Raw genomic sequence first — 144,179 nt, forward strand, 5'->3', positions numbered from 1 at the left:
TGCATGTCTGTTCAGAAGTAAGTCCCATTATAGTCAATGGGGTTTACTCCCAAGTAAGTGTGGATAGGATTGCAGCCTTACTTGTTCCAAGTCAAACCTGCATTTAGGCATGCTACTGCAACCTTCTTAGTTTGGGACACGTGGCAGGATTGGAACTTACAGGTTTTCTTTGCGGGAATGACTTTTAGGTCACCAACAGCAAACCACGACAGCCACCGGCTGAAGGAAAAGGACAACAAAAGAGCAGGGTGCTCTTGCCTAGCAGGCTGTATTCCCAAGACTAGGCCTACCATGATATTCTGCATTCACAAGATGGCTTTTGCAACAATTCCTATGAATATATGTACAGGAAAACATTTGATCAGAATATGTCAGCTGTTCAGCTTGTCCAAGGAACATATAAACTGCATCTAGCTCATGAAGCTGACTTTGGACAAGTGATGTTGATGACACATTCCAACGAAATGCACCCATGGCAATTATTGTATGTTTCCACATCCTGTGCATCTGAAACAGTACGCTAGAACTGGCCCTGAGAACAGATGTGATATCCAAGCTCTTGTCATCCGCGCAACATAGCACACGTGGAACACTTTGATGCTAGCCTGCTCTGACACTGTCTGTTTCTCACCCCCTTCCTGTGTCTTCTCTATTATTAGCCCCAAGTAAATTTAACTAATTGACTGAATATTAAACTGTTCTCCTACAAGCTTTGCTTTTGAAATGCACTTGAACAAATTCTTTCAGATAGCGTCTCAACAATACATCACAGCTGTGTTCTAGAAAAAAATGTTTCATTTAAATTTGGTTGTCATTTTAACCAGGTTCATGTTTACTCAGTGTTTCATTTTGTTTTAACTGGAATCTATTTGCATTTTTCTATTACTTTTTGACTTTTGTTAAATAAAATTTAAACAGGGCTGTTGCTTGCAATGGATGACTTCCGGCAGGACATTTTGTGCATAGCGACCACCATTTTTTCATGGTTTGACTTTTTTTTTTTTTTTAAATCCACACTGCCCTGTGATGTCTCTGTGCATGAGGGTAATTAAATAGGCCTCAGCAAGGTGATCATCATGTGGAAGTGCTCCCATTATGTGTAACAGCCATATTTCATTTTATTTTTTAAAGACCCATCCCGCAAATTAAAAGCAATGAATGTGTCGGGGTTGCTTTCATGTTCCATTCATTACTGAGTGCATTCATGTCAGAATAAATGGAACTAAATATGAATGGGGTCCATTTATTTTGCTCCATTCATTTGGAAAAAGACTGCTCAAGCTTAGTACTTAATTGTCACATCAGTAGTTCATATCAGATCTTTAGCTTCCACACAAGTTCTTCTCACATCATAGTACACAGTACAAAAACAATTCTTCTCGGGTTATTACTTCCTTGGATGACATTCCATAACAGATGCTTAAGATTAACCTTTCATTTTCACCACTGAGCTTTTAGGGTCCAACCCTTTCCATAGAAAAGCTTTAAACTTCACAGAAAAATTGGTATTATTTGGGCAGGGGCCATAGCTTAGTGATTGAGCAGAAGTTTTATGTGCAGAAGGTCCCAGGTTTAACCCCGGGAATCTCCAGTTAAGCACAGATCTTAGATTGCAGGGTACCTGCCTGAGATCTGGAAGAGGCTCTGCCGGTCAGAGAAGACAAACCTGGGCTAGAGAGACCAGTGCTCGGGCAGTAGAAGGCAGCTCCATCTGTTCATACGACACAGATCATGTGTTTCATTTGCTTAAATTTTGTTCAAGTTTTATACTTTAAAAACAAAAAAAAGGTTTAGAAAGAATATAGAAACAATTAGGTTTTGTTTTGTTTTAAAGAAAAGGCAGCTATTCTCAGGGAAACAATTTATTTTAATATTTTACTTTGCAAAATTACGATCTTTTGCTTTTCTTTCGTTTTTTAAAAACTGTGTTTGTTTTAAGAGCAAACAGATGCAAATAGGAAGATTTCTTATCAGCAGTCTTTTGAGAGGCAAGATCATTCAGTGAGTCCTCGCCATGACAGGTTCATGAACTTACTGGTTTCAACAAACCTAGCTGTCCCTTAGCTGCTGAGTTTTTAGTTGCACCATAAGTGAACATTTTCTTGTGCCTTTTTTTCCCTTTGTGTTTGTTGTTGTTTCATGGATGACCTGAGCTGTTGCTTCTGCCTCATCTCTAGCTTTACTCGGCCTTCCTTGCTTTTCTGGCTTTGCCAATGTATGCCTCAAAGAAGAAATGGCAAAAGAGCACAAAGTAGCTGAGGTACATGATGGAACCCCAAAAGATGTTGGACACATATGATTGGCACTGGCCTTGCTGCATCCAGGCGAAGACCAGGTAGTTGATTATACAGCCCATGAACATCTGCGTGATCTGCGACAACGTGATAAACATGGCAAACTTGCGCGACACTCTGAAGCCGGCAGCCCGCAAGGCATAGTAAGTGTACATGACTGCATGCACTCCATAGTTCATGGTCATGAACCAGCCACCACCAGCTACCATGTCCTTGTATGAGTACCAAGAATAGAGCAGTACAGTAATGTGGTGGTACCAGTGGAGGAAGATGAGCTTCTGTTTCCTAAGAATAATAAATATTGTATCTCCTAGAAAAAAAAAGGGAAAATATATTAGAAATAAAATGAACTTGGGGAGACAACATGTGATATGCAATTTTAATATGAGGGGCAAGCTAAACCGCTTTGTGAACTTTTTGTTGAAAAGCGGTATAGAAATACTGTTAATCATAATATAATATCGTGAAAAGGCGCTTGGGACACGCTTGAGTCTATTATACAGGTCCAACCTGGTTATACATGGATTTCTTTATACACGGATTTGACTCAACACGAATGGCCACTGCAAATGAGAAGGAATGTGCTGATCCCTGGAGAACGGGGAAAATGCATCCCTTTAAAATCACAGTTTAAAAAACAGCTTTTCTTACTATTGTAGAGAGACAGTCATGCAAGGAAGTACGGGTATAAACTAATTATTCACAGATTTTTAAATCTCAATGCGATGAGAAGGGCCCTTTAAATTAAAGGAAAACAGTTGTTCAACAATAGTTAATGCGAGAGGGCAGCCAGCTGACAATCCATCAATCATTCTCTCTCCAGGCACTTAGATAAGCAACCCCGCCCTTCCCCCTGAACAGGTGATAGAAAATCACTTTGCTCTGGGTGAAGGGAGTGCTGGTAGTGAAGCCTATCTAAGCTCCTGGAGAGAAACTGATTGATGGATTGTCTGCCTAATGGCTCTTGCATCACAAAGGTTAGCAAGGCTGTTTTTAAATCGCTGAGCAAAAGGAACTTGTTTTTTAAATGGATTTGCTTTAGTTCGATTTTTGCAGTCCACATGAGTTCTGGGAACGGAACCCTTGAGAATAATGAGACTCAACCTGTATTGTTAAAATCCATAAATGGATAGAATACTTGGGGAGGTTTTGTTCAATTCATTGTCAAGATAAGGACCAATTTTGGAATTTGCTTTAGAATCCAATCTCAGTCAATCCAATCTCAGTATAAGAAATGAAGGCAAGGAGCATGTTCTGCAATGTTTGCTACTCTTAAGGAGGAACTCCAGTGAAATAATTTTTTGTAATGGCTCATCATATTTCTAAGCATTGATCACAGCTAATCATCTAGTGTTATTGTATGTGAAATGACAGTTTAATGCATTTATTGATCCAAATGCTAAGCATAATACAGTCTCTGAAGTCATTATGTTTAGTCATTGATTAAAGCTAAGCTCTTAACCGTACATTTAGAGATACAGATAATGGGAGATATGGAATACAATTTCTGAATTTTACCTAGCAACGATTACAATTCAAACAACTCACCCTTTTGGAAAGAAGCCCAGTGTTCCACATCCTGAACACATTACTTGGAATTTAGAGCCCAGTCCTATTCTCCTCTCCCCCACCCCGCTGATGCAGTTGTGCCAAAAATGGGGATGCTTTGCAATGGGTCTCCTTGAACCTCTGCTAGTCATCACTGTCAGATTACCCCCTCCTGCAGACTCCTCACCTCCATTCCATCTTAGCCTCATTCTATTCTCCTTGTCCCCCCCCCCCCACCTCTCCTGCTGAGTTTCCTGCTCTGGCAGATAAACTGACGATGTGGGTGGGTAGACACCAGCCTTCCTATCGGCATTCCAGCGGTGTGCCACTGAGTGCCAGAAAGTGCTTTATGGCACTTTTGCAGCAATTTGTGCTGGAGGAACACTTATTCTGCTAGAACTAAGGCCCAAGAGGATTGGGCTGTTAGTCCCACTGATTTTAGTGAAGCACATTCACAGAAACATTCACTGGCCAAGGTATTAGAGCCTTCTGAAAAGACTGAACCCTCTCAGCTTTCACATGGGCAGTGCCACTTGAAATGCTGGAATTGGCCTGTAGCTTGAAGTCAGAGCTGTGATACGAACAGCCAGGGAGTTTTTACACTCTCAATTCAATGGTTCCTTGCCAAAACACAAACTGCAATTTAAATAGAGTAGAATGTAACATGCTGTTTGTTTGGTTTGTGGAAAGAGTGGTGAAATGTTTTGGCAAAAACCAGTCCAGAAGTGCCTTCTGCATGCATCAGGGAGGCCTCCCTGCACCCGAGAACACCTCCTGGATGCAACTGGAAGGCACATCTAGTTGTGAGCAGAAGAGCCTTGAGGCCCTCCCCGTAGGTTTTATTATCTGCGGAAATCGGTATCCACAGGGGTGTGTGTGTGTGTGTGTGTGTGTGTGTGTGTGTGTGTGTGTCCAGATCTTCTGTGGATACCAATGGCCCACTGTACTTTTGGAACTCCCTAAGACTGCAACATTATGCACACTTTTCTGAGAGTAAGCTCCACTGAACACAATGGGACTTACATCTGAGTAGACTTACATAGGATTGTGCTGTAAGTTTCAGAAGCAGTTGCCATGGGCAATGAGAGACTCTGTACTGGGAGAAAGACAGGTAGCTCTCATGTACTCACAGGATGCACAGTAAAAAGCAAACCAGATATTTCAGCCTGGCAAAGCCTCCTTTTCTTAATATGGAAATACATCTCTTATTCTTTATTGTTCTGAAGAATTTCTTTCTTTGTCCTCCTCCTCATTTCCATTGCTTCCCTTCCTGTTCTTTGTAATTTAATTCACTTGTCTGCTTTGTATCAACCCATTTAAAGCTTTTGAAGGAGAAAAGAGCCAGGGTTCCTCTAAAACACAGAACACGTTCCTGTGCATGTACATCCTCCAAAGCTCAAACAAAGGATACCAGTAAAGTACAAGAGAGAAGCGGTGTTCATCTTGAATGTTCCAATTCCACACTCTTTTTACTTGCAAGCAAGCCTGACCATGATTACTTCCAAGGAAGTGCACTTCAAATTGTAGCTTAAATCAGCACTAAACTTCCCCCTTCCCCCTGGCTTCCTGACTGCTTCATTAGCAGCAGAATTGCTAAGTCACGTTTTCATAAGCAATCATGGGACTAATTTAGCTAAATCTCAGTAGGATTTCATAAATTTCAAACAGTAGGAAGTCAGAGAATCTTGACATATAAAGGCTGGAGGTTTTTCTTTTCCTTTTTGGCTTGTGCTGAAAATCACTAACTCACTGAAACAACAAATCTTTCATAGTCATTATTATTTAGTGTAATTTGCAGTCCTGTGAGGTTGTCAGAAACAAATACTGGAAGGTTTGCTGAATCACAGTTTCCTACTTTCCAATTACAATTATCTTAATAAGCCTTGGGGTCAAAACACACAATACTTTCAATGCATGTGCTGACCTGGTGTTTTCTTAAAAAAAAAAAAAAAAGCAGTGGGGAGCTTGAAATGAGGTGGAAGTGGTGGGGGGTCTTTTAAAGACTTGCTAATTAAAACAGAGTACAAAAAGTGCACTATCAGGATCAGAACCAGAATGTGCAGAATCCTCTATGCCAGGGGTGTCCAAACCCCGGCCCTGGGGCTACTGGCGGCCCTCGAGGATTCCTAATCTGGCCCTCAGGGTGCCCCCAGTCTCCAATGAGCCTCTGGCCCTCTGAAGACTTGCTGGAGCCCACACTGGCCTGATGCAACTGCTCTCAGCGTGACGGCCAACTGTTCAACCTCTCACGTGAGCTGTGGGACAAGGGCTCCCTCCACTGCTTGCTGTTTCACATCTGTGATGCAGCAGCAGCAGCAAAGGAAAGGCTGGCCATGCTTTGTACAAGACCTTTTATAGGCCTTGAGCTATTGCAAGACCTTCATTCATTCATATGTTCCATCTCTAATATATTCATTTATGTAAATTTATTCAAATTTGAAATGTAAATAATTCTTTTTTCCCCAGACAGCAGACACAGTGTCAGAGAGTTGATGTGGCCCTCCTGCCAAAAAGTTTGGACACCCCTGCTCTATGCTGTTGCTCTGGTGGCTACACTGGCTGCCCGTTCCTTTCTGAGCCCAATTCAAGGTGTTGGTGATGACCTTTAAAGCCCTATACAGCACAGGACCAGGATATCAAGGACTGCCTTTTCCCATATATTCCTGCATGTCCTCTGTGGTCATCACGAAGGGCCCTTCTTATGATACCTCCGTCATCTGAAGTCAGGGGGATGGTAGCAATGTGTAAGGCCTTCTTGGTTGTGGCACCATGCCTCTGGATTCAGCTACCAGAAGATCCAAAGGGAGCCTCTTCAGTTTATGGTTTCTGGCAGGGTTTGAAGACCATCTGTTTTACTTGGCCTTTGGGGAGGGAGGCGCTCCTTAAGACCCCTTCTTAACTTCTATGATGCTGTACACTATTTGACATTTTAATCTGCTCTTTTATTGTTATTTTTTAAATTGTTTTTAATGGTTTTAATTTTAATATTTGATTCTAATGCTTTATCTTTATGTGTTTGTACACTGCTTTGGGTTTTTAAAAAAGCAGTATAGAAATCTAAATTATTATGAATTAATAATAATTCAATAAATTATTTGATAATAATTCAATAAATAAATAAATTAATAATAATAATAAAATCTAAATTATTATGAATTATTATGATTAAGGCAGGATTATAGCCTGCTTGGCCTTTTGGTATTTCTGGGGAGAAGTTGGCACTCCATCTTACACATCTTTAAATATAAGAAATAACAGCTTCTTTATTTCAGTATGACTTACTCCCAGCCAGAGGAGTCTCTGAAGCAGGTACCACCCAGGACAGCAGCGCTTGCCTGGAGCTGCTCTGAATGCCGGAAGATCAGGGGTGACATATTGACGTTATCATGTAGCCGCTTACCTTCTGGATATTTGCATTGATTTAATTGCAAAATGCTGCCTCCTTTTGGCGATCTTTGGGCTGCTTTAGGCTCAGCCACAGTGCGCTCTCACCAGCAAGTGGTGAAAATATGACTGATGGTGAGAACACGTGGTGGCTAGGCCTGAAGCAGATCAAACATCACCAAAGGGCAGTGGTGTGATGTGACTGCATTCTGGGGGCATCACTGGGGGTGGTCCACCCCCATTGCTCCTCCATGCCCCTTGTGATTATCACCAGTGGCATCACTAGGGTTTGCATCACTCGGTAAGGGAGGCTAGCATGTCACCCCTAAGATAGACCACCTCCCATTCAGTGGGCAGGGCAATGCCCTGGATAGTGGTCATCGTGATGTATCATCACCCCACCCCCACTGGTTTGGGGCTATAACTTTTGATAGAATAGAGGTATTTCAACATGGTTTGTTTCATTGCATTCTGCATGAAATTATGCATCAGACAAAAACATGATGATGTTATTGGAAAATGCCAAGGTCTTAAAAATTTTGACCAGTAGTGGTGTCACACCCCCTGCACCCCTAGCGATGCCACAGATTATCACTGTGGTTGACTATCTGTGCAATTTTACTTAAGAATAGGGAATACTGTAATGCAGCAGAGCAGTGGGAAGCAAAGAAGAGGCACTGCAGTTCTAAAGGGTTAACATTTTGTGGCTGAATTAGCCTTTCCCTACATTGGTGAATAGCTTCTGTGTTGTTCCTGAAATGTCACTTTCTAGCTCAAGGGCAGCACTAGAACACAGCAAAGGAACAGCGGCCGAAATAGAATCTATAAATCCCACTAATCCACAATCAAAACAGTAATGGGTTAAGCATAAATATTCCCTCTGGGTTTTGGGAGTCATCTTGTCAACAATGGACAATTTTGCTTCAGAGAACATAAATATGGGATGATGGGGTGACTGGCTGGCTAATTTATCAACTGACTGCAAAATTAGATACGCATGTTTCGACTGCTAAGGAGAACCTTTTCCCTCTTTCTTTTGTGCCATTGTACACCCAGGAAGTGAAAATCAGACACTCACCTAGTTCTGGTGCTTTGCTTAGCACAAATGCATAAGCCCAGAATTTGCTGACAGGTCCGTTGTAAAAACTCTGGTCGCAAACTGATGGCTTCAGCCCTTTGGTCATCAACATGTACAGCATGTAAGCACCCGTTCGGACAGCACCAAATATACTTCATGATCGTAAAAAGAAACAAAGAACAGTCAATGATCATTAGAAAGGATTATATAGATTAGGTCGGGCCAAGACAAATGAGACCATTTACAGTAGGAAATTGCAGAAAACCACTGTTCTCTTGAGCATGCCCCTTTCAATCCTTCTGAACTCTTAGGGTTAACAGCTCACTAAAACAGCTTGCATAGGTTGTTGTGCCTTTTTCCTGTCCTTGTTTATCCCATCTTGGAAAGCACCGGACCCTGCTCCAAGGACCAACACCTCCAACTGGGGGGACCAGATTTTGATAGCTTTTCCCCAGAAATGTTTCTAGAGGAGGGGGCACAGTGCTACGTTTTGCAGGCACCTCTCCCTTGTTTTCGGAGTCATTTTGGGTGATGAGAGCAACACAGAGGTGTCCATTCCACATTGCTCTTGCTACCCAGAGTGGATCTGTAGGTGAGGGGAAAGGGCCACTTACAGGGCGTGTTGAGGCACCTGCAAACTTCGCTCTGTGCACGCAACTTTCCTTTCTTACTCATTAATAAGGGTATAAATAAGATAGCTATTATCTGGCATGGGTGTAGTAGACTATCCTGAACGATGCGGTTGCTGAACTGGTGGTCCCTGCAGCTGAAGGGGCATAAGCATATTTGCTATCTTTAGATTGTTTATGCTGCTTATGTATTATCAATAAAATGCTTTATCCATCCATGTGCTTACTGCTTCCCAGTCCTAAAAGAGCCATTGACCTTTGGCAATACACCATTTTAATTATTTACTTACTTATGTTGACTGCTGAGGTTCAAAACCAAATTAGACAGTGCGGCATAACGGTAAGTGTGCTGAACCTGGATCTCAAAGATGCAAGTTCAAAGCTATGCTCAGTCATGAAGATCACTGCACAGACTTGGGCAAATCACTGTCTCTCAGCCCAGCCCACCACAGAGTCGTTGTGATAACGCCCATGAATCTGTCTTGAAGTTCTAGTAGGAAAGGTGGTGGGATGCAGTTTTCCAGCTTGAGTGACCTTTTGGAAGATGGGACCCCTTCTCATTCCTTTTACTATGTAAACTACTTTAAGGATTTTGTTGCGGCTGCTGAAAAGCAGTATATGAATATTCTAAGGCTGCAATCTTATGCACACATACCTGGGACACATTTAACTCAACTGCTCTTACTTCTGAGTAGACACTCATAGGATTGCAATATAAATATAAATGAATAAAAATAACATCTGTGAGACTGGCTGAAGGCTCCTCTTATTCCTTGCTTCCTTCTTTCCCCACCTCCACGAGCTTCCTCTACTCCCCACCACCTTTAGGGTGGCTTGGCTTATTGGGGTCTCTGTACTTGTGAGTTTGTAACATCATCAAAGGTAGAATTTGGGAGTGGGGGTGGGGGAGAGAAGTGATTAAAACACTTTAATACCAAGACAAGGAAATGTCAGCAACACATCATAATACAAATCCTACCAATAGATTAAAACTTCAGCTAAACTTTGCCATGATCTTAACTCTGGCCATTAAAATTCTGTCTTTAAGATCTCACATTTGCTTTAGCGGTGAGATTTACCAAGGTTCCTTCTGGGGGGGGGGGGATAAGTCATTCCATTAAACTTTCATAACTTATGCATGTCCTTGTGATAATTAAGAAGTTTCATGCATGATTCAGAGTTATGTCAAAAGATCTTAACGTCTAGGCTGCCTAGAATGTACTACACACATTCCAGTGTAACTGAATGAGGTGTTTAGGCTGCCAACTGTTAAAAGAAAAGGAATTCCAATTGTACAACATACAAGCAAACATTGTTTAGCGACTTTCTGACCAGCAATGGGCCACATATGCGACGGTCATAAGAACATATGAACATAACAACAGCCCTGCTGGATCAGGCCATAGGCACATCTAGTCCAGCTTCCTGTATCTCACAATGTCGTCCCCCCCCCAAGCCTCACCTCTGGGGGCTTTTCTGAGTCCCACAGAGTAGCGTGCATCTGCATGCTGCCTCTGCGATGTTCAGAATGGTCTTTTTGGCTGAAGAATTGCAACTTCCATTCTGCAGGGGAAACTGAAAGTGACTTTTTTCACCTTATAAAGCATTCTGAGGCTCAGGGAAGGCCCTGGAGGCAGCAGCATGGATGTGCGCTGCCTCTACAGGGCTCAGAAAAGTCTCTGGAGCACAGCACCCTTTAGCTTCAGAGGCTGAAAACAGGTGATGTTGTCTAAAGACGCACCACTGTCATTAAGCAACGTACATCTATATTTCAGTGAAACTGAATAGTCGCTTCTGCAACAGCAAGCCAGAGAACAGGGCTCCCATTTCCATTGAATGTTTATGAAATAAATCTTTACTGCTAATGGATCATTGCACTCATTTAGTAACATGCTGTATTTAAATTGCCTAGTTCCTGGCACAGGAATAGATACCAATTTTTTTCCCCAACAAGGATGAAAGGTTGACTAAGACTGTCTGTTCAATTAATGATTGCTTTGAACAGGGCATTTCCCAGCTCAATTCCTTATCAAGACATAAAACTCTTTCAATGAGATTGAAGTAGCAATTGCATGCCACATGGAGAGGAGATGGTCCCTACCAAGAGTTAAGGTGGGGCAGCAGATCTTGTGTGCCTTAGGGCTGCCACAGAGCCAGTTCTGAATTGTGGTACCCAGTCTACTGAGACCTTCTTCTGCAGCTCACATCCTGAATGTAGTTCACATTCATTCAAATGAGATTTGCACAGGGGAACTGAACTTCTCACTCGCATCACTTGAAATTTCAGGTAACAATGAACTCATTCTTCACTTTAACCTCTGAGGGAGCACAGAAAGACTCACTGAGACTTTTCAAATCTCTATGGACAATGACAAAGAAATCCAACATGAAAACTCCAGTTTAGGTTCAAAGGGGGAAAATAATATTATCAATAATAATACTGAGAATAATATTGTCATTTCAGTATAGCATTGGGAACAGCTACGTATTTTTATAGTCAAAAAGACTTCACAATTCATGTAAAACCTGCGTTCACATTTTTTGGTCCACTCTAGTTGAATTGTAGGCTGGTTCGGAGTATGGTTTGTTGGAACCAATACCACAAGGTGGTATTGAGCTCTGACTTGCATACTCATTCCTTCCCCTTTCCTTCTCCTTAGATCTGGAACTGTCTTTTCAGAATCCTGGTTAGTTAAACCATAGCTTCATGTGCTGTTGAAACCCGGGATCTGTGGTTTAACCATGATTTACAAACCAAGCTACTGGTCCAGGGTGGATGGAGGATGTTCCAAGGGGCAGGTGGGCAGGGAGCGGGAGGTGGGGCTGGGACCCAGCAGATATGCTGGATCCCAAACCTATTCCCTGAGCAGCGTGGAGGTGCAACTCCTGAGGAAACTCCTGAGGTGCTGCAACTCCAAGAAGACCCATTGGGGCTATGGTGGCTTACCCAGGGATAAGGGGAAGAGTTTCCTCTTCCCTCTGGCTGAGCCACTTCTGGCTCCAATCTTGCTCTGGATACAGTGCAGGCCTCCAGGCCTGCCTGTTCTAGCACAAGATATGATTGCACTTTTTCCATTTACGTTTTTTCCATTTTTTAAAATACTTGTTTAATTAGAGCCCGATCCTATCCATGTCTACTCAGAAATAAGTTCCATTGTTTTCAGTGGGGCTTGTTCCCAGGAACATTTGTATAGGATTTCAGTCTTAAAATGGAAGTCGAGTTTTATATAGCCTAGTTTAGTATTGTTCAGTAGTTTTATTGCTACATAGAAGAGATCTGAACTGCTATGAAATCCAATATTATGTTGTAGAAGACAATAAATGATGAATGAGAAATGTAGTCCCTGATTGCTTCCTCTGTCTTTGCACGTGGACTGTTCATTCATGAAGAATGATCCAAAGTCAAACTCAATTGGAGTTCACAGAACAATTAGTTCACATTAGTTTTTTTTATGCTTTGGTAGGAACAATAACTGTATGGAAGAATGAGCACTTTAAAGGGATGGAATAATTAACCAGTGTGGGAAATAGCTTATGCTACATTGGCCAGCACATTTGGTCCTACTGAGGAACTATTAAAGTAAGATTGTGAGCAGTCTCTCTTCTTATTTAAAACTAATTTGTTTTAAATAAATCACACCTACTGCAGAATTGTACTACAGTAAAAGCAGATGGCAATAGTGGCACTTTATTGCCTTTTTCATGCTCCTTATCTCCATGCATCAATGTGAATGTCTATGTATATCCATGCACATATTTGTACCTCCATAAGATTCTCTAGTCACAAGCAGGAATCATGCTTTCTTTTTGCATACAGCTTGGAAATGTAATAATGTTCAGATACTTCGGGATTTAGTTTTGTATTATATTTAACTCTTGAATAGTTAGTCTTGATTCACTTCTGGCTGACTCTATGTCTGTGTTGCTGGGTGGCTGTCGAAATGCCCTGATAAAAATAAGTTTACTGCACAATCAATGCTCAGTGCTCCACCAGTCCAGTGATTGCTGTGTTTGTGTGAACCATTGTAAAAGTGCCGTTAAGCGCTAAATCAGTGTTTCTCAAACTGTTGGTCGGGACCCACTAGGGAAGTTGCGAGCCAATTTCAGGTGGGTCCCCATTCATTTCAATATTTTATTTTTAATATATTAGACTGGATGCTACCATGGTATGTTACTGCATCTGGGGAAATGTTACAGACCTGTACTTCTAACAAGCTACAATGTATATTCTTTTAAAAATGATAGTAAATGGGACTTACTCCTGGGTAAGTGTGGGTAGGATTGCAGCTTAGGATTGTTAAAAATTTTCCTGCTTGATGATGTCATTTCTGGTCATGACATCACTTCTGTTGGGTCCTGACAGATTCTCATTCTAAAAAGTGGGTCCTGACCCTAAACGTTTGAGAACCACAGTGCTAAATGATGACTCGGAAGCAAGCAGTGCCAGTGCTGGACCCAAGCCCCTGGTTGCCAACGGTTTTGTGCCAAGTGGCACAGGGGCTGCAAAGGGGTGGTGAGAGGGTGTGTCAGAGGTGGGAGAGGGCTATTTCTGGGTAGGGGGAGTGCAGAATGTGTGCCACTTTTGAATGCCTGAATTGGATTTTGCCTAGTATGAAACATTACAAGATTAACAGAAAACATTACAAGATTATTGGAAAGTAATCTTACTTTCTTCATCCTGGCTAGTCTGGGAAATGCATCCTGTTTTTGTCAAATGATGAACTTTAAAATATGCAGGTTGGGCACTTACATTTTCACTGTACGAGGTAAGGTTAGGTTTCTAGATTGATTTTTTGTAACAGGAAGTGAAGGAACAGCCTGATTGGTCAATTATATGGGCTAATGACTGTTAACACAAAACTATCATTCCCTACATAATACACCAGCCTGTTACACCATAATACAAGAAGTCTGTTTATAACTGCCTTAAAGGATTTGTTTTGAACCAATATATTTAAAGTTGCAGAGGAATAAATACAGAATCACACAAGAAAATGTGCTAATACCACACGAGATGATCATGCCTTATTTTTTCAAGGAATGCCAGTGGAATTAAGTATGATTAGGTTGTTATTATCAAATTCTTATATTCATAGCACATTACTGTGAGGTTCTTAAAAATCTTATGTAAAGGGGGGGGGAAAGCACTTAATATAAACATGAATGTTATTCAATATACAATTATTTACATTTACAATTCTTCCCTATCTCAAAGGCTCAGTTTGGCTAAAATGATTTAAAAAATCAAAATAAGATTCTATAATTAAAAATTCAGCAACTAAAAAAAAAAAAAAAAGCTTCAGCCACCCAAGCCAGTAATCAAATTCTGCAATGACTTTCAGCTTAGAGCAGCTGGAAACCTTTGAGTAAAACTTCAAAACTGATAAGCGGACAAGGAGACAGTGCCAGTAGACTCCTCTGGCTGTTGTGGAGATATTATCCTCAATCCAGAGTAACAAAAGTGGTTTAATATACTTGCAACAAACCACTGGATCAAGGGTTTTGTCTCTTCCATGTATCCAGCTCAAAACACATGCCATGTGCCTGGTGGACCTAACAAGTAGTTCTCTGAATGCAAATCTACTACTATATTAGAATGAAATTTAAGCTGTCAAAATATTAATGAACAGTCACATGCTAAACATGCTTTGAATATGTCTCATTGATTTCAGCGGTTTGAAAGTAAGTATGCATGAAAGTACGTATTTCTGGGTAAGTATGTTTCAGGACTGTAGTCTACTAATGGGCAGAGCAGTTCATTTTCAACAGGTGTGTCACTGGCTCTTTTCCTTTGTTTCTTCTTCCTTTAGTTTGGAGACCCCCCGGACCACAAAATTCCCTTACGGGATACAGCTCACGCTGCGCTGGCCCTGCTGCATTGACGCAGGGAAATTTCAGTAGCATTGGGCAGCCTGTTTGCCAGACTAGGAACAAAGCCTATATTGCAAAGGAAGGGAGAGTTAATCTGCTCTTTAGAATTGTGCCTTTTCTTCCCGATATGGCAATTGCTTCCTATACGGAGTCAGGCAATTGGAAGGAAGTGGTATCCAATAGCGGCTTAGCCTAGGTCGCACATAAATCTTTAATTGATTAATTTAATACAATGCAAGATTTTTAATGCATTTTTATTTTCCTTTATTTTTCTTCTTTCTCAGTGGGGCCAAGCTCCACTGGCCCCAATGAAGGGACCTCCGCTGCACTTCTAATTTTTTTTTTTCCAGCCATGGAAAGCTCTAAGGCCTGAATGTATATAGAACCCGAACCTCACAAGAATATGAACCTCACAAGATCATGCTGATCTCAGTTGAAGGCCTAGAGCTCAACTTTTCACCAGTCATTTCACCTGACATTTTCAGCGACTGAATGACCCTAGTTAGGCTGCAGCTGAACTAGGCTGAGAAAACCCTAGGCTTCATTAGTGCCATAACAACCCTGGAATAACTTTATGGCAGTAGCCTCTGAATCTTGATTGTGTAAATAAGTTCTGTTACGAACAATCTCTGAGAATTTATCTAAAATTAAAATGCAGCGCTATATCTCCTTAAGCCTCCAAAAAGCCCCCTAGAAATTCATTTTCATTTTTGTTTCATTATGTTTTCTTATATAACACAGAGTATGGCTGTCTTGTATCATTCCTATCTACTGAAATGGCTCATCTGTTCTGTTCTATTTGGGTGGACTTCATTAAATCCAGCATAAATAAATAAATGTAATGAAGCTTCTAGTTATGTCCAGGACTCCCTAAGACCTTAGAGAGACTTGACCATAAACAGCAAATGATTCTATTAAGAAAATATTTTTAGATCCACCATAGCCACAGTTACAAGACTGGATAGATGCCAGATTAGACATAGCAAGGTAAGATTCAAATGTTAGTTTAAACATTCAGGTTGGCAAGAAATCTCCTAGGAATTAAGGAAGTCACATAGGAATCTTTAAAGTTCCCCAAGATGAATTCATAATTGTAATGTAACATTTAAATAATTCTTAATTAATTCTTCAGGGACAGAGTCCTGTATTATTAATTAATAATACAAAAAAAGCTAGGATCCCAAGAGTAAGTAAAACATCTTCACCGGGGGGCGGTTGGATGGGAAGCGGGAGGCGGGGCTGGCACCAGGCTCTTATGCTGGATCCCAACCCCTGTTCCCGAACAGCACGGAGCGGCTTCAAGCCGCTCTGCTCTTCTCAGACTTATGCTACCTCAGGAGGTGGCACAAGTCCGAGGAGACCCTTTGGGGCTGTCGCGGCTTACCTGGGGGTAATGGGAAGAGTTTGCTTTACCTCTGGCTGAGCCACTTAGGGGCCCTATCTTGAGCTGGATACAGTGCAGGCCTCCTGGCCTACCTGGTCCAGCACAGGTTAGGATTGCGCTGTAAAACTATAAAAAGGCTGATAGTTTAATTGAACTTAAATGAACACAAGAAATATTTGACACATAGAAGAAAATAGTGCAGCCACTAAGAGATGTGAGAGGGGCGGCGGCCAGGAAGAGGGCCTTCTCGGTGGTGGCCCCCGAACTGTGAAATACCCTCCCCTTAGAACTGAGAACTGCTCCCTCATTGCTAACATTTCGGCGTGGACTGAAAACCTTTTTATTTCAAAAAGCTTTTAATTGTTGACAGGCTGGCTGGCGTTCTTGCTTTTATAAGAAAATCCATGGGGTTTGTTTGTTTTTAGTTTTTTTTTAATTATTGTAAATTGTTTTTTAATGTATTTTTAATGGTGTTTGTAAGCCGCCTTGTGTGCCCGCTGGGCGAAAAGGCGGGATATAAATTAATAAGAAAATAATAAGAAAAAAATAAAGATTTTGTATGGCTATAATGGAATTATCTGATCCACAAAACAACTCACAATTGAAGAGCCTGCGGCTAAGGTTTTTCCTTGGCTTTTGCTCATTTCTGATTCAGAACTTCATTTGTTCAGCACCAGTTCAGAAAGAATGACTAGTTGACTTACAGATCACTGCAGAACAATAAGCAGAGATCCAATGAAAATAGTGGCCTGGCATATTAAAAAAAAAAAATAAACTGGGATTTTGAAAGTGAAACTGTTCTCGTAAATCTGTCCCATGTCACCTATCTCTGCATGAAGAACTTTATTTGGACAAGGGTCTCAAAGGCAGTAGTTCTCAAACCTTTCAGTACCGGAACTCACTTTTTAGAATGAAAATTTATCAGAACCCACCGGCAGAGATGTCATGAACCTGGAAGTGATGTCATGGTTGGAAGTGATATCATCAATTTGGGCTTCATACCAAAACTGTGATTAGTCAAAGGTCCTAGTAAACAGCACACTCATGCTGTTATTTTGCATAGCTTGGAATTCAAACATTCCAGCAAAGTCAAAGCAAAATGCAGACTTGGATCCTTCTCCAACCACATGACAGTCTGCCCTTTCCAGCACCCCATCTTCCCACCTATTCAGGGCAAAACACCATGCCTCTCTTCCATCAGGAAGCCCACAGTGCCCAGCAGCTCTCGACCCTGTGTTTTCAGCTCTATATTTTTAATGATGGCTGAGCTAGGTGCTACACAACTCACCTGAAATTGGCTCATGACCCACCTAGTAGGTCCCGACTCACAGTTTATTCATTTACTCTTAGATGATAACAATGGCACATCATGTCCTCAAAAATAGCAGAAAATAAGTGCTTTTTCAGGATGTGTAATCTGACCACACGGTGGTGCATGTCTCCCATGCATTTCCACAGAGCTCCCAATGGAGTATGCCCACTGTAGGTACCAATTTAATTTTGAAGTTGTGATGCTAGGGATGTTAAGAAGCATCACACATTTTTTCACTCATATTTTGTTTTGGGAGATCATGGTCATTGTCATCGTCCCCGTCCCCCGTAACTGGAATGTTATGTGATCCCAAAAACTAAAGGCATGAGAGGACAATAATTTCAGAAGGGTCATTTGTATTTCCTTTGTTACTATACTTACCACACCTCACCTTCAGGCACCAAGTGAACATCTGGCTAATTTGAAAAGCATTTGAGGTTGGGTGATCCTTTGCATTAGGGGTTTGATAGGAGTTGGGAATTATGGACCCAATCCTAGCCAATTTTTCAGTGCTGGTGAAACCATGCCAATGGAGCATGTGCTGCATCCTGTGGTGAGGAGGCAGTCCTAGAGGCCTCCTCAAGATAAGGGAATGTTTGTTCCCTTGCTTTGGGGCTGCATTGTGGCTGCACCAGTGCTGGAAAGTTGGATAGGATTGGGCCCTATGATTTTAATTAGGGGGTTCTGACTTTGATGGGCATTGTTTTTATGTTTTAATTTCTTGATAGCATTTCCTTGCTCTTTCTTTCTTTCTTTCTTTCTTTCTTTCTTTCTTTCTTTCTTTCTTTCTTTCTTTCTTTCTTTCTTTTGCTTTAGTTGCTTTGTAATACAAACTGCTGTGTCATCATATCAGGGGAAAAAGTGAGATACATATTATTTTTAATAAACAACACAGTAGACAAGCTATGAAAGTCTACTCAGAAATAAGTCCCTTTGAATCAGTGGGATTTACTCCAAAGTAAGTGTGGTTAGGATGGCAGCATAAATAAAAGCATAAAGGATGGCAGCATAAATAAAAATTGTTCTTATTTGTTTAAACCTGTTCTGAAAACAAATGAAAACATTCCTTTCACAAGAAAGCCTACCTGAAGACTGCAAGGCTCAGAGACCAGACTATTAGCGGTTTCCTCAGCTCAAATTTTGCTCGTTTGTTCATTACATGCCGACCACCAAATATAAAGGCAGCGTACAGAGCAGAAAACAGGAATGATTTCTTCCTGGAAAAGAAAAGCAAAAAACACCATCACAATACAATATTCATTCAGTGTTCTAGCTGTATACAGCAGAATTTCTAAATCTATAGGTTTGCTTACGGAAAGAGATTCTATTTGAAATTATTTTCTCCACTTGTGGTACATTTTTCAGCGCTGAATCTTAAGAGCCTCTGCTAAACCACTTCCAAACCCAAAGTGAAATAAAGGCCTCATATTTTCAAGTCATAAAATAGCTGAATGCATAATTTTGATAACAAGATAAAAATGTGTAATACCTGGAATCCCATTGGCTCTCCAGAATCATAATTTGATTGGCATCCAAAAACTTGTCCTAGCTACCTCTACTGAAAAATGGGATCCTCAAAGCAGAATGAATCCACCTGTGCTCTCTCGTGCATGTCAAAGACCCAGGAGTCTTTGTTGTTTCATTTAGATGCATATTACCCAGCCAGCCAGGCAGTAGCACATGCCATCTAGAGATGGAGGGAGGGCGGTTAGGTGGGCAGGAAGGCATGCAGCTGAGCAAGCAGGCAGGCAGCTGAGTGGGTGGGCCTGCGGGCAGCCAGGCAGGAGCACATGCCACCTAAGCAAAGGAGGGAGGGTGGAGGGACGGCGAGGGGGCGGGTGTATGTGTGTGAAAGTCTGGAAGATCCCCCCCCATGTGTGTGTGTGTGAATGAGATCATAAACTGGCTGGAAGATCTCCCCCCCCCCCTTTATGAGTGTGAATGGAATCATAAACTGGCTTGAAGATCACTTATGAACTGGCTGGAAGACCTCTCTTGTTGCCTGTGTGCTCCCTGAGGCATCTGGTGGGCCACTATGAGATACAGGAGGCTGGACCAGATGGGCTTTTGGCCTGATCCAGCTGGGCTTTTCTTATATGGCAGGTTTCCTAACCCAGACTAAGGACATCCAGGGACAAGAAAGTCTTGAGGCCTGTAAAGGGGACACAGCCTTACCTGCCCACAGGTAGACTGCAACTATAGAAAAATTTGACAGAAAAACCTACTGATTGACAAGTATTTGGAGGGATCCTAAACAAAAGTCATTTTGATTAAAATAAAATACTACAACTACATTTCTAGCTTGCACTGCCCTCAAGCAAGGTCTTAACTAGCCTACAGAGTTATTGTTCAAATATTCCAATTACTGTACATATTTCCAAAAGGGTATATTTAACACTGATTCAGAACTGAAAGTCAACCCTGGCTTCTGCCCTAAGGAGAAACAGGTTTTGCAACATCAGAATAGACACACAACCTAGAGCCCAATCCTATGCATGTCTACTCAGAAGTAAGTCCCATTGTAGTCAATGGTGCTTACTCCCAGGTAAGTGTGGATAGGATTGCAGCCTCAGTCAGTCAGACTGGTAATTGGATCCAGTGATCCAGGCTGACAACCTTTAGTTTCAGTGACACAGCAAACTTTTAGAGCACCTCACCATCTGTCTCCACATCAGAGTTTGTACAGCACTTCTAAAAAAGAAAGTATGCGCAGAGCGCCATGGTCTCCTCACTGGAGAACATCAGTTGTTTTCCACGTGCTCATGGATAGAGAGAATGGCTTCCATGTGAGACAGCGTGACCATGGGTTCTAGACAAAGTTGAGCCCAGCATTTTGCATTTAGAAATAAATTTCTAGTAGTAGTGTAGCTATGGGGAGGCAGTGTGCTAAGCACTGCAGGTGCCAGAAAGCCCCGTGTAAGTGGCCCCACACGGTGGCAAAATGCAATGTGCAGGAGACACTAAACAGTGCCTCTTCTGGATTGCAATCTGCTGTCTAGAATGGCATGGATGGTGAGTGGGAGCAGCTACTTACACAGCACATTGCAGCACCTGCAGTACTTACTGGGTCCCTTTTTGGGAGAAGGGCGGGATAAAAATAAAGTTTTATTATTTTATTATTATTATTATTACTGCACTGCCACCCTGTAGCTATACTGGTTGGCAACCTTCAGTCTCGAAAGACTATGGTATAAGCCTACAGCACCCAGTATTCCCAGGCGGTCTCCCATCCAAGTACTAACCAGGCCTGACCCTGCTTAGCTTCCAAGATCAGACGAGATTGGGCATGTGCAGGGTAACCTCACTTTCTTGGGAGTAAGACCCACCAAACTCAATAGGACTTAATTCTGAGTAGACCTGGTTAGGATTGTGCCCTTAGTTTTAGTGTCCCTCAAAACCTTTTTCCCCACCCCCACTTTTGATCTGGAAGTTCTCCTGTGAAAGAACTTCCTCAGTTCAGTCTTAGCCATTACACACCATTACATTTTTGAATCCACTGATTACTATTATTTTTTTTAGGGAAGCACACCCTCTCCCAAATATCAAAACAACAAACATATCAGAGATTTTAAAATGTCAAGGAACACTTGCTTCTGGTGGCATGCAGGTACATTTTTTAAAATCGATTTGTCCTCTCAAAAACCAAACAATTTCTTTTCCTTACATGGAAAGAATCAAAGGTCGCAGATGAGATGCTGGGAGAAATGTGATCAGGCTTTGGGTAGCTTTTACTGAAATGCAGCCCTGCAAACCTGAACATCAGTCATGGGGAGAGGCTGCTTTCCCTCCTCGGCAATTTTTCAATCAAATCAGTGCATCCAGCTGCTTATGTACCATTGGAATATATAGGGTTTCCCTATTTCTTTTCCTCCATGGCACAGTGGAGGAATTGAATGATCATGTCTAGCTTGGCCTCACTAGGTTACACCACCAACAACAAGGGCTTCCTTTCAGCCAGAGCCAATCAAATTACTTAGCAATGGAAATGGGAAGCAATAACATTTTGCCACATGAAAAATCTCTCACTACTGAATGCTATTTGTTTGGAATGAGGGATACCTTCTTCCAGGCATTTGAGAAGAGGGAAGAAGAGGGAGAATAGTGTCTTTGTCAATGTGTAGATATGAATCCATCTATTTTTCATCTTAAAAATTTATTTTCAGAATGGTTCCTCAAACACACCCACAGAAAAGCCAGTCAGTCAATCCCTGTTTACTACTACAGAACAGCTACAGCTGAACATGGGGACACAATGTCACGATGTAGTGTCCCTCAGAGACAGCTTCTGGGGAAATAATGGCAGCTACAAAGAGGAAAGTTGTTGCCATCATCTAGTTTTGTGGTATCCCCAAATCTCCTAATTTCTTATGCTTTCTTTGCAATCTGGCCAGACACAACTCCCTCTTCCCCCCCAAAAAACAAGTTGAGAACCCCTCCCTCAATATAGCCATTGAAACAATGAAGACTTACAGCCCAATCGTAATCAACCTTCAGTGTAGCCTTGCTGATGGGGCATACGCTGTGTTCTCTGGTGGGGATGCAATCATGGAGGCCTCCTCAAGGTAAGGGAAGGTTTGTTCCCTTAGATTAGGGTTGCACTGCAGTTGCATCAGTGCTGGAAAGTTAGGATTGGGCTGTAATACATTAAATTGTAGGAGCATTTGCTGTTAGGAAAATGATATACAGGTGGGGCCTTGATATCTGCAAGGCATCCATTCTTGGACCCCCTGTGGATACCAAAAACTGTGGATGATCTAATCTGCCATTTTCTCTCCTTTAAGCCATCCGGAGGTGCACTCCTGTCACCTCTGGAGGCTTACTGAAGCCCACAGAGGCCATACAGGCTTCAGAATGTGACCTCAGAGTGGCCTTTAGGGCTGAAAAGATGCAACTTCTGATTTCTGGAGGGAAATCAAAAGTTACTTTTTTGCCCTTATAATAATAATAATAATAATAATAATAATAATAATAATAATAATAATAATAATAATACAGGTATTTATATACTGCCTTTGTTGATCTTTATTCAAGACTTTATTCAAGGTGGTTTACATAAGCAGGCTATTTAAATCCCTGTAGGGATTTTTACAATTGAAAGAAGTTCGTTCTGTCTTAAAAGAACCACAACATTCAGATGTTTCTTTCTGATCTGGTTTCACATTCTGGCCTCCATCCTCCCACGCTCAGAGCAGATAGAATAACTCGGCTCAGCTTGTCAGCTGCTTCAAGGTCGCATGGTGCCGGTGGCCTCAAACTGGCGACCTTGTGGATGTTATCTTCAGGCAAATGGAGGCTCTACCCTCTAGACCAGACCTCCTGCCCAGGTATATGAGGCATTCTGAAGGTATAAGGTATTATAAGGTATTCTGAAGCCCGGGGAAGCCCAGGGACAGTCAAGTCTGGCCCAACGCCAGTCCAGGGGACCCACACTGAGCAAGAACTACAGATACAGAATCCGCAGATACGGAGGCTTCACTTGTATATTATTAAAACCCTTTTCATCCTAGTGGATCGGGGGGGGGACGGTCTGGTTGATGATCTGGATTTTGGATAGGGCACGACAGAGTCTGATGACCTGAGGGCCAATCCCATCCAATTTTCCAGTGCTGGTGCAGCCGTGTCAAAGCAACGTGCACTACATCCTGTGGTGGGAAGGCAGTCACAGAGGCCTCCTCAAGGTATGGAAACATCTGTTCCCTTACCTCGGGGCTGCATTGCGGCTACACCTGTGCTGGAAAGTTGGATAGGATTGGGCCCTTATTTATTTAGAAGATTTCTACGCTACCTTTCCCCAGGATACAAGCTCAAGGAGATTTACAAGATTAAAACATGCACAATAAAGCATATGTAAAATAATACTTAAAATCCAATGCCCTAAAAAGAAGGATTAATTTAAAAGCATTTACACTTGCAGTCCAATTCTACCTTCCCACAGGTGCAGCCATGAAAAAAAAACCATGTGCTGTATTCAGTGGAGGGTGGGGGGAGAGTGCGGATTGGGAGACTTCAAAGGCAAAAAGGGATAAACCCCCTTACACCTCTGTAAGCCTACCATTCCTCAATGGGTCATCTCAGACCTCTCACCCCCTCCCACAGCCTCTCTACACTGTTCCTCCACCCTTCCCACCCAGTTTCTACCCCCCATTCTTCCCTCCCTTCCCCTCCTGCTTCCCCTGCCATCTTACCATTGTCAGTGGGTGACCAGGGAACTGTTGGCGCATGTGTGAAGGCTCTGGCCTTCCTACTTGGCACGCTTCCAGAGCGCACTTTATGGTTTTTCAGCAGTTGCTACTAGCAGACATGCATTGTGTTAGCAATGAGGTCCAATATAATTGGGCTGTCGGAATGCCTTTTTGACTGCAGTTGGACTCAGCCCCACAGGGTTGGACTCACTTTTTAAAGGGAAGGAAAATGTTGTGATGCTGAATAGTTTTTAGCCAATGCCCTGCACATGCCCGATCTTGTCTGATCTTGGAAGCTAAGCAGGGTCAGGCCAGGTTAGTACTTGGATGGGAGACCGCCTGGGAATACTGGATGCTGTAGGCTTATACCATAGTCTTTCGAGACTGAAGGTTGCCAACCACCACATTTTCCCATAGGAACCATTTAATGCACTCAGATTTGTTTATAACCATTCAGTGGCATCTTTTGGGGCAAGTGATCAAAGTAAATTATGTACAGGTTCAAATATATAAAAAGACCCTGGATGCATTGAAACTCTTGAATGTACCTAAATAACAAACTGGGGCCCACCTTCTCTTGTAAACTTATATAAAATACAACAGAACTATAAAACCTTTTATTTATCGCAGCTGGATATAATCAAACTTGCTTCAGTAACAATCAAATTTTGGATAAACTTAAGACCTCATTCCAGTCTTTGATTCTGTGGGCAGAATGTACTTATTAAACACACACATACACAGATGGCATCCAAGTTACATCTGACCTTACTTTGTATTTCAGCAATTTCAAGTAGGTCAGCAATTCTATTTAAACTAATTAGGATTTATTAGGTCATTTTGCAAGTTTTAAATTAGCTCCTTTCTTCTGACGTGTAAAGGTCATTAAACTACATTATCCGTCTATCTGTGAAAAATGTTATTGCTAGAGGACAGGAAAAAGGGCCTTTTTTGCTGTCATTGTCAAGGCATTTAAACAGCTGGCCCTATGAATGGCTGGGCTGGTGCAAGCCCCCGAGCTACTCCCCCTTGCTGGGACTGTGCAAATGTACCTTCTACCTCTTTTCTTTCTAATGAAATGTGGCTGTTACTGCAGTGGGGACAGACAAATTGCATTATAGAAAATCCAAGATGGTGAGTGCCAGAGCAGCTACTCCACTGTCCCTCCCAAACGGCCCCCATGGACTGGCACAACCATTGCCCAAGGCAGTTTATTATCATTGAATAGGATAGGTTTATGAAAATATGAAGCAGGAAAATAGAAAAAACAAACAACCACATGAAACCTTAGGCAGCAATCATAAGCACACATTTCTGGGGGAATGACCCATTTAGGGCACAATCCTAACCTGTGCTGGTACAGGCAAGCTGACTGGCCTTTGCTCTGTCCAGTGTGGGTTTGGTGCAGGCTGGGGCACAACTCTGAGTAAGGGGACTTCCTTCCCCTTACCCCAAGAAATGCCCTAAGCAGCCCTATAGGATCCCAGTCCTGATCCACCTCCAGGCCACCCTCCCCCTTACCAGAGACACCTCCTATCAACCTCTGTTCCTCCCACCACCCTCTCCCACCCCGTTTTGGCCTGCCGGGGCTGGCACAAAACTATCTCCTCCAGATGCAGGGCTGGCTCTGTGAGGCCAGTGCACATCTGTGTGCTGGCCTATCCTTCTCCCAAGTTGTTGTGAAGTGCTACGGCACATTTGCGATGGATGGGAGCCAGCACAAGGGACTTGTGCCTGCTTCCGGGGAGGGGTTAGGATTGCACTATCCAGTGGGGCTTACTTCTGAGTAAACACACATGGATTGTGCTGTTAGTATATGATCTTTGTTTTCAGGAATCATCAATTTGTACTGATTCTGGCATGCGGAAAGACATGTTTTGCTCACCAGGTTTTCGGCAGTAGCTCTTAGGAATAAGGACTCTTGCTGCTGCAAGATCTGCTGATCTTTAATGTTACATGACAACCAAGGATAATAAATGAGCAGCAGAGAAGAAGCTCACAGAATTTTGTGACCCACTACAAATATTCAAATAACAGCCAAATACGCCATATATTTCTTACTGCGATGTACTAGGGCCTACCAACAGCTTGATAATCCTCTTTTTTGCTGCCTGGCTGGAACTGGGAAAAATGGAAAGGTTGTAAAAAAATCTGTCCGGCAAAAATTCATGGCTGGTGGGTGAATCTGGCTTGATGGGCTACAGAAGTTATACAGATCAGGGCTAAAGAAAGAAAATGGGAAGACAGGCTGAGGCTACAAAATAGTAATGTTATAAGACAAGCTTTGAAATGGAAACCCCGGGGAACATGGTTAAGGCATAACTTACCAACTAGCTATAAAAAGCAGAAACAAAGGCAATGTAAAAAGGGCAGCGTGACCTAGAATGAGAACACTGAAGGAGCCAAAGGCAAACCTAATGAATCTCTTTCTTTCCACCCCATAGAAGAGACTTACAAAGATGACACATTTTTAAAAGATTGATAGCATTTTATATATCGGGAGGAGAACAGTGATGCTTCCACAGAGAGTTAAACCATCCAACTCTTGTGAATAGTACAAACTACACCAAAACAAAAAGAGCCAGTGCATTCAGCTGGGTGAATTCAACCAATGAAAATGTTACATAATGTTTTCAGAAGCAGATATATTACTTGGAAACCTGGGGCTGGATTACTGGAAAGGCATATGTAGATATAGCAACAAGAGTAGAGTATTACATTAGGTAAGAAATCACAATAAACCATTCAATCATGACAATGTTTCTGACCCAACACAAGCTAGGAACATTTTTTGATAGGGCTTCTGAGCAATCTAAAAGATTTATCTGGTTCATGAAATTCTGTTCCTTGATTTTAAAGCATTAGCAAAGAAGAATAAAATAATGGGACATTTATCCAGATGGACAGTAGCCTATGTAGGTCACAATATTTATTTTTGTTTTCCTTTTTGCTTTGAATTGAAAAGCTTCCTCACACAGAAAGACACCTGACCTGGTCGGGTTCCAACTTTTTGGCAACATAATGGATGTGAAGGAACGGACATTAAGAACACAATGATGTGAATCAAAGACTTGGCAGGTGGCAACCCTTGTTGGAGCTCCAGGATTCCAACTCACTTGCTCTGCATAAGCCATTCAATCATCACATTCAATAAGCCATTCAATCCACAATGTTTCTGACCCAACACAAGCTAGGAACATTTTTTGATAGGGCTTCTGCGCAATCTAAAAGATTTATCTGTATGGGAGAAAGTGATTCTAAAGATCTTCCCCAAAATGTTGACACTTTCAAACTGGAGATTACTCTTCAGAAGAGTAATTTCTGTCAACAGAACCTTGTTAATTAGCTATAACAGCAACTACCTGCTCTGTGGATTCAGGTGCCACTTTGATAACGAACATTATGTTGAAAAATCAAACATGCCTGAAGAAAAGATTTGTGCTTAGGATGAATTCAGGATTTTCCTGTAAATATTGCAGACCTGCCTGTCCACGATGTTGGCTGGGGTGGACTGAAAGGGGAGACTCAAAAAGCACTTCCTTTTGAGTCTGTTCCTTTTGAACAAGTTACATCTGGGAAGCCTAATAATGTTACCTATATTTCTCATGCCATTGCAGCAACACCACTGCATCCTGCGGAGGAGGGGCAGTTCCAGAAGTCTCTTCCACATAAGGAAACATTTATTCCCTTGCCCAGGAGTAAGACTTCCCTACCTCTCTGAGGGCCCAATCCTACCCAACTTTCCAGCACTGGTGCAACCACAATGCAGCCCTGAGATAACAGAACAAACATTCCCTTACCTTCAGGAGGCCTGCCTCCCAACCACAGGAAGCAGTGCACACCCCATTGGCACAGTTGCATTGGAAAATTGGATAGGATTTGGCCCTGAGTCTACTTGGATCTACACCAGCAATTTAGCTGGCACAAGTCCAGGTGGACCCAAGATGGCAGGTTAAGGCCAGGAAGAGAGATGGATAGTGGTGTCGCAGCTGCAAATGATATTGCCCCCTTCCCAGCCTTGATCCACTGTCCTCTCAGCAGCAAGCAGCCTTCTTGGGTCTGGCGGTGGGCCTCCTGCGCTGTGGCAGTTTGCGGCACTGCTCCTAAAATGGCTGGGGGCAGCATGAAGTGCTTGCCATCAAAAACTATTTTATGACAGCAGAACTGTGTTCTATTGTCACACTGGCCCAACCCTGGATAGGATGGGGCCATTTGAAGCCTATATTCCAGTCATGGTTCTCATCCCACCAAGATACCATGATACCCATGAGATCATATTTACCTTCCTTTATTAGGATTTCAAGTTCATCCTGTTTGTTTCCCAAACACCGTGCGTTAGTGTATAGACATAAGGGACCACAGGTAATATTTCCTACTAGCTTCTCTGGTGTAGAAGAGTAATTTCTTGTGAGTCTCTGATCTCATACTCCAAAGCCTATTTCTTCCACTGTCTCTTTCATTATTGACTCTTGTATCTGTTTCTGAATTTGTTTCTTTTTGACTCCATCCCCCTTTGTTTTTAGCTTAAAGCATTCCTGATGTGGTTTGCAAAGTTCCTGCCAACATCAGAAGTGCCAGAGATCCACTGCCAAGGCTGGCTACCTCCTGCAATGAAGGATGTGGATTGCCAGTGGTGGATGTGGGGAGTGGGTGGAATCGGGTGGGGAGGGAAAGCGATGGGGGAGTTTTGGGGTGAGGAAGTGGCTAGGTGGTGGAATGAGGGAGGGAGGGTGGTGGAACCCAATGGCGCTGGCATGCGCTAAATTCTAAACCCATTCCCTCTCCCATACACTTCTTGGAGTTGTGTCAGCAAAATAACTGGCACAGATCCAAAAAGAGCTGTTGGGGAAGCGGAGGCTTGTCATGAGATAAGAGTAAGTGCCTTTCTTTGAGGAGGCCTCAGGACTGCCCCTGGATGATACAGCATGTGCTCTGTTGATGCAACTGCATTGGATTGGGGATTTAGTTTAGACTGGGCTGAAAATGTATTCAGGGTTAAAACTTTGGAATTAATAGGTTCACTTCTTGGCTGGCTAAGTTCCTATTGTGGAACTTACTTCTGAGTAACATGGAATTTGCTGCATGTGGAAAAGGGAGGTTGTGGGACATTGGCTATGGAACTATGTACTTAAGAAATTGATTGAAATGCATTTGCGGGAAAATCCTTTTCAAAATCCATCATCTGTGGTTTCACCCACAACAATTGAAACTTATGTATAATCCATCACTGTTCCTGGAGAATATCAGGCAGGTTTTCTACATTCTGTTTGGAAATGTGAAAGAATTAAGATTCTGGAAAGCTGTTTGATTAGAAGTAGAGCAAATTACCAGCTATAAAATTGCAGTGGAACCACTTTTCATTTTATTAAATGACCTGTAACAATTGGTTGCTGATGAGAACATGGAAGTTGTGTTCAGTTGCTTAACTATTGCAAATATACTGTATTTATTTAAAATGTATACCTCATGTTCTTAAAATAACATGCCCGAGGCAGCTTACAATAATTAAAACGCAATAAAAGCCACTATAAACTTCAAATACAAATTGACCCTCGGTATCAGTGGGGGATTCATTCCTGAACCCCCCACAGATACCAAATCCACAAATATTGAGATCTGCATGGGGTTACTCAGAGGACCCATGGACATAAAAGTGCCTTCTGGTCATATCTGGAGGTGTTCTGAGCTGTGGGGAGGCTGCACATGGCCTCCATGCACCTCAGAAAGCCTCCTAGAGGCTTCTGAGAGACACTTCTAGTTTTTTGTCAAACCCAAAGTGTTAGTCAGAACCTCATGTGGGAGGCCTTGGGAGGTGCAGGGATGTCACACCTCAGAATACCTCCTGGGCACAACCGGAAGACACTTCTAGTTGTGTCTGGGAGGTTCAGTGAAGCCATCCAGATGCAAGTCAGGATCTGCAGTGAGTCAAATCTGTGGGTCCCAAACCAACAGATAAGAAGGGCCAACCTGCACAGTAAAAATAACAATAAAATTGACACCCACCCACTGAACTAGTTTGCTGTCCCAGTGGCAGCATTGTGGGGGAGGAAGGGACAAATATCTCTCTATCACTCTTTCCAGCACCTAGCACACAGTCATAGCTGTGAGTCAGGTATTATAAATATTGGAACATGTAATTCTCACAGTGCATCAGTGGCTAATTCACAGCTATTGCCGATGCCAAAGGATGCAGTGGAGGGGGCCTTCTTTCCACCTTTGCTGCAGTAATAAAAGGTGGATGAGAAGGTTGGAGGGGCTTTGAGATGGACAGGTAGGATAGGAGCAAGGAAGAAGAACCTGACCGTCTATGGCTTTGATTTCAACTGGAGTTGGAGAAGAATTTTCAGGACCTTAGGCTCACCTTGTAATTAATGCAAGCATTGCAAGCCCCCAAGACTCATACTTTCAAGCTTAGAAATCCAAAATGCTGTGAAATCATTAGAGATATCTGCTTCCAAGACCCCCCTTAAGTTGCAGCTTCAGTCTATGGAAAGCAGTATCTTTAATCATTCCCAATTCCACTCCGTTGGTAGCAGGTATTTGACCCCTCCAATTTCCCTCTTCTGCATACAAGCATGCAATTTCTTTCCTGGCAGTTACTAATGCAAGCCTGATTCTCTTCTAACTGCCTGACAAAGTTCAACTGAGCATTCAGAGTGGTGATGATGTGGAGAGAGAAACAGGATTCAGGAGTGTGGTTGTTATCAGGAGAAGAATTCAAAAATTACTTCATTATTATCATGTAAATCACTTCTGACAGTTCGTGGTCACAGTTCATGAATTGCCCAATAAATGCTGGATAAACATGGAAATACTGGAGTTCTGTTCTTGCTAGAACTGAAAAAGAAATGTAAAAGAAAAAAATATGGAAAAGATCACAATGTAATCCTTTTGTTGTGGTCTTTGTGAGGTTAGGACAGATGAGGTAAAATATTCAAACCATTTCAACCAAACTTTAATTTGCTAATCTCAAAAAGATACTCTCCAAAACTGGGAAATGTTTATATCTTATTGATATATAAGTGTGAATGTTTAATATAACTAATTAGACAGAAGCTTTATAGCCCAATCCTATGCATATGTATTGAGAAGTAAATCCCACTGAATTCAATGGAACTTGCGCCAAGGTAAGTATGCATAGGATTGTAGCCTTGGGGACAAAGATTTTATGGTGCTTATAGGACACTTTTATGTGAAATAATTACCTTTGTTTCAAAACTGATAACAAAATTTGAGAAGCTGTGAAGCAGTATGCACAAGGCTGAAATGGAGCTTACCCACAATGCCCAAAAAAACCTCATGTTTCAGATGTTCAGAATTCATGAGATGAACATTAACTGGGGCAAAGAAATGAGGAAAGTCCTTTATATCTCCTCCCATTGTATGTTTGTGGTACCCATGGAATCATTGCATAGGGCTAGGTTGTAAAAGGGGGGTGCATTTTTCCCTTGTACTTTTCTGCAAATACAACTGAGATACATGCAATGTCCCTTCTCTTTGCTTTGGGGACTCTTGTAGATAAAGGCAGGTTGTCAAGTGCATAGTCTTCTGCCAAGAAAACAAGTGCCACAAACACATTCGTCTTCATCCTGAATTGTAATATACAGTACATACATTTAAGTCTTGTGTGATAGATCACCCCCAAAACTAAAAAGGTGAACAGATGGTCCAAGAATGACCTGGATATTCAGCCAAGTTAGTTGATGGTTCAAGTGGTTGAAGCCTATGCCCATCAGAAGTCCATTCTGAACCAACACCCCAGCTTTCTTAATACTAGTGAATTGTTACAGGTTCTCTGCCCATGTTTGCTAATACATAGGGAGGAAGGAGCTACACATCATCTACTGTTGGTAAGCTTGGCAGAGGCAGGGCAGGGCTCTGTTTCAGGGGCTCCAGTCCAGTGACACCAGCACTGTTTGCATTATAACTAAATACAGAGATGGATCTGTGTACAGTGTTATGCATGCAAGTAATCAAAAATCCTGCAAGTAATTAAAATCTTGCATAACTTATTGGCCCAGTCTTATGGCTGGCCAATCAGGAGGTGGATAGAGAGCCTACTAACTGATTGGCCCTCTAGTTTAGCCTGCCAATCAGGTGGACTGAGACTGATTCAACAGCACCAATCGTGGAGAATCTGGGTACAGCTAAGGGATATAAAGCAAGGAGTGTTTGCCTTGTGTTTGCATTGCTAGGTTCTGTTCTGAAGATAAAATAAATGTGTTGAGCTGTTATCTCTTGGCCTTCATTTATTCACATGGACCCACTATTTAACATACAGTATTCAAATTTATACAAAACAGAGGATTTAACATGCAGATTCAAATAACTAGAAAAGAAAGTGATCTTGTGGACAGTGGCACAGCTAGAGGGGGTGCAAGGCACTAAGTTTTGCAGGGAGCCTCACCATGGCTTGTGAGCAGCCCCTCCCCCTCCCCTTCAGAGCCATTCCAGGTGGGGGTGGAGCAAAATGGAGGCATCCCGTCTGCCTCCCTGCATTCACTTCCATTTTGTTCCCCTGCTCAGAATGGCTCCAAGGGGAAGGGGCTGCTTGCACGCAGCAGTGAGGCTCCCTGCAAAACTTAGTGTCTTGCACCCCCTCTACTGCTTGTGGCCCTGTGGTGTGGTTTTAGGGTGGAGCCAGCATGGACTTGCATCTCCAGTCCAACATATTCACAGTGATCTTGAATGACATCACATGGTTCTTCATCACAGCCATCTATGTAGGCATCTTACATGAGTTACTTTGTTAGAGCTAATTAGGCACTTGAGATAATTCAGACACTGTGGAAATAACAGTAACCAGAATTCAACAACAAACCAGAAGTTCTGCTTTTTAAGAAGCTCTTGCTTCACTGTCAGGTGTGGTTCAACCTTCAGGCCTCTCTCCCCACATTCTCCAACTCAGTGTGCTTAGGAATGAGAAGATGCAGTTTCTGTTCGCTTAGCTAGGCAGCTTTCAAATGTAATAGTACACTGGTTGTCTAGCTAGCTAAAGAGAGGTAAAGCTTAAACACATAACACTACGGTAGTAGGTAAGCTCTAAAAAGCTATGGGAAAAAAAAGGTTCTTTGAAATGCCTGTGGGAACACCCAAGAATAGTGTTTCTCAAACTGTGGATTGAGACCCACCAGGACCCACGTTTAGGTGGGTTGCATAGCACCCAGCTCAGCCACCATTGAAAGTACAGAGCTGAAAATACAGGGTACAGAGCTGCTGGGCAGGGCATGCTCCTGCTAAGAGAGAGGCATGATGCTTTGCCCTGAATAGGTGGAAAGATGGGGCGCTGGAAAGGGGGGAGAGCTGTGTGGTTGGAGAAGGATCCAAATCTGCATTCTGCTTTGACCTCCAAGCTGGAATGTTTGACTTCGGAGCTATGCAAAACAGTAGCAGGAGTGCACTGTGTAATGGAAATTTTGGATTGAAGCTTAAATTGATGATGCCACTTCTGGCCATGACATCACTTCCCACTGGCATACCTAAGGGGTCAAGGGGTGCAAATGTCCCAGGGCACCACACCTGCAGGAGTGGCACTGTCTTCCTAGCTCCCCCACTGTTGCCCCTTTTGTCCTTCCTGAAGGCCTTTGGAAGGCTGGAGGAGGTAGTGCACAGCCTCTGCAGTCCCCTGAAGGCTTTCTAAGGCCTCCAGAGTGTGTTCCCCGATTTTTAGGTGAAAACTGGAAGTGACATTTTAAGGCCCTTGGAAGACCTTCTGAGAGCCAGGGACACCTCCCCGGCCTTCAAAAGGTCTTCTAAGGGTCTTAAAATTTCACTTCTGGTTTTCATCTGAAAACCAGAAGTGCCCTTTAAAGGCCCTTTGGGAGCTGTAGGCGGTGGTACACGGGCCAGGATCGCTGGTATTACTTCTCGTGGGTCCCAACACATTCTAATGTGGGTCTTGGTACTAAAATGTTTGTGAACCACTGTCCTAGAATGCAAGCCAAGATGTTTGTGGCTCTACACTGCAGTAATTGTAGCAGGACTGTACTCAGGCTACATCACAGAACAGGCCTAGTTTATCCCTAGGATGCTGAAATCAGAGCACTTCAAAGGCAAAAATTAGAATCCCTGTACTATTTGTAGTGACCAGTCCAGAATTGTTCCTATTCTAGGATTAAAGTGAAGAAGATAAAGTAAGATTAATCCCAGCTTCCAATTCTGTAGAAATGACACAGTTTTAGGGTTGACCCAGAACATGAGAATCAAAAATGCAATCTCAATGTCACAGATGAGATGCAGGATAGCAAACTGGGTCCAGTGCAAAATGGGGATTTAAAAGTGTTTTTCAAATCCGGTACCTTTTAAGTGTTTTCTTCACACATTTTAGGGAAAAGTGTAACAATAAAAGAACATTTTACTTGACAGAAAGTCAGATGAGTCATTGACAAAAATGCATTTAATGAAATGGCAGCCCTAGATTGGATATATTGATTAGTAGCAGGGCTCATAGAAATATTTCTTTTAAGCCCTACTAACTGGGCAAATCAGCACCCTTTAAAATGGTGACTCTATAATATTTGACAGGGACAGTAACTTCTGTTCAACCCAGCACAGCATCCCTCCAGTGGCTGCTGCTTGTGTTTCCCTTCTGTTTCTGAGTCCCTTTGAAACAGATGATGCTTTTTTTTGTCCTCGTTATGATATAAAATGATTTGTGAAATGCATTAAATATAATAACAACAACCTGGTGACAGTAGAGTAGAAAATAAAGAACTGGAGAAAATCACCAGGTATAACGACCTACAAATAGAAGTTGAAGGACTGTGGAACAAGAAAGCAAGAGTAATCCCAATAGTCACAGGGGCCTTGGATACTATCCCAAAACTGCTGGAAAAGCACTTGGACACCATCGGGCTGAGCACAAGTACCATCAGCCAATTACAAAAGGCCGCCTTACTAGGAACAGCGCATATACTCCAGCAATATTTGTAACGCAACATCACGAAGTCAAAAAATAGTTACCTATCCTAGGTCCTTGGGAAGCATTCGATAGGCGGATACAAACAAAATGCAGTCAAAAACAACATGCCTGTGCAAAAATATAATAATAATAATAATATCCTAATGTATTGCTATCCAGTACCATCCAGTTAGAATTTTTCCGTAGTCTCTATCGTTTACTGGATTCTTCAGGGTGATGTGTGATCCACTGAAATCGAAAAAGCGCAGCTGATCTCTCTGAACACCTGAGAAGGTCTTTACAGTTTTGTTTTTAACTCAGCTCTCACTCAAGTCAATGGAAACGGGTGTGGGAAGTTCTCCTGTGCAGACTCCACTGAAATGAAACGTGAACAACACACATTGCCATTCATTTCAACAGGGCTCGTGTGAGTGAACTTCCTGTGCCCAAATTCCATCTTCCTGGCATTTCCTGTTTATGCAGTGAAAATACACATGTAAATAAGCAATAATAATAATGTATTTCATATGCTGGAGCAAGCTGACACCCACATCTCAACAAATGTTATGTAACAGGCAGTTGAGGTGACACAAAATACTTGGGGAAGCCAAACAGCAAATCATGTCATTCTGATTCACTTCTCCTTAAAGCATGCAACAAGTATTAAGATGCTTGCCAAACAATGTTAAGGGATATTGCTGAAGGATTGAGTTTCCTTTCAGGGGAGACAGATGTTCATTGTGTTCTCTGAAAATCACATTGACCCAACTCCTATTACCTGCAGGCCAACTGCCAGGTGTGTGTTGGTATCAGTTTTAAACCAACCACTTTTCCTTTGCATCAGCATCAGGAAGGCAACAATTCTGCAGGTAGATTCCTTCACGCCTTTTCTGAGACTGAAAGGATGTTAAAAAGTCTGCATAGACGTACCTAAATTACTGCAGATGCTTCACTGATGTTATTTTCAGCCTAAATACCATGCATCAGAACTGGTTCACTTGTCATGCATTAAACAAAAGATGATTCACATAGTGATTATTACACATTTACCTTATCACAAATGGGCTTCCCTCTTCCACAGTTAATTTATGATGACTGAACATACAGAAAGCTTCCAACAACTAAGCCAGGCAGTGATAACTATGATCACTGTGCAGAAGGTTTGTTCATGCGTTGCTTTGGTGTGTTTTAATTAAGCCATTTCTGCCCAATGTTGCATATACACAATAGGGATCAAAGGCGTACACCTGTGGGCTGGGCAGAAATCGGTTAAAAATCACGATGTTTCTTGGGGCCCAATCCTATCCCCGGCCACCACACTGTGATACAGTGGTGCCCAAAAAGCTGTTACTGTACCCTGTGGGGCCAAAGAAGCAGCTGGAGGCCTCCTTGGGTAAGGGAACTTCAATTCCCTTATCTTGTGTAGAGCCTGAGCTGTCCTGATGGGTCTACTTGGAGCTGAATCAGCTATTTGGCTGGTGCAGAACTGAGGAGACTCATGAAGGGTTCTGAGGCCCAGAAAAGGGGGGGGGGTAGGATTTATTGGCACTTTAAAATCTGCCTTCCCAGGTCCACTTGCACCATGCACCAGTCTGATTAGACCCAGTGGGGCAGTGAGAGCTTTCCCTTATCTCGAGAATGTTCCCTTATCTCAAGAAGGCCTCTACTCCTCAAAACTCCTCTACTGAAAACAGTACATGCCTTGTTAATGTGGCTCAGTTGGGACATGGAAAGTTAAGTAGGGTTGGGCTGTTGTCATGTATGCAGTACCAATTGATTGTTTACATCGTATGATTCTCTGTTGTTTCTACAGGGCAAGGTTCATCTATATTTATGCTTATAAAGCACTCTGTAACTTATAAGTGTGATATAAATATATATTTTTATTGTGACCTTGGTTCAAAAGTGGGTTTTTTTGCTATATTTCAGTAAAGCATTTAGGGTATTTTTTAATTTTATGTATGTCAACCTTGTGTGGGAATCACTTCTGAGTGTTTCTCAAAAATATGCGCTAGTGCAATCAACTGGCAGAGTGAGACTCGGGTCCCACCCTCAGTGGAGGGAATCACTTGGTGGTCTTGGAAACATCTACTCTTCAGTATTTGCTCCTCACCGGAAAATGTGAAGATTAACTCCATGCTGCTTCAGATGTTACATAGTGCAAGAGAAATGTACTCTTGGACAAACTGCAGAGTAATTTGCATGTCACATTTTAAAAATTTCAGTGTAATGTTGAAGTGAGAACTTGTGCATCTGAGCTGTGGAAAGATGTGTGAGCTCCAGAAATGCATAGAGCTTGCATATCTTATCATTTAGGACATGCACAAATGCATCCCAGAAAAAGTGAAAAAGAGAAAGCACACGTTTTTGGTGCATCTCCTCCCCTGCTTCAATGCAATGTCTGATAGCACCCCTCTGCCACAGAACTGTTGTACAGATTAATGAGATCAGGACTTGTAGCATGCTGCAATTGCAAACATAACTAATCAGAAAATACTGTTCAGGGTCTCTGTTGATTATTTCTTTGATGAAGGGAGTGAATTCAAAATGATCAGAATCTTGCACTCTATATTTAGAACATGTCTTCAGAAAATTGTTCAAATGGGTCTGTCTGCTTCATGATCTGCCATGGTTTTCTTTCTGTTTGCTATAAGAATAACATCCACCCAAATGGAGACAGAATTGATTCTGTAGGACAAAAAGTCAGCTGGCTCTGCTGCCAACAGATGCACTTCAACATAATTAGTTTCATGACTATTAATGAAATAAACCATTTGAGCTTTTGTCACTAAAATGTTAATGAGGGACTGAAAGGTGGCTTCGTAAAGGGATCTAGATCCTTTTACCTTTGGTTCATTAGTTCAAATCTGTCCACTGTCTGCAGTGACCATGGGTCACTTCTACCTGAAGGATATTTAAGCCATGCAATTCGGCTACTGCTGTAGCTTAGGTGACAATCCTAAACATGCTCACTTAAGAATAAACATCATCTAACAATGCAATCCTGTGCATGTCTACTCAGAAGTAAGTCCTGTTTATTTCAACTGGACTTACTCCAAGGTAAGTGTGCTTAGAATTTCAGTCTTCAACAGTAGGACTTACTTCTGAGTAAACATGCACAGGACTGTCCTGTTAGTCGAATAATGGCCCAGTCCTATCCAGGCATTGTGGTGGTGGATTGAGAGATCCACTTCCATTGTGCCCAGGCTGCCTGTGTGGCAGCTGCTCTGCTGCTCTGTGGGCTGCTGCTACCAGCTGTGGAGGCCATGCGCAAGTTACACTGGTCCACAGAACCCCTGCTATTGCTGGTAAATTGGTGATGGGGGAGGATCTTGGCAGCAGCTGTGCATGCTGGATCTTATCCCTCCTTCCTGGCATGGACGCACCCCCTGAATTTCCTTAGACCTATGCTAGCTCTTTCGTTGGTGTAGGTCTTAAGAGGCCCATTAGGAACCAGGTAGCTTGTGGTTCTCAAACTTTTTCGATTGGTCGCTACCTTGATCTACTGGGCCATTGGCCACAGCTCCCCGTTAGGACTACAGTCCTAGACATTATTTAGGGTGGTGGATTTTTTATAAGGCTTCCACGGCTCCCTGGCTGGTTTCCATGGCTCTCCGGGCAGCCATGGCTCACAGTTTGGGAACCACTGGCCTGAGGGAAAGTAAGAAAAATGTTCTTTACTTATCTCTCCCTGGCTTTACTTAACTGCCATCTCATAGCACGCAGCACAAACTGTAGGAAGCACTGCACACTCTTGGCTATGAGGGGATAGAATGGGGATGCAGCTTCATGGTCAGGTTGCTACCAATCAGTGTAAACCAGGGGTGCCCAAACCCCAGCCCTGGGGCCACTTGTGGCCCTCAAGGACTCCCAATGCGGCCCTCAGGGAGACCCTGGTCTCCAATAAGCCTCTGGCCCTCTGGAAACTTACTGGAGCCCACATTGGCCTGACGCAACTGCACTCAGCGTGAGGGCGACGATTTGCCCTCTCACGTGAGCTGTGGGACGAGGGCTCTCTCCATTACTTGCTGTTTCATGCCTGTGATGTAGTAGCAGTGGCAAAAGAAAGGCCAGCCTTGCTTTGTGCAAGACCTTTTATAAGCCTTGAGCTATTGCAAGACCTTCATTCATTCATATAAGTTCATCTTTAATATATTCATTTACGTAAATTTATTCAAATTTGAAATGTAAAATAATTCTTTTTTCCCCCGGCCCCCCACACAGTGTCAGAGAGATGATGCAGCCCTCCTGCCAAAAACTTTGGACACCCCTGGTGTAAACAGTACTAAACCAGAGGGAGCAACAATCTAACTCAGTAGAAGAAAACTTTTATGTTCAAGACTCCTTGAAACCAGATGCATGATTTTGACAAAAATCTACATCTTTTACCCAAGAGCCAATGTCAAGGTAAGCCCACAATTCATTTCTTTTTCTCACAACTCATTGTCACAGTAGAACCCGGATGTGTGCCACTAGTACATAAGACTGCTTTCTTTACTATTTATTCATTCAAATTATAGCCTGTCTTTTTCGTGGAATACATGGCACAATATGAAGGATTTCCAAGTGCCCCCCCGTCTAGACATGCGTGACATGTTTAGCTTCAGCAAAGTGGCTGCGTTGCATGCTCTGAGATCTTCCTATGAGAGTTCAAATTTGCTTTTAAATAGCAACTTACACAATAAGCAAACTAATTTAGTAAGTAAATTTAAAACAATGTCTAGTAAAACAGTACTTGCAGCTCTCTCCCGATTTCCATTTTTAAAACTAAGTTCACAGCTACTGGACATACAGCACAATCCTATTTACTCAGAAACATGCCCTGCTATGTACAGCAATGCTTGCTTCCAGGTAAGTGTGTGCAAGATTGCACCCTTCGGAATTGGAAGTACAATCACTGTAGATTTGGTTTTAAAAGCAATGACTGTGGACTCTTTTTTGGGTATCATATTCATGGCAGTGCTGCAATTGAGAGTGAAAGCCCCTCTTACACATGCCTACTCAGAAGCAAATTTCACTGAGTTAAATAGGACTTACTCCTAGATAAGTGCATAGTATAGGATCACAGCCTTAATTATCCATGAAAATGCCCAAAGACTGTATGGTTCCATCCCAGTTAGGTAAGCCTAAGTTCTAGTAACACAAAGAGGAGGTATGCGGCTGTACAGAAATGCGCTGTCTGTGATGCTCCTTCCACTGTTAATAACTGAGATAAAGATTTGAGCAATCATGCAGAATGATCAGATAGGATACTTATAAACCTTGTGATCAGATCAGACATAAGAACATAAGAACAGCCCCACTGGATCAGGCCATAGGCCCATCTAGTCCAGCTTCCTGTATCTCACAGCGGCCCACCAAATGCCCCAGGGAGCACACCAGATAACAAGACACCTCATCCTGGTGCCCTCCCCTACATCTGGCATTCTGACTTAACCCATTCCTAAAATCAGGAGGTTGCGCATACACATCATGGCTTGTACCCCATAATGGATTTTTCCTCCAGAAACTCGTCCAATCCCCTTTTAAAGGCGTCTAGGCTAGACGCCAGCACCACATCCTGTGGCAAGGAGTTCCACAGACCGACCACGCGCTGAGTAAAGAAATATTTTCTTTTGTCTGTCCTAACCCGCCCAACACTCAATTTTAGTGGATGTCCCCTGGTTCTGGTATTATGTGAGAGTGTAAAGAGCATCTCCCTAGCCACTCTGTCCATCCCCTGCATAATTTTGTATGTCTCAATCATGTCCCCCCTCAAGCGTCTCTTTTCTAGGCTGAAGAGGCCCAAACGCCGTAGCCTTTCCTCATAAGGAAGGTGCCCCAGCCCCGTAATCATCTTAGTCGCTCTCTTTTGCACCTTTTCCATTTCCACTATGTCTTTTTTGAGATGCGGCGACCAGAACTGGACACAATACTCCAGGTGTGGCCTTACCATCGATTTGTACAACGGCATTATAATACTAGCCGTTTTGTTCTCAATACCCTTCCTAATGATCCCAAGCATAGAATTGGCCTTCTTCACTGCCGCCGCACACTGGGTCGACACTTTCATCGACCTGTCCACCACCACCCCAAGATCTCTCTCCTGATCTGTCACAGACAGCTCAGAACCCATCAGCCTATATCTAAAGTTTTGATTTTTTGCCCCAATGTGCATGACTTTACACTTACTGACAATCAGACAATCAGATAGGACACTTACCCCTGCTAACTGGGTAAGAGGCACTTTTTCAAGTTTGTGCTCCTCTTTTATTTAGCAGGGGGAGAGTAACTGGCCCTCTTCACCCCCACAGTATCTTTTCTAGTGGCTGTCTGCTGGTGTTCTTTTGCCCTTTTGGGACAGGGAGCAACAATGATACACTGGAACATCTGTACAAAAATACAAGCTACCTGCAGCCAAAACCTGGTGGGACCACAAAATTGAAAAAGAAAATTAAGATGGCAAAATGTTATGGGATTTCTGACTACAGACCAACGGTCTCTAAACTTTTTGGCCAGAGAGCCACATCAAATATCTGGTGCGGTGTTGAGGGCTGGAAAAAAATTTAAATATAAAATTTAAATAAATAAATTAGAGATGAAACTTAGATGAGTGAATAAATGAATGAATGGGCTCATTCATTCAACCTCTCAGGCCCTCAGAACATCCTCCAGATGCAACCAGAGCACAGCTCTGGTCATGTTCAGTTGAGTGGACCAGAGCCTTTCAGGGGACAAGAGGCTGGCCATGGGCTGGATTGAAACTCGCCGTGGGCCGCATATGGCCCCCGGGCCAGGGTTTGGAGACCCCTGCTACAGACAAACATCTATCACACAATACACAGACATAATTGTAGTCGAGAAGAAAAAAAAAACAAGTCAAAATCATCAATATAGCAATACCAGGTGATAGCAGAGCAGAAGTAAAAGAACTGGAAAAAATAACAAATTACAAAGATTTACAAATAGAGATTGAAACGTGATTAAGTAGCTGGTCACGTTGGAGAGTCCAAGCCATAGGATGTTGGAATTCGGAGCTCCGGTAACTGTACTTTGTTTTAATTTTCCCTGCCAATTTGGAGAGTTTTTTGTCTTATTTTTGCTTGCTCGTGAACTAAGGAACTTCTTCCCAGCATGTTTTTGCTCTTACAGACTTCACGTGCTCGAGTTTGATATACCTTGCCCTTGAGTTTGTTTATCGTCAGTCTGTCGTTATTTGGCCGCCATTTCCTTGTGCAGAGCTCAACTGTTTGTAAAACTACGGCCAATCTTTCCAAATGAGGCGTAAAAGAGCTTTGTCTCCGTCTAGTCCTGACCTTGAGCCATCATTACCTTCTTTGAAACAAACTAAATTAGAGAAGTTTATGCCCTCCTACAACTCAAATTCCAAAGAACTCTCTATGAGTCAGCCGTCTCTGCAAGAGTTTTTCCAGCCTGTGTCTCCCCTTTCGAAAGAACAACTTCTGCTGGAAACTCAGCAGTCATCTCAGTTGGAGGGGAGTGCACAAATGATTAATGGAGATCCTTGTGAATTATCTACGAAGCTTAAGGAATATTCTCAATTGACGGCCCAGACGGTATCTTCTGTATTTTCTCAGATCTCCCATATATTGAGCCTTTTAAAGGAGCAACACCAAATGATTTCTAAGCTATCAAACTTTTTTGTTAAAAATTTTTCTCAATCTGCATTGGAGATGAGACATTCTACTTTAGCTTCAACATCTTACTCTAAGTTTGTCTCTGCAGCTTCGATGGAACGTTCAAGCCAACTGGTTTATCAAGCTTCTGCAGCTGTGCTATCTTTTGATCAACTGGCACCCAGGAGACACCCAGCCTGGTCTACAATCCATTTGGCCAGAAGACATCTAGCCTCCTTGCTGAATGTTCCTGTTTCTAAGGTGGATTTACGGAATTCAGTCCATCTACCTTCTGTTCGTCGCCCTCTTCGTCTCCTCCTGGAATTTCGTTCCTCATATATTCCGAGACTCCTATTTGCCACCTCCAGATCTCTCCAGGAAGTAGGTATATCTGTCCATCGTTATTTTCGTGATACCTCCATAACCAAACTGGTTCCATCTAAAATTTCTCTTCATGGAGGAAATATGGACGTTCCTGCGTCAGCACAGTCTCCCTGTTCGGCAAAGAATGGTTCCTCTACTATATCTCTTTTGGATTGCTCTTTGTCTGCTTCCAAATTATTTCCCCTTCCTTGCCCTTTGGAGGCTGCTAAACCAGAAATTGCATTTTCCAAAAAAAAAAACCTATTGTCTAATTCTTCTGTAGGACCGGATGATCCTTGTTTTAGTCAGCCTTCTCCAATGCTTATTATGTCGAATTTAGAAATCTCTACTGATGCTTTGATTCCAAATGATGTTCTATCTCTTCCAGTTGTTCCCTCTAACCCGAATCTGATGCCCCTTTCACATACATCCCTTTTTCCTACTTGTATTATTAAGAAAAGTTCTTTATCTGACTCTTTTCGTTTAATTGATGCTTCCTCTCAATATCCCCCGCCTTTAAATTTTGATTTTATTGGTTCTAGTACGTTAAAAAACAATGAGATTAACAAATTTACATCTGGCCCTCCTTAAGATACTCAGATCACCCCTCCTAACTCAATTATAACTCAGCTAGAGGTTTCACACGATCCTCAAGCTTCCCCTAAAAGTCATTCTGCTTTCCCCTCTCCCCGTTGACTGATTGTTGTTCTCCTTCCTTGCATAACGTTATGACTATTACTATAATTTCATGGAACATTTCGGGGTTGTCCAGAAAAGCTTCAGATAAAGATTTCATCAATTATCTGAAAACTTTTGATGTAATTTTATTTCAGGAGACATGGTCTTTGGGGGACCTTAATACTAGAATTGGCCCCAGTAATTCTGCGCTAGTCCAACATATGAACTGGTTTATGGATGACCAAATCCCTCCTTGGCTTCATCTTCCAAGGGTTTCCAAAGATTTATCCTTTAACAGTTATGCTGCTTCCTTTGTCGATTTATGTGCCTCTGCTAATGTAGTTATATTAAATGGCTCTAGAGGTAATGATTCCCCAGGGGAGTTTACTCATTTTTCAGTGAGAGGCCCGAGTGTTATTGATTATGCCCTTGTTTCCCCGATCTCTTACCTTTCCTCTCCGATTTCTCAGTGGGTCATCGTTCTGAGGGAGATCACCTTCCATTTTTATTAACATTTTCTTTTCCCCATGATGTGCCCCACTCTTCTTCATTTCCTTCTAACCCCAGTCGATCTTATAAATGGTCCTTTACTTCACAACAAGCTTTTTCCCAGTGGACTAGTCACCCGGAGACTATTGTTCTCATCCGTAACCTTCTTTCTTTTTCTTCCCCATCCTCAGCTATAAGAGATTATGATTCTTTAATTGTTTCTCTAGTTAATTTTCTTAGCTCCTCTAATTCCTCACAACCATCCAGGGTTCCTTTTAACCATAATTCTTGGTTTGATGCTGATTATTGGCAATTAAGGAAACAAATACGCTCTCTTTTTTTCATTCGTTCTCATCCAATCCCATCTTTTTTAAGAGACTATTTTTATTTACGCAGAACATGCTATGATTTATTTGATGAGAAAAGACATCAGTATGCTCTGTGTAAGTGGGACCAATTACATTCTGCAATTATTTCCCATAATCAAAAGGCCTTTTGGACTTTAGTTTCCAGATCAACCTGTTCAATCTCAAATTTGCTTCCATCTATCTCTGCAGTTACCTGGGTTGACTTTTTTTCAAAAAAATTCTCATCTTTGTCCCCAATTCAACTTCCCAGCAATACTCCACAGGATCTCTTGGAATGGCCTCCAGTTTCCCCTAATGAAATACATGAGTTAATTCTTTCTTTAAAACCCGGTAAAGCTCCTGGGCCCGATAACATTTTGAATGAGACTTTGTCTAATAATCCCAATTGGTGGGCAGAACCACTTGCATCCTTTTTTACCTTGGTTAATTCCACAGGTCATTTTCCTGATGCCTGGCTAACATCTACTCTCATTCCAGTCTACAAAAAAGGTGACCCTTCATCACCTTCAAATTATCGCCCAATAAGTTTATTATCAAACATTGAAAAATTGTATTCAAAGTATCTTTTAACAAAACGCTCTTCCTGGGCAATCTCTAAAAACCTCCCCGGAAAGGAACAGATTGGTTTTCGGGCAGGAGCTTCTAACCTTGACCATATTTTTACGTTGACTTATTTAGCAGAGAAGTATTTTATTTATAATAAAGCTAACCTTTTTGCTGCATTTGTTGATCTCCAAGGTACTTTTGATTCTGTGAATAGAGACCTTTTATGGTTCAAACTACTCAAATGGGGAATAGACTTGCGTTTATTATTCCTGCTACGTCAATTACACTCTCAAAATTTTTGTCAGGTTCGGATTCCAAATTCTAATATTCTCACTGACAGATTTCCTATTCACAATGGTGTCCGCCAGGGTTGTATCCTTGCTCCCTTATTATTCAATTTATTTCTAGCTGATTTACCTTCTTTTCTTTCTTCTTCTACTCATTCTACTCCGGTTCTAAACAGGGTCCCTGTCTTTACTCTCTTATATGCAGAAGATGCAGTACTATTATCTCTAACTAAATCTGGACTTCGCTGCATCTTGGCTAAATTTCAGGAGTACTGTACACTAAATGACCTAACAATCAATTCAAACAAAACTCAAATTATGGTGTTTTCCCGCTCTTGGTCCCCTATAACATGGACGATAGGTCCAAATATATATAAGCAAGTCCAGTCTTATAAATATTTGGGTCTTATATTTCATTATAAACTTTCTTGGTCTCTTCATAAGAAAGCTATCATTTCATCTCTTTCTCCCCAACTTAAAGCAATTTTAAAAATTTTTTATAATGAAGGTAACCAGTATGTTCCTGCTGCTATCCAGATCTTTCAGTCCAAAATTCTTTCTCATTTGTTTTATAGTGCCCCAATTTGGATTAAAGTAATTAATAAGGATATTGATCAGATCGCAGCATCTTTTTTCGTAGAATTCTAGGGATTCCAAATTTAATTCGTGTTTCCACAATTATCCTAGAATTAGGTATCCATCTTCCAACAACTACAGCCTGGTTACTTACTTTTAAATATTGGCTTAAACTGTTTTTAAATTCTCATTCCGGTTCCTTATTATATGATTTGTTAAGAGATTCTTATTTTTCTTCTTGGTTTCGGTTGATAGAAAATAAGCTTGCTTCTCTCGACATTAGAATCCCTGGCAGATATGAGTCTTCCAAGAGCATATTCATTGATAAAAGACAAGCTCTTAGCATTTGAATTCAATTATCTAAGTAATAGTCTCAATTCTGTTTGTTCCCCTCTTTCCCTTGGTTTGGCCCCATCCTTTAATCATGCATCTAATTATTTTTATACATTAACCAATCCGTTACATAGACGAGCCTTTATGTTAGCTCGCCTCAATATTTTCCCCTTGGCAGTTCATTCTGGCCGTTTTTTTAACATTCCACGGGAGAAAAGGCTCTGTCTCTTTTGTCATGAGACTCCTGATTTTTTGTTTCATATACTCTTTCTTTGCCCAGCACACTTTGATATTCGGAATCATTACCTTGATTCTTGGATCCCTTCTGACGTTATCCCCTCTGATATTATTCTCTCCAAGTTTATGAGTGATGTTTGTGATTCCTTAACTGCAGCTGTTGCTGGTTATTTATCCGAGATCCTTAAAGTGTCAGAATTTAAATAATTCTAGTATTTTGTTTAAATTGTTGAGTGTTATGCAAATTGTCATGTCAGTTGTAAAGTACAATTGTTAATCGTTGATATGCCAATAAAGGTTTCAGAAAGAGAGAGAGATTGAAACGCTGTGGCAGAAGAAGACCAAAGTGATCCCAGTGGTGATTGGCACCCTCGGTGCTATTCAAAAACACCTTGAAGAGCACCTGATCAGCATAGGGGCCACAAAAATTACCATCCATCAACTGCAAAAGGCAGCAGTTGCTGGGAACAGCTTACATTTTGTGAGGGGAAGGACTCAAGGTCTGGATAAAACAAACCAGTCAATAACACCTACCTGACTGTGAAAAAAAAAAATCTCTTAATAATAATAATAATAATGAACTACTGAATGTTGACACCAGAAACATGGGAGAAAGGGTGGGTCAGATTTGTTGCATGAGTGTCATATTGTTGTGCAAGCTTAGATACATTCCAGGGTGAGCTGGTAAGGAACCACCTAATTACAATGCCTAGATGGAAAAGAAGTTATAGCCCTTAGAGATACGAGAAAGAAATGAGCAATACAATACTTTTGAAGAATTACACAATATATGAAGAAATACACAATGTATTAATATTATATTAATATCAGTATATCAACATGTGCAGAGCACATGGATGCACACCACACGCAGGCAGACTTTCCCTTCCCACAGAGTTTGGTGTGCAATAAGAGCACATTTATTTCCCATTGGTTGCCCACAAATGTTTTCTTTCAAGGTTGAATTTCTGTTGAGGGATAACCTATGTATTAGCCAACCTTTAACCTCCAACATTTGTACCGAGTACCTATACTATTCTTTCTTCAGAGCAGATATTGACATGGTAATTATGAACTTTCTCAGTGAGCATTTGGGGAGAAAATAATTTGGTTTTTTTTTTTCTGAGAGTGCATCTGTTCTAGGACTGGATAAAGTAGCAGCAGTGTTGGCTTGCGAGTGCTGGTGACACTGCACTATTACTCCTCTGGGAATTGTAGTTGCTAGCACCAGGCACGATGGAGAGCTGCTTAGACACTCAGTGTCCAAACATAACAAACATAAACAGGGTTTCAAATCTGGGCTGGGGGCGGCATCAAATCTGTGCCAGCAAAACAAGAGAATTGACCCAAAATGAGAACATATGCCAAGGCGGAGCATCAAGAACTGGACAAACTAGTCTGAAGCAGGTAAACCATGTTTGCCAACATCATTAATGACCCAATCCTATCACTGGGCTGCACCAGAAGCACTGGGCTGCACTATCTGTGATGCAGCCTGCTCTTGGGTGGCTGTTTAAAAGGACTGGACAAATTTCATGACGACGGGTCTATCAGTGATATTAGCTATGATAACATCAAGACACAGAGCATGTAGAACCCTGAATCCCAGTCACTGTGGCTAAATGACAGGAGAAAGTTGTAACCTTCATTCCCTGCTTGGAAAGACCTGGAGCCATCTGGCAGCTGCTGTTGCAAACATAATGCTAGAGTCAATCAACTTAGGACTGATACAGGACAATCATTATATCTCTTTGAAATATGTTTATCTGGATAGCATCTACAGGAGTGAGAGGTTGGAGTATCAGCAATCTAGTTGATTATGTGTGGGTGCTGTTAAGTGCATGTCTTAATAGCTCCGAAGAGAAAAAAAAAGCAAAGGAATGTGGTAGATCAATCTGAACCAGCAATATGGTTGTGGGAGGGGAGGACTTTTCTTTGACTCCATGTTAAAGAAATCATGCTAGCCAGAAGGGATAAACAAGCTAGAAGGGACAGCCTCAAAGATAAAACCAGTCAACACCAACTTGTATTACAAGTGACAGCTGTCATTCACAGTGCAAACCCACTTGAGTTAGCTCCCCTTGAAGCACATACCATTTAACTCAGTGGTATTACACTATAGCCAAACTGTGGCTCACAAGCTGCATGCAGATGTTTGACGTATAATGTGAGGATCTCGGAAATAAGTTGGCTAAGCTCCTTTTTGTATGATAATTAATATAAAAAGTAAATAAATAAATGTTCAAGCTTAATGATTATTTACTGAGTATAAACTGAGAATCACTGGGTTGAAACATAGGTTTAATGTTCATGGTGAGAGAATAAGTATATTTAAAGATTTAAATGCTTCTTAAATATTGCGGTACTCAAACAACTGAAGTTTCTCATATGTGGCTCTTTACATTAAGCAAGTTCAGATCATATCCAGAATGGATTTGACTCTATAGCAATGGTTCTCAAACTGTGGGTTGGGATTCACTATTTTTGGTGGGTCGTGAAACTGACATGCTGGTAGCTGATAAGGACAATGTATTGAGTCCCATGGAAACTGAAACAGAGTAGTACGTGTACATTTACTCACAAGTAGACACACAGGCCTTGAGCCACTTTGAAGGGCAGGCTGAGGGGAATGCAACAAGCCTGATGAGTGCAGGCCCCAACCAACTCTCAAGAAGGCAGTCCCCCCCTCCAAGTTGAAAAGGAAAGTGAAACTGAGCCACTGAGCGTTTACTCAAGAGTAGGCAAATATGCCGGGTAGTCCAATCCTAAAGCTGGCAGCTCCATCAGGTGCAGCGGCAGCAAAACAGCTACCACTCATCCAGTGGCACTACCAAGGCTACCAGAGGTCCTCTTCCCCTGGGGGAAAGCAGACTTGAGAGACCCCGTGTTGGGTCTTCCAGCCTGGCACATAGTTCAGGATCCAGCGAGTCTCATTCTCTCCCACCCCGGTTTCTTCCCCTACTCTGCCCTCTCCCCACTCTGGAATGCCTCCCCCCCACCCCTGAGGCCCTTGCTGCTGGCTGGAGTTCTTATCTAGCTCTGGGTGGCATACAGCCGGTGCTGACTCCATGCCGGGTATCACAGACATTCCTCAGGGCACATTAGCAAAACCCAGTGCCAGCGCTGGAGCTCAGCATTGGTGCTGCGCATCTTTAGGACTGGGCCCTCAGTCCCCTGCAAAGGGGAATGCAAAGCCACCAGAATGGTCCTGATGCTTTCAATGTGGAGCTCAACAAATCCTCCAGAAGCCCCTATACCACCATAGTAAAAAGAATAAAAACAGAGGCTTGAGCAGCTGTTAAAGTGAACCATTTGTTTTTAGTCTCATAAAGGTAGGTGGGTCCCAACAGAGTGTCATTTTAAAAAGTGAATCCCAGTGCTAAAAAGTTTGGCATTTGCCCTTTTTGTACATGGGAAATAAACTGTCTCTCGGTCAAGGTGTATTTCGACAACACTGGATGGTCCAGTTTTTTATACCTGCCATTTCCTTCTGAAAGTTTTGAATGAAACACAATAGAAGCCCAAATGTGGTGTACTTCCAGTGACATTCCTGAAATAACTGTGGAGAGGGTATAATGAGTCTTCTCTTTACTTTATAGCTTCTCTAATACAAGGTAAGCAGCTTTACAAGGCTTAGCTCGTCTCTGCTTACCTAACTGCATACTTTCCTTCTTTGATGAGCTAACAAACTATTAGTGCCAAGACAATGCAGTTAAATGCAAGTTTGCATATATCCCCCCATGGTAAAAAGCCATGCCGTGGTTTCATTACCAGTGTGCCACTGCCACCAAAAGAAGGAGATTCTTCCTTCTGATAAGCAGCAAAGCACTTTGGTGGTGTGGATAAGAACATAAGAACAGCCCCACTGGATCAGGCCATAGGCCCATCTAGTCCAGCTTCCTGTATCTCACAGCGGCCCACCAAATGCCCCAGGGAGCACACCAGATAACAAGAGACCTCATCCTGGTGCCCTCCCTTGCATCTGGCATTCTGACATAGCCTATTTCTAAAATCAGGAGGTTGCGCATACACATCATGGCTTGTACCCCATAATGGATTTTTCCTCCAGAAACTTGTCCAATCTCCTTTTAAAGGCGTCCAGGCCAGATGCCATCACCACATCCTGTGGCAAGGAGTTCCACAGACCAACCACACGCTGAGTAAAGAAATATTTTCTCTTGTCTGTTCTAACTCTCCCAACACGCAATTTTAGTGGATGTCCCCTGGTTCTGGTGTTATGTGAGAGTGTAAAGAGCATCTCCCTATCCACTCTGTTCATCCGCTGCATAATTTTGTATGTCTCAATCATGTCCCCCCTCAGGCATCTCTTTTCTAGGCTGAAGAGGCCCAAATGCCGTAGCCTTTCCTCGTAAGGAAGGTGTCCCAGCCCCGTAATCATCTTAGTCGCTCTCTTTTGCACCTTTTCCATTTCCACTATGTCTTTTTTGAGATGCGGCGACCAGAACTGGACACAATACTCCAGGTATGGCCTTACCATAGATTTGTACAACGGCATTATAATATTAGCCGTTTTGTTCTCAATACCTCAACGGTGTTGTATTTTGCCTGCCTCTGATGAATCATCATCAAGCACAGATGCTGCATCTGACTCCCTGATGGCTGGCACTATGTCAGAACGAGCCAATTGGCAGGCCTGTGTTTATAGAGGGTCAGGGCCAGCATGAGGTCACTTGCCAAGCAGAGCAATCCGAATGTGGGTGTGCCATGAAGGTGACTAAAATAGAGCAACCTTTTGGCATCCTTCTGCACAAAGGGATTCCTAAGCGTTGTCAGGAAGAATAACGCGGCTGGCTTAGCTAGCTGTTTGCTTACGATGCAAGATCTCTGGAGTAGTGGCTCATGTATAAGGCATTAAACAGCTGTACAAACCTATAACATATTGGTTTGGGTCTAAAAAGTTCTTTGGGCACAGCCATTTGGTGGGCCACTGTGAGATACAGGAAGCTGGACTAGATGGGCCTTTAGCCTGATCCAGCAGGGCTCTTATGTTCTTCTTCATTTCGGGTGTCACAAGCTTTGCAACTCTGGGCTAGCTTCCTTTTCTCTTACTCCAGCAGGGAGTCAAACCATTTCAAATTTGGGTGCAGTTCAGATACTTTGAACCAGGTTGAGATACAGGCAATGCAGAATAATATCAAAAAGCTTGTAAATAAATATCTGAGATAGTATCCAGCACTTCCACCCACAGGTTTCCATGCCCACATTAGTTTACTCTTGCAAGGCTACACAGCAACACTGCCAAAGATTGAAGCAACCAGCAAACTTTAGTGATTTAAACAAGCACCTGCTGATCTCCACTGAAACTGATAAGTTTTTAGATGCAAAATATAACTCGCTTATGAGAACAAAGTATTTGGTAACACATGAATAAGCACAGGCTCACTGAAACTACTTTTAAAAATCTTTTAAAACTATTTCAAAGCGCTGTTTATCCTAGATGGCTCATACAAATTACCAGGGATGGGCAAGTCAGGCACAGCTTGACTCGAATTGAGTATCGAGTCTCTGCCCCGTGACTCGATTCAAAAATGCGTCATAATGGGGGCACTGGTCGGTAGGAGCATTTTCGTGACTCAAAAAGACTCGAGTCTCAAGTCATTCCCTTTAAAAAGCCCATTGCAGCTCCACTAAAGAAAATGGGGCTACTGCCAGGCTGCGTATTGAACACTCCCCTGCCCTCCCCACTCATTCCAATGTCAGGTAGCTGTGCTGAATGCACTGACCCCTTCCTTCCCTCTATGCACTCTCACCCCAGCTGCAACAAACCCACGCCTCTTCACATCATGGGCATGGCAGGGAGCGAGGACGCATCCCGGCAAGGCAGGAGGGCGTGGGACGGAGGCAGTATGAGTAACCGAGGAAAAGCCAGCCGCAGCCCCACAGAAGAAAACCAGGGCGGCTGCTGGGCTGTGTGTGTGTCTTGCAGTGAAGAAGGCTAATTCCAAGCTTGGGATTATTAGAATAGGCCTTAAGAATAAAACGGCTAATATTGTAATGCCGTTGTACAAATCAATGGTAAGGCCACACCTGGAGTACTGTGTCCAGTTCTGGTTGCCATATCTCACAAAGGACGTAGTGGAAATGGAAAAGGTGCAAAAGAGAGCGACTAAGATGATTACGGGGCTGGGGCACCTTCCTTATGAGGAAAGGCTACAGCATTTGGGGCTTTTCAGTCTAGAAAAGAGGCACCTGAAGGGGGACATGATCGAGATATACAAAATTATGTATGTAGGGCAGGAGGTCTGGTTCAGTTGGTAGAGCTGCCGCCTTGTATGCCTGAAGATCTGAGGCTGCCAGTTCGAAACAACCAGAAGTACCCGAGAACTGACGATACGCTGATATACTGATGAGCTGACCCTCAGCTGGTGGCAGAGAGGAGTTGCCGTCAAGTGGAGCGTGGGAGGCGAAGGGCCAGAAAGAGGCCAGACCGGGAAGGAATCCAGCTGGAGCGAGGAGTTCTATGAAAGACTAGAACTCTTCAATTGTAAAAATCCCTATGGGGGTTTAGAACAGCCTGCCTACGTAAACCACCTTGGATTAAAGTCTGAGGAGAAATCTGATGACCAAAGAAAGGCAGTATATAAATAGCTGTATAAATAAATAAATAAAATTATGCAGGGGATGGACAGAGCGGATAGAAAGACAATCTTTTCCCTCTCACATAACACCAGAACCAGGGGACATCCACTAAAGTTGAGTGTTAGGAGGGTTAAGACAGACAGAAGAAAATATTTCTTTACCCAGTGTGTAATTAGTCTGTGGAACTCTTTGCCACAGGAGGTAATGATGGCATCTTGCCTAGATGCCTTTACGAGGGGATTGGACAAATTTTTGGAGGAGAAGTTCACTACGGGTCACAAGTCATAGTAGGTATGTGCAAGGTTTTAGAGGCAGGCTGCCTCTGATTGCCAGATGCAGGGGAGGGCACCAGGACGCTGTTGTCTTGTGTGCTCCCTGAAGCCTTTGGTGGGCCACTGTGAAACACAGGAAGCTGGACTAGAAGTGCCTTTGGCCTGATCCAGTGGGGCTCTTCTTATGTTCTTGGCGTTCCCTTTAAACACTGCCCCATCCCAATGTCAGGCAGCAGTGTGGAACACACCGACCACTTCCCTTCGTGAGTTTCCACCCCAGCTGCAATGAAGGAAACCCCCCTCCACATCAAGGGCTTGGGAAGGAGGGAGTGAGGATGCATCCCAGTTAGGCAAGGCAATCTGAGAGCATGAGAGAATGCGTGTGAGACAACTGCTTGCTCCGGCTGTGAGCGGTGCAATGAACATGGCGAGCCGTGGGTAGCTCTTTTTCTATCCTCAAGCATCTCAAACCAGGTAAAACTGAGACTTTTGCTGAAGCCACTACAATTTGTGCATCTCAAGACACTGCATTTTTTTTTAAGTGCAAACAAAATTTGCTCCGTCTCAGCCCATTTCTGAACATAGCATACCCTGCTGCTTCTGCCGCTGCTTGTGCATTCCAAAAACAGCTTCCAGATCATTGCAAGAGGTTTTTGTGGGCAAGATGGAGGCGGCACAACCTGTGTCCACAGGCTGACGACTCAAGTTGCCCAAGTGGATTGTGACTCATGAGTCAGGGGCCCCTGACTCGAGTGTTTGGTCAAATCTGCCACACGTGTGACTCGAGTCTCTGTGAGTCAGCAGAAAACACTGATTTTTTGCAGCTTGGACTTGAGTCACCTGACTTGCATTCCCATCCCTGCAAGTTACAGTGCAATTCTATGCACATTCACTTAGAAGAAAGTCCAGTTTTGTTCAACAGAGCTTACACTCCCAAGTAAGTGTAAGGGTTGCACTTATATATATATGAATTTTTTAAAAAAAAATCTTAATCAAAAAGGCAAATAAAATAAATACACTGAAATCTTATGTATTGACCCAGCATGTCAGTGCATACCCCTGGGTGCTTGAATCACACCCTCATCCACCTGGGCACAGTTTCACATGTGAAAACTGCTGTCTATACAGTTGCAGGAATATCATCCCTTATTTCAAACATCAGATGAGCTCCTTGGGTGTAGTCAAAATGCTTCTGCATAGTTGCTGATTCAATAGAGCAAACCCCCCTCCCCACACACACATAATACAATCCCCCTAGGATCTCCTGCACTAACCAAGACAGGGGCTGTTAATTTGCACATAGCTGCAGGCAGTACTTGATCTTTTTTTTCAGTATACATTAGCATTTAACCTGCTATTTCTTCTTCATCTACCCTTTCATATATGGGCTTGACAGTATGCAAAGAAAGTGAAAACACTGACCTTTAAATAAAGAGCATACTTTGGCTGTCTGTTCATGATGCAGCTGTTTTAGGGCATATTAGCCTACACTCACACGCTTTTGTCTCTCACTGTGGTCCACTATTATTACATTTATATACCGCTTTATATTATATTATATTAATTCATCATACTGTGATATAAGGAATTTATGTAGAACATTTATATAACACTTATGAACAAAATGTTTTCAGGGTGGTTTGTGCAACAGGAATGACAACACAGTTCTTTGTCCCAAAGGGACTCGCCATCTAAGAAGAGTCATGGGGGAATAACAAAAGACAAAGGGAAGTGCAGGCAGGGGGAAAAGGGAAAGAATATGTGATTACTTGATGTACACATGTTTAGTTACAGTATCAATTTGGTCTTTGCCAATCTGATACTGCAAATCCAAGGAATGAAGGAGAAAGGAAACAGAATTAGAATCCACTGAATGCCGGTGCCACCAGAATCCACTTGTCCCTCCCCTTTTTTTCCTCCCACCCACCCCATCCATGAACTCCCCCATTGCCCCCCCCACCCAAACCGCTCCACCCACCCCTGCCGCCTGCTTACCTTCAGTGCCAGAGGTAGCTGGCAGCAGCCACAATTCTCCAACACAGATAGTGCACTGATCGTGGCTGGTAGTACACTGCCCCTACCACCATATACAACAGTGGAAATATGTTCCTCTGTTGTAAAGGACAGTCTAGTCCTAGTTAGGATTGGGCTGCTAGAGAAGTAGAAGAAATAATGGCTGTTTCATTCTAGGACAAAACACTTTATCATGAATATTTCATTCTCATCCCTGTTGCATTTGCACGTGGCACACAGTCATGGCTATAAAAGTCTAGAAATTACTCACTTCTCTACCATACAAGCTAAATGCCTAGCAATTTCCTCATTTACCAGCTATGTTGTTCATTCACATGTGCTGCTTCATAGCTCCACCTTGGCACATGAAGCCAAAACTTCCGAGGGTTTCGTTCCCTCTTCCTTCCCACCTATGCAGCTCTGTGTGAACATGTTAGTGCTAGCTAGCCCTAAGAGAGCTTTTGTAGTTACATACCATATTTGTGTCACCTTTTATTTGTTACAATTGTCAGAATAACTGTCATTTCCTCTGGTTTTTCCCCTTTATTTGTCTTTTTTAATTGCAGCCAAGAGAAATAGCAGCCAATGCAAACACAGCAGCTACTGAGTGTAGCAGAATCTAGCCACATGACCCAGCCTTACAGTGTTCCAAATGAGAGCTTCTGCACATGCAGCGATACCCATATATGATTACCAGGGGGCACAGCTTCCTCCCCTGTCTATGCACGTTCAGTAGCTACATGATCTGAATGCCTCAATTGGGCTAGGTTGGCAACGTCGTGTGCAGCTGAACATTCATAAGCAACAAGATGCCACATGGATTCAGGACATTTCACTCCACCACTGCCATGCTTTCAAGCCTCCTCTCTGACAAGTTTTGATTTGGGGTCTAATTTTCAAAGAAGGGATGATTCTAGGCATGAAAGCTGAAGTGCTACAGTTCTTTAAGAAGACTGTACCATTTACCTGCAAATGATTAAGGGCCCAATCCTATCCAACTTTCCAATGCTGATGAAGCCATGCCAATGGGGTGTGCACTGCATCCTGCAGTGGAGGGGGGGGGGCGTCACTGAGGCCTCCTCAAGGTAAGGGGACATTTGTTCCCTTACCTTGGGGTTGCATTGCAGTTTCATCAGTGCTGGATAGTTGGATAGGATTGGGCTCTAAGGCCAATGCAGCTGCAGCAAAGGGGCCTCCTATGGGTCTCCTTGAATGTATACCACCTATTTAGGTAGTACGTGTCCTAGGAGGGAAAAGGAACAGGGAGGTTTCTGAAAGAGGAGATAAGGTGTGATGTGTGCCACTGCAGCTGGATCCAACCCTCCTGTTCCCTCCCTACCTCCCGGTTCCTCCCCCGGAGGTTGGTTCCACCTCTCCTCACCCATGACCCAGCCCCATGCCAGCCTATCTGATTGAAAGAAAGCTGTCATGCTATTATATGGTCTATTACAACAGCAAAACTGTGTCCTAATAGGATTGGGCTGTGAATCAACTACAGAACTGGTCAATTAGCAGGTTTTGAAATGTTCAGAGTACCACAATGTATAGGACATCTCTTGTGATTTTGTACCTGCATCCAAAGAGGGACATCATGGTACACATATTAGCCTACCATATATCAACTGGTATAATACTGCTGGCTTGAATTTGACCTTCTAGAACTCCAAAAGTTGATGATGCAATTGATAACATAACATGTTGCTATACAGAAGTTGCCATACAGCAAAGATAACAGATCATTGACTCCTCTGAAGAGGCGGAGCTAGGTCATTTGACACCCAGGGCCCATAAATTTTTGTCACCCCATATGACATAATTAATTAATAATAATTAATAATAATTAATTATATTGATTAATCAATTCACGTTTTATACCACCCTTCCTCTAAGCAGCTCAGGGTGGTGTACATGGTTCCTCCCCTTATTTTGTTCTCACAACAACCCTGTGAGGTAGGTGAGACAGAGATAGTAATAGTCATGACATGGAATGAATAATAATAATGGCCAGAAGAATAAATGCAGTGAATATTCCCCCACAAGCAATGGATGAAATTTTGCATCAAATGGTATATAACATGATGGTATTATTCCTAAAAGCCACGATTTCCAGAGTTTTGGTCACTACAGTACTTGGACGGGAGACCACCTTGGAATACCGGATGCTGTAGGCTTATACCATAGTCTTTCGAGACTGAAGGTTACCAACCAACCAGACGTCTGTTTTTAGTTAAGGCAGTGTTTTTAGTTAAGGCCTGTTTTTAGTTAAGGCAGTGGTTCTCAAACTTTTAACATTGGGACCCACTTTTTAGAATGACAAGCAGTCCAGTACCCACCGGAAGTGATGTCAGGGCTGGAAGTGACATCATCAAGCAAAACAAAATAATTATAAATAATTAAATTAAAGAAAAACAGATAAATAAGGGGAAGCCAGCCCTGTTTCACCAAGTGAATTTTCTCTGTAGCCTACCTGCAATAACACCCCCCTGCCCACAAATAAATCAGTGAGATTTTCAGCCCTCCCCAGTGCCCACCTCACCAGCTCAAGCCTGTGTTTTATTCTTTTGGGGGGTTGCTGCCTGCAATAACACCCCACACACACACACACAAATAAATCAGTGAGATTTCCAGCCCTCCCCAGTGCCCACCTTACCAGTTCAAGCCTCTGGTTTATTCTTTTTGCGGGGGTTGCTGCCCGCAATAACACCCCCCACAAATAAATCAGTGAGATTTTCAGCCCTCTCCAGCGCCCACCTTACCAGCTCAAGCCTCTGGTTTATTCTGGGGGGGGGGGGCTGCCTTCTGGAGCATTTGTTAAGTTCCACTTTCATCAGATGGGGACCATGCAGCTAGCCTTGCATTCCCCTTTGCCTGACTTGACCAGGAGCCAAGGCACATTTGCTTACATATGAGTAAATGCGACCATGTGGCTTACTTTCACTTTCCATAGGGCTTAATACATTTGTCTGCTTGGAGGGAGGACTTCCTTCTTGGGTGTTTTTTTGGGGCTGCTTTTATTCAATTGGAATGATTCTGGTGTCATTGGATTCCTCTCAGCCTGCCCTTTCTGAAAAACTATGGCAAGTTCACCTACTCGCGAGTAAACACACAGTATGGTTCAGTTTCAGTTTCCATGGGGTTCCATGCATTTTTTTGTTTCTGGTTTTTTGGGCATACCTTTTGATGGAAAGGAGATATTTCAATCTGGTTTTTTGCATTGTGTTCCTCTGGAAATTCCACATCCAACGATATATAGCATGATGGGGTTAACCATAACCTCTGCGATGTTAGCAATGTTGGGGCCTTTGTGGTGTCACCCCCCCAAGGGTAGTACCCGGGGCAGACTGCCCCCCGCTCCCGCTAGCTATGCCACTGCTCCTCTGTGATGATTCTTGCACACAAACCAAGGTGTATATATAGGCCATTTTCCACCTTATTGACTGAGCATGAGCAGTTGCATCAGAGTAATCAAATGGATGAGAAAACTGTGCATCTCCCATCCTTCTGCCCAATCTTTTCCCTCCACTCCATAAAGTTATGCATCCTGCTGATCTGAGGATCATACCCAAAGGTCGTATTAAAAACACCAGCAAACCCAATCTCTTGTGTAAGGTAAACTGTCTTAGTTTATGTGGAATTATTTAGGTCCGATTCTGCATAACAGAATAACTTTGTGCAGATCATGAACCCTACAGTGTAAGAAGCCATATACAGGTCCAACCTTGTTATAAATGGATTTTTTATACATGGTTTTGACTCAACACGAATGGCTACTGCAAATGAGAAGGAATGTACTGATCCCTGGAGAAGGGGCAAAATGCATCCCTTTAAAATCAGTTTTAAAAACTGCTTTTTATTGCTGTAGAGAGACTGTCATGCAAGTGATTACAGGTATAACCTAATTATCCACAGATTTTTCTATCTCAACATGATGAGTAGTACCCTTTAAACAGAAACAGTCCTTTAATAATGCCTGAGAGGGTAACCAGCTGACAATCCATCAATCATTCTCTCTGCAGACTTCACTCCTCCTTTCCCCCTGAACATATGAAAGAAAGCTAAATGGCAGTGATTATCACCCATTCTTTCTCCCTTGCTGGAGCTCCTGGTGAAGAGAGAGATTGCTGACTCCTAGTGAAGCCTAAGTGCCTGGAGAGAGACTGATTGCCTCTGTGTGCATTTCAAAAGGTCAGCAAGACAGTTTTTAAATCAGGGGAGCAAAATTTTGTTTTTTAAATTGATTTGCTGTAGTGCATTTTTTTGCCATCCACATGAGTTCTGGGAACGGAACCCTCGCGAATAATGAGACTCAAAGGGTATTTCTCCCTAAGGACACATCCTATGCCAATCCTAGATACCTGTGCCAATCACAGATTCACAACAGATACCACAGCTTCCTGAATGCTTCATTGGCATAATATGTTTTAAAAAATATTTTCATCTTTATTTTATTCTAAAATATTTTATTCTTTTATTCGTAACCTGAGGCTAACACTACCATCCAAAAAAAAAACACACATTTTTGCAACCCAGGAAACGTGTGATTTGGCAATCAGGTCAGCCACACCAAATAGGCTTGTTGTGCAATTCTGCTGTGTCAAGCTTCTTGTTTTACATATAGCACGTTTTTACTTCAACTAATTCTCATTTTATTCTGAGTTTAAAATGATATAACTAAGAGTTCAATCCTATCCTCTATTCCCCCCCCACCAATGCAGCTGAGCAAAGAAGGTGCATGCTGCATACATTCAGAGGTGACTTGAGAGCTAACAAGAGGTAAATAAAAAGTATTTCTCTTTCCCTGTCATCAGTGTGGGGGGGGGGGTGTCACCAGGTGCCACCTATGGGTCTTCATGGACATACGCCATCACTTTTGATGCCTTATATCCAAGCAGAGAAAAGGTGCAGGGAGGTTTACAAAAGAGGGTATATGAAGCGGCACATGGTGGTTCAGTGGGCATGGTGGAATCCAGGAGCAGAGTTACGGCACTGCAGCACACACAAAATGGCTGCCAGTGGAGTGTTTGCGCCCTCCATTGGCTGCCATTTTACAACTGTGGAAGTCACTTCAGCTGTTGTAATGGGCGTCACTTGGCAGCCCAGTACTCAATGGGACCGGGTTGTAAGTCAACAGACGTTCCTTCACAGAGGACAGTGACAATAAGGCTAGCTATAAGTAGAACTGCCCATTATATCACTATTCCTTGCACAGGTTATCAACATGTGCTAGGTGAATAGGAGGGAAAACTGGTAGAAAAGCCTCTAGGGGCTTCCTGCAATACTTTCTCAATCATCTTCCTTCCCATCTCAGCACCAGCAGGGCTCCAGTGCTGGGAGATGCAGTATCACAGGGCACTAATGTGATTCTTTGATGTCCCATCATGGGGAGCCAAAGAAGCATCAAGCCTTTCCAAGATGTGTTCCTGCTGTCACTCAGAGGGGAAGCCTTTCAGTCTCAAGGCTGTTATATGCTCTGTCCTCCTGGCAGACTTTGTGGCAGCCCTGAGAGAAGCATCTGCATCACAGTAGAAGGTTGTGCTGCATTCTTTCAAATGCATGGGGGGGGGGGGAAGAATTGAAATCTATTGAATTTCAAGAATTGAGAATTCTTGAGAATTGAGAAAGAATTGAAATCTAAAGAACTGAAACATTATTTTCACATCTGCAAACTTGGGGGTTACCCACACTTGGGTATTTTGCACTGCTGGAGCCCCCTTCCCTTTTTGCAATCAGCTGGAAGTGCAATTATAATTGGGGGCTCACAGAAACAAGAAAACAGTGCTCTTTCTTGCATTTCTATTCTACAATGTTCTATTCACTCCAATGGGTTGCTATCATTTGCATCCAAGAGGCACACTTCATGAACACTTTAACAATTGTGGTGCTTTGATTGATAATACTGGATGCTTTGATTTCAAAATGGAGCTTTGATTTCAAAAGACTGAAGATGAGTATGCTTGGAGGGCTGCTTCATGCACACAATTATTTCTTGCATGGGTATAACCTTCTCTCGATATGGGTATAATGGGTATAATCTTGATGGGTATAACTTTCTCTCGATACCGAGCTAAACAAACGCATCGGTAAAGCAGCTACCATGTTTTCCAGACTCACAAAGAGAGTTTGGTCCAACAAGAAGCTGATGGAACATACCAAGATCCAGGTCTACAGAGCTTGCATCCTGAGTACACTTCTGTACTGCAGCGAGTCATGGACTCTTCGCTCACAACAGGAGAGGAAACTGAACGCTTTCCACATGCGCTGCCTCCGACGCATCCTCTGCATCACCTGGCAGGACAAAGTTCCAAACAACACAGTCCTGGAACGAGCTGGAATCCCTAGCATGTATGCACTGCTGAAACAGAGACACCTGCGTTGGCTCGGTCATGTCGTGAGAATGGATGATGGCCGGATCCCAAAGGATCTCCTCTATGGAGAACTCGTGCAAGGAAAGCACCCTACAGGTAGACCACAGCTGCGATACAAGGACATCTGCAAGAGGGATCTGAAGGCCTTAGGAGTGGACCTCAACAGGTGGGAAACCCTGGCCTCTGAGCGGCCCACTTGGAGGCAGGCTGTGCAGCATGGCCTTTCCCAGTTTGAAGAGACACTTGGCCAACAGACTGAGGCAAAGAGGCAAAGAAGGAAGGCCCATAGCCAGGGAGACAGACCAGGGACAGACTGCACTTGCTCCCGTTGTGGAAGGGATTGTCACTCCCGAATCGGCCTTTTCAGCCACATTAGACGCTGTGCCAGAACCACCACTCAGTGTGCGATACCATAGTCTTTCGGGACTGAAGGTTGCCAACAATAACTTCTACCAACAGAAACCACGTATACTTCAGAAACCACGTATCAGATGTGATTTATGTACAAATGCTTATTTCACCACCTAAATACTATGTGCGCACCTCTTGGGAAACCACATATCAGATGTGATTTATGTACAAATGCTTATTTCACCACCTAAATACTATGTGCGCACCTCTTGGGAAACCAAAGTGTAAACTCCTAACAGCTCAGATGATAAAGATTTGAAAGTGAGAGCCTTGTAATCACCAAAAGATATTTATACCTTACCTAGTTGAACATTCTGTTTCCAACAGTGGTTCAACCAGATACTTCTAGGACAGTTTATGGTTGGCCAATTTAGGGGAGCGTCAGTGTTGATTCTGGACTCATAAGAACATAAGAACAGCCCCACTGGATCAGGCCATAGGCCCATCTAGTCCAGCTTCCTGTATCTCACAGCGGCCCACCAAATGCCCCAGGGAGCACACCAGATAACAAGAGACCTCATCCTGGTGCCCTCCCCTGCATCTGACATAACCCATTTCTAAAATCAGGAGGTTGCGCATACACATCATGGCTTGTACCCCATAATGGATTTTTCCTCCAGAAAATTGTCCAATCCCCTTTTAAAGGCGTCTAGGCTAGATACCAGCACCACATCCTGTGGCAAGGAGTTCCACAGACCGACCACACGCTGAGTAAAGAAATATTTTCTTTTGTCTGTCCTAACCCACCCAACACTCAATTTTAGTGGATGTCCCCTGGTTCTGGTATTATGTGAGAGTGTAAAGAGCATCTCCCTATCCACTCTTAAGTCCAAACAGCAATAGGATTGCCCTAAATATTTTCAAAGATACCGTCTCATGTACAAAAGATTCAACTATATTTTGTCTTAAAAGAAGTAAGAATAGCAACAGAGATGCTCAAGATCCCAGCAATTATTTGGGCTACAAAACAGTGTCATGATGGCATAGGACAATGATCCCCAAACTTACCATCATCACAGCACCCTTCCTCCATGGTACTCTGTCATGGCAGTGCCACCATCTTGGATCATGTGAGTTTTTGTGTGAATTGCACAAGATCTCATGAGTACTCGTGTGATCCAAGATGGTGGCATCGAGAGAACCAGAAAGAAGAGGCCACCGGGAACATCCCGTGGCATCCCGGTGAGTTCACTGGGGCGCCCTAAGGTGCTTCAGCACACAGTTTGCGAACCACTGGTATAGGATTTTCACTGTTGATGTTGTCCCTAATAGAACATCTTCCTATCTGTTAAACATTTTGGGTCTTTTAAAGTCAAACTGTGTTGCGTTTTGTATTATTACAACAAATGCATAAGCAGTGCAGCTTCAGTGTTTTACTCTAACAGTCTGGATCCTGACACTTTTACCAATCCTTGCCCACATCTCTTGCATTTCCGCAGCCTACCAGCTGTATCCCTGAACTGCACATTCGTGTGAACCTTAAAATATGGCCACATAGAAAGATGACAAGGAAAGGTGGTGGGAGAGGTATGGGTGGAGTTCAAAGCACCACAAGTGGTATTTGACTCTGGGTTTTCAGCTCTACTTCCAACAAATGAAGCTGCCTTCTACTGAGACAGAACCTTGATTGACCCAGCTCAGTATCGCCTACAGTGATGGTGACAGTCTTCCAGGATTTCAGAGTCTTTCCAAGTTCAACGTGGAAAATGTCAGGATGTTGTGAACAGTGACGTCACTAGGGGTCACGTCACCCGGTGCAGGATGCCAGTGCATCATCCCCCATGCAGTGGGCGGGGCAACACCCCAGGTGGTGGGCATGGTGATGCACCATCACCCTGCCCCCACTGATTTTTGGGCTGTACCTTTTGATAGAACAAAGACAGAACACATTCTGCATGAAATTACGCACTGATTGATATATAACATGCTGGTATTATTCCTCCAAACTGTGATTTTAGTGATTTTGGTCACTAGTGGTGTCACACCCCCTCCCAGGGTGTCAACTTACTAACACCTTATTGCAGCAGTTCTCAAACTTTTAGCACTGGAACCCACTTTTCAGAATGACAATCTTTCCAAGACCCACCAGAAGTGATGTCATGGTGCAAGTGACATCATCAGGCAAATTAAAATAAATAAGAATAACTAATCAAAGTAAAACAAATAATTATATAAGCAGAAGCCAGCCCTGTTCTACCAAGTGAATGTCCTCTGTAACCTGCCTGCAATAACATCCTCCTCCAAAACCAGTAAGGTTTTCAGCCCTACCCAGTGCCCATTTCAATTTAAGAACTTCTATTTAAACCAGATCACTGTCAGGATCCACCTGGCTTTGCAAGTCTCAAAAAAGTTCACTTTATCAGCGGAAGCCTCCATTTTGATCCTTTTTAGTGTGTGTGTGTGTGTGGGGGGGGCAGGCTGCCTTGTGGAGCGTTTGTTGAGCTCCATTTCCATCAGATCAGGACCATTCTGGTGGCTGCACATTCCCCTTTGCCTGGCCTGACCACCAACCATGGCACGTTTGCTTACTTGCGAGTAAACATGACTGTGAGGCTTAGTTTTGCTTTCTATAGGGCTCAATACATTTGTCTGCTTGAAGGGAGGGACTTCCTTCTCAGGTGTTTTTGGGGGCTGCATTCATTAGATCAGGACCATTCTGGTACCAGTGGATTCCTCTCAGCCTGCCCTTTCTGATGGACTAAGGCAAGTTCACCTACTCGCGAGTAAACACACGATACGGCTCAGTTTCACTTTCCATAGGGCTCCATGTATTTTTTGTTCTCTGGTTTTTTGGCCATAACTTTTGATAGAAAGGAGATATTTCACTCTGGTTTTTTGCATTGCATTCCGCTTAAAATTCCACATCCAACGGTATATAACATGATGGAGTTACGCCTAACCACCATGATTTTAGTGCATCACCCCCCAGTGCGCGTCACCCCCCCGTGTGCGTCACCTGGTGCGGTCCGCGCCTCCCGCACCCCCTTAGCGATGCCACTGGTTGTGAACATCCTGCAGGGTGCTTCTGCAGGCAAGGACTTTCTGAACTTCTGCAGGCAAACCACTGAGCTACAGCCTCTCCCCTTCCAATGGCAGACTCTGTCAAACCCCCTAGATCTGGGGGTCCCCAAGAGGCAGAAGGAACCCCTTGAAGAACATCTTTCTCACACACACAACCATCTGAGGATGGGGAGATACTGAATACTAGCCACTTCATTTGACTGCCTTGCAGCAGCACCCCCTTTGTGAAACATTCAGCCTTTTGTACTGAGCTAAATAACTGCATTCTGAATAATTCATTATATAGAGTAGCAGGGGTGGATGTAAAAAATAAATATATATACCGGCGCAGGTGTCACAGGCTGCGCGGGGAAAGGGAGCTCATTTTCCTCAGCATTCCAAGTTTCAGTCTTTTTTATGGCAGACTGCCAAGTAAGCACCAGAAGCAAACCCTTTTTTGTTTTGGTTTTTTGCTTTTGCTATAATATGTGATGGAACAGGGGGGAAACAATTGCTTTTCCCCCCATTAACAGACACCAGCGCTATGTTAATTTCTTCATTTTGTCTTGCAAATATTTCTGCCGCTGGATTATTCCTGGTATAGAAAGTTGATTGAACATTTCCCAGCTTCTCCCTTCCTTACAATTAGGAGGGCACACAACATACCTTTGTGGTGAGTGAAATGCAAATCTGGGCGGGGGTGTGTGTGGCGGTGGCAAATGTACTGAATGGCAAGAAACACTCCATCTTCATTTGCACTTTCAGTGGCTAATCAGGACATGCTTTGCATTTGAGGCCCAATAATACTTGCACTGCTCTTGCCAATCTCCTGCCCCCAAACAGCATAGATTGTAGAATCACTGTTAAAAACTAGACCTGAGTACAGTCTACAACCTTTTTGTGCCATTACACCAATAAACAAATAAATACAGCAAGAAAGCTTGGAACCCACCATCAATCTTGCCCCTTCCTGGGACTATCTGCCCACAACCTTCCCCCATTACTCTCTCCCAGCATTGTTCACTGTAACAAAATATTCTAATTAGAGAGAGCAGAAAAAATTAACAGGAAACCTGGCACTAGTGAAAGCTATTTTAGCACAACTGCTATGAAATTGAGCAGAACAGGGACACAATCTCCTAGTACCTGAAGGGCTACACAAGATGCCCCCCCTTTACCTGGTGGTGCTCTAGCCCAGTGGTCTTCAACCTGTTTCATTCCCATAAGTTACTGCGACCCCACAACTGAGGCTTCACAACCCCATTGGGATCCTGACCCCAAGGTTGAAGAACACTGCCTTATATATGACACAGGCCTACTCACATTTTGCTGTCTTAAAAGTTAGACCTATTCTTGGGTATATTTGGGGGGCTGAATTTAAACATGGCATTGGTTTAGCTCAGTTGATTCTAGTTTTGGGGGGTATGGCATATATGCTGAATCAAGTAGCTTCCTTGTGAGGAAGGCATGGCATCAGCTTCCTCATGAGGAAGCTGCTTGAATCAGCATATAAGATGGTTATGCTATACCCCCAAACTAGAGCCAATCAGGCAAAACCAATAGCGTTTTTTGATTCAGCACCCCAAAAATATTCTAAATATGTTCAAACATCTTTGGCAACTTAAAAAAAAAAGTGGTTTTGGTTAGGGCTGTGATGGCTGTTTACTCTGGTTTAGTGGGTAAAGAGGTGGCTGTCATAAATTTACCAAAAGAAGGGCAACTGTCACTATTTACCCCACCACAACATTCCCACCAGTGGCTGTTGCTGGTGCCTCTTGCAAACTGTGAGTCTTTCGGGGACAGGGAACCACCAGTTCATTTATGCATTTATGTAAATGACTTGGTGATCTATTTGTTGAAAAGTGGGCATCTGCAAGAGGGATCTGAAGGCCTTAGGGATGGACCTCAACAAGTGGGAAACCGTGGCCTCTGAGCGGCCCGCTTGGAGGCAGGCTGTGCAGCATGGCCTTTCCCAGTTTGAAGAGACACTTTGCCAACAGTCTGAGGCAAAGAGGCAAAGAAGGAAGGCCCATAGCCAGGGAGTCAGACCAGGGACAGACTGCACTTGCTCCCGGTGTGGAAGGGATTGTCACTCCCGGATTGGCCTTTTCAGCCACACTAGACGCTGTGCCAGAACCACCTTTCAGAACGCGATACCATAGTCTTTCGAGACTGAAGGTTGCCAATACTGGTATTGCACAAAGCTATGAGGCTTAGAGGCCATATTCCTCTGATAAATTCTCCTGTGCTACATCTCACTGAAATGAATGGGAGTTTCACGAGAAGGGTTATTGAGCAGCTTCCATTCATTTCACTAGTCAAACATGGGAGAACTACCCAGAGTTTGAACTACCCATGTGTTCAGCATCTTTATTTATTTTAGAAATATGCACATTGAGTCTAGCATTATACTGGTGTGAGAGTACTTGCATATTTTAAGGCAAAGGAACCAAATAGTGTTCCACCATTATAAAGTCCAAACATTCTTCATTGTAAAATCGAGACAATACAGGTGGGCCCTTTTTATCCATGGATTCGGGGCCTGCGGATTTTTGCAAAAACAAGTACTTTTCTGATATCTCTGAGGGGCATTCTGAAGCACTTCTGGCTGTGTCCAGAGATCCTCTGTGGCCCGGACCTATGAATTTGATTATCTGTGGGTTTTAGTATTCGTGGAAATCTAGGAAGGATTCCCCATGGATATCAAAGGCCAACTGTAATACTTTTCATTTGTTCCCTTCTCCCACCTTCACTGAACATGTGGAGGGGGAATGGGATTGTGCCCACTTGTCTTGTCGCAACCATTCTAGACTTGGGTAGAATCTGGTGGCTGGTAAGAGAAGAGGTGGCAAGAGATTTGCTGCCACAAATTATCAACTGCTTGTGCAAGGGAGAGGTAGTAAGACTGAAACAGGTTTTTTGAGTCTGTGACAGAAGCTGATGTTCTTTAGATCTGATGGGGTGAGAACCTGCTTGGATTCTGAGGCATTTTCCTAATATGCACATCCTTCTGCAGGCACTGTCAATATGCAAAGAAATGGGTTATTCCAAAGACACAGGAAGCCTCAGGTGAGGTTACCTCCAATGGACACGTAACTCTGCAAAGGCTGCTGCGCTGCACTTCCTGCTGCTCAGGTAAGGAGCAGTCTGAGAAAGTATGTTTTGTGATTTGAGGTCTGTGCTGAAATTTGGAGTCTGGGGTGGGGGGTGTAGGGAGAAAACAAATTTCTTGCTTGCCTCTTTTATTCACTTTTTGCCACCTGTTCACAACTGCATCTTTCTCAGATTCAAATGCTTGTTTAAAAAATGTAGATCTCCTCAAGGCAATCCCCAGTAAATCAGGAAACACATTAGCAATATGATGATATCTCATCCCCATGGAACCAAGCACTGGAATCTCTCTCCAGCCTTTGGAAGGAGACACCCTTCAGCTAGAGGGAGGGGCAGAGAAAAAGTGCGTAGCAATTTGGACATGGGGTGTGGGAGAACGCATTCTTCAATGGCACTGGCTGGATTGGGAGCACCCTGAGGACTGCACAGGGTCAAGATGCTACTCTAGGTGCAGATGAAAGTTCAACTGCCGCTTTGGAAGCTCTGTTTCCACTGTTGTTCTGCTTCTGAATTTGCCAAAAGGAAAACAAAAAGGATTTCAGAAGTCTTGAGAGAGGATCACATTCTAGTCACCTGTCTTTCACAAATAATGAATTCTGGCAGGAAACTCAAAGAAGGCTCCATATCTATGCATCGACTTTCTTAATTATCTGGATTCAGCTTTACCTGGTGGGGCAAGGCCAGGAGGAATAGTTCTGTGCCAAGATCATCCAAGCCGGAAATGGAACAGATGAAAGTGAAGACTTGGTTCCTTTACATATCAAAAGCCGACACTGTCTCGTTCTACAGAACAGAGGTTTCAAAAGAAAGGCTTTGTGCCAGCTCTTCAGTGCAATTGCCTGGAGAATGCCACCAAAGAGCAATGATTCAACTACCAAAACATGAAAATCTGAGCTAACTGGATTGTAACTGAAGTCCAGGAGTGTAAATCTGCGAGCGAAGCCCGACCTGTAAATGTATCATCAAAGTTGCTTCAGGAACACACACAAGTTCTTGTCTCCTTGTACTCCAAAAGGGCATTACCACTAAAAGGCTAAGTGGCATGTCTATGTACTGAAGTCCTCAGAAATATCAGACACCAAGCTTGAAGAGTTAACAGTCAACAAAAAAGGTTTATTCTCTCTTGAATCCATACAGGCGTTCAGCTAAAACACAGCCTGTTTCATCCTATAGCTGACTTGTCTGGTTTGTGTTGACAGGTTATCACTTGGGAATGTTCTTCCAGAGCCTAATCTGATGCCAAGTTTTTGCTCGGAACTTTAACACAGGAATGAGGGGAAGAAGGAAAACCTTAGAAGGAGGGAAAGGGCAGAAGGTGTAATCTGGAGGCTGAGCTGTTACCCCGCCGAAAGAAGCTAAGGAGGGTCAGCTTTGGTCTCGCCTTGGATGGGTGACAGGAAGCCACTGACTGATCTTTGTGGAGGAGTCAGCTGGCAAGAAATGGATAACACCTTCAAAACTGGTCTGAGGCATGATTTGTGGCAACCTGGACAGTGCAAGAACTGTGAAGGGGAAACACCTGGAGAAATGGAGGATTCTATGAGTACACTCACAGAATAGTAGTAAAAACCCCATTAGTAAAAAATGGGGTTTGTAGTCAACCTGCCTATGTAAAACATCTTGAGTTTTTGAGAAAGATAAATACCATAATAAAATAAACTGTAGCAGTCACTTGTATTATTATTATTATTATTACCCCCCGCCTTTCTCCCCGAAGGGACTCAACACGGCTTACAAAAACAAGGTTAAAACAAGTTAAAAGCATAATTTAAAAGCAGATAAAAACATATCATAAAAACAGTAGTCAGATAAAAACTAATCAGGTAAGAGCAAAGGGCAGCAAATTAGAAAAGGATCAGGCCTGTGAGCAGATGTTAAAAAATGTTGTTAAAAAGATGTTAAAAAGGCCAAGAACTCAGAAGTCTTGTCTAAACAGAAGGGTCTTCAGGCCTTGCCGGAAAGTTACAAGAGAGGGAGCTGTTCTTAAGTCAAGGGGAAGGGAATTCCATAGCATTGGTGCCACTACTGAGAAGGCCCTATTTCTTGCTGCTGCCCCACCTACCTCCCTAGGTGGCGGCACTTGTAAAAAGGCCTTCTCTGTTGATCTAAGAGGACGAGCTGGATTGTACGGGACTCATAGCAGCACTATAAAGTGTTTCACTGGAATAAAGTAGCTAAGAGGAACATGCCTGCCATGTTTCTTGGCAATTTCCCTTTACCACTTCAGGCAGTACTGAGTCCAGACATATTAGCTATCCTCACAGATTACAGTAGTTTAGAGAGGCAGAAGTTTCTGCCTTCTCTGTTCTCCCTCTACTTTCCCCCCCTGAAATCTTAGGAGTCCTTGGTTTGCACAGTAAGTCACTTTGGGTTGGGCTGACAAGAGCAGCAGTAGCCAATGTACTCCCCACTCCATCCATCCATCCATCCATCCATCCATCCAGCACACTGTCCCACACACACCCTTGCTTGAGATTTGCTGCCCACCCTAGGGCATGTTTGCCCTACTGGCTTCCCAATAAACAGATGGAGCCAAAGTATGGCAATACTGAGCAAGGCTGAATCTGTGTGCAATAATACAAAAGGTTTTGTATTGAAGCCTCTGATGCTGATGTCTACAAGGATTCTCGTATTTCTGAATTTGAATTTAATTGGGACCTGGATGAGTCACCAATCACATTCTTCTGAAACTCTGGCTAGAATCAGGAAACAGTTTCATTATGAATGCTAAAGTCTGAGACGCAGTTCAAGAACTGGAAATTAAAAGTCCATTTAATGGGAAGCTAGCCCTATTTAGGTGTCATGCCTGATCACGTATGGAGGGGGGAAAATAAGAGCCTACTTGGCTAGCTGTACACCTTGGACCAGTGGTTCTCACACTTTCAGCACCAGGACCCACTTTTTTGAATGAGAATCTGTCAGGACCCACTGGAAGTGATGTCATTACCAAAAGTGACATCATCAAGCAGAAAATTTTTAACAATCCTAGGCTGCAATCCAACCCACACTTACCCAGGAGTAAGCCCCATTTACCATCATTGTTAAAAGAATATATGTAGCATCTTGTAAAAAGTACAGGTCTGTAACATTTCCCCAAATGCAGTCACATACCATGGTAGCAACCAGTCTAATAAATTAAAATTTATTAAAATTTATTAGACATACAAAATTATGCAGGGGATGGACAGAGAGGATAGGGAGATGCTTTTTACACTCTCACATAATACCAGAACCAGGGGACAGCCACTAAAATTGAGTGTTGGGCGGGTTAGGACAGACAAAAGGAAATATTTCTTTACTCAGCATGTGGTCGGTCTGTGGAACTCCTTGCCACAGGATGTGGTGCTGGCGTCTAGCCTAGATGCCTTTAAAAGGGGATTGGACAAGTTTCTGGAGGAAAAATCCATTACGGGGTACAAGCCATGATGTGTATGTGCAACCTCCTGATTTTAGAAATGGGTTGTCAGAATGCCAGATGCAAGGGAGGGCACCAGGATGAGGTCTCTTGTTATCTGGTGTGCTCCCTGGGGCATTTGGTGGGCCGCTGTGAGATACAGGAAGCTGGACTAGATGGGCCTATGGCCTGATCCAGTGGGGCTGTTCTTATGTTCTTATGTTCTTAAAAATAAAATATTGAAATGAATGGGGACCCACCTGAAATTAACTCATGACTCACCTAGTGGGTCCCAACCCATAGTTTGAGAAACACTGGCCTGCCCAATATCCAACACGGAGTTGGGGCCAGTTGCAGCTCATCCCAGAGCAAGGGGAATTCCTTCCCCTTCCCCTGGGTAACTCCACAGCAGCCCCTACTCCAGACTGTCTGGGACCAGGGTTAGGACCCCGCCCCCGTTCACTCATGGCCTGGCCACAGGCCCACCCACCATTTCCTGCCCCTAACACCTCCTTCTCACCCTCCTCCCACCCCCACCCCAAGACCCTCAGCCCACGTAGGCTTACCTTTTGCACCAACCTGTGGGGCTTAGGCCGGCCTCACTCAGTGGTGCAAATGTGCCTTATGGCACACTTGGGACACCCCTGGCCCAATCCATCTCCCTTTTGGGTTTGTGCCCTAAGACGTTTTGACTGATCAGGTTAATTTATACATGATGAAATAGCAATAAATAAGTTGCTAAACTTTTCCAATGAGAGTTTGTTGACAGCAACATTGAAAAGGCATAGGAAGGAGGAATCCAAATGTGCCAGGCCAATGGGTCCTCTGGCTTTGGAAAGTTCACAGAGTATTTTAAATGCATAGCTTGACAACTTGTTCCAATGTGAACATAAGAACATAAGAACAGCCCCACTGGATCAGGCCATAGGCCCATCTAGTCCAGCTTCCTGTATCTCACAGCGGCCCACCAAATGCCCCAGGGAGCACACCAGATAACAAGAGACCTCATCCTGGTGCTCTCCCCTACATCTGGCATTCTGACTTAACCCATTCCTAAAGTCAGGAGGTTGCGCATACACATCATGGCTTGTACCCCATAATGGATTTTTCCTCCAGAAACTCGTCCAATCCCCTTTTAAAGGCGTCTAGGCTAGACACCAGCACCACATCCTGTGGCAAGGAGTTCCACAGACCGACCACGCGCTGAGTAAAGAAATATTTTCTTTTGTCTGTCCTAACCCGCCCAACACTCAATTTTAGTGGATGTCCCCTGGTTCTGGTATTATGTGAGAGTGTAAAGAGCATCTCCCTATCCACTCTGTCCATCCCCTGCATAATTTTGTATGTCTCAATCATGTCCCCCCTCAAGCGTCTCTTTTCTAGGCTGAAGAGGCCCAAACGCCGTAGCCTTTCCTCATAAGGAAGGTGCCCCAGCCCCGTAATCATCTTAGTCGCTCTCTTTTGCACCTTTTCCATTTCCACTATGTCTTTTTTGAGATGCGGCGACCAGAACTGGACACAATACTCCAGGTATGGCCTTACCATCGATTTGTACAACGGCATTATAATACTAACCGTTTTGTTCTCAATACCCTTCCTAATGATCCCAAGCATAGAATTGGCCTTCTTCACTGCCACCGCACATTGGGTCGACACTTTCATCGACCTGTCCACCACCACCCCAAGATCTCTCTCCTGATCTGTCACAGACAGCTCAGAACCCATCAGCCTATATCTAAAGTTTTGATTTTTTGCCCCAATGTGCATGACTTTACACTTACTGACATTGAAGCGCATCTGCCATTTTGCTGCCCATTCTGCCAGTCTGGAGAGATCCTTCTGGAGCTCTTCACAATCACTTCTGGTCTTTACCACTCGGAAAAGTTTGGTGTCGTCTGCAAACTTAGCCACTTCACTGCTCAACCCTGTCTCCAGGTCATTTATGAAGAGGTTGAAAAGCACCGGTCCCAGGACAGATCCTTGGGGCACACCGCTTTTCACCTCTCTCCATTGTGAAAATTGCCCATTGACACCCACTCTCTGCTTCCTGGCCTCCAACCAGTTCTCAATCCACAAGAGGACCTGTCCTCTAATTCCCTGACTGTGGTGTTTTTTCAGTAGCCTTTGGTGAGGGACCGTGTCAAACGCCTTCTGAAAGTTCAGATATATAATGTCCACGGGCTCTCCCGCATCCACATGCCTGTTGACCTTTTCAAAGAATTCTATAAGGTTTGTGAGGCAAGACTTACCCTTGCAGGGCAGGACTTACCCTTGCCCTCTTATGTGCAGGGCAAACAAGAGCGTCCTGGGATTCAGTACCTAGCGCACTGTCAGAACTAATTCTGTTTAAAACAGAAGCCATAGTTAGAGTCCAGGTCTGGTGTACCATCATAGAAGCAAGGATAAAAATCAAACTATGCCAGCAGTGGGGGAATAATACAACAGTGACTCAGCAGATGGCCATAATCTGTTAGGCTGACAAGTGTTTCTGATTATTATTATCAATACTTGCAATCAGACCTCCATCCGGCTCTGCTGAATTAAGCAATATATCAGTTTCCTAATAAGACCTTCAGTTTTGCAGTGGAAACAATTTGTTTCAATAATTTTTTTCAGTAAGGCTGTACAACACGATTCTTTCTGATCTCTCTTTTAGACTAGTAAGAGAAAGGCTTGGCTGATGTTTTGACAGACTGTCGATATGAATGCAAGCTGAGAGCACATACACAGATATATGGTTCTAATAGGTTTGGGAGTGCTTCTGAAAGTGCATTCACCATATTTTGGACAGATGTACAACTTTTCAGACATCATCTTTGGCTTTGCAGGAGAAGTCAGATTTTCAAAGTAGTGAGAGGCCAGCTCTTTTGTCAATCATGAAGCCACAGTCTGCCTCTCCCTACAGCAGAGCTGTGAATTTGCTGGCCAAAGCTGTCACAGCCTACTCTCAGAACACTTCTTCAAGATGAAAGTGTGTGTTAAAGTGTTGGGCAGCCCAGTCCTATCCGCCTTGGCATTGTAGGCTACAGTGGGGCCGAAATGGTTGCCACTATATCCTATAATGTCAGGGCAGCCACTCGAGTTCTCCTTGGGGAAAGGGAGCATTTGACTGTGTCAAAAACTTTTTGAAAGTTCAAGTATACAATGCCAAATGGAACCTCTCCATCCACATGCTTTCGTCTCCACATGGAGTTTCGTCTCCAACCCCTCTCTCGTGCAGGAGCCCCGCTGTGTTGCCTCCATGGCCAACTGAGTCCGGAGGTGTCCCGGGTCCCTGCCCCTGTGCCTGGAGCCTCTTGAGGTAAGTTCAGGTAAGAGTAGGGCTGGGTCGCTTGGTCCTTCCCCCTCGCTACTCCCCTTGGGTGCCAGGGGCGTGCCCCTCCTCCAGGGTCTCCTCAGGCAGGCCTCTCTCCTCCCTGAGCTCCTTGGTCCTCCTCCTCTGGGCAGCAGGAGGTGGCCTGGTTCCTCTCATGGGCCTGCCTCTCTCCCTGCTCCTGCTCAGCCTCCTCTCTCCTCGCCTCCCCAGCCTCTTATGAGGCTCCCTCCAGGGCACCCGTGCCCTGCCCCTTCCGCCCCTCCCGGGTCATGTGGGGCTGCGTACGCCCTGCGCTGAGGCCCCACCACTCCTGGGCTTGGCAGGTCGGGAGGTTCCCACCTCCCTAGGTTCCACCCTCTCCCCCGGCCTCTGCAGGTTAAAGGCGTAGCCTGGGCGCCTTCTGTCCCGCCACCACTCCGTGGGATGGGCGTCTCCTCCACCCCCTTCGTGGGTGGAGTCCCCGGGTGGGGTCGAGCTGCTGGGGAAGTGGCAGTCGGGGCTTGAGGTGCCTCCCCACGGGCTGCGATGAGTGTGTGCCCGCCCCCACCGCTCCTCCACGGGGCATGTGGCTCCTCCTCCCTCCATGTGGGCGGGCCTCTTGGGCCAGGTCGGATTACTGGGTCTTGGGGCGGGCCCCGGTGACAAGCCCTTATGCTGACTGGCCTGTAATTTCCCAGAGCCCCCAGATCCCCTTTTTAAATACTGGAGTTACATTAACTACCTTCCAGTCCTCTGGCGCAGAGGCTGACAGAATGGACAAATTACATATTTTTATTAGAAGATCAGCAGTTTCACATTTGAGCTCCTTAAGAACTTTTTGGGCAGATGCCATTTGGATCCAGTGACTTGTTCGTTTTTAATTTGTCAATACATTCTAGAACAGCCATTTTCAACCATTGTGCCATGGCACATTAGTGTGCCGTGAATGGTCCACAGGTGTGCCATAGGAATTTGGGGGAAGGTCATTTATTAGTAGGACCAATGGGGGATGTAAGCCCCCCACTGGCAGCATGGTGTGCCTTGACAATTGTTAAAAACCTGATGGTGTGCCTTGACAATTTTAGTGCCTTGTCAGTGTGCTGTGAGATGAAAAAGGTTGACAATCACTGTTCTAGAACAGGGGTCTCCAAACCCCGGACCGGGGGCCATATGCAGCCCACAGAGTACCTCTATCCAGCCCGTGGCCAGCCTTTGATCCCCCGAGAGCCTCTGGCCCAGTTGACCAAACACAACCAGAGTTGTGCTTGTTGGGTGGGGGGATGGGGGTCAATTTAAGTGTGTGTGCTTTATTTCTTGGGCTGTGTTGGTCCTTGGAGAAATCCTGGACATTTGAGTCCATTCATTCATTCATTCATTTCAGTCATTTATCTAAGTTCCACCTCTAATGTATTTATTTAAATTGTGTATTTAATTTCTTTTTCTGGCCCTCGACACCACGCCAGATATTTGATGTGGCCTTTCGGCCAAAAAGTTTAGAGACCCCTTTTAGAACATCATCTCTTGTCACTTCCATTTGATTCAGTTCTTCAGGCTCCCTCCCTGAAAAGGTCTGTTCAGACACAGGTAGTGTGTAGTAGTGGTGTAGTACAATCTCTGAAGTGAAGACAGATACAAAAAATTCATTCACTTTCTCTGCAATCTCCCTATCCACTTTAAACTTCCTTTCTATTTTCTTGTTATCCAACAGTCAAACTGCCTCCAAGATCAGGTTGCCTGCTTTTGATGTATTTGAAGAAATTTTGTATTGTTCATCTTGATGTTTTTAGCTTTGCACTCATATTCTTTTCCCCTTCTTCTCAGTTTAGATTTATCTTGCCAAACTTTATATTACTTTTTGTTCTCCACATTTGGGCAAGGTGTCAAATGTGCCTGTGTTGGACTTCCTTGGAAGCTTTGCGATTACAGTTCATTCATGTTGACCTATGGTCACTATTCCCAATCAGTTCAATACATCTTGCACTAGGGACTGGACACTTTGCAGGATTAAGTCTAGGGGTCACCTCCTCTCTTACCAGTTCCAAGATCAACTGTTATATATCAGTTTTAAACTATTTTACATCATGATCACTTAGTGTATCTGGAATCTTTTTCTCCCCTTATCATTGTCTCAATATGAATTTAATCAGTGTATCAGCCCAATCCTATCAAAATTGCCAGAGATCATGCAGTATCCTGCTGGGAGGCATGGTTGGCAACCTTCAGTCTCGAAAAACTATGGTATAAGCCTACAGCATCAGGTATTCCCAGGCGGTCTCCCATCCAAGTACTAACCAGGCCTAACCCTGCTTAGCTTCCAAGGCAGCCCTGGAGGTTTCCTGACTTACCAGTGCCAGGGATCACTGTGAGGCCACTGGCTGCATTCTTCTTGTGGCGGCAGCTCAGCCATGCTGAGCTGTACTGCCTTTTGCAATGGCTGTAAAGGATCTTGTCCTTCTATGAAGGTCATTTAAGACACCCATTACTATAACATTTTCCTCCTTTGGATGACTTCTTGATTTCTTTCTCCAAGTCAAGACTACCTTCAGACTACCTAAATCAAAGTTTAGGAGGGCGAGAGCATATCTCTAGTACTAAAATACTATTTGGGTCTGCTATTTCTATGTACACTGATTCTGTGTCATTCTTGGGATCCATTTGAAGAACCCTGAGCCACTTTTATACACACACTGGCCTGGGTTGATGCTATGTCCCATGGCAGCTATAGGTATTCAAGGTGGTACCCGTCAGGAAACAGCTACTCGCTGCAGCTCTGTTGCTACCAATACAGCACAAAGCAAATAAGGTTTCTTCCAATTTGAAAAAAAAACCCATAAAAGTGAATAAGGTTTTTGAAAATGAATCAGGGTTCTTGAAATGGGTCTCAAGATGAATAATGCAGAGCTTAGAATTAATTACAATGGCCCATTCCAAAAGGAATATTTTGCATGCACACCTTCAAGTGATTGCAACATGTTAGGAATGGAGTGCCAATGATTGGTTTTACAATAATATCAGTGTTTTATTAGCATGGTACTAGCCAGTCTGGTGTAGTGGTCAGTGTTTGCCTAGGCCAGTAATTTTCAACCTTTTTTGTCTCATGTCACAGTGACAAGGTACTAAAATTGTCAAGGCACAGCATCTGTTTTTTGACAATTGACAAGGCACACCATGCTGCTGGTGGGCGGCTCATATCCCCCAAAGGCCCTACAAATAAATGACCCTCCCCAAACTCCCGCAGCACACCTGCAGACCATTTGCGGCACACCAGTGGCTGGCCTAGGCACTAGAACTGGGAGACCCAGGTTCATATCCTTCTCAGCCGCAATACTCATTAGGTGACCTTGGGCCAGTCACTATCTTTAAGCCTAACCTATCTCGTAGGAGTGATTGTGAGAATAACACGTGGATGGAAAGAATAATTGTATGCATCACCCCCAAGGTTTTTGGAAGAAAAGAACTATGGGGAGGGGGCTATAATTTTTCTAGCAGGGCTCTTTTCTGACAGGCACAATTCAACAGATGAAACTTTGCCCAGCACTGAATCATCACAAAGGCAAACCCCTCCATCTGTTTAAGTTTGGTAAAGGCATAAAGACCTAGCCAAATGGTCAACCCCTTCCCGCAAGAGGTGGCAACTTAACTCTGTATTTACACAATCTTGGAAACAATGGGAGTTTTCCCAGTATGAGTTTCACTGATATAGAATTGACCATCTTGTGTAAACACTGGTTGAGTATAGCCAGATAAGGCATTGGTACACCAACCCTAAACATTTTTAAAACTGGGTATGCCAGTAACACCACTATCACAACCCTTTCATAACTTCAAACTGTTCCGTCATACCATGAAGTGTTGGAAGAGTATCTAGCTTGCTCCATCTTAAATGCTTCCACCATTTCCCACTTCATTGTGCAAAGAACACAGGAAGCTTACATCATGTGCTAGTGGAGATTCCACATGCATTTTCTCCAGCTAACAATCTGACTGCAGGGAGCTCTTGGTTTCTTTGCATTCAAACTGCAAATTACTCTTTCTGGGATGTGTCATTTGTCCCACCAATTAGCACTTTTGTACCTTGTGAAGCTGCCATATTGCACTTCTAAATGGTTACACTACTGGCTAGGGCACTGCAGAAACAGTTGATAATCTAATATCTGAACACCCTCCCAATGCTCCAAATGTGTTATGGTCTCATGGAAACGGTGGCATAGCTGGAGGGGGGCGGAGCACCCTTGGCACAGTCCCTCAGCAGGGTGGACAAGCTGTATGGCTCCGTTTTGCCCCCCCACCACTGGGAATGGCTCTGAAGGGAAGGGCCGCTTGCCCACCCTGCTGAAACTCCCTGCCAGGCTGAGTGCTCCAACCCCCTCCAGCTATGCCACCACATGGTAATCCTCACTTTTCACCTCCTTGGCTGAGGTAGGTACTTGGATTCATAGTGGGGCAAAGAGGAGCAGAACTACTTTGCCAACCGCTCCAAATTCCAGCCCTATGCAGCTGCTACCTGCAAGACCTCTTGTATGTCTCTTGCTACATGCTGATGCCTTTGACCACACATGAGGTTTGACCTTAGTGCTGTGCGTTGGGTGCGCGAGAGAGAGAAAGAGCAAAAGGGAGAGGTGGTGGTGGTGTGCTTGATGGCCAAATGATTTCTGGCATAAGAAAAGGCATAAGAACATAAGAACAGCCCCACTGGATCAGGCCATAGGCCCATCTAGTTCAGCTTCCTGTATCTCACAGCGGCCCACCAAATGCCCCAGGTGGCACACCAGATAACAAGAGACCTGCATCATGGTGCCCTCTCCTGCATCTGGCATTCTGACATTTCTAAAATCCACAGGAAGGACAGAGTGGATAGAGAGATGCTCTTTACACTCTCACATAACACCAGAACCAGGGGATATCCACTAAAATTGAGGGTTGGGAGAGTTAGAACAGACAAGAGAAAATATTTCTTTACTCAGCGTGTGGTTGGTCTGTGGAACTCCTTGCCACAGGATGTGGTGATGGTGTCTGGCCTGGATGCCTTTAAAAGGGATTGGACAAGTTTCTGGAGGAAAAATCCATTACGGGTTACAAGCCATGATGTGTATGTACAACCTAAAGCAAGGCCACCCTTTCCTTTGCTGCCACTGCTGCATCACAGACGTGAAACAGCAAGCAGTGGAGGGAGCCCTTGTCCCACAGTTCACACGAGAGGTCGAGAGTTGACCATCAGGCTAAGAGCAGTTGCGTCGGGCCAGCACGGTCTCCAGCAAGTCTCTGGAGGGCCAGAGCTCTTTAGAGACTAGGGGTTCTCAGTTGGCTGCATTGAGAGTCCTCGAGGGCCGCAAGTGGCCCCAGGGTCGGGGTTTGGGCACCCCTGCCTTAGGTAACAAAACCTGGCATCCAAGGTTACACAAACACTAACCTCCAAAGTATGGCTTGCAAATTTAATTCAACCAATTGCTTGGACATAAGCACTAATCATGGCTTGTTCAATTCAGATGTCAAGGCAAACTAGTTACAAAAAAACCAAATGAGAAAGTCAGTATGTGAGAGGGGGGGAGGACAAGAGAGGGCAAACACAAGCCAGCAATGTGCTCCAAGCCACTGTCACTGTCGCGTGCTGCCGCTGTCAAGATCCTCCCCCTCCTGCCCCCAACCTGCCCTCAGTTTGACCTGTTCCCTACCCCAATCCTCCTCTGAACTGCGCCTTCCACCACCTTACTTGATTCAGTGCAACCTATAGGAGCTGCTGGTGAGAGTGTGTGGCCTCTGGTTGTTTGTGCCTGTGGTCCTGCTGTGTATGCCAGCAGTGCTTTTGCAGTACTGTAAGAGGACTTATGGCAGCAGATAGTGAGATCCGCTGCTGTAAGCCCTCCATGGCATTGGAGGGCCAATCTTGGACCGATCTTGCCAAGGTAATAACTTCACATTTGCCACTCTGTTCCTGTTTTAGCCTGATGCTGCCATTGCCCTCCAAATCCACTGCTTTTTCTTTTCTTACATTTCATATTAAGAATGGTCACTCCATGCTCTCTATTAGTGTTAGGATGCAGTTTTCAAACTTCTCAGACCTGGCACTCACATTGAATTTAAACGATATATGTCTGTTGTTATCTCTCTTTCTCTCCCTTCCTCTTTTTCTTTCACTTAAAAAAATATCCAAAACAAACAGAAACAATTGGGATGACGGGGTGAACCACCTCAGCCTGAAATACAATCCCACTGTGGGACCCCAACCCAGCAGAGAAAGTCAAATTGTTACTCTTTGTGGATGTCAGGAACTGCCTTGTACAGAGTCAGACCACTGTTCAGACTGACTCGACCAGCCCAGAAGTGTCCACTCTGACTGGTAGCGACTGTCTGGGGTTTCAGCCATTCTCAGGACCGCACAAAGAAAAAGATGGCAGAATACAGACATAGCAAAGTAAAGCATGCTTGATTGTGACCTCATCTATAATAAATGTAGCTATAACCACAAAGCTATTCTCTTTCCCTAGACCAGTTCAAAGTCCTTTGCAAAATAGGGACATCACTTGGGCGACCAAAGAGCTACATAAAAAACAACAAATCCAACTTTTAGGGTGAAGTCCATGGGCATCATTTGGATCAAAGGTTATACGTACCAGTGGTGGATAACCACAAAATACTGACATCCTGCTGGGGGATGTTGAGCCACCTTTGCTACAGTCCTGTATTTAGGATCCTGCCCCACATACTACTAAATGCTTCATCACAGAACATATCGCACTCAAAGAGGCAAAAAGAATCTGAGACAGCAGCATTGCACTGAAAATGTTGTCTGCTTTTAATTGCTGGTTACACCTTGAAGCTTGTGTTCTGAGGTATGTGACAATTGTTGGCTTGGTGTTTGGCATGAAACCTTTTTATACCTTGCAGCATTTTTTTTTTCCTGGAGGTAGCAATGTCTTCCCTGATCCCAAGGCTGACCTACAGAGGAGCCCTACTAAATTACTGCTGCCATCAAAAGAACTCAGTCACATAAAGAATTTCAATGGGATGTTATAATAACAACAACAACAACAACACAGGTATTTATATACCGCCTTTCTTGGTTGTCAGATTTCTCCTCAGACTTTAATTCAAGGCGGTTTACATAGGCAGGCTATACTAAATCCCAATAGGGATTTTTACAATTGAAGAAGGTTCTGTCTTTCAAGAACCACAACATTTCAGATGGATCTTTTATGATCTGGTATCACATTCTGGCCTCCATTTTCCTCCCACACAGGCTGACAGCGGCCAAAGAGCAGGTGGAATAACTCGGCATAACTCGGCTAGCTTTGTTAGCTGTTCAAGGTCTCGCTGTTCACGGTGCCAGTGGCCTCGAACTGGCGACCTTCGGATATCTTCAGGCAAATGGAGACTCTACCCTCTAGACCAGACCTCCTGCCCATATAACATATGGGGACCTCCTGCCCCCTCCATATAACATGAAGGGGAATGTTCAGTTCAGTTCAGTAAGACCTTTATTGGCATAAAATACAGAGAAAGAACAGAACAGAACAGGAATATACAAAGACAACACAACACAACATAAGCATAAACATCAGTCACTGCCCAGAGTCCCAGGGCTCTGCCTGGCTATTACCCCAGATAAAAAGGAAGCAACATTATCCAGAGTCTCAGGATCAGGAGTGGAAAGGAGAGACTAAAGCATGGTTGAATCCTCCCAGCCCTGCATCCTAGCTAGCAATGGACCTAGAAATTTCTTGCGTGACACAACATGTAGCGGGCAGTAAAAAAAAGGTATGCATTAAAGTCTCAACGCAATCCCTACCACACTTGCATTTCCTCTCTAAGTAGGGGATACCGCTGAACCTGCCCGTTAACAAGGCTGGTTACACCTTGGTTACACCTTGGTTAACAAGGTGGTTACACCTTGGTTACACACCTGGTTACACCAGGTGGTTACACACCTGGTTACACCTTGGTTAACAAGGCTGGTTGGAAGAGCGTTACACCTTGCCAGTGTGAAAGCTCTCCGGGCCTGTGGGCACACCAGGTGGTAAAAGAAGGAGGCCGGTTTCCCAAAACTGACTGGAATATGAAGATGGAATGGAGAACATGTGGTTCTGGTGGCACTAAACAGCTCTTGTTGAAAGGGGAATGTTATATGCTGCTTATCTTATGGTACCCTTCACTCTGGGGTGAACAAAATGGTGGTATAGACTAGGAGTTCTCAAACTGTGGGTTGTGACCCATTAGTGGGTCACAACCCAATTTTGGTGGGTCGTGAAACTGACAAGCCAATAGCTGACAAGGAAGATGTATTGAACCCCATGGGAACTGAAACGAAGCAGCATGTGCATGTTTACTCATGAGTAGGTGACCATGCCTCAGTCCACTTTAAAGGGCAGGTTAAGGGGAATGCAACACCATCAGAATGGTCCTAATCCGATGAATGCAGTTTCCCCAAAAACACTCGAGAAGGAAGTCCCCCCTTCGAGCTGACAAGGAAAATGTATTGAATTCTATGGAAAACAAACTAAGCCACATGTGTGTGTTTATCTGCAAGTAGAGAAATGTACCTTGCTCTTATCAAAGGCCAGATGAAGGGGAATGCAAGGCCACCAGAATGGTCCCCGTCAGATGAACATGGAGCTCAACGAATTCTCGAAAAATCCCCCCATAGGAAAAAATCGAGGCTTGAGAGGCTGGTAAAGTGAAACTTTCTTTTGTCTCATAAAACTAGGTGGGTCTTGATATAGTGTTGTATTAAAAAGTGGGTCTTCCTGGTACTAAAAAGTTTGGGAGCCACTGATTTAGAGCAGGTATTAATGCATCCACGGAGATGAATGCATGTAGGAAGGGAAAATAATGCAGGCTGGCAAGTTCCATCATCAAATTGATTGGTTCTGAAGGCCATTCCGCCCCCCCCCCCCAGTTTATAGCACTTGTTTGAAGCAATAAATGCTGTATGCGGAGAGAGATCCTTCCTGTGAATAGGGATGCTGGGAAAAATCTCTCCTTGAACACAGCAGTTGTTGTACTAATATCATATGATGGGTAGGCTGTATGGCTATGAAACATGTCCATCTGTGGGTAGGGTTGGCAAGCGCACTCCAGGAGACACTCCTCACTCACAGTAAGACTTGTGTTTAAGGCTATAGTTAGAGCCATATTTGGGTTGCACTGATTGTGGCCAACCGCCCATCAGTTTAAAACACGGCTGAAACCCTCAGCCCTCCCTGGTTCAATTTTTAGGTATGTTACCAGCCATTTATTTTGCGTACTTTTTTTTACCTAACAAAGAAATTCTCCCATCTCTCTGTCTTTCAAAGGTCTGACATTTCTGTTCTTGACTAGCAGACTGGAGATACGACTGATTTTTATTAAACAGGGGACTGTGGAATATACCACAGGGTAGGGAAAAAGTAGGATTTTTTTTTTTAAGCTGCTGTGGAACATTTTTGGAGAAAACAATTCTGGCACACTTATTTAAAGCCTGCTTTTCATACTGATATGGGGGTGGGAGCGGGTTTGTTCTTCACTGTATCTCTGAAGTTAAGTGACAGACTTTTTTTAAAGCTGGAGTTTGTTTCAGAACTAATCTAAAAACCAAAAGCTAAACTTTGCTTTTGCTACTTTTTAAAAGACTGCTTTAGAAGATAAAGCAGTGCTGAATGCTGTACAGTTGCTGTTCCTTGAACAGATGAGTGAAGTTTTGATGGCATTTCAGACAACCCTTCTGGTGACATAACCTCACAATCTCTTAATAGCCGGCACAGACCTCCTGGTTTCCTATTGGTGAGCCCTGTATCAGCAGACATCAGAAGATTACAACTACTGGCTGGACAGTTACAAAGGGAGTATCTGTCATTCACTGCTGAAAGCACAAACCCGACAGTCTTTCCTTTTATTCATACAGAGTGGGATGTTGCAGCTTGCTCAGGGATTTTTTTTTATTTCACAAATTCTTCAGTCACTGACCAATTTTTGATGCTTCCGCAGCTGGCAGTCTGAACAACAGCTTCAGAATGTAATTCACAGTTCCATCTGATCACCTGTGAGTTTACTGTTTGCAAGTGGTGCAGAGCTAACTTTCCAGTAGGAACAAATAGATCAAATGTGTAACTAAAGTACATAATTGTACAGCTGCCTAGCTGGGGAAGCAGCAATCTACAGGGGCATTTGCAATTCCAAGCGTTTAATTAACAAATGTCAAAAATGGAAGTGTTCCGAGTATTTGAAAGAACTCTCTCAAAATGCAGTAGGACTAATTGGTCAGCTCAAAAGAGTTCAAAACATGAAGAAAGATAATATGATATGGGATTTGGGAGCTGTTGCATTGACTCAGAGCCCAATCCTATCCAATTTTTCTGTGCTGGTGCAGCCGTGCCAATGGGGCATGCACTGCATCCTGTGTTGGGGAGGCAGTCACAGAGGTCTCCTCAATGTATGGGAACATTTGTTCCCTTACTTTGGGGCTGCACTGTGGCTGCACCAGTGCTGGAAAGTTGGATAGGATTGGGCCCTAAGGGCGCAATCCTAACCCCTTATGTCAGTGCTTTCCAGCACTGACTTAAGGGCAATGCAGCTCTGAGGTAAGGGAACAAACATTCCCTTACTTTGAGGATGCCTCTGTGAGTGATTCCCAACTGCAGGATGCAGCACATGCCCCATTGGCACTGCTATGCCGGTGCTGGAAAGCACTGACATAAGGGGTTAGGATTGCGCCCTAAATGCACTACCTACTATGTTGTAGGTATGTCTGTCTGTCTGCAGACATAGTCAGTCTGCAATTCACATCTTGTCTGTTCACAATACTGTCTGTTAAGTGCCCACAGCAGCCTTCCAGGCACTGCACCAGGAGAATGCAGACACAGTTCCACTGGGCAGGCTTGCAGTCTAACTAGAAAATGAGAGAGAATCAATGAGGTGATATTAGACAATAGCCTCTCTCACTGGCCACTTTTCTTCACTAGCACCACTGAGGATGGATGCTGGCAATCCAATATTAGCTGCAGTTCAGGAGTGTCAAACTCTATCCATACAGCAAGCCAAATAGCATTCATGACACATACTGAGGGTTGGAAGTGATGTCATTCAGCAGGAACTGATATCATTAAACAAGCGATGATCAAAAACAAGCGTGTTTTTCTCACCTAGAAACTCATTCACTGCAAATGACAGAAGAGAAAATATGCAAACCTTGAACATAATTCCAAGATATGAGAGAGCCCAATGAGCTTTGCTCCACCAGATCCTGAGCCTCCTGTCTGCCTGACATGGAGGCTCTAAATTCTATGCTGACCCTCAAGTTGTAGAATCGAGTAGCCCCATTGTGGAGCTACTTGCTTTCCCTGGTGGGAGGGAACGAAAGACCCCTTCTTCTGAGGAGGCCGCAGTGGCTGCCTGTGGCGCAGTAGATGTAGCGGCAGTAATTTTTGGCGCCGCTGCAGCCCTGCGTGTGCAGCTCAGGACTGGGCTGTCAGCCAGCAGCTCACCATTCAGAATATTGCTTTTTCTGTTGCAACACTGCTTCAGATGGGCTCCAGAAAATGTCACAGGATCTTACAATATCCAGACACCTCTCGTGGCGGGGAAGTAAGTATGCAAACAACATTCTCAAGCCTGAACAAACATTTTGCATTATTTTTTCCATATGGTAATGAGCTTGCAGCATCATGTAGTTGGGGCCCACAACCTTGCAGAAACTTGTAGGTGTGCTTTGCAGTGCGGGTAAGAATTTGAGAAAAGGAGAGAATGTTTATTTAGGGCAGGGCTGTAATTTGTTCAGCTGGATGTTTGTGGATAACTAAGGATGGAAGAGGTCATATTTACATCACAGAACTGGGTTTAAATGTTATAGTTTAGTTTAACAGCTCCCCAGAAACTTCTGGAAATGGTAGTTCTGCAAGGTGAACTAGAAATTTCTTAACACTCCCATCAAACTAAAATTCTCAGTGTTTGGGGGTGGGAAGGCAAACCTTTTCTTATACTGATTTTATACCAACTTAAGTTTGTTTTATGGGTGTGCCCAGAAAGGAAAACCACTTGCTATTATGATGACTTATTTGCTAAGCTTTCACCTTTATTCCACCTCGATAAAACCAACATCTAGAGCAAAATGTGATGCTGCTTTCAAATCAGTAAGGCAGCCATAAACTGCCAAAATCTCTCACGCACAAACCAATTTAGTCAAATTTAAACAGTAGAGAGAATTGAAAGTACCAGAATTGCACCTTAAAATTCATTAAGTACAATTTGTATATACATTCATTTGGCCAGCTCAACCTCTTCTTCAATGAGAAGTTGATAGAGGTTTCCCAAAGAGAGCTTCCCTTCTACCAGAGGGATGCACAGTTTCATGAAGCAATGTTGTGCCACTATGTCAAAATCACTGACTTCAGGGCAAGAGTAACAATTTGGAGGATTAGCCTAAATCTCCCTAGGATTACAGACATGGGAATTTAGGGAGGAGTGACCGCTTGATAAAAAAAAAAGCATGTGCTTTGTGTGCACAAGATCCCAGGTCCAATCCCCAGCATCTCCAAAGTAGGACATAGAAAAAATGCCTGCATGAAACACTGGAGAACCAGTTTCACTGCCAGTCAGTATTGACAAGACTGAGCTAATGGACCCATGGTCTGACAGTGAGGAAGCCTCCTTTGTTCCTCCTACAGAAGGCATAAAGAAGGCATAAAAAGAAGAAAAGGCATAAAGAACACGCCAGCAAGTTGGACAGCTTTATTTTTTTAAATGAAAGTGGAGATGTCCCACATAAAGAGGAGCCACAGTGTTGAGCAGAGGTGTAACACACTGCCCCAGCTCCAATGGCAGTGACATCACAGTGTCACGTGACATCACAACATCACATGACATCACTTCCAGGTCCTCCCTGGAGGAGGATGCTTGCTACAGTGGCTTCACACTCTCTGTTCGTTCTCTGGTGGAAGCTCCCCTTCAACAGGAGCCTTCAGAGGAAAAGGAACAGGGGGAGGAAAATGAAGCCACCAGCACTTCCTTTTCCAGGGAGAGCCTGGAAGGGACTGCCTTGCGGTGTTTGTAGTACAAGACAGTCACTTCTGGATTCTACCCGGAGGAAGGATCACTACAGCAGCTTCACGCCTCCCGTTCCTTCTTCTGTGGAGGATCCCCTTCAAGGGGAGCTTTCATAGGAGGAGGAATTGGGGGCACAAAGTCACCAGCGCCTCCTCCATAACTAGGGTGTTGCCTGGGCATAGTCATGTGCCACCCTTAGTGTAGCGCCCGGAGTAGGTGTCTATCAAGCTGTGCGCTAGTTACATCACATAGAATTGTACATATTCTTCCTCTGAGTTCATGTAATCACATCAACAGGAACTACTTGTCAATGCAAGCCTTTCTGCATTCATAATAGGAATACTGAAGGTTCATACTCACTGCCTTAAAGATGGGGAGTCCGCTGTACCAAGGATACATTAATATGCAAGCAGACTTGTTTGTAATAAGTACACACATTTCTCATCTGTTTTGGCCCACTTTCTTCCTCTGGAAGCAAAAACAGACTATAATACACTTCCAGACATTTTGGAAACATGTGGTTAGTTAGTTAGTTGGCAACCTTCAGTCTCGAAAGGCTCTGAATGGTGGTTCTGGAACAGTGTCTAGTGTGGCTGAAAAGGCCGATTCGGGAGTGACAATCCCTTCCACACTGGGAGCAAGTGCAGTCTGTCCCTGGTCTGTCTCCCTGGCTATGGGCCTTCTTTGCCTCCTTGCCTCAGTCTGTTGGCCAAGTGTCTCTTCAAACTGGGAAAGGCCATGCTGCACAGCCTGCCTCCAAGCGGGCCGCTCAGAGGCCAGGGTTTCCCACCTGTTGAGGTCCATCCCTAAGGCCTTCAGATCCCCCTTGTAGATGTCCTTGTATCACAGCTGTGGTCTACCTGTAGGGCGCTTTCCCTGCACGAGTTCTCCATAGAGGAGATCCTTTGGGATCCGGCCATCATCCATGTGGTACACATTCATGTTTTGGATACAGAATACAGATAAGGGAAAAGCATATAGAAATGGGAGTAGGGCCGGAGAAACAAGGATGGCATACCCTTCATGGCCACACAGAAATTCAATTGAATGACTACTGTACATGTTTCGTTTTGGAAGAGGCTTATTTCATTGATTCCTGAGCAGTCTTCACAATTTACAAGACATTCCGTATTTCATGAGCTTGTTTTGTGAGTCAAAGAAAATCAAGTCAAATGGTTTTAATGGATTCCTCATCAATTTCATGGCTGATGAAACACTGCTCTGAGTGTTGGATCCCAAATCCCCTTAAGCACCCCTATGCTGAAAACATGCGTCACTAGACACACTGTGCTCCACTGCTTTCTGTGGTGCTTGCAGCAATGCGTTGTTCTTTAAGACAAGAGTTCACCATACATTCAAATAATTTGAACTATGTGTTCTCCTAAGATTGCGCACAGATAAAAATCCTCAAATACAACTTCTTGTTTTGAAATTTTTGTTAAAAAAAAAAAAGTGAGACATTGACAGTGTCCTCCAACAGGCTTCCATTTTCTCTTTGCAAGGGGTATAAGAGAATGTGAAAAGAATGCTTGAAGAAATCTTTCATTACACTACTTGGAAGACAGTAATTGCTTACACATAGAAACAACAGGATATTTTATAGCAATAGTTTTCAGACCAACATGCTGTGAGAATTACGTCCACCACAGTGTGCAAGAATATTAATTTTTAAAATGTATACCCTGCCCTTCTGATACAATTCAGGGGGGCTTACAATAATCAACCTTTAAAAACAAAAAAACTCAAATTAAGGGCCCAATCCTAACCAACTTCCCAGCACCGGTGCAATGCATCCCCGAGGTAAGGGAACAAAAGTTCTCATAGAGAGGCCTCTATGATTGCCTCTCCACCATAGGATGCAGGGCACACCCCATTGGCACAGCTGCACTAGCCCTGGAAAACTGGATAGGATTTGGCCCTTAATAAGCAAACTAGTGGCAAAAAGGCAACCACTAAAACAAATGACCAAAATGTTGCATGCAGGGGATCCTCACAAATAAGAATTTCCTCATCATTTGACAGCCACAATGTTACAGTTCAAGTTCTCCACAGGGCAAGCACAGCAACAAACTCATATGCCTCCGTCAAGTCACTCAAGAGGTAAAACATTTATGTGCTTACAGAAATGACATTTTCTTGAAATGTTCCCTGAATGTGATACCCCCAAATAGAGTTTGCCCTTTGTCCCTACTGTAAAAACAGTCATCCCCAAAATTGCAGGGGCGGGGTAGGAGAGGAAAAATCATGCACAGAGCTCTTGGGAGAAATCGTGGGACAAAAATGAATAAAAACCTATTGGGTATCAAGGCAATACTGTTTGATCACTGAAGGTTCACCAACAACTCCCATTAACATATCCCAAATGACGCCTGTAGGAATTGGATCAGACTTTTCCTGAACAATACTGATGCAGGAAAGCATTTTAGGCCATTTCTGCCCAACGTTGCATATACGTAACAGGGACAAAATGTGTATACCTGTGGGCCAGGCAAAAATGGGTTAAGGAGGTTGTATTTTTCTTGGGTGTGTTTCACCACCCCATTAACTTCAATTATGTTTCAACAGAACAATGCCTCTAGCCTAAGAAAGGCAGCCATATTATGAATGGTCAATGGGTCATTACATAGATGTGAAGTGCAGCACAATTATGCGCATGTTGACTCAGAAGTATTCCTCATGTTTGATGGAGCTAACTCTCTAGTAAGTGGGTTCAGGACCACAGCTGCCTATGTTTGTGGTTGCATATCTGTTCCTGTCTTTTGGTAAGGCATCAGCCACTTTAAACAAAGTTATTCATACCCTTGTTACTTTAACTAGTAACAATAGTTTAATAGTAAACTAGTTTAATAGTAAAAGGAACAGCTTTAATTGGTGGTTCTGTCCTTTTCCCCCCCTTATGAATACTATGCCAGTCATAATTGATAACTTTACAAACTTTTTTTTGTTTGCTTGAGCCCTCAAGGATACAAAAGGGCCATGCTGCTTCTAAAACAAATCTTCTGCAATGAATAAAGGTGCTATAGCTGCATATAATGGGTTTTTTAATGGACATGAAAAGGGTTAGCTGAAGCATTTGCTGAAGCTGTGAAAACCACTAAGCATTCCTCCCTAATAAATACCATTTGTATTTATATCAAACAATTATTTGATATTAAGAGACCTTGCCAATTACAACTGTCAAGGCTCATATCTGATTAAGATTTATTTAATCAATTGACCATCTAAATCAGCATTTCTCAAACTGTGGGTTGGGACCCACTAGGTAGGTCACAAGCCAATTTCAGGTGTGTCTTCATTCATTTCAATGTGTATTTAATCTGTAATATATTAGACTTGAAGCTTCCATGGAATGTGACTGCATTTGGGGAAATGTTACAGATCTGTGCTCTTAAAAGGCTACTATGTATATGCTTTCAACAATGATAGTCAATGGGGCTTACTCCTGGGTAAGCGTGGATAGGATTGCAGCCTTGAGATGTTTTGGGTTTTATTTATTTATTTATTTTAAACACATCAGCAACAGCTTGGGAGGGTTAGGAGGGTTCCTTTTTATTTTAAATAATTTTCTAAACTTCCACTTACTGTAAACTTTAACTTACTTACTTACTTAGATTTGATTTTGTTCTATGGGTGGCTGTTAAAAATGTTCCTGTTTGATTTCACTTCTTGCCATGACATCACTTCCAGTTTAATGACATCACTTCTGGTGGGTTCCAACCGATTTGTCATTCTAAAAAGTGGGTCCTGGTTCTAAAACATTTGAGAACCACTGATTTAAATCTTAACCAATTGATTACATGTATATTCAATTGCAAAACAGCACCACAATGTCCCCTACTAATTGGATAAAGAGGCACATTTAAAAGTATTCATTCTCTTATATTTGGCAGGAGGATAACAATTGTTCCTATTCATCCCAACACAGCATCTTTTCCTGAGACTGTCTGCTGGTGTCTCTTGTATTCCCCCCCCCCCCCGAAGAATTTTAACCAGTTTTAGACTTGATTGCAAACTGGTCAAAAGCAACTCCAAGCATGACAATCCTATCTGGACAATTTCAATCTGGCTTTTGACTTGGATACAGGACAGAGATGGCCTTGGTCGGCCTGATGGATTACCTTCCTCTTGAACAAGACAGAGATAACACAGCTGAATTAATCTTGTTCAAACTCTCACCAGTTTTTGATACCATGGACCACTCTACTCTTTTACATCATTTTCAGTTTTTTTGTGGAAGTGAAGAAAGGGGTCATAGCTCCATGCTAGAGCACATGGTTCACATGCAAAAGATTCCAAGTCCAATTTTCAGCATCAGGTAGAGGTATTTAAAAAAAAAAAAACCCCCCCAAAAAAAAACCACCTGCCCCAAGACACTGGAAACCACTGCAGGGCAAAAATACTAGGCTAGACAGACCAATGGTCTGACTCAGAATAAGGCAGCTTTATAAAAACATGCTCTTTGCTGGTTTTGATCCATTGTGTCCAACTGGAAACAGAAGATAGCCTTTGGAGTCCCATATCAGCTCTTGCGAGATTGTACAGTACTGAGGTGTCCTACAGAAATCAATCCTATTTAACATCTATATGAAATTCCTGGAAGACTTAAGTTTTGAAATAAGCTATCATGAACATGCAGACAACACCCAGATTTAGATTTCAGTTATCTGGATGCTTTCATCTCTGTCCTGAATCAAAGCTTGAAACACTCATTGGTGTTAACAGACAGAAGCTTAAGCAAGTCAGAAGTTATGTGGGATTTTTGAGGGAGTTGGTTCTTCTGCACAGGGAAGAAGAGTCAATGCTTTTGCTTTCACTAGGAGCAAACCACAGCTCTTTGTTGTGAACTTTGCACTTGTACATAATGATACATGTTTGAACTATGGTTTGTTCTAACTCTATTTTACTAAACCAGGATCAAACCATGGTTACCGGCCCTCAGCAAGTCAGTAGGCTTGAGCCAATTGTAAAGATAGCAACATGGATTCAAGACTTCAGGGAGTGGGAGACATGGAGGTTGCTGTTTTTCAATACACATCCATGTTGTATGAAACTATACACAAGCCTCTTTGATATACAGATTTACTAGGGCAACCATTAGAAAGTAGACTGTACCTTATACCTTGCTGGGATATTCATTCAGGGCTATTAAGATCCAGGTTTTTAGCCACAATCCAGCACAGAAGCACCCATCACATTGATTTCAATGGGATTTAAGTGTGCATATCTAACAGATTGCAGTTATATTGTATGTACTATATTTGCATTATATATTGCAACAATTGTTGTCCTTTATTAGATTATACTACAGTGATAGACAGCCAGCAGCCTGCATAGCCAGCTTCTTAAGCAACCTCATCTGGCCCTCCAGAAAATGACAGACCAACCTAGAAGAATGATTTTTCCATAATAGTTTGATTTCTTTTGCTAACGTAATCTTTTTTGGGGGAAATGAGGATATTATATACTTTATTAATTAATGAACTTTATTCAGAATATTTATAGCCTATCTTTCCACCAAAACAGGCACAGAAGGTGGCTTAACAATGATAAAAACAAGCTAAAACATTGCATAGAAGCAGCAAAGTAAAACACACAAATATACACCAGCATTAAAGCAACCTCCAAGCTCACCAAAGTCCTGAGCAAATAAAAGCATTTTAATTTCTGTCTAATAATAGAAAGAAGAAAGGGCGCCAAATGAATGTTTTTGGGGAGAGTGTCCCACTATAGACAAGGCCCTATCCCCTTGCACCCAACCTCTGATGGCAGGAACTCCAATGAGCTTATAAACATACTTATACTGCCTTATACTGAATGAAACCATAGAATGAGAATCTGTCAGGACCCACCAAAAGTGATGTCATAGGCAGAAGTGACATCATCAAGCAGGAAAATTTTTTGCTATCCTAGGCTGCAATCCTATTCACACTTACCTAGGAGTAAGTCCCATTTACAATCATTGTGAAAAGAATATACATAGTAGCTTGTTAAAAGTGCTGGTCAGTAACATTTCCCCAAATGCAGTCACATACCATGGTAGCATCAAGTTTAATATATTAAAAATAAAATATTGAAATGAATGGGAACCCACCTGAAATTAGCTCATGACCCACCTAATGGTTCCCGACCCACAGTTTGAGAAACACTGGTCTATCAGCTTAGTATTGCCGATAGTAACTTTCCAGTATTTCAGAGATGTACATTTCTCTGCCCTACCTGGAGATAACAGGAACTGAACCTGGAAACTTCAGTACATAAGAACATAAGAACATAAGAACAGCCCCACTGGATCAGGCCATAGGCCCATCTAGTCCAGCTTCCTGTATCTCACAGCGGCCCACCAAATGCCCCAGGGAGCACACCAGATAACAAGAGACCTCATCCTGGTGCTCTCCCCTACATCTGGCATTCTGACTTAACCCATTCCTAAAATCAGGAGGTTGCGCATACACATCATGGCTTGTACCCCATAATGGATTTTTCCTCCAGAAACTCGTCCAATCCCCTTTTAAAGGCGTCTAGGCTAGACGCCAGCACCACATCCTGTGGCAAGGAGTTCCACAGACCGACCACGCGCTGAGTAAAGAAATATTTTCTTTTGTCTGTCCTAACCCGCCCAACACTCAATTTTAGTGGCTGTCCCCTGGTTCTGGTATTATGTGAGAGTGTAAAGAGCATCTCCCTATCCACTCTGTCCATCCCCTGCATAATTTTGTATGTCTCAATCATGTCCCCCCTCAAGCATCTCTTTTCTAGGCTGAAGAGGCCCAAACGCCATAGCCTTTCCTCATAAGGAAGGTGCCCCAGCCCCGTAATCATCTTAGTTGCTCTCTTTTGCACCTTTTCCATTTCCACTATGTCTTTTTGAGATGCGGCGACCAGAACTGGACACAATACTCCAGGTGTGGCCTTACCATCGATTTGTACAACGGCATTATAATACTAACCGTTTTGTTCTCAATACCCTTCCTAATGATCCCAAGCATAGAATTGGCCTTCTTCACTGCCGCCGCACATTGGGTCGACACTTTCATCGACCTGTCCACCACCACCCCAAGATCTCTCTCCTGATCTGTCACAGACAGCTCAGAACCCATCAGCCTATATCTAAAGTTTTGATTTTTTGCCCCAATGTGCATGACTTTACACTTACTGACATTGAAGCGCATCTGCCATTTTGCTGCCCATTCTGCCAGTCTGGAGAGATCCTTCTGGAGCTCCTCACAATCACTTCTGGTCTTTACCACTCGGAAAAGTTTGGTGTCGTCTGCAAACTTAGCCACTTCACTGCTCAACCCTGTCTCCAGGTCATTTATGAAGAGGTTGAAAAGCACCGGTCCCAGGACAGATCCTTGGGGCACACCGCTTTTCACCTCTCTCCATTGTGAAAATTGCCCATTGACACCCACTCTCTGCTTCCTGGCCTCCAACCAGTTCTCAATCCACGAGAGGACCTGTCCTCTAATTCCCTGACTGTGGAGTTTTTTCAGTAGCCTTTGGTGAGGGACCGTGTCAAACGCCTTCTGAAAGTCCAGATATATAATGTCCATGGGTTCTCCCGCATCCACATGCCTGTTGACCTTTTCAAAGAATTCTATAAGGTTCGTGAGGCAAGACTTACCCTTACAGAAGCCATGCTGACTCTCCCTCAGCAAGGCCTGTTCGTCTATGTGTTTTGAGATCCTATCTTTGATGAGGCATTCCACCATCTTACCCGGTATGGATGTTAGGCTGACTGGCCTATAGTTTCCCTGGTCCCCCCTCTTTCCCTTTTTAAAAATAGGCGTGACATTTGCTATCCTCCAATCTTCTGGTACCGTGGCCGTTTTGAGGGACAAGTTGCATACCTTAGTGAAGAGATCTGCAACTTCATTCTTCAATTCCTTAATAACCCTTGGGTGTATGCCATCAGGGCCCGGTGACTTATTGATCTTTAATTTATCAATGAGGTCTGAAACATCTTCTCTTTTAACCTCTATCTGACTTAACTCCTCGGTCAGGAGGGGCCGTTCGGGCAGCGGTATCTGCCCGAGGTCTTCTGCCGTGAAGACAGATGCAAAGAACTCATTTAATTTCTCTGCCATCTCTAAGTCTCCTTTTATCTCCCCTTTCCCTCCCTCACCATCCAGAGGGCCAACCGCTTCTCTGGCGGGTTTCCTGCTTCTAACATATTTGAAGAAGCTTTTATTATTCCCCTTAATGTTGCTGGCCATGCGTTCCTCATAGTCTCGCTTGGCCTCCCCTATCACCTTCTTACATTTCTTTTGCCACAGTTTATGTTCCTTTTTATTCTCTTCATTAGGGCAAGACTTCCATTTACGGAAGGAAGCTTCCTTGCCCTTCACAGCCTCTCTAACTTGGCTGGTTAGCCATGCGGGCACTCTCCTGGATTTAGTGGAACCCTTCTTTCTTTGCTGTATACACCTCTGCTGGGCCTCTATTACTGTTGTTTTAAGCAGCCTCCATGCACTCTGGAGAGACTGGACTCTTTTTACCCTCCCTTTCAACCTCCTTCTAACCAGCCTCCTCATTTGAGGGAAGTCCGCCCGTCGGAAGTCAAGGGTTTTTGTTAGAGATTTGCCTGGTATTCTTCCCCCAACGTGCACGCATTACGTGCAACGTAAACCAAGCATGTGCTCTACCACAGAGCTATGGGTCCTCCCATAAAGTTATATCTGCAGCATCTGTTTGCAAAACAAAGCAGCTGTACCATTGCAGACCATCTCTGGTATACATTCTTAAGCCTGGAAATATGAATATTAAACATGAATTGTTCCACTAGCCAAGTGGATTTCTGATATTAACACGCAGAGAATCCTCTTCAAAGAGAAGAGATTATTCTAGTGCTTTCAAGAAATTTAGTGGATATCTCCAGAGCCTGGATTCCATTCTATTTTCTATATGATCCGAGAGCATTTTAAAATTAAACTTGAGAACTTGATTCACTGGGCCCTTTAACAAAACACACAAGAATTACAAATTGCAGCTGACACACAGCTGATCTAATATCTGAAGCTGGAAGGAAGCAGTACGGAAGCCACAATTTCCCCCAGGAGGTTAGATAGTAGGAGTTAAACATTATTGGGATCCCAGCAGATAAAAGTTGTGCAGCAAATTAAGGTACCCAAGGGATTTTTATAATGATGGTGTTTGTTGCTAGTTATTCATAGGCAATGCCACAGCTTGCCTTTTGCATGTTCCCAGACCATTCCAGAAATATTAAGTAGTTAATCCTCCTTGGGGTAAAAATAATAATTACCTTCATATTACAGCAAGAGAAACAGAGGCAGTTACATGACCTTTGCAAGGTCATTAAATAAGCACAGCAGAGCCTGACTGAAACTCTGCTAAATCATACCCCAAGATCATAAAACTTCATTTGACTTAGTGCTCCACATTGCTACTGACTCTTACACTATTGATACATTACACTTGAAATGCCTTATCTGCAATTCAGAAATGCTCATATAGTGATTGTATTGTCAAAAACATCATTATAGCTTTTGCTATCAAAATATTTGAGATGTTTCAACACGGCAACTAGCTGTTGGAAATCACAGCATATGAAAGTAATTGCAGATAAAACAAACAGAACCCTGGAACTTTGCATGCTATAAAAACTAATACATTTTCCTTTGAACATAACAAGAATACCACTGAGAAATACTCGTAGTTCCGCTACTGAAGTTATGTAAATCTAGGCTCGTCCAGTACCTGGGAAATGTCTAGGAACTTTAAATAAAAGTTCACTGGAGGGAGGAAGGGATAAAGTTTAAAACATAAGCAATAAAGTTTCTGATAATATACTGCAAGCCAGTGGGGTTGCTAGAGAGGGGTGGGGGGCGGTCCGCCCGGGGTACCACCCTTGGTGGGGTGACACCACAAATGACCCAACATCGCTAATATCACAAAGGTTAGGAGTAACGCTATCATGCCATATATCGTTGGATGTGGAATTTCCAGCTGAATGCAATGCAAAAAACCAGAGTGGAATATCCCATTTCCATCAAAAGTTATGGCCAAAAAACCAGAAACAAAAAAATGTATGGAGCCCTATGGAAAGTGAAACCAAGCCATATTGCGCGTTTTCTCGTGAGCAGGCAGACTTGCTTTAGTCCGTTAGAAAGGGCAGGCTGAGAGGAATCAAATGACACCAGAACGGTTCCTGTCCAATGAAAGCAGCCCCCGATAAACACCCAAGAAGAAAGTCCCTCCTTCCAAGCTGAGGAATGTATTGAGCCCTATGGAAAACGAAAGGAAGCCACACGGTCACATTTACTCGCAAGTAGGCAAACGTGCCTTGGCTGCTGGTCATGTCAGGCAACGAGGAATGCAAGGCTGGCTGCACGGTCCCCATCTGATGAAAGTGGAGCTCAACAAATGTTCCAGAAGGCAGCACCACCACCCCCCAAAAGAATAATACAGAGGCTTCAGCTGTAAGGTGAATTTTTACTTGTTTTTAGACTTGCAAAGCTGGGTGAGTCCTGATATTGATATGCTTACTCTCCCTCCTCCAAGCCTGGATCCCCCACAATCTCCCTTACTCCCTCCACCAAACCTGGACCCCCCCCCACAATCTCCCTTTCTCCTCCTCCTCCAAACCTGGATCCCCCCCACAATCTCCCTTATTCTCCCCCTCCTCCAAACTTCCCTTTCTCCCCCCCTCCAAGCCTGGATCCCCCACAATCTCCCTTTCTTTCCCCCCCCCCAAGCCTGGATCCCCCACAATCTTCCTAGTGACCAAAATTCTGGAAAATGTGACTTTTAGGAATAATACCATCATGTTATATACCATTTGATGCAGAATTTCATCCATTGCTTGTGGGGAAATATTCACTGCATTCATTTTCTGGCCATTATTATTATTCATTTCATGTCATGACTATTAATCTCTGTCTCACCTACCTCACAGGGTTGTTCTGAGGACAAAATAAGGGGAGGAACCATGTACACCACCCTGAGCTGCTTAGAGGAGGGTAGTATAAAAATGTGAATTAATTAATATAATATATTAATTATATCGCATGGGATGACAATATTTTATGGGCCCCAGGTATCAAATGACCTAGCTATGCCCCTGCTGTAAGCACTATAGAGTAGCTACAAGGTTTCATCTGGTGACAAGCATTAATGTAACACATAGCCAAACCAACTCAATCCCCCCCTCCAAATTTTTTCTCCATTTAGCAGCAAGAGAGACAAGCAAGAACCACTGAGACTACCAAGAATTTAAAATAAGTAGCACAAACCAATGGTATAAAAACCAGGCAACTCAGCACCTTTCCAAAGTACCCTTCCTCAGAATCTTTAGGGAGTCTGAGGATAACATTTAGCTATGGCTTAAATGTGTTGCTTTTCAGAACATCACAAAGGCCACACTGTGGCAGCTGAAGAGTTACTCCAGAGTTATGGGACTGTCATGAGTAGCAAACCCAATATTAGCTATTTGCTAACCCAACATTGGCAAAAGCTGGATTGTGACATTTTTGAAGATACTGTCTCTATTTGACATTTCCTAGATGCCCAATATTTCAAGTGTAATGCATCTATACTGCAATAGTCTTGGAGACCTGAGCCAACCTCTCAACCCTTATTGCAATAGTATTGGGGAAAAGACAGCAGGGGAAAAAAACATTGTGGAAGAAGCTAAATGAATGGATGGAGGTAAAACAGCAGGCAACCTATATATGGAGAAGGCATATATAGCAGTTGCAGACCAACCATTAGGTCTGATGGGGCAAATACTCCAGGCATGAGCCTCTAGGACCCCATGGAAGCCTCTCTGAGGCTCCTGAAAGGGTCAGAAACTATGCTTCCAGTTTTCTGGAAGCACAATTTATAGAGTTGGGGAACCTCAGAGAGGCTTCCCCGATGCAGCCCTGGGTCGTGCAAGGCTCCATGAGCCTCAGGTGAGTGAGAGGAGGGATTTTCGCATGGGGGGAGTGGCAACAGCCCATGGGGGGATGCCATTGTGGACCTTTGCCCCAGGCATGGGGCTGGGGAGGTTCACCACTAATATATAGGCTAGGATACATAAATGGTGTGTGCATGCGCATACACGAAATCCAGGAATTAGTACATGACAGACGGTGCGCGAGAGGCACAAAGTGGATTCTGAAAATGAAAGGTGGGACACAAACTAGGGGAGAGATGTGGTAGCTGAAGGAAAAATTACATCATGTGGGAAACAGAAGAGGGAAGACTGAAAACCACTGAGCAACACGCTGTCAGGAGAAAACAGGTGAAGATGCAAAAGGATGTGATAACCAAGAAGAATGGAGAAGGTAAAAGCTGATACTGAATAAAAAATATAATATGATGGTGTCCAGACAGTGTTGCAGAGATGTGGGGAAGCCTTCTGGCTCACTTTCCTAAAACTACTTTTACTGCATTACAAAACTGTAATGGAAAACTTTTGGCAAACTGATCACACGTACCAGATTGGTATACAGAGTCAGGTCATTTTCCACACTAGAAAAACGACATTTGGTTCTTGGTTTCAGCTAAGGCTTACTGATCTTGGGCCCCATAGTCTACTTAAGAAGCTGCTGTGGAGCCCTGGAACTCTAAAGTGTAACTGAATTTTTTTTTTTCTGCTATCTGTAAGCTGGCAATATTCCGCTTTACTGAATGTACTATGACCTGGAGGTGTCTTCTCTTTACCTGCGAAGAACTATTGCCAGCCCTTGGCACATCTATTTATTTGTAATGATTTCTTCATTCAGTTTCTTCATCGTTTTGATATGCAGTGAAGGTTAGAGGTGAGACCAGGTTGCCATATCAAAGGCTCCATTTAAGGTTTGTATTCGGGGGTGGGGGGTGGGGGGTGGAGTTAGTGCCTTTAGTCGCTGCATGGATGCACACATAAACAGGTGAGCTTCTACAAACCTGAGAAAACAGGGAGAAGCAAGACCTGTTGATTTTTGTTACGTAACTATTGAAAAACAATCTCTGTCCATCAAAAAGGCAACCTCTGTGCAGCCTACAGCACAGGTACGTGTCACAGAAGTGTAGCTAGAGGCAGGACAAAGTGGTAAGTACTATAGGTACTGTAACATGCTGTGTAAGTGGCCCTTCCCATTTGCTGCTGGAGCCATTACAGACAGGCACATCAACGTGCAGGTAAACTCACTGAACCAAACAGCATCCCCTGTACTGGAGATGCTCCAATGGTGCCTGGAATGGCTCCAATGGTGAGTGGCAGAGGCCATTTACATGGGACACTGCAGCACCTGCAGTAGTTACAATTTTGCCCCCCCCCCAGATACACTACTGATATGTCATTTTACAAATTAAACAGAAAGTAGATTCTGACAGCCAGGCTGTCACACAACATCCACCCATTTCACTATGTGGTTTTTAGATACAAACTTTATTACTGGGACTCTCATGATCACCACTTTGAAACTTGATACATGATGCCTGTAATCACAAAGGAAGCCAGATGCCTGTGTGCCCTTCACCCACTAATTGAGTGTTGGGAGAGTTATTTCCTAATGGCAAGTACTTCTGTACTGGAACCAAGTGCACAGGGCCAGCTTCATGTCTCTTTATAATGAGATAATCATGCTCCCTTCTAAGGGACATCTGGGAGGGAAAGATCTGAGTGGCTTTTCCACACAGACATTTAGCAACATGGGTTCTTGCAACAGGAGTTGAACCCTGTTAAGCCTGGTAATTTCTGAATGGTTGCAGAAAGGTTGGTAAAATTAGGCTATCTGCTGCAGGAGCCAATGGGCAACTGCTGCCTTCCTCATGCAGTAAGCCCTGAAGTGGTCACTGTATGGCTCCCAGACACATGACTATATAGAACTTGAGGAAGACACACAGCAGTCATAAAGAATGGGGGACCAGATACCACTGCATGGACACAGCAATGACTGAGAAGAGTGAGTAGCAGTCAGCAAAAAGCAATGGTGGCCACAGCCTGTTGTGTGAACGGAGGCTTAGGATCCAATCCTATCCAACTTTCCAGCTCCGGTGTAGTCACAGTGTAGCCCTGTGGTAAGGAAACACATGTTCCCATACCTTAAGAAGGCCCCAATGACTGTCCCTCCACCATAGGATGAAGCACACACCCCACTGGCACAACTACACCAGTATTGGAGAATTGGATAGGATTGGGCCCTTAGCCATAATATTTTAAGTGTCTGTGCACCCTGAAACTTGAGTGTCATTTAATGGATTTATGCAGTGGTTCCCAAACTTTTTCAGCTGGCTTCTCCCTTGACCTACCAGACCATTGGCTATGGCTCCCCATTGGGGCAACAATCCTATACATTGTATAGGGCAGCAGGTTTTACACAAGGATTCCTCTGCCCCCCTGGCTTGTTTCCACAGCTCACAGTTTGGGAACCACTGGATTTATGTCCCATCTTTTCTGAGCAAAATTACTCCAGCATGGCTCTGTGCAGCTGCCACAGAGTAACAACAATGAAGATGCAGGATTGGCGGAAGTGGTTTCCATGTCAGTGTGCTATTCCCAGACTGGACTGAGAGCCAGCATGTTCCTTTGTAAAAATTAGGTACCACAAATGGTTGAGAGGGGAGCATGGAGAACTGTGCAATGGTATGAGATATGAGAATTTCCATACAGGTCTGGGAACTAAGGGCCCTCTGAGAGGCGAGATCCTTTGCACTCTCATACATAAACACGCAAGAATGTGGATGACTTACAAAATTTAAAAGGTGGGATATAAACGTTTTCAATAAATGAAGGGCTGCTTAGTACCATTCCCAATGCAGTTCTCAAGTCTCAAACAACAGCTGGACAAATGTGCTGGAATATGGGTTCTGCCCCCTCCCAGAATTGCTGTTGTAGTCCCCCCTCACCTGTCCCACATCCATAGCAGCAAAATATGGGGAAATAAGCTCCCTTTATTTTTTTGTTCTTTTGTTTGTCAAGTGGACTTTGGGCTCAGGAGTGGTGAAGAGGTGAAAGTGAAAAAAGAAGTCTGAAGATCTGCCCCCCCCCCCACTTGCAAAAGGGCAGAGGGGGACAAGGGTGAAGAAGGGAGATCCCCTCCTACACCCCTGAAGGCAAGAGTAGGCTTGGACTTGTTGTAGCCGCTGCTTAAGAGAAACAGAGGTACATGCAGCATCTCCATGCGCACCCCAGCAGGGGAGGGAAGGACAAATTGTAAAATGCCCCCGCTCCCAGGCACGGAGAGCCAGTTTTCAAAGCGACCTTTGTCGTTGGCCCCGCTTGGCCTGCCACAATCAGCACCTAGACCCTGTCTAGACACCCAGACAACTCCATCCCAGACCATTTCCCAATCGATAACCTCTTGTCCCTGATCTGCCAGGTATCAGCTGTGCAACAGCCTGCTCTGCCCACACCAGTGCCATCCCAGCCCCGCAGGGTGATCATCAGGCCATGAGGCCAGGGCATGCCGCATTGGGCAACCAGAGTGCTCCGGTGCTCCCCCACGCCTGGAACCTCACCCCACACACGCTCCCCGCCTCCTGCAGCTGGCGGCTGCCCAGAAAGGGGGCAGGAGAGCGCGGTGGGATCACGAAGGGGCCACGCGGGCCTGCCAGGGTGGATCGGCTGTTTGGCAAAGGCGATCAGTGGGGCGGGAGAACAAGGCTCGTCGTCAGCAGCGCCACCCCAGCCTAGGGGCGGGAGGAAGGGGGCAGAGGCGGGGCGGGGTGGAAGATTTAAACCTGACTAGGAGCGGGCACGCGTTTGCGCCGGGGAGAGTGGAGGGTGCAGCCCGGAGCAGGCCAGCCAGCCCGCCCCCTACCTGGAAGCGGGCAAGGAAAGGGGCATCTCTCCTCCCCCGCTTGCCACCACGAACGAGCCGCCCGATCTCAGCCCCTCCAGCAGTCACACCCAGCCCGAGCGCCGGGTCGAGTCTGGAGTGTGGGGAAGGCGCTCTGCACATGCGCCGAGGCATTCATTCGCACGGTTCCGGGACTGCGCCCTGGCTCCGGCATTAAGCCCCCTGGGCACGCACCTCCCATAGAGTCACCTCATTCTCCTTCTCCCTCTCCCACTGATTCGCCCACAAGGCGTGTGGTTGGAGAGAGCATCACATCGAGTAGTCTCTGGCTGGCTGGCTGATGCGAGCTCTGGAGATGCTGCTGCCAGCTGCTGTCTGGAGAGACTTTTTTTTTTTTTTTTTGAGTCCTCCCAGTGATGCTCATCATCAACCTGAAAGATGCCTTTTCGGACGGGGGGGGGGGGGTCGAAACTCTCCCTTGCAGGAGGCTTCCCCATCAACGCTTCAGAGGTCGAGGACAGAATAAGGGCATCTATTCCCCTCTCCTTTTGCATGTCGCTCTTTGATCACACCTTGTAAAAAAGTGACGCCAAGAAATGGAAGCATCGTTATACTCAGCTATGGGGGCTAGATGGGGGGAGCATCAGAGGGAAGTCAGACGCACCGGTGATTCCAGGAGTCTGTCCAGTGGACAAACCCCTCTTGAGCAATCGGAATCTCTCCTGATCGTGGGCACTGCAAAAAGTGTTTGCTCCTCGTCAGGATGCTTTGATGTGAACACGGGGAGTGACTATGATGACTACTTTCTCTCTGTCGAAGTTCCCAGACTCGACCTGCCTCCAAGCAACCCTGAACCCCTCCTCTTCCTCCTCCTCCCTGATCCCCACGCTTTGATTCCCGGATCCACACGAATCCAAGGAGTGAATAGCAGAGACAGAGATGCTGCTCAGCTTTTGTTCGCCCCAAAGTGGGTCTTTGGCATGGATCTGGCGGTGGTAGGGTCTCGATTTCTCCCCCCCCCCCTCACACCTCTCCGTCCTTGTCACACAGTTCAGGGGTGGGGAGGCAAAGCGTGCACGCGCAAGCAGGTGGCAAAATGGAGCAGCACTACAAACAGGAGCTGCGAGGGGCTGAGAGGGAGATGCGAGGGGCTGAGATCGCAGGCGGCTGAGGGGCCCAGAGCAAAATGGAACGACCGGGAGGAGGGGAGGAAGCGGCTGGTGGAAGAAGAAGAAAGAAAGAAAGCAAGAAAGCAAACGGGGAGATGTATATATCTCTTATATAATTGCGCACCGAGCGCACAAGGGGAGCCTGTCCCCAGACAGTGGGGAGGCTTGTTCAGCGCGCGAGGTCTCCCAACACTGGATCCATTCACCTAGACGTGCTCTGCAGACCCGAAGGCACAGGCAGCCGGAGAGCAGAGCCAGCCTCCTCCGCCTCCCAACACGTTTGCCGCCCGCATTCCCCCCTCCCAGCTCCAGTATAATCCATGCCATAGAGATCATCATAGAGAGAGAGAGACGCACCCGCGCGCGCTGGAGAGCACCAGCCATCGAGGCGAGCCATCATCACCCTCACCATCACCACCCCCACGACCTACCAGTTCTCCTGCATCCACTGGATCGCTTCATTCTCGTTGAACTGCTTCTCGAATTCGTATTCTTGCAGAGTCAACACTGACATGTTCATTGGACCGGTCTTGGAGGGGAACTTTCTCCTAGGCTCGGCTGCGAAGACCTCGTCCTCTGCCTCTCGCAGGTGTCGCCTCTTCTCTCAGCTATACCCTTGATGGAGCATTGCTCTCCCTGCTCTTCCTATAACCTCCTCTCGCGCCCGGAGATCTCTCCTCCTCTCCGCTTCTGCAATCCACCCTGGGCGGAGATCGAACCGCCGCGGTCTTAGTGCCCACCTCCAGCCCAACCCAGCCCAGCCTCTGCCATTCATTTCTGCTGGAGGCACCAACCGGTTCGCCTTCCCAGCCAGGCGGTAGGAGCCAAGAGCGAGAAGCCCTCCCGAGGAGGTCTCCTGCCCATTGGCTCTTGCCATCGCCTTGTCACGTTCGCTTCTCGGACGATGCTGATGGTCACGCTCCGCAGCCTGCGACGTGCTATAGATGGGGTTCACTGCTTGCACGTTAGAACAGTGCAGTAGTAAAAACATGTACGTTTGGGGGGGGGATGATAAGTGATGGTGCAAAAGGTACTTGAATATCTTTTCATTATGACCTTTTGAGTACAACACACACACACACACACACACACACAGAGGTGGTTCTACCCACTTTCGATGAAAATATGTCTTAAGGCTGCAAATCTAATCACACTTTCCTGAGAGTAAGGAAAGCCCCGTTGAACAAAATAGGGCTTACTTCTGAGTAGACCTGGTTAGGATTGTGCCCTTAAGGATGCAATCTTTACTTCCTTCATTAAGAGATAATGAAACTCCATTGAGACATACTTATCACAAACTTACTTGGGATTTTGCAACTGTGCAAAGTGTCTTCAAGGGGACCTCTCTTTGGGCAACAACTAATGCCTCCTGATTGCTGGCCTCAAGGTGAGAAACTAGTAAGAACCACCATTTCACAGATTTCAGGGTGTTGCACAGGCTGGTTAAATCCAGAGCCCATTTCAACAACCTTCCATTCCCACATTTGACACTTTGATTTAGGGTACATTGCCTTTCAGTAAAGGCCTCTCAGGATACTCTGTGTGCAATTGACTAATCTGGTTGCTGGTGGCTTTGAAAGTTTATTTATTATTAAACCCAAGAAATTGGTCACCAGGAAGAACCTGGTCATGGGTGCCAATTACAGGGGCCTTGGCTTCTTCTCCACTGGGCCAAAGGTATCCCCTCTTTTCCTCTGTAGCAGCGGCAGCACAGGCTAGGTGGATGAGATGGCCATATCTGTTTTTTTGAGGGCTGCTGGTTTCTTAGGTAGACCTGATGTAAATAGGACACAGAAAATGGTTGCCAGGAAAAACCTGGGGGCAGGAGATAAATTTGCAGGTGCGTGGCTTGTCTATTCAGTGGCTTTTTGACATAATCAAATCATATAATAATCTGCTCTCACCCCTTATTAGTTACATATTACTAAGGGTAACCCATATTACTAAGAGTGCAATCCTAACCCATTTTCCAGCACAGATATAAGGACAATGCAGCTCAGAGGTAAGGGAACAAACATTCCCTTACTTTGAGGAGGCCTCCTTGACTGCCCCCAACTGCAGGATGCAGCACACATCACATTGGCAAAGCTATGCAAGTGCTGGAAAGTGGGTTAGGATTTGGGCCAAATTGTCTCAGAATGACCAAATGATGGATTAGAGGCAGCAACATTCCAATTTCTTAAAAGTAGGGGAGGATTTCTTCCCCCCCCCAGCAAATTAACCTTGTTGATTGTCCTCTTGTTGTCTGAAGTATGGTGGATGGTAATGCACAAGAGAACCTTTTTTATCTGTAACACTTAGGTTATACAATACCCTCCTCAAAGAAGTTCACATGTCTACTTTGATACTTGCCTTTTGATGAGCACCCAAAAACTCTCACATTTAAAGAAAGCCTTTGGGTCAAATTAAATTAACTAATCATTCCTGTAAAACACAGATTCCCAACCTGTGGTCTCTCTGTGGACCACAGGTGATCCCTGAGATCCTGAGAAGTGGTCCATGAGGTCTCAGGAAAAAAAAAAAGATTGCCTTCGATCACTTCCAGTGCCTTGCTGAGTAAGCATTCTCTAATCCAGTGGTTCTCACATATTTAGCACCGGGACCCAACGGGACAGGATGAGAATATGTTGGGACCCACCAGAAGTGATGTCATGACCGGAAGTGACAGCATCAAGCAAGAAAATTTGTAACTATCCTAGGCTGCAATCCTACCCACACTTACCCAGGAGTAAGTTTCCTTAACTATCATTGTTAAAAGAATCAACATAGTAGTTTGTTAAAAGTACAGGTCTATGACATTTCCCCAAATGCAGTCGCATATCATGGTAGCATCAAGTCTAATATATTAAAAATAAAATATTGACATGAATGGGGACCCACCTGAAATTTTCTTGCGACCCACCTAGTAGGTCCCAACCCACAGTTTGAGAAACACTGCTCTAATCAATATTCTCTAATAATTGCAAGTGCATTTTTTGTGTGCAGGGGGTTGACATGGGGGTTGCACGTGGTTCACAATAACTTCAGTTTTTGCCACAGTGGACTGTGAGCTCCTAAAGGTTGGGAAACACTGGAGTAAAGTTTGTGGCTGTCTTGTTTGTGTTATATATTTATACTGTTGTTAGTTTTTCCTGATGAATTGGTTGTAAATGCCATTGATGGAAAGGTGGAATATAAATCTTTTAATAAATAAATTACCTTTGCTGCATAGAGAAAAGATATGTTCAAAATCTGCAACAAGCTATCTAGGAATCTCTTTAGGGATGTTATGTACATAGAGAACACTCATGGGTGGAAATTGACTAGAGTAGCACATTACTAAGAAGTTACAAAACCATTCTTTTAGACCCGGGGCATCCAAAGTTTTTGGCAGGAGGGCCACATCATCTCCTTGACACTGTGTCAGGGGCCGGGGGGGAGGGGAAGAATTAATTTACATTAAAAATTTGAATAAATTTACATAAGTTTACATAAATGAATATATTAAAGACGAACTTATATGAATGATTGAAGGTCTTGCAATAGCTCAAGGCCTATAAAAGGCCTCGCACAAAGCAAGGCTGGCCTTTCCTTTGCTGCCGCTACTGCATCACAGACGTGAAACAGCCAGCAGTGCAGGGAGCCCTCATCCCACAGCTCAAGTAAGAGGTCAAACAGTCGCCCTCACACTGAGAGCAGCTGTGTTGGGCCAGTGCAGGCTCCAACAAATCTCCAAAGGGCCAGAGGCTCATTGGAAACTGGGGGCTCCTTGAGGGCCGCAACTGGGAAGTCCTCAAGGGCCATAAGTGGCCCCAGGGCCAGGGTTTGGGCACCCTTGTTTTAGACCCAGATAAGGGATGAGGAGATAACCAGCTATCATATTACTGAGTACAGAAGAGTATTGGTACAGTATTTTCTTTCTTTTTTTGTAGGCATGAAATAACCTTTTTTTTTTTTCTTGACCTGCAGATGTCTGAATCTGAATGATGTCTCAACTTTATGGCATGCTATAATCTGGACTATAATTGATTAAATTATTGGGCTGTATGTTATACTACTGGACATGATTTTGTATTTAGAAATCTGCATTATGGGATTTTTTTCTCTCAACACAGCTTAGGTTGGATCCCAATCAATCCTTCCATGAGTCGAGAAAGTTCCATTCACTCAAAGAATATCAATTATAGTATTTTTGATCAGGTATTAAATTGCTCGTATGCATTCTGATTTGTAAATGACAGCTGTCTAAATCTGACTACATATGATCAGTTCTGAGGTGGGCATTCAGTCACTTTGGGATAGAGTTGCACTCCTCCTAAAGACTCTGGTCCATTGCTTGATATTTTGGTGCTAAGATGGCGGCAGCAGTCAAAGTGATTTTTATCAGTTTAGCATGGCATGCTGGTTTCATTCCTTCTTGGATAGTATTGATATGTTGTTGGCATCCTTCAGTCTCTGAAGACTATGGTATCGCGCTCTGAATGGTGGTTCTGGAACAGAGTGTCCTCTCCAGTGCGCAAAGCCTGGGTAAAGTAGATATGGAGGATAGACTGTTTCCCATGCAGCAAATCCCCCCTCTCCACATCACTGAAATGGTCCAATGGAAAGGCAGAGGCCAATACGGTTGGCTCCAGCAGTGTTGCAGGAGTTGCCAGAACGTGACTGTGTTCAGCCATGAACTGCCTCAGGGACTCCGGCTCCGGATTTTGCCTCAAGGTTGACTCCTGAAGCCTTTTCCATAACTGGATGTAGCCACAAGGCAGTGGAGGTTTGGGATCAGAGTTTTCCTTCTCTCATATGAGCTGCCTTCCCAGGCTAACGAGTCCCATCTACCCAGTGGCTGTTTAGTCGCCTCTTACGACAAGTACAGCCAAACTGAGGGCCTATTCTTGTCCCCAGCCCCCAGGGGAAAGTATTGATATAGCCATAGTCATACATGTTTAGTGACATCATAACTAGATTACTGTAGTATGTTTTATATGGGATTGACTTGGAAGAATTTTTGGAAACAATAACCAGGTTGGCGGCAAACTAGATGTGTGTTTAGATCTGCAATGTGGCCTGATGGGAGTATAGCATTTTTGTATAAATAAGAAGGGGGGCTACACAAAACCTGGCAAAACCACAGTGGGAGGGGGGCTTTAGTATTTTGTCCCTACCACAGTTTTGATCCCAGCTGTGGCTTATGGTATTTAATACTTGAATTGCTTTCCAACTTACCTCTCATTGGGCCATGTTGCACATTTAGGCACATGTTTAGTTTGTTCCGCAGAAGGCAACCACCAGGTTGTTAACAGAGGCAGGCTCCAAGCCGCATAGGATGCCAGTTTTGAAACAGCTTAATTGGCTCCCATTTGGTTTCTGGGCCTAATTCATATGCTGGCTTTGACCAGGATCCAGGACACATTAAGCACTACCTTCTCTCATATGAATGTGCCCATACTTTGAAGATCTTCCTTGGAAAACCTCCAGGCTCTTCCACTGATCTGGGTGTGGTGGAGAGTTACTTAGGACAAGGGACAAGCCTGGACATTTTTAATTGGACTATAGGACAAGAGAGTTCAAGGTTACTTAACTCCCATCTGGAGGAAGATTCACTCTACTTCCTCCCTGCTGGTCTTCAGATACCAGCCAAAAACAATGGGTACTTCTTTGGAGAGCCTTCGGGACTCTCCATTTTCTGAGTTTTGGTTTTTTGGTCTTTGATTCCTGCTACAGAATCCAGTAAGTTATCGGTTTCATCCATTACAGGGTACAAGCCATGATGTGTATGCACAACCTCCTGATTTTAGAAATGGGTTATGTCAGAATGCCAGATGCAGGGGAGGGCACCAGGATGAGGTCTCTTGTTATCTGGTGTGCTCCCTGGGGCATTTGGTGGGCCGCTGTGAGATACAGGAAGCTGGACTAGATTGGCCTATGGCCTGATCCAGTGGGGCTGTTCTTATGTTCTGCTATTTATTTTACTGTGTTTCCCTCTTCATTTTGAATATTTACTTGTATATTTTTATACAATGTTATTGTATAGCATTGTTTTAAATGTTACCATCCATGCTGTAGTCTTTCTTAGTCCAAAGGCAGAATAATAATAATACAGGAATACAGGTTATAATAAATAAAGAAAAACAGGTTTAATAACAACAGTCAACAGTCTACAAAACCTGTATTTGGCATAAACATTTGATGGATGGAGACTCTGTACAGAAACTGTAGAGAGAATAGAATCCTAAGCTAATAATATAGAAGACAGGTTTTAATAAGTAAAAACTGCACTCACGGGGTGGGATGCTACTTCTCAGACAGTGTCTATTGTGACACATACGTCTAAATACAAAGTATACTTTCATTTTCAAGGCTGACTCTTTGTTTCCTTATGAATAGAGATGTTTGTTTCTAGTAAGATAGGATTACAGCCGGGCAGCCCGATCCTGGTCAACACCATTTGCTTCTGTGCTGCGCGGGCAACCGCAGTTGTGAAGTGCCATAAGGTGCTTTTTCAGCAGTGGCAAGCCTGCAGCTCAGGCAGAGAGACTAACACCGGTTGGCGCTGCATCTCTGCACTGCTTAGGTGGAGTGCAGAGTGGTAAGTTCCCCACCAGGAAGCGGGAAGGTTTTTCAGGGTGAGGGAAGGTGGGGAGCAGGAGGAATGAGGCAGAGGGAGGGCGGAACAAAGGAAGGATTGGGTCTGGGAAGGGGCCAGTGGCAGAGGCTGCCACCACATCCTATATCCCATCCTGAGCTGTGGAGACTAAATAGTGGCCACAGATCCAAGCAGTCCTATCGGGGTCGCCAGGGATCAACATGGGATAAGGAAACCGCTGTTCTCCTACCCCGAGGAGACCTCCGGCAGCTTCCCTGGTCCACAGGATATAGCTGCAGCCCTTTTGGTGCCTTTGTCTTCCTGGGCACAGGGGAAGCTTAGGATTGGGCTATGTCTAATTGAACACAAAGTGCTTACTTCTGAGTAAGGTAAACATCGCCATTTTTAAACACCGCTTCTTATGAGTAGAGGTGAGAGAAAATTATGATAACAAAATAAAAACACAAAACACCACGTTCTGCACCTCTCATTTTTGTAAAAAATAAAAGAAAAAAGAAAGAAAACCATTATTTATTATTTTATGGGGGTGCATGGGTAATGCCTGTGCATCTGCTGACACTATACCACCTATCAAGTACACTTTTAAAGCGACTATAACTTATAATCACTGTATAACAAAATTTTTGAATAAAAACACATAACACTGCTTTCTGCACTTCTCGTTTTGAAAAACACTGGAATCTGCAAAAAAATAAAACCCACCTCCCACCTCTACTTATATATTCAAAGCACTCTGTCAAATCTGCACCTGATTAATAAAGTAAGATTTCTTCATTCAGCAGGTCAAAGATTTATTGATTGAGACTTTTTATGTCCCTTCAGACATTTTAAGAACCATGTGCACCCACCAGAGGCAATTGACCAGCCCAGAGAACCTAATTAGTGAAGCATGTACTCTAGAATATCCCTCCTCTGTGCAGCAATTGTTACCCTGCACATGCCCGATCTCGTCTGATCTCGGAAGCTAAGCAGGGTCAGGCCTGGTTAGTACTTGGATGGGAGACCACTTGGGAATACCGGGTGCTGTAGGCTTATACCATAGTCTTTCGAGACTGAAGGCTGCCAACCTCCCTCCTCTGTTCAGGAACAGTAAGACAAGATGATGCAGAAAGATTTGCTAAACTGTGCTAGCATTGCTCAATCATATGAGAGCTTCAGCATTACAGTAGTGGTTTAACGAGTGAATCCATAACTGAGCATGCAGGTTCACATCTCTGGAGCTCTCCCAGTTCCAGTGTTGTGCCTGCATCTTCAGTGGCCAGGAGTGTTGTTCAACAAGGCCATCTGCTGAAGGGCTGCAACACTAGTTAGAATGAGTCTGACTCAAACCTAAGCACCATTCATTCCTTTGAAATCATCAGATGACCTTTGTGGGATGCTGTCATTTAACTAAGCCTCAGCTGATGTAGAAAGCTGCCACCTACATCCTATGGGTGGTACGTCTCCAAAAGCATGTTGCAACAATGGTTGCATTGGTTCCTTAAGAACATAAGTAAAGCCCTGCTGGATCAGGCCAAAGGCCCATCTAGTTCAGCATGCTCTTGCCAAAGTTGACAAACAGGAGGGAAAAGCGTGTTAACCTCCTGCCATTGCTCCCCTGCACCTGGTATTCAGAGGCATACTGGTACAGAACCTGGAGGGAGCACATAACCATTATGACTAGAAGCCCTTGAGCAATTTGTCCTCTTATGAAATTGCTCAATTGTCCTTTAAAGCCATCCAGTTTAGCGGCCATCACAGCTTGTGGTAACAACGGTCACAGACTTTATGACAGTACGTGGCATGTGAAGCCTTTCATTTTGTCCATCCTACATGTCTTGCCAATCTTGTTTCATTGGATGAGTCCTGGATCAATTATTGTGAGGCAAGAGAACACACACACACACACACACACACACACACACACAGAGAGAGAGAGTTTTCCAGCTTTTAACATTTTTCTAAAAGATGGAACAGTTTATCCTTACCGTTTCTCCCTTATAGCTATGTGCTTTAAGGGGAAAAGAACTTCTTGTAGATACAGGAAGGAAACACGAGTAGATTTTAACATAATGATGTTTAAGACACAGAAGTGATCCCATATCTACAGCTGATGAAGAAGACAGGTTTCCTAGTGGAATGTCAGAATGGACAGCACCAGCAGGATCTAGGAAGAGGGGAGGAGTAACTCTGGAGAAGAGAACTGGAACAGATTGGGACGTGTGGTGGGTGGGGAGGCAGGTGAGGCAAAGCGCCACCAGCATGTGAGGCACCTGAGCACCCACAACCCATGTGCCCCACAGGCCTCACCTGCTCCCCCACCCAATGCTCATCCCTGGAGAAGAGAAATTGAATAGATTGACCAGGGACGTGTGGTGGGTGGGGAGGCAGGTGAGGCAGAGCCTCCCCACCGGAGTCCTTTGAAAGGCACCCAAGCATCCACAACCCACATGCTCCGCAGGCCTCACCTGCCTTCCCACCCACCGAACATTCCTGGAGAAATGGAACAGATTGATCAGGGATGAGCGGTGTTTGGGGAGGTAGGTGAGGCAGAGCCTCCCCACCAGAGTCCTTCGAAAAGCTCCACTGCCGTGTGAGGCACCCAAGCACCCACAACCCATGTTCTGCCTCGCACATCCCTGAGATTGAATACGTAGTGCCGGAGCAGGGTAAAGAAGAATTGTAAAACCATTCTGGAGATGGACGTGGGTTTGGAAATGATTCCTCTGCTCTGACATCTTTACACACGCGACTCAAAAGGCGACTCCACCCCCCCCCCCCAAAGGGTGACCAGATCCAACGGAGGACAGAGTGCCTACACCTTTAACCGCGGTGGAGAAGAGGGAATGGTGGCTCCGCCTGGAAGGAAAAGCCGCACCTGCCCACATGCCCTCGTCTCTCCAGTGGCCAAAGGCGTAGGCGCCGTGCCCTGCACTGCACTCGATCCCCCTCCCCCCACACCTTTGTCTCGGTCCAGGCGCTCCCCATCGCTGGCTTGTTCCGCAGGCGGAGGAATGAATGAAGTGACGTCAGGCCGAGGGGGCGCGCCCGGGACCGTAGCAGAGAGCGGAGGCCTGCTCGCTCCGCCTTTGCAAAGCGTCCCATACTACGCCACGGAGCCACGTGCTTTCGGACAGGCACTTTTCTGCAGGGGACTCCAACAGCATCTACTCTGGAGCAAACCCTGTGCTGCCCAATGCACTGTAGCCTCAAAACCCCCCCCCCCCCGCCCCGCATCCTAAAGAATCGGACCGATGCTGCCATCCTATCCACAGTTCCCTGGGAGTAAGCTCCCTCGACCATAATGGGGCTGACTTCTGAGTAGCTACGCACGGCACGGGCGCCTACTACAGCTCGCCCTTCGGCTTGATCTGCAGCGATGCCATTCGCTGCTGCCACAACCGTGTGTCGAAAAGCGTTGACGTGCTTTCTGCACAGCTAAACTCTCTTAAAGGGGCAGAAACGCACCGATCGGGTTTCTTTGACCCGGCCCAGTTCGCAACCCTTGTTGCAGGGAGTGCTCAGCGGCCAGGTGTTTTAGTACAGGCGGCAACCGACCTGTTACAGGGCAGCAGGCTCACTTTCCCACTACCAGTAAACATTCTCCTGGAGCTGCGGTTGCAGTCCACAAACCAGTTGAACCAGATTACTTGGATTCATGCCCATTCACTCAAGGCAGTTAAATCAACACATATCCTCCCATTCCAGTTTAACTAGTACCAAACTGGGGGTTTAATGTTGCTTTTCCATCTTCTTAAACTTCCTTTGACACACTAACAGCCTGATCCTAAGCTCAAAGTATAAATATCACTGATTTATTGAAAAGTAATCCCTGGCGTATGCACATTTTGAATAAGATGCAAAGTTTTTATTGCATTAAGAAATGATTAGAGCTGGTTTGCACTGCTCAGTTGTGATTTATGGAGCTGAATGTACACTTTTGCCACTGCAAAAACAGGCAGTTTAGAAACATGCAACAGGCAGCAAAAACAGGTGGTTTAGGATCATCGAGTTGCATGGGTCTTACAAAATCAAGTCCAACCCTTTGCCAATTTAGCAGGCCTTGCAGGGCCTCCATACAGGGACTAGGAGAGAGGGGTAAAGGGGGTAATTTGTATCCAGGCCCAGGGTCAGAAAGGGGGCCCAGGAGTCAAAGTAGGGGGCCCAGAAAGTTCCTGGGATCTGACATTTTCCTATCTCACTTGGGCTCCAAAGACCATTCTGGCAGTCACCACTCTCCCCCTGCCCAATTTTGCAGCCTATTCTGCCTGCCCCCTTCCCTTTTGGGAAAGAGTGCCCCCCAAAAAACTTTGTACCCCTTGATAAAATTCCTCTGAGGCCCTGTCTCCATAAGTTATTATTATTAAGAATATTTATATTCTGAATATCAAACAAAAGCTTCCAAAGCTGCTTATAAAAAGCTTCCAAAGCTGCTTACCTGGACTCGCAGCTGCTCCTGGATTCCCAGGTGGTGGCTGTGGCTAGGGGGGCCTTTGCTCAGCTTCGGCTGGTGCGCCAGCTGCGGCCGTACTTGGATCGTGCAGACCTGGCCTGGTGATCCATGCCTCGGTGACATCGAGATTAGATTACTGTAACACGCTCTATGTGAGGCTGCCCTTGAAGACGGTTCGGAAACTGCAAGTAGTGCAGAATGCGGCAGCCCGTGTGGTTACTGGAGGTAGGCGGTTCGACTCTGTCAGTCCGCTTCTCCAGCGGCTGCACTGGCTGCCCATTCGTTTCCGGGCCCAATTCAAGGTGCTGGTATTGACCTTTAAAGCCCTATACTGCTCTGGGCCAGGGTATCTTAGAGATCGCCTACTCCCGTACAATCCAGCTTGTCCTCTTAGGTCATCAGAGAAGGCCTTTTTACAAGTGCCACCACCTAGGGAGGTACGTGGGGCGGCGGCAAGAAATAGGGCCTTCTCAGTAGTGGCACCAACGCTATGGAACTTCCTTCCCCCTGACTTAAGAATGGCTCCCTCTCTTGAGACCTTTCGGAGAGGCCTGAAGACCCTTCTGTTTAAACAAGCCTTCTGAGTTCTCGGCCTTTTTAACATCTTTTTAATATCTTTTAATATTTTTTACAGGCCTGATTCTTTTATGACTTGCTGCTGCTCTATGCTCTTTTTACCTATTTTTTATTCTGACTGCTGTTTTTTATGATGTGTTAATATGTTTTTATTTGTTTTTAAATTACATAAGAACATAAGAACATAAGAACAGCCCCACTGGATCAGGCCATAGGCCCATCTAGTCCAGCTTCCTGTATCTCACAGCGGCCCACCAAATGCCCCAGGGAGCACACCAGATAACAAGAGACCTCGTCCTGGTGCTCTCCCCTACATCTGGCATTCTGACTTAACCCATTCCTAAAATCAGGAGGTTGCGCATACACATCATGGCTTGTACCCCATAATGGATTTTTCCTCCAGAAACTCGTCCAATCCCCTTTTAAAGGCGTCTAGGCTAGACGCCAGCACCACATCCTGTGGCAAGGAGTTCCACAGACTGACCACGCGCTGAGTAAAGAAATATTTTCTTTTGTCTGTCCTAACCCGCCCAACACTCAATTTTAGTGGATGTCCCCTGGTTCTGGTATTATGTGAGAGTGTAAAGAGCATCTCCCTATCCACTCTGTCCATCCCCTGCATAATTTTGTATGTCTCAATCATGTCCCCCCTCAAGCGTCTCTTTTCTAGGCTGAAGAGGCCCAAACGCCGTAGCCTTTCCTCATAAGGAAGGTGCCCCAGCCCCGTAATCAGCTTAGTCGCTCTCTTTTGCACCTTTTCCATTTCCACTATGTCTTTTTTGAGATGCGGCGACCAGAACTGGACACAATACTCCAGGTGTGGCCTTACCATCGATTTGTACAACGGCATTATAATATTAGCCGTTTTGTTCTCAATACCCTTCCTAATGATCCCAAGCATAGAATTGGCCTTCTTCACTGCCGCCGCACATTGGGTCGACACTTTCATCGACCTGTCCACCACCACCCCAAGATCTCTCTCCTGATCTGTCACAGACAGCTCAGAACCCATCAGCCTATATCTAAAGTTTTGATTTTTTGCCCCAATGTGCATGACTTTACACTTACTGACATTGAAGCGCATCTGCCATTTTGCTGCCCATTCTGCCAGTCTGGAGAGATCCTTCTGGAGCTCCTCACAATCACTTCTGGTCTTTACCACTCGGAAAAGTTTGGTGTCGTCTGCAAACTTAGCCACTTCACTGCTCAACCCTGTCTCTAGGTCATTTATGAAGAGGTTGAAAAGCACCGGTCCCAGGACAGATCCTTGGGGCACACCGCTTTTCACCTCTCTCCATTGTGAAAATTGCCCATTGACACCCACTCGCTGCTTCCTGGCCTCCAACCAGTTCTCAATCCACGAGAGGACCTGTCCTCTAATTCCCTGACTGTGGAGTTTTTTCAGTAGCCTTTGGTGAGGGACCGTGTCAAATGCCTTCTGAAAGTCCAGATATATAATGTCCACGGGTTCTCCCGCATCCACATGCCTGTTGACCTTTTCAAAGAATTCTATAAGGTTTGTGAGGCAAGACTTACCCTTACAGAAGCCATGCTGACTCTCCCTCAGCAAGGCCTGTTCGTCTATGTGTTTTGAGATCCTATCTTTGATGAGGCATTCCACCATCTTACCCGGTATGGATGTTAGGCTGACCGGCCTATAGTTTCCCGGGTCCCCCCTCTTTCCCTTTTTAAAAATAGGCGTGACATTTGCTATCCTCCAATCTTCTGGTACCATGGCTGTTTTGAGGGACAAGTTGCATACCTTAGTCAAGAGATCTGCAACTTCATTCTTCATTAAATTATGTTTTAATCTGTTGTAAGCCGCCTTGAGTCCCTTCGGGGAGAAAGGCGGGGTAAAAATAAAGTTATTATTATTATTATTATTATTATTATTATTATTATTATTATTATTATTATTATTATTATTATTATAAAGCAAATCAATTATTTTTCTGTCTCAAAAGGACTCACAGCCTTTAAGAGCCAAATCCTGTCCAATGTTCCAGTGCAGAGGCAGCCACAATGCAGCCCCAAAGAAAGGGAACAAATGTCCCCTTACCTTACTGTCAGGGCACCACCACCACAGGATGCAGTGCATGCCCTTTTGGCATAGCTGCATCAGTGCTAGAAATTTGGATCAGATTGGACCCTAAAAAGATGCAGAGTAAAAACCAACAACTGCTAGAAGATACTGTACCATCTGGGCCTAGCTACTATCATTACTAGCGGTTGTCGGTGTTTCTTCTGCAATTCTAGGGTGAAGTAGGACAGATGTACTGCAGGGACTGGGGTGCACTTGGGCGCAAGCGTCTGCAGGGCTCCTCTGGTCAGGGACAGTGAGAATGGGGTGATCACGCTCCGCCTCCGCAAAATGCCCCACTCTCACTTTCCCTGACCCGAGGAGGAGGCGCTCACGCCCGGCTTGCCGCATCCAGGGACAGCTGCTACAGGGACTGGAGGGTGCACCCCAGTCCCTGCAGCCTGGTCATAAGGGGAAGTGGGGTGATCGCAGACCGATTCTTGTTTACTCAGAAGTCATTCACACTTATGTCCATGGGACTAAGTTCAAGGTAAGTAAGTTCAAGGTAAGGAGTGCAGACTTAGACTAGAAGCATGGTCCATCATCTTGGACAAATGTTCTGGATCCCAGGAGTCCGAACCTACAATGTAAATATCCTCTTAACTTACAGAGTCTTACTTGCGTGTAAGTGTGACGTTCAGGTAAAAATCTAGGCCTGTGTCATACCATTTTTCCACAGCTGGTGAGAATCTTGCTCATTGGAATGTGCTTGTTATGTCACTTCAAAGGGAACCAAGATAAGGATTAGTAGCCTAGCTGTTACTAATTAAAAATTGGTTGTAGCTGAGATTCATTAGCTGGAAAGGGTTGGAGTAAGTGACGGCAAGTGGCCTAAAGATTGTGTCAGCCTTCTAGAATGCTCCCTGGATCCAGCCTTCTGATTAGCCCACAGCATCATGAATCCAAGGTATAAGAAGAACCCCTCTGGAGGGAGGGGTTGGTTGCTCCCTTCATTCCATCAGGAGTGCATGGAGGTACCAATGGGATGGGGGGTGTAGCCCTCGAGTCCCCCTTGTCTATTCTCAGAGGTCTGTAGGTGAGAGATAGGAATAAGCAAGTTAGGAAAGCTAGTTTTATTGTTTGACTGTTGTGTTTTATGTCTTATCTGATGAATATCCAATGCCCTTCTGATTGATGTGTAATCAAATGTTAATCCTTTTAATAAATGAAATAATTTTAATAGGCCTGTGTTTTGGTTCTTGAGTGTGAAAGGAGTGGGAGTTCAGCTAAATCCAGCCTAGTTGATCAGCCTGCTGTCAGAAATAAACCAGAGTCTTGAGACTGGGGTCCCTGAGGGTAAAGGAAGCTCAGAGTCTGCAAGAAGGCTTCAGCTGTCCCTTGAGCTGGAGAACTGGCTGTGAAACAGGGTGGTGTAAGTACTCCTGGACTAAGGGGCCAAATTGCCCTAAAGAAATGCTTACCCACTTGGCTTGCAGGTGTTGGGGAGCTAGCCAGTGGTGACTGCCAAAAACCATGTTCAGTGTGGGGCACTCCTTATTCACAGGTTCTGAACCTGAGGATTTGATCCAATGTGGGCTTTGAACCTGTGTCTGGAGGACCCACAGAGGCCTTCTGGATGTGACCAGAAGTGACTTCTAGTTCCGGAAGTCCAGAGGTGGTCTGAGGTGTGGGGAGGCTATTTGTGATCTCCTTGCTCCTCAGAAGGCCTCCTGGAGACCTCTGAGAGGCACTTCTCAGTTTGTAGAGGAGCTGGAAGTGCTTCTCTGAGGTATGGGAATACCTGTGGATGCAACTGGCAGCTACTTCTGGTGACCTATAGAGGTTCTCTGTGGCCCACCCAATGGATCTCGGTAGTTGCAGGTTTGGTATCAATGGGGGGGGGGGGGGGTTTGGTTTTCCACGAATGGGTTTCCCCTGGATACTGAGGTCCAACCTGTATATTAATCAGTGTTGGTTTATTCATTAAGAACTGTACATCACACACACAGGGCCAGCTGCTACAAGGACTGGAGGGTGCACCCCAGTCCCTGCAGCCTGGTCAAAAGGGGAAGTGGGGCGATCACACACCGCTTCTGCTTTAGCGGAGCGGGCGCGATCGCTCTGCTGTCACCTTCCCTGACCTGAGGAGCCCTACTGAAGGTCACACAGGGCTTCCTGCACCCCCGGGCGGATGCAGGGGGCTTGGGCAAGTGCGGGATTCAAACTCCCTGTGACTTTGAAAACCGCAGCCTTAAGTCATTCTTTTAAATTATAATCTTATGTCGGATCTATGAACAACCCTCTCCATAACCAGGCAGCCCTCTGGCTAGGAGCTTGTTTTCCAATACCTTCTTGCACTCTAAAGATACTGTGAGTATGCATGTGTTTTCTTTTGCTTTTAATTATAAGGCTTTCTGTCCCACAAGATGAGCCTAGCTACCTTCACTCTTCAAAGACTGGTTCCCTCCTTGGTTCTGCTTCTTCCACATACTCCTACCAGACTGCCTGCCTTTTTAAAGCTTGCTTCAAATGTTATTTGTATGGCTATTTATTTAACTAATCACCAGGCACCTTTTATAAATTTTAATTGAAAAAAAACCAAACTGCAACGGATAGGGTGGGGGAATGTCACAGGCACCCAGCTAATTGGTAACTAGCCCAAACTGGAAGAACCTGTTCCCACTGACTTTGGTCGTCATGTGATTGTGAGTGCACTTTTCTGAGTGGAGCATCTCCTGTTTTTAGGTACCCCTCATTGCTCACTTGAATGGCTACAGAGCCAGCACTGGGCTAGCGTTGGGTGGGCGCTGGTCCTCCACCAATCAGCAGTCACATGGACCGCCAAGCCGCAGAGAGGAAAGCAGGCTGGGAAGGAGGTGTTCTGGGGAGGTGGGGTGAGGATGGGGAGAGGGCGGTAGAGGGGGAGGGAGCGGGAAGGGAAAGAGGTGGGACCGGTAGAGCTCCGTTCCACTGGATCCTAAGCGTTTGTGTGGAGCTTGCCGCCCAGCACGAACGCTCTTCCCTCACCGCTGACCTTTTGGTTGGCAGCGAATTGAGTAGCCCCATTGCAGGTCTACTTTGCTTACCTGGGGGAAGGGGACAAAAGTCCCCTTCTCCTAAGGTGCTACCCACAGCTGCCTGAGGTGTGGAGGATGCAGTGGCAGCCATTTTTGATGCACCAAAGCCACGTGCCCCTGGAGCTCCGGACTGCGCTGACAGTCAGTTCAAGATTAGTATTGGGCAGTAATAAAGGCTCTGAATATTTTCAGGATGCCTTTTTTCAAGCAGTGTGTAATGACTTTGCCCATTATTTGACCTTATCTAAACCAGGTTGATTGCAGTGGGATTCAACCTAATTGGAACTGCTACAGAGTTACTGGTCATGAGAAAAGATGTGCAACAAGCCCAGCCTCATAACTTCTCACATATTGCCAGTGATGGAATGCCTTCTATTGTGGACTAATGATAACCTTTTTCAGGAAACTCTGTAGGCTTTTAAAGTTAATAAACATAATTCCATAACATCCCTAACATATGAAAATCTCTTATTATCCACAAAGATCAAGGCTTTATGTGAGCTTTTAGAGTATTTCTTTCTGCCTGAATTCCCAGAGATGGCAGCATTTCAAAGCATATAATCTGCAACTACATATCCTGGGGATAACTGTGGTTGAATATAAGTTAGGCACCTTTTGCCACCATCATATTCCCCCCCACCCCCAAAACAATATGGGAGAATAGAAGGAGACTACCAACCCAATCCTAAGCTTCCGTACCACCCAGGGATGCAGCGGTGCCAAAATGGCGACCACTGTATCCAGTGGGGCCAGGGAAGCACTGCCAGATCTCCTCACAGTGAGGGAACTTATGTTCCCTTATTCTGTGTAGCGGCCAGGCAGCCCCAAAGGATCTCCTCGGATCTGTGCCCACTCTTCAGTGGGTGCAGATTAAAGGCGACCTGTGTCGGGTTTCCTGGCCCAGAAGGGGGATGAAGATATGGTGGCAGAGCCTTCTGCCATCTCCACCCCCCTCCCGGGCCCGCTTCTCCCTTCTCTCCATTGTCCTCTACCTAGTTCTGCCCCTACCCCACCCTCCCCCACCCCAGAATACCCTGCTGCCAACCAGTGGTAAAATTTACCACTGGGAGCCCTTGCTGTGTGTCCTCCGGCGCTACAGCCCTGCACCGACTGCCACTGGCCTGGTACCGGAGGTGTGCCTGTATCTCCGGTGCAAAAGTGCCTTATGGCACTTTTTGTGGCAGTCTTGCCAGTGGTGACAGCAGAGCGCTGGTACTGGCCCCAATCCTATCTAACTTTCCAGCACTGATGCCCCTGTGCTGGTGGGGCATGTACTGCATCCTGCAGTGTAGGAGCAGTCATGGAATCCTCCTCAAGGTCAGGGAACATTTGTTCCCTCACCTTGGGGCTGCGTTGTGGCTGCATCAACGCTGGAAAGGTGGATAGGATTGGGCCCGAACAAAGATATAGCCAAGTTTAGATTATAACGCAAGTCTGCGAGGAGCACCTGCATTAATTTTTCACAGTGCCTAATTGGTGATTTATTATTATTAATAGCATTACAAAACTGCAGAGATTATTGGACAACTCCCATATATTGGTAGTGACTAACCTTATATTGCTTCTGCCTGTAATCATGTCAGTATATTATTTCCAAATCATGTGACTCCTACGTGCAACCTTCAGAAGTCCAAACCATTTCTGGCCTTTTCAGAGTCCAGTTTTCTTGAGCTCTGATCTGGACCTCCGGTTTTAGTTCACACATCAAACCTTGATTCTGCAGGCACTGACCTTGCCAAGAGGTTGCATCAAGGGCCCTGGGAGAGAGGGGTAAAGGGGGTAATTTGTACCTGGAGCCAGGGTCAAAAAGAGGGCCCAGGAGCCAAAGGAGGGGGCCCAGAAATTTCCTGGGCTCTTACATTTTCCCATCTGTTCAGACTTGTTGCCTGTATGGGATGCTGGGGACACTACCACAAGCATGCAGCTGCAGCTACTGGCAAACCATATATGATTAGGAGTGTGTTTGGTTTTCTGTATTACTGTATCTATCTGCTGATGCCACATGGGTGGATAGACCAGGGTTAAGAAGACTTTTCCTGCTGTCTCCAGCCTCCCCCCATCCTGTTTTGCCCCTTCCTGCCCCCATTCTGCTTGCCCATCACCACCCTCCCCTGCTCTGTTTCACCCTGCCCCCTTTGCAAAGGGGCCCCAAAGAAACTTTGTACCCCCTGATCAAATTCCTCTCAGAGGCCGTGGTTGCATCCATAACATCAGCTGCATTCCTTGGGATAACATTTTGTTGATCTTTCCTGATTCTGCTCATGCCTCCAAATGCTCTTTCATGTCCTCTTTTGGTTGTTCTTTGTGCAATATCAGCTTATGCATGTTTAGTCAGAAGTGAATCCCATTTATTCAGTGGGACTTGCTTCCAAGTAAGTTTGCTCAGCATTGCAGCCTAGGGAACTTGTGCAGCTGGCTTGAGCTGTCTGACTCCTTACGTCTCTCATGTTACATTCCTTCTTAGAGCACTCTCACCCTTACCCTGACGGCTCCCCTCCCATCTCTTTTGAAGAAAACAAAAGCAGATACAGTACAGAGATCATATGTTATCTTTGTGAAAAAGATGTGTGTTGCCCTTCCCACACTATGATCTCGCATAGCTTAGAACAGGGGTTTCTAAACTTTTTGGCCGAAGGGCCACATCAAATATCTGGCACAGTGTTGGGGGCCAGAAAAAAAATTAAATATAAAATTTAAAGAAATACATTAGAGATGAAACCTAGATGAATGAATAAATGAATGGGCTCAAATGTCCAGGACTTCTCCAAGCACAAACATAGCCCAAGAAATAAAGCACACACTTAAATGTTTTGGCATTTTTCTAAATATAGCCTGTATTTATTAAGTATATTTCTCCCAGGATGTGTTGCTATCCTGAGAACCCAGTGCCCAATCCTATGCATGCCTATCAGAAATAAGTCTCATTATAGTCAATGGGGCTTACTCCCAGGAAAGTGTGGAAAGGATTGGAGCCTCAATCATGTTCGCAATGAGGCAGATCATTTTTCCATCCAAAGACCCTCAACGTCTTCCATTTTTAGGTCTTCTCTATGCAACTCGTGCCCTTTTCCTGACCTATGATCCTATCCCCATTATAGCTTTTCTCTCCCTGGCACTCTGTTCTAAAGTAATATTTCAATCTGTCTGCCATCCTATGCCTTTGTCAAGTTGTGTGTTCATCCTATGTTATCATTTCCAAAATCTGTTCTTACACATGACCTCACCACCTGTCATTGATTGAGTGGATTTGGCAAGTCATTATCTCTCATCCTAACATATCCCACTAGCTTGATCTGAGACTCAAAGTTCTAAGCCTCTTGGACAATTGACAAATGTAACAAACAAAATATATACTGAATTGTAGGGATGGGCACTTGTCTTGTGTTGACTTGACTTGAGTCTCAAAAAAACCCCTGTTTTGGCGACTCGAGTGGACTTGAGTCATGGACATCACAGACCCTGACTCAACTTGTGCCTCAAGGCCAGTGACTTGGAAAAAGAGTTGGAACTCAAAATGACTCAACTCCTGACTCTCTTTAGTGTGTGTGTGTGTGTGTGTGTGTGTGTGTGTGTATTTTGGCTTACTTACATACCCTACTACCGCCTTTCTTTTTTCTGTGCATTTTTGCTCAAGGACACATGACTCATTTCTCCAAATGACTCATGACTCGACTTAAAAGACACAAATTTCTCATGAGTTGAGTCACAATGGTAGTACATTACAAATGACCAGTCGTGGGCTCCCTGACTTGGGATGCAGCTCAGGCTCCTTACCTTGAGCACATCCCTGGACAATTGTGACTCTCTTTCCTTCTGTATTGCTCCCAAGCTTGGAAAAACCTCTGGATCCATTGGAGTCACCTTCTGCTTCAATTCCCTCTGCAAAATATACGCCTTGAAAGCATGAGATGTGTTCAATTTTAATATATTGCTAGACTCAACAATTATTTGGCTGTCCCTGAAAAAGAACAAAAGGAAAGAAGAAAAACACCCAGACTCAGCTTTTTTGCTTCTGCTCTCTAGTCTTGGTTCGTAAGTTGTGCTAATTCTGGAGAAAGTGATGAATGGGAGGCGAAAAGCTGTTCCTCCATTTGAGGCACCTGCTTTACACCAAGAAGCTCCACGCACCAGATTCATTAGCTCTGCTGCACCATCTGGAAGCTGTAGGGAAACATGAGAGAAAAGTCTGGGCAGGTAGTGCATTTTGCATTTCAAATAGCATCCTGCAACTTAGTGCCCCAGAGAGGAAGTGTAGTAGGGCAGAAACTGAAACGTTTATCCAAATGTGACCCTTTCCTGTAATTTAAAAAGTTCACCTATAATTATGTAATATAGGGCTGCCAACTTTCCAGTCCAGTCCCCTGAAGCATGTTTTGCTTATCCCTGTGCTCTGCAGATTGAGGTGCAATAGTTACAGACATACACGTAAAGGTCAGCTGAAAAATCCAACAAACCTAAATATACTTGAGCTTAGGTTTGTTCTGTTTCTGGACAGAGACTCCATGAAGGAAGAACTTGTGTAACAGATGATCCCCTGTGCTGAGGTATGGGATGCTGGTTTCACAAAAATATTTATGTAGGTAATTAAATTTAAATCCTGTTTTCCAGACTGGATGGGGAAGTCTCCAGAGTGGCAAAACAGAACATAAAATAAACACAGTAGAAAAGTATAATTTATAAAATAGCAGCAGAGAAACAACGTAAGGAGAGCTGCAATTTTTAAAAAATGGGAATTTAAATTTCCCATTTCCCATCATTTCAGTTGGTAAAGGAACACCATCAATGTGGGAACCAACCATGTCACCTAAGGCAAGGAGTTCCACATGCTAGCTGCCACCACAAAGAAGGCCCTATCAGGTATCTTGCCAGCCTCACCTGAGTCACTGGTGAAACATGCCTGAAAAGCCAGAAGACTGCAGGGCATTAAATGATATATCATTAATTTTTTTAAATATGACGCTCATATTGATTTAGCAGCTAGTAAACCTATTTTCACCCCCAACCTCCACTGTGTGTACTGGGTTCAAGTCATCTATAGCACAGTATTACATTCAAAATATTCAGCATAAGGCAAAATGTGATTTTCCTCACATATATTTTGCCTTATCCACAATGACAAAGTATAGTAATATTCTGTCATGCATTTGTGTTTCTGACAGCAACTACTTACATACAGAAATGGGGAAAGTGCTTCTTAGTCTGCATTCATCACTAAACTATCTTTTATCACTCTGGATCTGCCCATCTGGATCTATTCTGTCTGATGAAGACATTTGTTGAAAAGTATGCATTCATATCCAGAAAATTTGGTCTCATAAAAAGACCTGCTTTTGTTTTATTTATGTCATTTAAGCATTTTTTCCCCCCAGGCAACATTCACAAGATGTTTTCTGTGAAAACAATTAACACAATAGGCATTAATGAGAAAAGCGATGCAGTCAAACCATAAAGATGAGCAACAGTATTTTTAAAGCCAGGTCCTTCTATCCTGTGCTCTTCACATCCTGCCCTGTTATCCAACAGGCTGTTCTCTTTCTCTCCTTTCCCCCAGGGTAAAAATGGTTCTTCAGTAACCATTTGGTGGCAGAAGGGCCCATAAGATGGGAGGGTGCAGGGAGTAAACTGTGCCCAGGTCCAGAGGTTAAAAAGAGAGACTTGGAGCCTTGGGAGGGGCCCATAAAAATTTCCTGGGATCTTACAATTTCTGATCTCACCAGCACCCATGAGAGGGCGTGGGGGCGCAGGGGTTACATTGTACCTGGACCCAGGGTCAAAAAGGTCATATAATTGCCATGTCCTCCTCAATTTTTTGTTCCTCTCAAATGAACAGACAACTGAGGGTACAGTCATTACTGGCCTCTTCTGTCCTCCATTACTGCCACCTCAAGGCCCATAGGAAAAAAAACACAAAGCTTATCTCACCAAAGTGAGAAGGAACTGAGCCATTGGATGAGGACAGACCCACCACCTGTGATCTGGGTGTACTCTTTTTCTGCCGAGTCAACACTGTTTATACATAGTTATGGCATAGGACTGAAAGCCACAACATTCACATTTGTAGGAAACAGTATGGATTAGTTTTTCAGGCTTGTTCTTATCTTTTCCCCATAGCTTTCCAGGGCAGCCTTAAGCAAGTAATTCATTTGGCTTCCATTTTGTTCTGCAAACTGGAGATCAAATACTTATCTTATATGAGCTTTATGAGAGGTTAAACTCATTAAAATTTGTTAAAGGCTTGGAGGCTTTCTGGAAAAAGATGCTGGAATTTATGTGCAAAATGTTCTTCTGATAATGCATAACCACTAATAATACCATTGGCGTGATTTAAAATATCCAGACTTTAGAGTTGATATTAGTGAAGAGCAGAAATAATAACATCATATCCCTGTTCCCAAATAAATATGGATTAGAACATCAAAGCAGAGATACTTGGGTTCAGTTGTACAGTATTTGTCAGAGTGTCAAATACAAGCTGGTACTTACAGTCAGCAATCTGGCATATGCCAGATCTCAGGGGCTTTAACTCAGTCAAAAGTGTCACAATTTGAATTTTATTGGAGACACTCAGGGTCAGCATTAAATTAAAGATCACTCTCTCCAATAAACTTCCTTCTGTGACACAGGAGGGCTGTGAAAGAACTTGGGTGCAGAGCCAGTTGCATGTCAGGTGGAGGAACTCTGGGACATGTGTTCAGTTTGGATTCACTAGCCCTGCTAAGTCATTCTTTTAGGAATAGGAGGGCAGCATGAGTGAGCAAGTCTCATTTGCAGGGGCACTTACAAAACCCTGCCCCTCCTCCACAAGCTCTGCATTTGTCTGTAGCAAGATAGTGATCCCCACGATCAGTGTTTGTCACTGTAGACACAGAGAGGGTGGTGGTGGGACATTTCACTGCTTCTACATGTATGCAGGAATGTGTCAGGCATAACTGAATATGGAGACAGTTTCACTGAAGAAAGGGCTACCATATCTTGGTTCTCAGACAGGAAATTCTGGTAACTAAAGTCTATGAAGGGGCTGGTAAAAAGAGATTTCTGAGAACCTCCACAAAGGAGAGATGCTGTAGCCCACCACTCTCTCTGTTTCACACTTCTTTAGCTCTGTCCAACTCTTCCTTTTCCAATACCAGCAGTGAGAGAAGCAGATCCCAGTAAATCACCAGTTAAGGGGGTGCATTTGGCATGAAGCTTCAAGCATAAGGAGGACTTGACCCAGCTCTGTGGCCACCAGCAATAATGAAAACCTATAAACCCAAGTAGTGCAGCACACACCCCAGAATATCCCTCTTCTAATCCTCTGCAGTGCTTAGGGATACTATGGCAGACACATGGATGCAAAAAGGAATCCTCTAAAGGCCAAAAATTTGAAAACTATTGCTTCAGAACATTGTTTCTCAAACTGTGGGTTGGGACCCAGTAGGTGGGTTGCAAGCAAATTTCAGGCATGTCTCCATTCATTTCAATATTTTATTTTTAGTATATGAGACTTAATGCCACCATAGTATATTACTGCATTTGGAGCAGAGCTGCTCAATACGTTGATCGCGATCGACCGGTCGATCGCAAGGCAAAATGAGTCGATCGCGGAGCTAGCTAGACTCCCATCACTTGATTGACATACATGGCAGCCAGTCAGATGACAACTGATTTTTTCTGACCTTTAGGTCACGGCGCATGTGCAAACAACTTGACCGGCTGCCAGAGTTGGGGGGGAGATTGTGAAGTGGGGGGGCTTGAGCAGCAGCAGCAGCAGGGAAAGGCTGCAGGAGGAGCAGCCAGTGCGGGCGGGCGGGGGCTGAGTGGCGAGGCACCCAGGGGGCGAGAGCAGGCGCCTGCCTGCATTCCCCCCTTCAGCGGCAGCACTCGGGCAGCATGCCCCAGGGATGGCCAGGCAGCTGCCGCCGCCCCCTGCTGCCTGGGCACATGGGGGAGGAGGCCGAGCCACAGCGGAGAGCAGCATGCAGCCCCCCGCCTCCTGCTGCCCGCTGCGCCCTGTCGCCGCCCAGAGGGGTGCTCCCGCGGCCGCTTCCAGGGCGCGCGTCGGTCCCCTGCAGCTGCGGCAGCCCCGGATCCAGCAGCCAAGGAGCCCCGTCCATGCCCTGCCAGCGCCGCCAGCAGCAGCAGCACCGCCTTGCCGAGGGAGGAGCCGCGCAGGGGATGTGGGGGAGGCTGGCCGGGGACTGCTTGCCTGGCTGGCTGGCTGGTAGTCCCCTCCAAACCCACGCGCAGTGGCGCAGGCAGGAGGAGGCGCTCCGGCGCTGGAGCTTCGCCTCCCGCAGCATGGGGATGTGCGTGCCACCTGCTGCGCGGGGAGGGGGCGACGGCACCAGCAGCAGCAGCCAGCCTGTCCTCCTTCCTTCCCACTGCCACATCCGGCCCCCGAGATGCAGCCTGGCTGGCTTCCAGGTGCGCCCTGGAGATGATGTGCCAGTGGACCTTTCCGGAAGGGTCCCTCGGCAGGCAGGCCACGCAGGGCTTCTACAGCCCCATTCTAGGCACGTCTACTCAGAAGCCAGCAGCATCACAGTCAATGGGGCTTACTCCCAGGAAAGTGTGGAAAGGATAGCAGCAACCAGGTGAGGTGCTAGTGGTGGGGTACCTTTCAGGAGGTGTCCCTTGGCTGGCAGGTGATTAAGGACATCTAGAGCCCCATCCTAGGCACGTCTAATCATAAGTAAGCACCATTATAGTCAATGGGGTTTACTCCCAGGAAGATGTGGAAAGGTTTGCAGCCCTTGGTCTCAGGAAGTAAGCATCACTGTGTGCAATGGGGCTTACCACGAAACGTTAGTCCTGACACTAATACGACATTCTTTGTTAGCTGATGTGCAAGTAGGACCTGCAGCAGAATGTTGCATGCATCCCCCCAGCAACACTCCTGTCCACCCCCCAAGCCCACCAACTCCCTCTCCCTCCTCCTGTTTCCCTCTTCTCCTCAACTGCCACCTTCAACATTCTAATGGTCTAATCACCAACATACATTGTACACATAAATGTTATATGTTATGATGGCGCGAACATTGTAAAAAAACTCTGGTAGATCTCCGGGCCTTGCTGGGTTTCAAAGTAGCTCTCGAGCCAAAAAAGTGTGAGCACCCCTGATTTGGAGAGATCTGTACTTTTAACAGGCTACAATGTATATGCTTTTAACAATGATAGTCAAGGGGGCTTACTCCTAAGTGTGACTAGGATTGCAGCCTAGGATTGTTAAAAATTATTCCTGCTTGATGATGTCACTTCTGGCAATGACATCACTTCCAGGTTAATGATATAACTTCCGGTAGTTCCTTACAGATTGTCATTCTAAAAAGTGGGTCCTGGGCTAAAAAGTTTGAGAACCACTGCTTTAGAACATCTCATTTTAAGCATCTTATTACTTAAACCTCAAGTCTTCTGTTTGATTTGGTAATCTATGCTAACTTGATTTTTAAAAGCATTGCTCAGTCATAAGACAGCCTCAGAATTAGTGGTTTAAGGCTACATCCTTTCCACACCTTGCTGGGAGTAAGCTCCATTGACTATAATGGACTTACTTCTGTGTAGGCATGCACAGGATTGGGCTCTAAACCATTTCTGCCCAACATTGCATATACGCATCGGAGACAAAACGTGTACCCCTGTGGGCCAGGCAGAAATGGGTTAACTAGTGGATCCAGTAACTGAGCATGCAGGTTCACATTTCTGGAGTGCTCCCAGCTCCAGTGTTGTGCTTGCATCTTCAGTGGCCAGGAGTGTTGTTCAACAAGGCCATCTGCTAAGAGGTTGCAGCACTTTTTGTCAGAATGGGTCTGACTTAAGCCTGTTTATTCCATTGCAATCATCAGATGAGCTCTGTGTGATGCTGTCCTTTAACTGCAGTAAGCCTCAGCTGATGTAAAAAGCTACCACCCACATATGGGTGGTACAAGAGCATATTGCAACAATAATGGTTGCATTGGTTCCTTAACCCATTTTTGCCCAGCCCACAGTGGAACCAATGGAAATGTATGGAACCAATGGAAATGTATGGAACCAAACCATACATTTGGTTCCTGTTGCATACATGCAATGTTGGCAGTAATGGCTTAAGAACATAAGTAAAGCCCTGCTGGATCAGGCCAAAGGCCCATTTATTCCAGCATGCTCTTGCAAAAGCGAACAGGCAGGAGAAAAAAGTATGTTAAACTCCTGCGATTGCTCCCCTGCACCTGGTATTCAGAGGCATATTGGCCTGGAGGTAGCGCATAGCCATCATGACTAATAGTCATTGAGAGAATCTGTTCAATCCCCTTTTAAAGCCATTCAAATTAGTGGCCATCACCACATCTTGTGGTAACCACTTTCCTAGACTATGTACCATGTGAAGAAGTCCTTCCTTTTGTCCACCCTAAATCTCTGATCCATTGGTTTCATTGGATAAGCCCTAGATGGAGTATTGTGAGAGAGTAGAAAAATATCTCTTTCTTCACTCTTCCCACCTATGAACAATTTTAACATCATGTCTGCCTTCAATGACCTTTGTTCCAAGTCAAAATGTCCCAGAAGTTGTAACTTTTCCTTGAAGCTGAAAGTGCTCTAGTTCTCTGATGATTTTGGTTGACCTCTTTTCCATCCTTTCCAGCTCTACAATATCTGCTCTTGAGGATATTCAGTAGAAGATCCACTACTACTTCGCTTTAGCGAAGATCTTCTGATCTTCTAACAACTATGTGACATCAATCACCAAACACCATTCCATTAGCATAGTGTAGTCTGTGCAAAGTGTAGTCTGGTGCAAAGCAGAAGAAGAGTCACATTCTACATGAGGCTTTGCTATTCTGATTCTCCAGCAAATCCCTCTAAGTCAGAGATTGAAGAAGCCTAGCCAGAGATCTGGAGTTCGCTGGAAGGGAGCCAGCTCTACAAGCATGAGGGTCCAGCAACAAAGAATCCTGGCAATGAAGCAGGGAAGCAAGCAGGTGAGTTAAACATGCTCACAAGTTGAACAGCAATAAACTGTAATTTCCTAGATACCCTCCGGAGCTTTCTTTAAAGATTTGATGTCCAACCCCCCACTTCCTCACATTTCTCCTTTCTAGCAAGGTCCTTTTAAACAAATCAGAAAATGTCCCATACGGAAACACCAGGTGTCCCATACTTTCTGTTTTGTTTAAAGGGATCACACAAGTAAGTAGCAATGTAAGGAGGTAAGGGTGTTTTCTGATCAACTTTTCATGAGCAGAAAGCAAACCAAAGTGGCTCTATCTACAGCGAGCTGGAGGGAGGTGACAGCAACACAAAGGGCACACTGAGTCTTTCGACTCTTCTTGCAACCCGCAGCTCAATGTGACCTGCACCGGTCTTGTCATGCACTGACCAAGTTGTAAATCTTTATTACGGTCATAAGACCAGCCACATATAAAATATCAAAATATATTAGCTTATATATAGATATACAAAAATATGCAATATATTATGATTTATAATTTTGTTTAAAACAGTTCTGAAATACCCAGCAGCAACTTCCAGCCATCTCCCCTAAAACAGTTCCATTATATCTAGCAGACTATACTCTCACTACAAAGGTTCATCCATATTTAAAATCCATTTCCTAATACCCATTGCAGTGGTAAAAAATTTAGCGACACTATATGTAAACATAGGATTAGAATCAGATAACAATACATACATACATACCCCTGCTAATTGGGTAAGAGGCACTTTTTCAAGTGGGTGCTCCTTTTTTTAGCAGGGGGAGAGTAACTGGCCCATCTCACCCCAGCACTGTCTGTTCTAGTGACTGTCTGCTGGTATTCCTTGGCATCTTTTTAGATTGTGAGCCCTTTTGGGACAGGGAGCCATTTAGTTATTTGATTTTTCTCTGTAAACCGCTTTGTGAACTTTTAGTTGAAAAGCGGTATATAAATACTGTTAATAATAATTAATAATAATACATACATACATTGTTGCTCTGTGCATCCGAAAAGTCGGCCAATCAAAGGGGAAATAAGTTCTTCACGTATCTTCTTGTAATAAATACACCACAACAGAACATGTTCAGTTGTTTCTATCTGTTCCATTCCACATGGGCAAAGACGCTCTGCCCAGGGGATCCTTTTATACCGTCCCTCCTGCACAGCTGAGGGTAGTGCATTAAGCCGGGCCAAAGTAAATGCCCTTCTATGTCTAGGCTGTTCCAGCTGGACAAAATAAGGTGCTATTGCAACTTTATATAATCTACGAGATTATATTATAATATATATAATCTCGTATCCTCGCCCAAAAAAAATTCTGGGGCACTACTTAAGTCATATTGTCTCTCGTTATCCTCAATACGCTGCTTAATAATTTTCTTTGCCTGTTCCATTCCCATGATTAACAAAATCGATCTAGAGAGACCCAAAGAAGCAATTTTTTGCTCAATTAACTGGGCCCATTTCGACTTAAAAGTATCTTGCAGAATCAATGGTACAAGACCAGTGGGAAGGTAGAGCATTCTTAGCCAATACATGAGAATTGCAATCCATATCCTGGCCTCGATTTTAATTTGGCCGGTTTCCGATCTTAGTTTTACGTTGGCAAAATCTCTGGGAACTCCCACTATTGCTCTCAGGAATTTTGATTGAACACCTTCTAGAGTTGCAGTATTAGGAAAGGGGCCCAATTGGGAGCCATACATTAATTGAGCTACTGCTTTTGCATGAAACAATTTTATGGCTGAAGGGACATAAGGCCCCCCCCCCCTTTGTTCTCATAAATTGTAATATTGCAGCAGAACCTCTCTGGGCATTTAAAGCAACATAATTACCATGCGCTTTCCTAGAGCCATTAGATTGAAAGACAACCCCTAAATATTTAAATTTATGTTTTAAACATAATTAAACATATTTTTAAACATAATTATTTTTAAACATTTATAAATCATAATATATTGCATATTTTTGTATATCTATATATATGCTAATATATTTTGATATTTCAGCCTGAAGAAAACACAGGTCATGGTTCAGGATGTGGACTCACCTCCCTGCATTACAATCTCTGCGCATGAACTGGAGGTTGTCCATGACTTTGTGTACCTTGGCTCAACGATCTCCGACACTCTTTCTCTCGATACCGAGCTAAACAAGCGCATTGGTAAAGCAGCTCCCACGTTTTCCAGACTCACAAAGAGAGTCTGGTCCAACAAGAAGCTGACGGAACATACCAAGATCCAGGTCTACAGAGCTTGCGTCCTGAGTACACTTCTGTACTGCAGCGAGTCATGGACTCTTCGCTCACAACAGGAGAGGAAACTGAATGCTTTCCACATGCGCTGCCTCCGACGCATCCTCGGCATCACCTGGCAGGACAAAGTTCCAAACAACACAGTCCTGGAACGAGCTGCAATCCCTAGCATGTATGCACTGCTGAAACAGAGATGCCTGCGTTGGCTCGGTCATGTTGTGAGAATGGATGATGGCCGGATCCCAAAGGATCTCCTCTATGGAGAACTCGTGCAAGGAAAGCGCCCTACAGGTAGACCACAGCTGCGATACAAGGACATCGGCAAGAGGGATCTGAAGGCCTTAGGAGTGGACCTCAACAGGTGGGAAACCCTGGCCTCTGAGCGGCCCGCTTGGAGGCAGGCTGTGCAGCATGGCCTTTCCCAGTTTGAAGAGACACTTGGCCAACAGTCTGAGGCAAAGAAGGAAGGCCCATAGCCAGGGAGACAGACCAGGGACAGACTGAACTTGCTCCCAGTGCGGAAGGGATTGTCACTCCGGAATTGGCCCTTTCAGCCACACTAGACGCTGTTCTAGAACCACCATTCAGAGCGCGATACCATAGTCTTTCGAGACTGAAGGTTGCCAACACACTTTGATATTTTATATGTGGCTGGTCTTATGACCGTAATAAAGATTTACTACTACACTGACCAAGTCAATCAGCTAATCATCAAGTCCAAGAAGAGTTCCACAGTCATTGCCCTGGATACTGTACAATTAACACATTGGTATCCAGTTCTATTATGAAATAAGCAGGTGAGATGTACAAATAGAATGCTTCTGTGTATATAACTGATGGGGTTGCTAACGGACACCTAGACATGCTGCTTGTCTGGATTCCTTTGAACTACTCGTACTTTTGGATGGGAATGCATATCTTTCTCTGAGGCCACTAGTTACCCGTAACTAGCTGCCTGTGATGAGAGCTGGACAAAGACCTGTGAAGGTAGCTTAAACTTCTGGCTGGGCACAAGATAAGTGCCACAATGAGATATATGTTACTTTTATAACAAATAGGCATTAATTCACAGTAGACTACTGGCACAGAAAATGCTTCTCTCTCCTTGTCCCCTGGCGCAGCGCTATGTAAGCATGCTGGTTCTTCTTTGATTCCAGACTAAGTACAATCTGCTTATGAAAAGTTAATTTTGCAGTTTAGAACTCGACAACTTTCTGTGTCTCATGGCACCAGGTGATTAATCACACATAGAAATATTAATGGGAAATGCTTAGAGGAATGAAGAATGAAGGTCAGATTCTGATCTCATTATCGTGGTAGAGTCAGCTTCGTCCAATTGTCCTTGCTAGATTTTATACCATTTATTAATGAAGGCAAGATTCCAATAATCATTTGAAAAGAGCAGACTCCAACATATGTAAACAAATTCTTCTTCTAGCAATCATGAATCTGTTAGCCCAAGAAAACCAAGCAGGATGCAAAGTACGTTAAAGAAACCTTGGGTTGATCTTGTATTAATTCAAATGTGCGAACTGTTCTGTGCTACCGTACAGTTGAGTAAAACAAAGGACTGAACTAATGCCTGTCATGTCTTCAGAAGCAGCTCCAGAGCATGTGTCACAACTCATGCATGCTCAGATAGAAGTAAATAATATATTCAAAATATCTTTTCTATCAACACACAGTATATCCTAACATTCCTGAGGATTTTCCAAAGAGATGGATCAACTGAAGCCAAACACATGAAAGGTAATGATAAAATACTGCACAATTCTATATTGTGGGAGTGTGACCCATGTAAAAGGAGGTTAGCTGAGGTTAAGTATTAGAATTCTGAAATATATATTCACCATAGCTTGTTGAAGGTCTGTTTCTTGCTCCTGGGAACTTCCAGTATGGGGTACCATTGTCTCCTGTAATTACCTTACATACATCAAATGTTAGGAGGGCCATGAAGGAAGGAGGGCAGGGGAGTGTTTGAGAGGCAGCATGTTTCTGTGTAAGGAGAGTTTTTTTTCCTCAAGGTCCCTCAACCAGCCTTGGCCATCAGCAGTAGTGAATGATGCTGAAGCCCATCTGCTTGGAAGAGCGCAGCCATCACGTTTGAGGTGATGTTTTCAGTGCTACTGCATGCAGCAGGTGTGATGGGATTTAAGTATAATGGGGTCTCAGATGCAACATAATAGAAAAAAAGCATTTCTTTTTCGAAAGGAAAGTTTTAGGAGGCAGAATTCTGCTTGAGGACTGGGGGCCTGGTTTACAGCATAATCTAAGCATGTCTGCTTAGAAGTAAGTTCCCTTGTGTTCAGTGGGATATACTCTCAGGAAACTGTGTATAGGATTGCAGCCATGAAACCCAATTCTATTCCCCACCAGCCTGCACAATGCAGGAGCAACGGCATAGCAGACTCTGCATGTTATTTGGAGGTGGGTAGACCAGACAGCCTGGGAGAGGTAAATAAAAATTTGTACTTACCTGCCTGTAGGCTGCCTGGCTGCTAATGGGTGTTCTTGGACCTATGCAAACTATTTAGCTGGTGTAAGTCTGAGGAGGGTTGGGGGTTTGTCAGGCTTGGAAAAGAGGGATAGCCAATTAGTTGTCTTCTGTGCCATCAGTTGTCTTCTAGCTATGACATAGAAAGAAGCCTAGAAACGATGGAAACTTTGCGATAACTTTGCTTTCCACTCAGGCAGCCCTTAGTGAGTTACACTAAAACAAAGGACAGGACCAGCTCTGGAGTTTCTGGAGAATCTCTGCATTTTCAGGTAAAGTACTATAGTTCCAGCCCTAAAATGTCTTGATATTTACATTGCACGTAATGTTATTTATCCAAAACCATTTGAGGATATTCAAGGCATTCCTGGAGGTTCGTAACCCAGACAGACCGAAAACCAGAAATTTAGATAAATGGAAGTGACAATTTATCTGACAACATTAATGTCACCATTACATCTACTGTTGATCCATAATGTGGGTACATAGTGAATTTGAATCACCAATCTAGATAAGTAAATTACCTTGGTGTGTTGATTCCCAAAATGGAACAGCATTTTCCACAGTAAATAACTTCCACACATCAAATGCAGTTAGAATCCTGAAGAAAGGAATGGCCACCTGACCTTGGGCCAAATCCGATCCAATTTTCCAGTGCCAATGCAGCTGTTCCAATGAGGTGTGCACTGCATCCTGTGGTGGGGAAGCAGTCCTCAAGGTGTGGGAACACTGCAGCTGCACAAATGCTGGAGAGTTGGATAGGATTGGGTCCCTTGGCTATTAGCACTAGACCCTGTGTAATGTCCCTAGGGATCTGAAACAGGGGGCTCCAGCAGTAGGGCTCTTGTGCCCACCATAGCACTTCTCAGGTAGAGGGAGTTATCCACCTGCCTCAGAGTAGCACCACTGATATAATAGCCTGAACCTGTACTGCGACTCTGCTGTTCAGGGACCAATAGGGGCTTAGCTGCACCCATAAACCAGTTGCTGCAGAACCGGTTCCTCAGTTTGAATAATGTTATTTGATAGAGCAACAGCTCACCTTGCTCTGGCCTCATTTTGCCTGTCTCAGTCACTCCAGCCTTGACACCAGCACTGACAGTGTCTATTGCCTCTGGCTCTTCTGAACCGTGGCTCCTTGAACTCCTATTTGACTCTGGGTAGTCTTCAGCCTTGCCCCCCAGCTACAGTGTAACTCAAAAGCAAGTCAGGACAGCCCTGGGACAAGCTGCTGTGGTGCCTGAATCCAGGGGTGTGATGCTATCACCAGCTCAACTTTCCTCTCTTTTCTTTCCTCCTGCGTGTTCCTTCTCTTATTTTTTGCCTCCTCCTTGTCATCTTTACATAAGAACATAAGAACAGCCCCACTGGATCAGGCCATAGGCCCATCTAGTCCAGCTTCCTGTATCTCACAGCGACCCACCAAATGCCCAGGGACCTCATCCTGGTGCCCTCCCTTGCATCTGACATAGCCCATTTCTAAAACCAGGAGGTTGCACATACACATCATGGCTTGTAACCCGTAATGGATTTTTGCTCTTCTGTTGCCATGCAGCTCCTCCTTCCATCCTTGCTCTCAGCAACCCGCTCTGCCTTTTAGACAGGCAGAGAGTAGGAGCAGGGACCTGAAGGGAGGAGTGGGGACATGGTGAGTTACAGCAACCACTCTGTTCCTTCTTTTTCAGCAGAGGGTGGCAGGATAGGAGGGGGCAGTAGCTATTTGGCAGTAGCTTTTCAATGTTGCTGGATTAGCATGGGGTGGCTCAGGGAGACAGTGGCCATCTCCACAGCATTGCAATCTCAGGGCTCACTGTGCCTCATTAACCTAGGGCGACTGGGGGTTAAGGCCTGAAAATCTGACTGTAAAACTTACCATGCGGCAAGAGCCCTGTTGTGTTTGCAAGGAGAGTTCAGTGGCAGGGATGTGAATGGGCCCAAAGTCATCTGATCCAGGGTGGGAGAATCTACCCTTTCAGACAATAGACATACTTCTGGAAGTAGCAGTCAGGTTGGCATGGATAGGCTGTACACAGTTGCATGACGCATAAACTACAAGGAGGATTTGTTAACACTTCTGCATGAAGCGCCACTGTGGCAACTGCAATAACTGCAATAACTATACAGGCCCTGAGCAATACGATCATGGAGTTATTTTTCTGGTATGAATGGAGGGGAGCAAGATATAATCACTTATCAGTGCTGTAGCAAATATGAAAGGCAATCTGTCCATCCCAAAGTGAATTATTGTATTGTATTGTAAAATGTGTTCTCTTTTGTGAAACATTATATGGTTATTTTTGTCTTTTGTTCTCAGGAACAGCAGTAGTTTGTTTGGCTGAAGTATTGTCTGAAAAACTCACAAAATCTAATTGTCTGAAAAAAATCACAATGTGCCTTGCCTTGGTAGGGGTGCAGCTCAAGTCAATTGCAAATTTTCATCTAATAATTGTTTTTCAACAGTGTGTTATCCATAAGACTTTGCAATAATTAAATGTGCTTAACTACACAAAGGGTGCAATCCTGAGGCACCCTTGGGCTGATGCAAGTCCCTTGCGCCGGCCCAGGAGGGTCACAAATGTGCTGTAAGGCACATTTGTGCCTCCTTGGGGGTCGCTTAGGCTGAAGTGGGAGGTGGGGCTGGAACCCAACAGTTCAACCTGCAGGGCTGGGATCCAGCGGCTTCAAGCCACTCTGCTCTCCTCTGAGTTGTGCCACCTCAGGAGCAAGTCCAAGGAGACCTATAGGGGCTGCAGTGGCTTACCCGGGGGCAAGGGGAAGAGTTTCCCCTTACCTTCAGCTGAGCCACTGTGGTGCCCTGTCTCATGCTGGATACAGCACAAGCCTCCTGGCTTGCCTGTTCCAGTGCAATATAAGATTGTGCCCAAAATATAGTTAGCTATGTGCTACTCCAAAGTATAAAATAAAAATAAAACATATGGTAAGTTACCAGTACAATGAAACAATGAAAACTTCTATAAAGATATTCCATGAAAAACATCAGACACTCCCCATTACTTTCCTGAACGTCACTACTTACTTACCAACAGCGGCTTCAGCTTGAATAACTTGTAGATTGTCATCACTTATAGCAATTGTATCTTGGGTACTACTGGAAAAATCCCTTGTATTCTAGGGAACAGAGTGATAAAGCAGAATCTATGTGGTGTAGTGGTTAGAGTGATGGACTAAGAGTGGAGAAATCCAGGTTCTCTCTCCAGCCATGAAGGTTACAGGGTGACCTAAGGCCAGTGACTATTTCTTAGTTTGCTGCTTAACCTACCTCACAGAGTTGTTGAGGTACAATGGGCTACACACACACATACACACACACACACACACACACACACACACACAGAGAGAGAGAGAGAGAGAGAGAGAGAGAGAGATTTTAATAGCCATCAGAAAAGATGCCATTTTGGGTCAATTGGGGACAATTGTCCTCTTCCTCCTAAATATAAGAGAAGCACCACTTGAAAAGTTGCCTCTTTGCTCAGTTAGAAAAGGTTGAATGAACCCCTAGCAGGAAGGGTGGGATACAACTTTAATTACAAAGTCTCAGCAGTTGGATGATGGCCAGCACCAGAAGTTATGGGGTTGGGCAATTGCTTGGGGCTGAAATCAGCAAAGACCCAGGACTGCCATTTTTGCTCCATGTCAGCAGAGCAAAACTGTCGAGACAGCAATTCCAGAGATAAACATGGCTGCTACCAGACTGGCTGTGCCATGTACCAGTCACTGTTGTGCCCCGGAATTCCCTGTGATGGTACGGAGGACACAGGAGTCTTTTCGTGCTCAGTTCTGTCCTTCACTGGCTGTGACAGTTAAGGGGTTTTCCTAGGTGATATTACCTAAGGCAGGTGTCAAACTCATACTGAGGGCCGAACAGCATTCATGATGCCTGCTGAGGGCTGCAAGTGATGACATTAGGCAGGAAGTGATGTTGTTAAATAGATCATAACCAAAAATAAGCACTTTTTTTCTCACTTAGGAACTTATTAGCTGCAAATGACAGAAGAAAAAATACACAAATCTTGATCATATTTCAAGATATGGGTGAGCCCAATTTTCATGTGGGCTGTCCTTTCAGCAGTAACACCTCAGCGTTGCTCAGCAGCCGAGAGCCTGAGGGCCAGGTGGTAAGCTTCCACGGGCCGCATCTGGCTCCCGGGCCTTACGTTTGACACCCCGAAGTCTTCCACACCAGTGGAAACCAACTCAGCAAATCTCCTACCTTGTCATCGTCAAAAGGACAAAATCGCTGTCATAAATTCCCATATGTGCATATACAATGAGTGTATGTGCAAACCACTTTACAACTGCACACCAAACCAAACTGCATCAGGTGATGCTTTCTGCAGCACTACATATATCTGTTGAGAAAAGCTTTACCTGATGAGTTTCTTTTTTGTCACATAGCTCTTAAAGTTTGATGAATAACAGCGTAATGAGCTGGAACAGGGAGGCCGGGAGGCCTGCACTGTATCCAGCGCATGATGGGGGCCAGAATCGGCTCAGCTGGAGGCAAGGGAAAATTCTTCCCCTCCCCTCCAGGTAAGCCACTGCAGCTCCAATGGGTCTCCTCTGACTTGCACCACCTCCAGAGGTGGTATAAGTCTGAGAAAAGCGGAGTGGCTTGAAGCTGTTCCGCACCGCTTGGGAACGGAGGCTAGGATCTGGCATAAGGATCCCAGCCCTGCCCCACCGCTCCCTGCCTGCCTGCCCCCAGGACCACCCTCCCCCTGCCCCGGAACGCCTCACTCCTTCCTTCTCCCACCTCCTCCTGCCCACCCCAGAGCCTTGTGTCAGTGGAGCTCAGCCAACTCAAGGCTCCACCCCCAAGTTGGTGCAGAGACTGGATTCAGCCTCCAGGGGCCGGCGCACGTCCCTGTGCTGGCCCAGTCGACTCTAGAGGAGGCACAAACATGCTTTATGGCATGTTTGCAACCCTCCTGGGGCGGCTCAAGGGACTTGATCCAGACCAAGGGCAACTCTGGATTGCGTCCTAATTTGCCACCCAGACAGGTACATCAACCCATGAGTTATGGACATCTGAGTTACAGGCATCCATGTTGGTGCTTTTGGGCAGATGGAGTCCATTCATTGTGGTGCTTTCGAGCATGTGTGATAAAGCTGGGCCTATAAGAGCACCGGGTAGATGGGACTCGTTAGCCTGGGAAGGCAGCTCATCTAAGAAGGAAATCTCTGATCCCAAACCTCCACTGCCTTGTGGCTACATCCAGTTATGGAAAAGGCTTCAGGAATCAACCTCGAGGCAAAATCCAGAGCCGGAGTCCCTGAGGCTAAACACAGTCATGTTCTGGCAACTCCTGTGACGCCGCTGGAGCCAACCGTATTGGCCTCTGCCTTTCCATTGGACAATTTCAGTGATGTGGAGAGGGAGGATTTGCTGCATGGGAAACAGTCTATCCTCCATATCTACTTTACCCAGGCTTCGTGCATTGGAGAGGACACTCTGTTCCAGAACCATCATTCAGAGCACGATACCATAGTCTTCCGAGACTGAAGGATGCCAACAACAATAAGAGCTGGCATTTTTGACTTCCGCATGTTCCAGATTCTGCTCAGATATCCAGAATGGAGCTTGTATGTCTCTTGGGAATTTTGCTTATCTCTCTGTATGGCATGTGATAGTCAATGAGGATGTGTTGAATATGGATGAAACAAAAACCAAGCCATCAGCTGATTGCAGGAGCTTGAGAGGAAGGAGACTTCCTCAGACTGAGATTAGCTAACAAACACAATTCTGCACAGACATAAAGCTGCTATTCATATGAATAGGGAAGTTTGAATCATCAGTTTCCTATCAGGTGTCAACCAGCCCTTCATCTCATATGTATTTACATAGTGAATGCAAGGTTTGGATTTCTCCATCATTTGAGGGGAAAATGTAACCACCTGTGCAATCCTATAATCAGGGTTTCTCAAACTGTGGGTCGGGGCCCTCTAGGTGGGTCATGATGAGCCAATATCAGGTGAGTCCCCATTCATTTCAATATTTTATTTTTAATATAATAGACTTGATGCTACCATGGCATGTGATGGCATTCGGGAAAATGATACAGACCTGTACTTTTAACAAGCTACTACGTATATTCTTTTAACAATGATAGTAAATGGGACTTACTCCTGGGTAAGTGTGGGTAGGATTGCAGCCTAGGTTAAAAATGGTCCTGCTTGCTGATGTCACTTCTGGACATGACATCACTTCTGGTGGGTCCTGACAGATTCTCATTCTAAAAAGTGGGTCCTGGTGCTAAAAGTGTGAGAACCACTGCTATACATGTTTCCTTGGAAGTAAGACCACTGCGTTTAGTGGGTTTTACTCCAAGGAAAGCGTGTACAGGATTGCAGCCAACTTGTGCAAACCTATACATGTCTACTCAGAAGTAAGCTCCATTGAGTTCAATGGAAATTATACTCAGGTAAGATGTATAGGAGACTGCAATCTTATAACTCACCTGGGAGTAAACCCCATTGAATTTAATGAGGCTTACTTCTGAGTAAACATGCATAGGCTTGTGCTGTAAGTCAACAAGCCAAATGTACAATTCATATTAAATAAATGCATCACTTCCAACAATCAGTCCAACCAATTACTAAATGGAGCAGAAATGAATCACATTTTTCCATCAGCCTGCACATTCTTGCCCCAGAAACGTTGATCTCTTTGACATTTCAGTGCTCAAGTGCTCAAGCTCAGAACTCTTTGTGTATGGGGGAGGGGGGCAAGTATATTTTTGGTGTAGTCCAATTGATTTCAGCAGGCTTCCAGCAGGGGCAGATTTGGTCTTTAGGGTCAGAGCATTCCTTTTTAATGCTTTGCATGCATTATGGGAGCTTTGCATGCTCTATGGGATTTTGGGAGTTTTGACTGCAAATGGTCTGAGGAATATGCTGTAAAGTCTCGTGTGCCCTGTACAGAAAGAGCCAATTCCTACCACGTTTACAGATATTGGTGCCCTTATTCTAGCACATATTCTATTCTATTCTTCCGACAGCTTCCACAGGCCAGCACTTTTGGGAGCGCTGGCCTGGCTTCCTCCCGAGGAAGCGCAAACATGCCTTACAGCACATTTGTGACCCTCCTGGGCTGGCCCATGGTACTTGGGCCAGCCTAACAACCGGTTAGGATTGCGCCCTAATAGACATATCTTGAACATATACAGATGACCTAAGTCAGCCACTGCCTCTATCCAGCCATCCATTTTTAAGTTAAAGGGCCTGCGTGAGGAAGGCGTGAGATGAGGGAAGGCCAGGAAAATGGAACGCTGCTGTTCACATCCCTCAAAATTGTTCTGGCAGTGGTGATCTGATTCATTCACCTTGGTCCTTCCTTGCACGGTCCCTTAA

The 144,179-nt window shown here is 44.5% G+C and overlaps 1 protein-coding gene and 3 pseudogenes across 1 annotated transcript; 2 read left to right on the forward strand and 2 right to left on the reverse strand.

Moving 5' to 3' along the window:
- Positions 1-1,856: 1,856 nt before the first annotated feature.
- Positions 1,857-105,043, reverse strand: ELOVL6 (ELOVL fatty acid elongase 6). The gene is made up of 4 exons (XM_066631984.1): positions 104,876-105,043; positions 18,586-18,717; positions 8,305-8,456; positions 1,857-2,604 (listed from the first exon to the last, which is right to left on the reverse strand). The coding sequence occupies exons 1-4, from the start codon at positions 104,962-104,964 to the stop codon at positions 2,180-2,182; spliced, it is 798 nt and encodes a 265-aa protein (XP_066488081.1). The 5' UTR covers positions 104,965-105,043; the 3' UTR covers positions 1,857-2,179.
- Positions 20,694-20,814, reverse strand: LOC136656771 (5S ribosomal RNA; annotated as a pseudogene).
- LOC136656732 (5S ribosomal RNA) lies at positions 23,930-24,046 on the forward strand (annotated as a pseudogene).
- A 6,893-nt stretch (positions 105,044-111,936) lies between the features above and the next one.
- On the forward strand, positions 111,937-112,056 carry LOC136656664 (5S ribosomal RNA; annotated as a pseudogene).
- Positions 112,057-144,179: the final 32,123 nt, after the last annotated feature.

The sequence above is a fragment of the Tiliqua scincoides genome, chromosome 6, assembly GCF_035046505.1.
Source record: "Tiliqua scincoides isolate rTilSci1 chromosome 6, rTilSci1.hap2, whole genome shotgun sequence".
Taxonomy (NCBI): domain Eukaryota; kingdom Metazoa; phylum Chordata; class Lepidosauria; order Squamata; family Scincidae; genus Tiliqua; species Tiliqua scincoides.

Coding starts and splice junctions, on each gene's coding strand:
- ELOVL6 (XM_066631984.1), bottom strand. CDS start 104,964: ATGAACATGTCAGTGTTGACTCTGCAAGAATACGAATTCGAGAAGCAG. Junction 18,718..104,875: donor CAGTGGATGCAGGAGAACTG/GTAGGTCGTGGG, acceptor TTTCTTTTCCAG/GAAGAAATCATTCCTGTTTT. Junction 8,457..18,585: donor CTGAGCCTTGCAGTCTTCAG/GTAGGCTTTCTT, acceptor ACGATCATGAAG/TATATTTGGTGCTGTCCGAA.